The sequence below is a fragment of the Cryptomeria japonica genome, chromosome 10 (genome assembly GCF_030272615.1).
Source record: "Cryptomeria japonica chromosome 10, Sugi_1.0, whole genome shotgun sequence".
Lineage (NCBI taxonomy): Eukaryota > Viridiplantae > Streptophyta > Pinopsida > Cupressales > Cupressaceae > Cryptomeria > Cryptomeria japonica.
The window spans coordinates 186167566-186311744 of NC_081414.1; the positions used below are offsets into that span (position 1 = coordinate 186167566).

General features: G+C 36.5%; 1 protein-coding gene across 2 annotated transcripts; it reads right to left on the minus strand.

Annotated features, from left to right (window-relative positions):
- Positions 1–20791: 20791 nt before the first annotated feature.
- Positions 20792–98689, minus strand: LOC131073557 (uncharacterized). Of its 2 annotated transcripts, none has more exons than XM_058010011.2 (13): positions 98336–98689; positions 98201–98251; positions 95781–95931; positions 95192–95287; positions 73465–73541; positions 63624–63700; positions 61934–61994; positions 61202–61269; positions 60933–61014; positions 60242–60325; positions 60019–60096; positions 21378–21497; positions 20792–21281 (listed from the first exon to the last, which is right to left on the minus strand). In XM_058010011.2, exons 1-13 carry the CDS (start codon positions 98450–98452, stop codon positions 21105–21107), a joined length of 1239 nt encoding a protein of 412 aa, XP_057865994.2. In that variant the 5' UTR covers positions 98453–98689; the 3' UTR covers positions 20792–21104. The 2 variants fall into 2 exon arrangements, with proteins under 2 accessions (XP_057865994.2, XP_057865993.2); XM_058010010.2 differs by having other exon boundaries at positions 95192–95293; positions 98336–98687.
- Positions 98690–144179: the final 45490 nt, after the last annotated feature.

A 144179-nucleotide genomic window follows, 5' to 3' on the forward strand; every position in this document is an offset into this window, starting at 1 on the left:
GACCACTACTTCTTGGGATACTGTTATACTCAGACATGCAAATAAGGTCAAAGGGAGGCTTTTGATGAGACCTATTGTCTGGACTTTATTTCCATCGAGCTGCATTACACCCTTCCTTAAGGGGTCATACTTAATGTTTAATACTTCAACAATTTGCTTGGGCATGACAATAGTACTAGCACCAGAATCTATCATGGAGTCATGTAAAAAGCTTTTTTCCAACTATAAGGGTAAGGTAGAAACGATTCGACTTAGTTTTACCTTCTCCTTGTGTAGTGGAGGGTGAGCCTTCACTTGTCAAAGCAACAGGAGACATGCCTTGCTAACTGCTGGGTGGAAGTCTATTCCATTCGTCTGAGAGTGCGGCAGAGCTACCGTGCCTGTATCCTTTTGATCATGAGACAAAGCCTCCCTTAACCAGCTCTTTTGTTCTGGGATACTCAGGAGATCCCATAGAGAGACATGAGTCGAAGCTTTCTTCAATTGCTCTACTACGTCCAGCGCTGGGGGCGTGAAAACCTTTGGCTCTTTTGATTTGTAAGGGATGAACTCCTTCCTGGGATAGGCAAAAACGATGACTGGTGGTTCCGGGGGCCTATTCACGGGTACCGACCTTATATTGGTGGCATCTTCCCCGGTCAAACGTCTTTTAGAGCGAAGGTTGTATTCTGAATGCACCATAGGGGCTCCATCTTTCGGAGTTCCTCCATCGATAGTTAGCACTGTATCATCATCCTCCATCCACGAAAAAAGTGCATGATCAAGGGCGATTTCCGCTTCTTGTTGTAACGACATTCCTTGCATCTGGGCAACAAAAGCCGCATTATCCATGCCTGGGGATGTGTACGCAGATTCATCTGCTATTATACCTGAGTTCCTTTGTTCTGCGACCTTTTGCCACAAATTGCCCCTTGGACAATTCCTCGGGGCATGAGCATTGTTGCATGGAAAACACCAAGAATTGGTATCATCCGCCAAATTATTCTGACCTACAGTCAATTCTCTACCACCGTTTGAGTGGATGGCCTGCAATGGATTAGGGACGGGGACTATTTGGCCATTTGGCGGGGGATTTTTCTCAGCCCGATAATTTGGATGTTGATAGGGACGTCGGTTTCCTTGAAAGTTTTGCTGAAAAGGAGGCTTGGTGGGAGAGACTTGGGCCCATTTTAGGTTGACAATTTCATTAGAGAAGGATCTTAAGAGGTTCTTCATGTCGTTGACTTCAGCAACCAGAGAGGCAGCTTGAGGAGTAGCTTGAGGAGTGGGGAACGAATATATAGACTGTGGAGTAGAGGTGCTTGAGGCGGCTTCCTCTATTACTTGGGTAGATATTTCGGGGAACACTGGCATTGTAGGGTGAGGTGCAAGCTTTCCAGCATCGATAAGGTTATTTTTAGCCTAAACTGCTAAGTCAAAAGCTTGCAGAAGAGTATTACCCCCTAGAGCTTGAATCATTACTGATATGTCAGAATTGAAAGCTTTTAGATAAAATACGAAGGCCATATCCATCGGAGGGCGGGCAGACAATGGTATCCTTTTCCAAGTTCGCTGAAATCTCAAGTTGAAATAAGTTAATGCCTTCGTAGGAGCTCTTTTGATCGTAATGAGTTGGTGCATTAGGGATGATCTATCAACTTTGTCTGAGAATCTTTGAAAGAAGCAGTCTCCCAACTGATCCCAGTCCCCTATAGTACTAGGGCCTAGAGATCTAAACCAATCCAGAGCTTTTCCTTTGAAAGACGCTACGAGCAACTACAAAGCTACATTCTGCTCGGCGATGCCATGTAGAGTACAAACCGTAGCCACATCCTGCAGATGCTCCCCAGGGGTTTTATGACATTCTCCCGTGAATTTGGGAACGGCCTTTAGCATGGCTGTCGGAATGGCTCCCCAAACTACGGGTGGAACTGGAGGAATGAGAGGGCTACCATTGTCCCATGTCACAAAATTTCTGGGGGCAACCTGAGCCATTGCAGCATTTATGATAGGGGGGAGACTCTGTGGAGGTACAACTGAGGCGGAATGGACAGTCACCAATGGAGGAAAAAGAAGATGGGGATGCAGGGCTACTTGAGTCTTGGTTACGGGCCTATGACTCATAAACTAACTGGTAGGTGAGTTTTTCCCCCTTTTTGTCTTCTTTTCTCTTAAAATATCAGTCCCATTAGGCATGCCAAAAAAAGAACTGTTGACTCTAAATTTTGCTTTGGGGACAAACAGCCTTATGGGAAATTCAGTGTTGGGGGACCAAACTGCGCAAAGGAACACTGAATGACCTCCGGGATTGAGAAGCCAGCTCTTCCTTGGGTGTTGAGGAAAGGGAAAGGAAACCAATACTTTTAAAAATGAGATACTAAAACACTTAGGCGATACGCCATATCATTAAGAGACAATGAACTAACAGAAATCAAGAAATATGCGTAACTTTTGTAAGCCCATCCAACTATCCATAAATCCGAGTCAAGGACATAATCAAAACTACAACCAAATTTGCTTGAAAACATAGGGGAAACATTCATCGTGCATTCACTAGATAACAAGTATAGAAAACATAGTTTTATCAGTGAAGTCTCAAATAAAATACTCCCAAAGTTTATCAAAATTTTCAACAACAATAGCACAGAAAACACTATTAATAGTAGGCCAAGAGAGACATCATAAAGGCCGCAGGCACAATCTGAATAATCTTCTTATAGCAAGACCAAAATAGTTTTTAAGGCTGGAAACAAAAGAAAACTCCTACTTAGCAAATTAGACTGTTCTTCTCTTCAAATTTCTTCCTCCTCTTTTTTTCTTCTTTTTTTGGCAGAAAAGAATACCGCCTTTAAGTAAGCCACTGCCCCTACAAACTGCTTCCCAAAAATGCCAAAATAGCACAACCCCCCTCAAATAGAAAACATGGCGTGTCGCTACGGAGTTCGCACCCAGCAAAACAAACCCTACAATGCGACCTTCTACCCGCAACGGACTGGCGGTTACCAAGAACTGAAAAGATTCTACCATAAGGGAACGGACTGCGGAAAAGGGCATAACCACCAAAAACCGTTCGCAAACTGCGCCAACGAGTGGGCCTGCCAAAAAGGACAGTCAGTAATCACTGCCATTTGTCACCCTCACGCTGCTTCAAAAATTGGGTGTTGAAGATGGAACGAGGGAGCAACGTCGGGCCACCATGTGTCCCGCGCGCTCTGCCCTGTTGGAAAAAAGGCACTCATAACCGGGCCCGCCGAAAAACTCAAACCGGGGGAAATAAGGGTGAATAGTTAAATAATTAAATAAATAGTAAATATTCATTTAATTAAGTGGACAAATTTATGTGACTACATGTGCCCCTCTTTGAGACGATGCAGTTTTATCGCGTCATTTCAAAGAAAGAAAGAAAGATAGGTGTGAATAAATATGCCCCATAAATGTTGATTTAGTGGGTGGTATGCCCCCTCAAGAGATGGGTCGAAAATTTTTGAAAAATGGGGTGATCTCTCGAAAAAAGAACAAGAAGTGGAGGGGAGGTATAATAGAAGAAATTAGCAATAATGGTGAAAGAATGGGAGAAAATGGGGGTAAGTCGGAGAAATGAGAGGCGTTGGAAGTTTGCAGGGACCACAGCGGTGAGCGGGATGAATTAGGGTTAGGGCTGGGGGGTATATATGGAGGGGAAGGGGTAAAACCAGGCTCATTTGCATCTATCTCCCTGGCAGTTTGGAGCTCTAATAGTGACCTTTTGCAAAGGAGTGAGCAGCAATCATCATGCCTATGCCTATAGTAGATCACCGGCTAGAGAGGATCCACCGATACCAGCGGCCAGACGACTACGGACCAGCAGTATGCAGATCTTGAATTTCGTGTTTTATGCATTTTTGGCATGTTTTTTCAAGTCTCAAAGTCCAAGTAAGACAATAGCGCTAAAACTGTGTTTTAGAACTTTTGTCGCCAAAAATAGCATTGTTGTCGCCTAAAATAGTACTATTGTGCCGCAGTGGCGCTATTGCATAGTAGTTTCAATGTGATTGTCGGTTTAGCGCAATGGTTGTATAGTAATAATGCTTTTGCAAGTTTAGCGTGTTCGAGTAGATGTTGTAGCGTTATGGTCATGTAATAGTGCTATAGTGTAGTTTGATTAGTGCGTTTGTTTTTGTAGTGCTTTTGTGCACAAGTTTTAGTGCTATTGTCAGCAGAGTAGCACGATTGTAGTAAAGAATGCCCCAGTGTTAGAGAAAATATCTCTGGATGCCTGTGTTTGAATGATTGATTGGCTGTTTTGGTGAATCATAGCAGCCCCGTTGAGACTAGCTCATTTGTGATAAATGTTTGTTGTAGTCTAAGTTTGCCATGATCGATTACCTGTTGAGACCCGAAGATACTTGATCAAAGTATCTATTGATAGTCTAGGTTGAAACTTAAGAAAGTTTGTAGCAAACCAACTGATGTTTGTGTTGATATGTGTAGGAGGATCTTCCCGTCTTACAGATGCGGGAGAGGCATCCCGCCACATAGCAACTGTGGGAGCAGTTGATGGAGGCAGAGATAGATTGTGTCTGTGTGACTGGCTTGTATGACATGATGTACTTACTCACGATTCGGATGAATCACGGTCTACTGATGGCCTTGGCGAAGCAATGGCACAGTGAGACATGCACGTTTCACTTGGCGATGGGAGAGATGATGGTGACTCTAGAGGATGTATGGAGGATTTTGCACATCCCGATCAGAGGGGAGTTGGTTACATATGATCGCCATTTAGGGACAGCAGTCATAGAGAGGATCTTTGCAGATGATGTATACATCAAGGATGGCTCTATGGTGTGGGAGGACATAGCAGCGTTGTATGAGCCTCTACACACAGTTCTAAAAGGTATCGTTGGGGGTTTACATTGCCCCGATCGACGGTCACATGGATTAGCAGTTGGGTGGGGTCAGGTGATAGAGTAGATGGCAACAGAGGGGACCCGCTATGCATGGGGGCCATGTGTACTAGCACACCTTTACAGGGATCTACAGGAGGTAGTGTACCGAGAGATGAGATCACTCAAGGTAGGGATCACGTTGTTGCACATCTGGGCTTGGGAGCACTTACCAGTCACACGGTCAGTATGCTTGATATTTAGGGCGCTAGATCATCCCTATGTGTATATGTATGGATGTTTGATGAGCCATCCCCATTTGGGGAAGTTGGAGTTTTGGCGGCAGGCTTTGGATGATTTAGGTACGGTCATATGGAGGCCATACCTTGAGTGCAAGCCCTGGGATGATGATGGAGAGGCACTACCATATGTATTTGTGCCAAAAAAATTTATTGGTTGCACCTCTTACTATGTAGAGAGATAGTTGCCAAGGAGAGTGATGAGGCAGTTTGGACAAAGGCAGGGTGTGCCAAGGGGTTCAGGGGAGTATGCACGGGTAGTGCGGGAGAGATGGCAGTGAGGGTCGATTTTGTTAGGATTCCCACAGATGCTGAGAGGGGGGGGGTGAATTAGTATCTAACCGGTGAATTGAATTTCTTAACTTAAAACATGTAGAACATATTATAACATTGTACCGGTATGCAAGAAATAATGCAATAAACAGAATCAAAAACATCCACATGAAAAGCACACCATGACACAAGGATTTAACGAGGAAACCCGGTGTGGAAAAAACCTCGGTGGGATTTGTGACCCACAATATTCACTTACTAGCCAATAAGAGAATATTACTGCTATAAGAGGGGCCTACACATGCAGGAAGGCCAACTGCCTAGAGCTCTCTGCTCAAATACAAAATGGGAAGTCTCACTGACTTACAAAAGGATTATAAAAATCTAGTATCTTGTACTGCTTAAGAATAGCATCTATAATGCCAAATCCAGTATCGGTTTCTGCTCTGCTTCTTACATAAACCCTTAACCTATAATTCACATAATAGGTCTGCCTTATTTCACCTAATATATTCCACTTTCTTTTTTCACAAATGTTCTACAATGATCTCTCTTATATAAGAGTCATTTTACAATGATGCCAAGTCAGCTTACAAAGATTTTACAATAATAAACAAAATATAATATAACAAAAATCATGTCGGCCTTTGTGCCGGTATGCTTCCTTTCCCTGCCAGTGTCGGTGGTCTGAGTGTTGGTGTAGAGTCTGATCTTGCTAGTGCCGGTGTAATGCCTTGCCAGTGCCATAGGATTGTAAGGTTGCCATCAATGACAAAACCTTCAATCACCTACAATGTCTCATTGGAGTGTGCATATGCCAACAGATTTTACCCTATGATCGGGCCCTTGTAGAGTTTCGTACATTACATGTGAGACCATGGCAGATGAGGCCAGAGATTGTAGATGCAGGTGTGATAGAAGATTACACGTAGTATCGTACCACGCATTCGATTCCATAGATTTCAAATCATGTCGAGCCTATACCACCTTTTCAGGATGACAGGAGATGGTGATGGAGGAGGAGAGGAGGTAGGGGTGGAGGAGGAGGAGATGTTGGTGGGGGAGGAGGAGGAGATGGGGGAGAGAGAGGTGGTGGAGGAGGTGGAGGTGGAGCAAGAGGAGGTGGAGGTGGTTGGGGTGGGGGTGGATTTGGAGGTGGAGGTGGTGGAGGAGGACGATTACAGAGGAGGGGTAGAGGTGGGCATTCGTTGCGACTATCAAAGGGTCCACTTATACAAGGGGCAACTAGAGTAGGAGGTAGGGATGTTGGTGGGGGAGCAGAGCCTATGGAGATGGGAGAGGGAGCCACAGGTTGAGGAGAGGATCCTATGGAGATGGGAGGAGGAGCCACAAGTGGAGAAGCCATAGGTGGAGGAGAGGGAGATCTGTGGGAGTTCATGATTATACGGTTGCAAACTCAGTTAGAGGATAGGGAGGCAGAGATTGCAACCAATGATATCCAGTTGTTTGCATGGGACGCTGAGTTGAGGGTAGTGGTGCGAGAGAGAGATGATCTGGTGGACAGATTGAGGGAGGTGTAGGATAGAGTCTGAGTGCTGGAGGGAGCACAGGCACAGGGTCCAACTGAGGCAGTGTTGAGGGAGATGCGGCGAGCAGGTGGAGAGATTGACTATTGGCGGGGATTATATGAGTAGGTTGTGCCCGTTAGTCAATGAGCACTGAGCTATTCCCAGATGCGGCGGGCGAGATTAGAGCGGTCTTAGAGGGCTCAGAGCAGTGGTGATGTTATGGGTCCTCCACGCTGAGATGGTGAAGGTGGTGGGGGAGCAGGGGGTGGTGGTGCAACATCTGGCTAGAGTGCTATTTGAAAGTTTCTATGCACTTGTTACTTTGCTATTTTAGACTATTACTTGGATGGCTCTTGGTAACCAATATATTTTGACATCATTGTACTCTGATACCTGTATTCTGTTTGGATGCGATATATGAGGAGATCCCATGTTTTGATATGATATGCATATATATGATGACATGTATGTTTTTATGCAGGATGATGATTATGAGTTATGCTTAGATTCATGCTATGGATGATTTGCTTCCTATATGTATATGTTGATGATATGATTTCTATATGTATGCTATGGATGATTTGCTAATCATGTGGATGCGGGTAGAGGATGGATTATTTTTTTGCAATGCTATTAAATTTGATGCAAATGAGGATGATGTATGCTAAATGATGGGATGAGATAATAAATAATGATATTTGTGATAGATAATACTTGCTTATGTTGATGATATGAGTAAATAATGCATGTTTTTCAGATGAATCTAAGTGAATCAAATGTTTATGCAAATGTTTATGTATGCAACTAGATGAATGCACTTAAATGGATGAAACAAATGTGTATAAAAATGTTATGCATGTATGCACTTAAATGCATGTGTTTTAGATGGATGTATTTAATGAAGAAATGTACTTTAATGATTGAATTAATGCCACTAAATGATAATGAATAACTGCACCTTAATGCAAATAAAAGGATAATGAATGCATTTTAATGAATCTATATGAAACTAAATGGGTTAAAATGCACCTCTAAATGAACTAAATGAAACTTCAATGATAATGAAATGAATGCTTATTTAATGATTAAAGGAATGCACTAAATGGGTAGATGAATGTTCCTGATAAAATGTAAGTAAATGAGGATAAATTATTTAAACAACTAAATGATGATGAATGATTGTGTATGATTTAGATGAATGCAACTTAATGATTGAGATGTAACTAGATGATAGCAAATGTACCTTAATGACTAAGTGCATGTACATCAATGACTAATATGTAACTAAATGAAGATAGATGAATAAAATGATTTGAAAGGTATTTGAATGAAGTTAAATGCACTTAATGCAACTAAATGAAATGACGAAATTCAAGTAAATGAGAACGAATGCACTTGATGTTTTTAAATGCACTAATGTGATGAATAAATTAATGTACTTAAATGAATATCTAAATCAATCTTAATGCAAGTAAATGATAATGAACTAAATTCATGTAATGCAACTAAATGATAATAACATGCCTTTATGATATATGAATCTAAGTTCATGAGAAATTGCGGATGTGGAATGCATATGTGAGATGATTTATCAGAGAACTCCGTCATGATTGTGTACCCAAGACAAATTATATTAGGTGCTTTCTCATAGAAGCCTGAATTACTTGCATGCAAAACAATAGATATGAACAATGAATGAGCAAATGGATGGGTGAGATGCAACGGAATGCAATATAAGCATATGAGATGGAATGACGATCCATAGAGTATTCATAGTGATTTATTTTCCTCATCAAGCTTGGTAGTATCGTTCTTGGCTGAGGTAGCGGGAACCAAGTTTGAGCATTTCACCTATAAGCAAGCATCATAGACAAGGAAAAGTTACCCTCCATTCTGGTTCATGCGCAAATGGTCAAGGTATACGTTGTAGTCAGTAAGCCATAGTGATCCATGATTGTATTTTTGCATATGATCATGTAGCTTAGGGAACTTCCCACGTAGACACCATTAGTACATGCCCCAAAACTTCATTGGAACAATCCACAGACAGCAAAAAGATATTAGGAACCATCCCGGCTACTCTAATCACTTGTGGATATCCTAGAGTAGCGTAGGAATCTGATATGAATAAATAAATAAAAAACCAACCAAGTGCTTATTAGCTTAAACATAATTTTCTTGTCAAAGAAAATATTATCATGTCTTTGTTTTGTGAGGAAAGATTCATCCTTGCGAAGACGATTGTGTGTAGATGTTTTGACTTGGTTGATTGATTTGATAGGGTGTGCTTTTACTATAGTTGTTTCTTAATTAATGAAGTTTAAAACTAGCATTTGTATGAAAAAGAGGTGCAATGGTTATGTGAATTGTAAGGAATATAAATTTCAAAGTAGCATTAGGTCAATAGAGAAGCCAAGAATTTTATTAAAGATCTAAATCGAATGTTTGTTGACTTGTTGATTTGACATAAACTCTTAAAATTATAGAATTATACTTGTATTATATTGTTTGCTTTAAGTATAATTCCTATTGAATCAATAGTTCAATGTCACCATACAATGGAGTCATGTAATATAATCTCCATGTATGCATTTACTTCCATTTTTTTATATTTATTTATATGTTTATTTGTAAACTACACACTATGTTCAAAGTAAAGAAAAAGGGACGGCCAACCTCATCTCATAGCAAGGTTATCATTCTTCTTGTACAAGATATTAAATACACTTATACCTCTTAATTGAAATTATATTTTAAATCAAGTGAGTACAAACAAATGAAATAGAGAGAGAGAGAGAGAGAGAGAGAGAGAGAGAGAGAGAGAGAGAGAGAGAGAGAGAGAGAGAGAGAGAGAGAGAGAGAGAGAGAGAGAGAGAGAGAGAGAGAGAGAGAGAGAGAGAGAGAGAGAGAGAGCAACAACTTCAAAAGGATAATTTTCTTGAGAATGTTTGTTCAAATTTTTTACAATGTGAAATATTGACATCTTATGATAGCTCATGCAGTAACATTTGAAATAAAAAGGTATTTTAAAAGGCAAATATCAATCCATTTTCAAGCAATTATTAAAATGTGACAAAACAATTATAAAATATTTTTCAACATCTGACATGTTGAGTACTTCATGGCTCTATTAAACATTAACAATAGAGGGAGGACATCATGAGGTTTGTCCTCATAAGTCCCCTACACAACCAACTTCTAGTAGCTATGGAGAAAGTGGAGGGGGGCCATTTGTAAGTTTTTGTCTTGTCTTTTGGCACTATAGATTGGAATGGTTTGAAGCCACTTAGATCGCAAGCAACAAACCTTAAATCACATCTACAACCTCCATGCATCATGACCACACCAAGTATGATGTCTCCACAAAGATAATCACCTTATTTAATCTATCACTGCCAAACACTATGAATCAATATCTGCAATCTTTACATTGTGAATAAATATACATGTTATTGGTATAACTACCACTACCAACTACTTGTTTGTAGTAGCCCACAACAATATTAAATTTCTTGTGACTACTTTTGGTATCTAGTTCAATCTTCAAGGACATTACCCTACCCTCAAATATTACTACATTTTCACCAAGTCTAACATTTTATTACATGTGCTCCTATATCACCAATCACAAACATTTTATCTTGTACACTTGTGAGTTCTTCCAAATACATTGATATTGCTACCATAGCATCATCACATGGGAAATGGCATATATGATTTTCTACAACACTTATAACGCCACTAGTATTTATAAATTATCATGCCAAGTATACCATGTTTTTTATTAAAATAAGTAACAAAACAAGGGGGTTGGCCCTTTATACAATAGCCCGTAGGCAACAAAAGAAATACTACAAAACAAGGGTACAAACCCAACTATATCATGTTATTTGATAACTTGTTACACAATATAACAAAGACAAGTAGACAAATTATTTTCATAAAGACTCTAAAAGTGGATAATGTTAGGATTAAGATGTCATTTACCTTAAAATCTTATGTATATACATTTTGTATCTCCAACACTATTGGAAAGTGCCCTTAGATACCTAGGGTGTTATTGAAAAATATTTTATAATTAAGATTCCAAAAGAGTCTTGCCATTAATTGGCATATGCATTCAGGAAGAAAGTGGAGCACAATGGTGGTGGTTACAATTGACTTTGGATTCAATAATTGTAGTTTTCCAATTCCAAGCCCTAAGATTGAAGATTGAAAAATTCTATATGATGGATGGGACCCACATGAGTTGATCACTCCAAATGAAGCACTATACTTGAGGAAGTGCGATGTTAAGAGGTTTGAAAGAAAATATGCCTTTGTGGTTGAATGCACTTCTCTAGGGACCAATTGATTACACCCATGTGAGGTCTATGTAAAGTTATTTGTCATTTACTATTCTCAGAAGATGCTCTCCAAGGTAACTTTGGACTTTTTGCATGATACCATGATTTTGGTAAACCATTTATAGTTTTGTTCTCTCTTTATGTCTATATATTACTACTATGAGATAGTGTTTTCATAAGATTGTTTTACAAGTGCACAAGTGTTCTCAAAATGTTGTTTAAATGATGAGAGTTTTAGTGTGTTAGATATATCTCATTCTTGGATATTAATACAAATTTGTCCTCTTTCTTGTTAAAAAAAAATTCTAAAATAGTTTCTTCATGTAAACCTTGTGTTGATATGGTTTGTTGATTTTAAGAAATCACTTAAACATCATACGATAATCCTTATATATGTATATCATACAGAGGGGTACCTTTGTATTAAGTGTTAAAGATTTTTTCTACAATGGGATCTTTTGCATTGAGTGATCTTGCATATTTGAAGAAAATACTAAAAACCATGGCTTTAATTTTTTTATGGATATTTAAATTCAATGGTATCATATAAGAGATATGAAAGATCTACTTGAAGAAAGAGATCAATGTTTTCTTGTTTCACAAGGAAAGAATCCATCGAATATGTCTAATGAATATTGGTTAAAATTAGATAAGAAAGAATTGTGAACCATTTGGCTTTCTTGTAGATTTTGTACTCTTGAATTTTTTTGACAAGACTACCACATTCAAGTTATGGAAGAGGTTATGTGATATTTATCAAACCAAAAATTCTACTACAGTCCATTTCTTTCTCTATTCCAACATGACCTTTCACAATATGATTCTTCAACCAACAAATTGAACAAGGGTGAAGATCCCAATAATTCTCGGCTTTATGTCCTTTGTGACAATGAGAACACAACATGCATTTTCTTTTTTGAACTGATTTGCATGAACTTGCAACACTGGAAACATCCTTTTTATCTCTCTTATCATATCCAAAGCCTTCATATTTTGGCCTCATAACTAGTTCAATGGATTCTTGAATTCCTTGTACATGCTTTCCTAGTCCTCTTCCTTTATATCCCATTTTTTGTATGATCTTCAAACCAATATTCTTTTCGACCCAACCTTTGCTATTAGCATCACAAACTGCATCTGTACATGTAAACATATCCTTAACTTCAACTTCACCATCTTCATCTAAAAAAAAATTCAGTACATCATACATATCAGTTGATTGCTCGAGGGAATGAAACAAATCTCTTGTGCCATATGAGACATCACAAATTGATTGCTTTGATTTCAAAAGCTCATTTTCTTTTTCCAATAGTTTTAACTTCTTTTCCAAATCTTCATTTGCCTTATTGAATCCATCAAACAATTATTATTTTGCTTCTAATTATTTACTTTTTCCTTTAATATTCTCCATTTCTTGTTCAAGCTTCTCAATTTCAAACAAATACTCGCAACTTTCTTTGTAGACTCCTCTAAATTTGTTGTCAATTGTGAATTGTTACCAACCTTTATGTTTGTCATTGATGTCAATACATTCTTAAAAGTTTACCAAGTCTATTTGCTTGTAGCATTATAATTTGAAACAATATACTTTTGTGTCTTTGTGAAGTTTTCTTCGCTTTGTATCTGATAGACTGAAAAGATTACCATAGTAAGTTATTATTATGAGAAGGCAGTACATCTTTATTTCAAAATTTTACATGTCTCAAACTTTATTATGAGTTATTCTAACAAAGCAAGGGGACAATGTTAATCAAATCTTACCAATCTCTATTATCCGTTTCACGGTCTGTACATTGAATGACAACAAAATGAGGTCAAGTTGAATGATTAAAGACAATTATTTAGATGTATTTCAATCATCAATTTTGTCTTCAAACTTTCAATCTGAATATTATATTGGTGTAGTTTTGTGATTCAGTTTTGTTTGTAACTGATTGTGAACTATCATTGGTAGTTGCATTAGAATACCATTAACGTTACAAATGAAGAATATCACATTTGATAGGAATAATAAAAAGGCATAGATGTTATAAGTCAAGAGTTTTATTGTTTTAATTGGTTGGGATTATTTAGCAGTTATTAGTTGAGGATAGTTATAACTAGAAGGAAGATAGTTACAACTTACAAGAAGTTATAATTTGTTTCTTAACCATCTATACTTGATTAATGGTTATATATTTGTAGTTCAATGTGATGAGAGTTAGAGTATGTAGCATTGAAGGGCAAAGACATTGAAATGAGAAGTGATTCCTTTTGTAATGTTGATGTGAATATTTTCTGCTATGATAATATAAAAAAGACTTATTGATGTCAAGGAGTGTGAGAATGGAGTTGAATTAAATATCAAACAGCAGAGACTTTCTAAAGTATCAAACAAAAGAGACTTTTTAAAGTATCAAACAACAGAGATATGTTGAAGCATTGAACATCAAAAACATTATGAAGCACATCATACAACAAAGACATCAGTTTTGAAGATTTAAGGTGTTGAGAAGTGTGTGCAGAGGTTTGAGAGTATCTTTGTTGTCATCAAGTATAATAGTTACTTTCTTTTGAGTCTATTCTGAGTTTGTGTAGAAAAGATCTTGAAGGGTGTTGATAACAAACATATTCTAGGTGTTCATCTGCAAAGTTTCCAATGGTATAATAGTTGGAAGTATTCAGTCTTTATTTGTAAATTTCTAATATAGTTAATCACATTCAAATTTCAAAAGTTTAGTTGCAGATTTTTATTGTTAAAAGGAACAACACTGCAGTGAATATCTGAGAGTTGCATATATTCAAATTGTAATAGTTTGCACATTTCTAATATTGTAAAGAGTAAAACTTCTGAGATTGAAGTTAGTTCCAATTTGTAATTGATTTTGATTTTTAAAGTATGTTGGGTTGATGGTAAGTTTGTTGAGTACACGTTCATATCTGAAAGAGTTGGTGCTCTTATAATAGGGGTTTGGTGACTCCATAGGGTTGGTGCCCTTAAAACATTGTAATCAACATTCTTTGTGAGGCTAGATTAGGACTATAGATCCTAGTAGCATTTCTCACCATGGTTTTCCCATCTTGGGTTTCCACGTAATCTCGTCATTGGTTTTTTCGTGTGGTGTATCTCTTAGATTTTAGTTTGATACTTTCATTTCAGAATTAAGTTTATAAGCTTTGAATAAGTCTTTCAAAAAAATCAATTGGATAAGAGTTGAAGATTTATTTACTACTAATTCACCCCCCACTCTCTATAGTAAATTTGTGTTCTACAAATTACACTTCTTATTTTCCATCAATTCTTCTTTCAAGAGATCTTTTTTACATACCAAATAAATATTATTTTTCTTCATTCTTTTACTAGACTTTTCCATCACAACAAATAATCTTGATATTAAAAAATAATAAATAAATAAATTTAAAAAACATTGATGTTGCAATTGATTTGTGACTTCACAATTTGCTTTAACCTTACAGACTTCTTCACACAATCTTTCTTCTTCAATGTCTTAAGACAAAAATTAACTTTTATGGTCTTCCTCTTAGCAGTGATGAACTGTGATCTTTCTTTAACAAAAAAGAAATGACAAAAAATAAACAAAAAATATTCACCTCACAAATTAATTGCAACCTCCTATCTTGGCAACTTTCTCTTATTCCTCCAATCTCTTTTGACTAGTGCAAACTTTGAATAGCAAAAAACTTTTGACTTTTGTATCCAATCAACATTTTAAATGATATTTTAAAAGATGGTTGTATTCACTAAAAAAAAAGAGAAAGTGATTTCTATTACAAACTATTTATATGTATTTAATTCTATTTTAAGTTAACATGGTTCATGTAATATTTAAGTTGGAAGAAGATGAATACATATTATTCCCTTTATTTTTTTATCCATGTTTGAGAAAATTAAATTGTTATCATTAGTTTTAGTGGTGCAAAGACAAAAATGGATAATCTTGTTACTATATTTTCATAGAAGATAAGATAAAAATGCATGAACACAAGTTGAAAAGATGCTTTGTATGTATTAGGAAGGTTCAAAGAAAAAGGATAAGGTGAAAAGGAGAGGGTGAAAAGAAGGATTTTTCAAAGCCTAAATGATGTTTTAAAACTCCAATAGCAAAGTGTAGGAATTGTTGTAAAAGGTTACATGTAAAGGAAAAGAATGTCAAAACAAAAAAAGAGTAAAGTTGTTCCACAAAGTTTTTATGACAATGATTATAATACTTTAGTTATTTATGCTAGTACTATAAGTGGTGATGGTTATTTTCTTGATTCAAATTGTATTATAAGTGGTGAGGTTATTTTCTTGATTCAAATTGATCATACTATACGATTCTCACAAAGAGTGGTTTTCTACATACACAACTTATCATGGAGTAGACATTTTTCTTGAAGAAAACAATACCAAATAAACTATTAGTAAATGAAATGTGCAATTGTGTTTCAATGATGGAATAATTAAAACCCTTGATCATGTTTTTTATATTATAATTTTGTAAAGAATTTAATTTATATATCCAAGTTAAAATATTCTAATGTGGATATGACATTTTGTAAGTCTAATTGTAGGTTGGTAGGAGAGAACTTGATGGTTGCTTAAGGGTCTCAAATTGACACTTTATTTAAGTAGAATACTTCAACATTTTTAAATTCTACCAATATAATTGGAACTAAAAATGTGTTGTGTTGTACCGATTGTGTGCGGGAAAAGTGGTTAGTAGAAACACAAAATTCGGTTTCAAAAAGATCCACATTGGTGCAAGTTGTAGACACGTAAATTTGTCCACTTAATTAAATGAATATTTAGTATTTATTTGATTATTTAACCATCAATCAATAATTAATTAAATTAATATTTAATTAATTTACCTTAAACCTCTTCTCCTATTAATTAAATAAATTATTCAATTTATTTGATTTAATTTACTTAACCAAATTTAGACCATTAATTAAATAAATAAATCATATTTGTTTAATTAAATATTCTCTCACATTTAAATAAATTAATATTTATTTAAATCCCCCAAAATCTCATCTCACATTTAAATAAATTAACATTTATTTAAATCACCTTTATCCTTCACCCACTTGCATTTTCCTACAAATGCAAGTTGCACAACTATTTTAAATAAATAAATTATTTATTTAAAATCCTATTTATCCTCACCCACTTGAAATCTTTAATGGTTTCCTTTAAAGTCTTCGAACTTAATGGCTTCTTTCTAGAGTCTTCTCAAGCCTTTAATGGTTTCCCTTAAAGTCTCCAACTCAATGGCTTCCTTCTAGAGTCTTCTTAAGCCTTTAATGGTTTCCCTCAAAGTCTTCAAGCATTTAATATTTTATCTTCTCTTTTCTTATGTAAATAAATTAAGATTTATTTAAATAAAATCCAAAATTCACATTAACATTTAAATAAATTAATATTTATTTAAATATCTATCCAAATGCAAATTACACCATTTAATTGAAATAAATGATTTTACTTCAATTGAAAATCCCAAAATTCCTCCCACTTGCATTCTCCTACAAAATCCACTTGCATGCCTAAATCCCTTCTAGGTTCTTCTAACTCTTCTAATTAGCCTAATCCTATCCTAATCATTGTCACATTCCTAAATAAAAGGAAGTCACTTCCCAAAAACCTCCAAAGTCTTCAATAACCATAAAGGCTTTATGTCTTCAAATGGTTAACCTCTAAAGTCTTTCAAACCATTAAAGGCTCTTACATAACCATTTATGGTTAACTCACCTTTTACCTTTGGTTAGAGACTTTCCTCTAACTTAACAATCCTTTTGACTCATGGGTCTCTTTAAAGCATTTATTTCTTTGACTAAGGTAACCATTTAACCATTGCACATTCATTTATCCCTTGGATAAAAGAAATATCCATTAACCTAACCCTAACCTTGCCCCCCAAGGTAACCATCATGTCCCCTTAATCATTTAATGCTCCTTATCTCTCCTCTCAAGCCTCCTCATGGTGACACTTGTCAACATGGGATTGGATTGGAAGTCTCACATGGGTTGAATATCTTTCAATCCTAACCCTTGTTAAGATTGCTCAATCTTAACCTTTGCTCTCAGATCACTGAGCAAAGTGACTTGGGAATGACAACTCCAAGAATGAGTGATATTTGATTAATTTAGCACGAATGCATTCCTAGATGTGTATGATATTGAATCTATGATGATTTAAACTAGCATGAATATGATGTTATGATAAAGATTAATAATCATATCCTAACAATATATACTAGTCTAACATGGATATGCTATATGATATTGAAAATTACTTTTTAAATGCTATCAAGATATTTTTTATCAAAGAGAGGCTAAATGCTTAGTAAAATGACTATAGATTTAGATGCATGAAACTTGGATATATGAAAATAAGAGAATGAGAGCTCTATTTATATGAAAAATAAGGCAATGGATGGTCAAAATTGGATAATCTTAACAAGGGTCAGGATTGAATATTATCAATCCATATTTACAATTCTCACCAATGAAATGGTGACAATTGTCAACAAGAGATTGCTTGAAAGGAGATGTAAGAAGCATTAAATGCTTGAGAAGACATGATGGTTACCTTAGCAGGTAAGGGTTAAGGTTAGGTTGAGGTTATCCATAGGATAAAGCTTTTATCCAAGGGGTAAATTCTTGTGCAAGGGTTAAAGGGATAACCAAGGTTAAAGCCATGAATGTTTGATGAGACCCTTGGGTAAGATGAGGGTTGAGTTAGAGAGAAAGTCTTTAATCATGCAAGAAGGTTGAGTTAACCATTAATGGTTATGAAGACTTTGAAGGTTAACTTGTTGAAGACACAAAGCCTTTAATGGTTATTGAAGACTTTGAGGGTTTGAGAAGTGACTTCCCTTTGCTTAAAGATGTGACAATATTTAGGAGATGGATTAAGCTAAATTGGAAGTGATTAGAAGAATCTAGAAGGGTTTTAGGGAGGCAAGTGGGAGATGTAGGAAAATGCAAGTGGATGGAGGGGAATTTTAATTAAAATAAATTACTTTATTTCAACAAAAATAGATGCAACTTGCATAAATACAAGTGGGGGATTTAATAAATAAATTTAGATTTATTTATTTGCAATGAACAATTTAATTAAATGTAAATTTAATTAAAAGAGGGGAAAAAGAAATTAATTAAATAAAATGATTTATTTAATCAAAGGTTAGAAAAAGGCTTAGGTGAACTTAATTAAATAAATTAAGTAATTCATTTAATCAAATAGATGGATATAAAGAATTTAATTAAATAGAAGAATGAGGTTAAAATGAATATTAAATATTCATTTAGGAAAGTGGTCAGATTTATACGTCTACACCAATATTTAGATTGCAAATGAAAAAAGTCTTAAACCATTACTAGTAAAAAAAAATTGGTTAACATTTTTTTTAATATTTAGTTGACATATAATTTATGTGAATAGTGTGTTTGTTATATAAAGTAGATCTCTATTTCTTGTTATAAGTAATAAGAGTCGTGAGAGATTATTAGAAATCATTAATTTGAATGTGTTTGATCTAATAAATGTGAATTTAGTGGATAAAGCTTTTTATTCTATTATATTTATTGATAATGTCTCTAAATACACCTAGTTTTATTTTATGCATTCAAAAGCTAAAAATTTTACCACATTAAAGGAATTTAAAGCTTTAATTGAAAAGCAAACAAACTATAAGACAAGAGTGTTGAGAGCTGACAATAATGATTAATATTGTTGTAGAGTATGTAGGTGTTATTTGACAAAACAATATACAATATACTAACTAACAAAATAGGGTTAAAAAAATTGAACCCTAATGAAAAAACTAAAGTCTTTAAAATGATATACCACTATATCAATGTTTTTGAACAAAGACTAAGTACTACCTACTATTCTAGTTATTCATCTCTTGTTGATAAAAGTCCTTATGAAGCATGAGTAAATCAAAATCTTTTTAGTTTCATATTTAAGGATATTTGGTTGATACTTATATTCATATGCCTTACAAGAAGTCATTTAAATTGGATCCAAAGACTTATAAATGCATCCTCATTGATCACAATGTTAATTTAAGGTTATAAATTTTAGAATCTTTTAGCTTAGAAAATGTTTTTTCTAGGGATGTTTGTTTTTTTAAGAGAGTTTAGAGCTCGTTTAGATGAAAAAGAACCAAAGAGAAGTGAAAAAAAGGAACAATACAATTCAAAGAAAAAAAGAGGGAAGATGCATATGAAAAAATAGTTAGATGAATCAAAGGATGGAAAAGAAAAAAGTTCATATAAAAGTTCAAATAATGATGTATGAGATAAGCACAAAAAAACAAATAGAGCTCATTACTCCCACCTTAACAAATTTCATTTGATAGGTCTAGCCCATGGTATTTTTGTTGTACATTTACTTTTGTGGATACTAACAATGAACTTAACAATGAACTTATATCTTTCAAAAAGATGGATAATGAATCTTGCATGTAAGCCACGCAAAAGAAGATGATATGTAAAAGTTTGTATGGAATGTTTTATGCCACACAATATGTAACTATAAAACTAGCCACTCAAGATGCAAGATCTTTAATAAAAACACACTATTTCTACAAGAAAATGATTTGATGGGATTATAATGACAATCTTTAATAATATATAACAAAGTGAGACATAGAATAACATAAAATTATGACATATGACACATCTTGATCTTATGACTTGGGACATATAGTGATAACGTCCTAAGTAAAATATGTGAATAAACCCTAATACAAAAACCAATTAGATGATATATCCATTCACACCAACATCCCTATTTATATACAACTTTGGGAGATTGAAAAAATATGCGACGATAAGTCACAATTATGAAGTCATGTTAGGTACCCATATACAAATAAATCTCTCAGAAAAAACTGTATGAAGAAACCCCTCTGAATGAATGCCTCTTTGAAATTATGCAGTTCACAAGACCAACATACTCTGTGCATGCTTATCAGAATGTTGCAAGTTTAGGGGACCAATATAATTATTAATATCCTCTGTTTGAATATTATTGGTACGGTTTTACTAATAGGAAGCAATAACTCCCAACACTCTAATCCATAGGAGTACAAAAAAATATTAGAAGTATAATAGTTACAACTTCAAAGGTATCATTTATATATTTAATCGAAAGCATTAAGTCATAGCAAGTAAACTCAATATGAATACCATGGTGAGCAAACACATTCAATAAAACTCAAAACAAGAATCTTACAGATACAAATATACTATTACTAGAAAAAGAAAACAATAGGAAAACAAGTTTTAAATACCAGCAGTTTGAGTGCAGTGTTCACTTACTCATATAAACATTCCATATAGCAAACACTGAGAATCCATTAGTCCAATATAAGCTGTTGTGCATATGAAAACTTTAATGGACGGTAATAAAACTATGCATGAAGGAAAAAGTTTATTTCCACATTCATCTCACAGCTTAAAATTATTTAAGCATCAAGTAATTTAATTTTCTCCAGGCAGCTGATTGCGCAAAAAGGTAAGAATTTTAGTCATTCCTCTTACAACTCGAGTAAAAACATTTCAAAGGAATTTTCAGATGATTATCCTTGCTACTCAGTTCTCAAATTATGGCTAGTTGCTAATTTGTAATAAAGAAAGATACAACATAAATATCCAATATTTCTGGAAGATCTCGTGCACCTCATAGTGGATGCCAATAAGTGTTATAATACAACATTTGCCAGGCATATCCACTATGTGTGTCTAATATAATAGGCTTGTATTAGAACTTCACGTGTCACTCCCTCTTATACACTCTTATAGAACCAAAACATGAATTAAAGAACACCAAAAAAGGGATTCACAATGGCAGAATTTAGCTCTGCTCCTGCCGTATTCAATATTGGCATGTTTACTTTATCTCGAGAAAGAATCAAAAATTCACCAATTTCGTCCTTTACAAATCCACAGAGTTCAAGAAACTCTATTGCTCCTTTAAAACTTCCAACACGCTCCTAGATGTCAATCACAGCAAAAAAATCAAGTTCTGTTTGCACTTGAAAGCTCCCAGATGCATGCTTTAAAGATGACTGAGCTTAGTGATGGCATACCTGGAAGGAGGGATTGGTAAGACGAATTTTCCGATACTTTTCCTCATCTGGATTCTTTACAACATTCCCTACAAAAGTCAGAAGCGTTTGGAATGCTCTCTTCACTTTTGCATCATCATCCTGGACTCATAGGTTAAACGGAAACGCCACAGCAAATTACAGAACATATTAATGATGGTCTCTAACAGCTAAAAGAGACATGTAATAAAAGCAGCCAGAAACATGTTTCCTAGAACTAATAAGAGAAAGACATAGTAAAATCACAAATGATAAAATTATAATATATTGTAAACATTACATATAAGGTATCCTGATTACAAAAAGTTCACTGCTTTATTGCTTTACAAGTCATAACATGGCAGTCCACTTGCATACCATAGAATTAAAAACGGCAGCTGTAAAGTAAATGCCATCCAAGCAAAATTGAAAAGTGCGCTTACATATGCAATATGAATGATTGCAATTCTATCATCACTATTTCATTTTGATGATGATGACTTCCAATTTCCCTCCAAATGAGTTAACCTCAAACATAAATTTTTGCCTGCATGACCCTACAAAAGAGGTAAAAGATGAAAAATCCTTTTTTTCTTGTTGCATACCAAAAAGAGAACTGGAGTTGCACCCGCAAGCTTTAAAAGGATAGTCACTCCCTTGACGGTGGTTGTTTGCAAAACATGATGTTGCATATCATTTTCTTGGCCATTTAGGCATTCCTTTGACAGCGTGGACAGTTACAAGTGTTTGCTGGCTGTTACAACAATTGGGCAATCACATAGGGCAGCTGAATGGTTGGGTAGTTATTGTTACAGCCTCAGAAAATAATAGCATATATCTTTTCCTGAGCTGTGACACTGGATGATAAGCGGGAAAAAAGAGATTATTCACTAAGGAAAAGACAAAAAAAAGGTTTTGGTCAGCCAGAATTTGGTCACGAAGGTAAGGCAAATAGACGATAGTCACAGGATTTTCCTGAGATTAAGAGGGAATAAGAGATGTTGAGAGAGAATAAATCAATCTTTTAGTTTATTGTTATATGAAGCCAGTAAGATGGTTATAAGCAATAGTTGCCAGAGCATGTGAGATAGTGTGTGTGTAGGAAGTAGGCCTTCTTTTCAATAAATTGTAGCATGTAACGGCAGAGTTGTTTTAAATTAATAAAACAGATGCGTTTTTTACTTCCGCATAGCACATAAAATTGTGAGCCAGGTAGAGTAATCCTCCATCAATCCCACTTTGCCTAGACTGCACCAGCTAAGAGAAAGAAAAACAATTTATATCTTCAACCATTGCTATAAAATAAGTCAGCATGCATAGAGATCAGTCCGTCCTTAACCTAAAACCCTTGAGCACTAATGTAAACAAGAACCAACTATTGCACCTACAAGTGGAGAATACATAAGTCTTCATGGCGACCACAAGGCTGAAGAAAATGCTTTCCCAGAATTGGCCAAACCAGCATTCACCAATCAGCTGTGTGGAGAAATTTGGTCATGTAGTGAGATTAATTCTCCTTGTTTCATACCCATGATTACATTGGAGAAAAACATGTCAAGATCATATGATGTATGTTGTCCTAGAGAGGTGATTGTGGAATCTAGGAGATTGCCTAATAAGGTGGTCCTACAATTTGAGAATGTGTTGTGTCATGGACACTTCACCATGTTGTTAGTTGGAGGCGGAAAACATAACAGCCAGGGAGATGCAGGTATGGATCAGTTTAATGACAACTAAGGTAGTTAGGGGAATGTGTGACTTTCAGCTGGATGCACCTCATAGACAAGCACTTATGAAGAAGCAACCTACCTTGTGAGAAGATGCAATAGGGAAAACGAATACACTTGGAAGAGGCATGAACATGATTCTGATTTTCTCAGTTTGACCAGCAGTCCTTGATTATCATATGAGCCTGTTGTGACATCTTCACACATCACCCCATTGCAAATGGGGACCCCCTATTTTCGCTTTTTAGAGTAGACGTTTTGCCTAATTTCCTAAAGTTTGCCTTGCCGATGAGAGGGTTTTTGAATTTTGAATAGGATCATGTGTTTAAAATGTCAAAATGTTAGAGTGATCCTAAGTTTTGCCCAAGTCTAGGGGTTTCCTTAGGGATTTGGTTTATTCTTGCTTAGTGTTTGTTGTGCGTATTGCACACGCGCCTCCTGCTTCAAGGGACACCCGCTTATTTTTTAGGTCTGCAGAGTTGCCTTCTTTCGCATTTGATGAATCCTGAGAGGGGCGGAAATGTTAAGTTGGAACAAGTATGAAGTTCGGGGTTCAAGATGATAGACGAGAACTCTATAAATTGCAATCACCCCTTCAGCGTATTTGAGCTAAGATTTAATGAATGTCATGTGCAATGTAAATTGGAAAACTCGGCTTCTTGTAAGTTTTGTGAGGTGCCAAAGTGTAGAGGGAGGCGTTCAAACTTAATCATACAAAGCCTCATCAACCCCGAGTTTCCCAAACACCAAAATCGGCCTACATGGCCATAACGCGAGGGAGTCGATGGAAAGAAAATCATTATAAATCGTGCCATTTCCTTTTACCCTGAAAATGAGGAGATTGGCAAAATGGCCCTCCAGGCCGAAGTTTACAAAACGACTCAAAGAGCCGAAAATAGAAAATAAGAAAATCGCTAAACTTTCGAAGGAAAAGGTAAAGCCAAAACTAGCAAAATACACCATTTGCCCGAAAATCATTCAAAGCTTTCCTAAAACTCACAAAATCTCCAATCTGCCTGAAGCTCACAAAGTATCCTTTCAGGCCAACAGCGGGCTAAGTATAAATCGCGTCGGGTTTGCACAAGGGCCCACTAGCCCGAAAATGGCATAACTTTCGAAATCACCATTGAGCCGAAACCTAAGGAAGTTTGAAAATTGCGAAAAGGAAGCATTTTAGCCAAAAATTTCAAAACTCACAAACTCGGCTTGTGAGCCGAAATTCATTAATAAAGTCTAATTTGCCGAAAATGCCCACTGGCCCGAAAACGGCTCAAAGTCCAAATTCGCACAAACACTTCGTTTAGGCCGAAACTCACAAAAGGAACCCATAGGCCGAATTTGAAGTTAGCAAAATGTTCCAACTTGCCGAAAATGACAAGGAACTCCAAATTCGCCAAATAGGTTAATAGGCCGAAAAGAGTTGGGGGTTCGTGAATTTCATTCCAACAAGCCGAAATTTCAAGGCTCATGAAGTCATCCAAAGCCGAACTTCAATAATTCAAAGCTCACAGAAAGACTCCCAAGCCCGAAACTTAAAGACTAAGGGCAAAAGCTTGAGTTAAACAAAATCCCGCACTTTGTCCATTAGGCCCGAACTCGATAAGAAAGCAAAATCGCCACCAAATGGTCAAAACCCGAATTTGAGAGGAGTAGAGGTATACTTCAAAATCGTGCATGTTGGACCAAGAACCCGAAATTCACAACAAGGGGGATTTTAACAGTTAAAGGCAAAGTCTCTCACTTCGACTAAATCGCCCTAGATTTAAAGATGTCATTTGAGGCTTAATATCTCACAATTACCATGAAAGGCGTTCAAAGCCAAAAGAAACTGCGCACTTTAGTATAGATGCCCGAATTCCATGAAAAGGCCCATACATTTTAAAATCGCACAAACACTTCATTTAGGCCGAAAACTTAGGAAAGAGTAAAGGTTACAACAACGCCTAAGTCATGCAATTTGACTTAATTTGCCAAAATCCGATACATCTCACAAAGAGCTTTTCAAGCCAAACTCCACCGAGACATAGCTCGACGACGTTTGAAATTTAATATTTGTTAAATTAATTTTAATTTTTCAGATTGATTTATTAAGATAAGATTAATTGTTCGCAGGTCGAAGGCATCGTCCCGAAGAACCAGGGGAAGGCTTGAAACGTCAAGGAGCCAGGTATTGAACACTGAAGAAGAAGATGCAGGAACGCACTGCAGGAGCACGAAATCTGAACAAAGCATTGGAAAGCGTGCTGCTGGACGACAAGCTAAAGTCCACCACCGGGACCAAAGACCAAAGAACACTCCAAATACAGCAGTATGCATTCCTGAGAAATACACAGCTGGATTTAATTCCAAAAGTTCAGTTTCTAAAAAACTGAAACTGTTTTATTGTAAAACTGCCTGTGGGCCCCACTTAAGATATTTTGAAATAGAGGGGAAACAGGTCAGTTGTGGACAGTTATGTCCATCTACCGGATAGACCCAAATTGAATCCAAACAGTTGCAGGTAGTTGGGATAGTGGTTGGATAGATGACTAAGAGTTTAATGGGCGTGGGTTAAAGCTGTCAGCTTCTAGTTCTGGGAGGCAGATCAGGACCCTTGGATGCAATCTATCCTAGCCTTCAATTCAATATTGTAAAATCTATAAAAGGAAGAGGCCTTTCTTTTGTAAAGGGTTAGAATTTTGATGGTTAGACAGTTAGAAGGTTAGATTGTTAAAGAGTTAGATTTTAGAAGTTAGAATAGGTTAGATCTTAGCAGTAGCATAGAGATATTGCAGAAATTGTTGTAATAGGTAGCTGAAATCAATATATAGACATTGATTTGGTGTTTATTGTCTTGTTTTCATCCTGTTTGCATGGTTTCTTTCAGCATTTTAGATAGATCTTTCTGTTTTGGGTGTGCAGGCATTTGATAGATTCAGGCTCATACCATTGAGGATATACTGATTGTGTATCCTTTCGTATGGTGAGCCTTTGAATTGTACTTAGTTCAATTGTAGGTGTCCGTCTGAGCTGTGCCAAAATTGGGTGCTTAGCCATGCGTTTGCAGTCTGAATATCTTCCAAGTCCCTTTGAAGATTGCACTGTTCCTGCGAGGTTGTGAGCCATTCTGGCCAAGCAGGGATTGGTTATGTTGAATCCGTCTACCCGCATACTAGTCTTGTTAGTTTTAGGTCTTCTATCCCTTCCCTTTTAATTTTATTTCACAGTCCGAGAATCGCAGCAGACCAGCAAGTTGCAATATCGTAAGACACCTTGTGCTCCCAGCAAATCACATCAATTACTAAGTAATCCTGCAGTCAAGACCTGACAACCGAAACGTTGAGGTCATCCCTATTGATCAAATTAACACAGCATTAGGGATTTCCTTATCTCAAGAGAGGATAGGATTCTTAGTATTCTATTATGCATTGGCCGGATGAAGTCATAGTTCCGCGATTTTAGACACGTCAACAGTGTTGAGTTTTAATTTTGCCTTGACAGTTGAGCGTAAATGCGTCCAAGTGTGTATAAGTCCGTGATATTTTTATGCCTAGGCGTCAAGAGGTCCTTTAGGAGTTGTTTTCTCGCTCCTAGGAAGTTATTCAAGTTGATTTTGCACTTTATCCCGATAGGTTTCCTTGTTTTCGCTCAAAGTTTTTGATAAATTTGCCCAAGTCCAAATGAGTTTTATTGATTTTTGAAGTTTCCTAGTGATTTTGAGTGGAAAACTTATCATTTTCTGAATGAAAATCCATATTCTCAGGGTTAAAAGGTCAAAATTCCACACTAGAGGTGCTTTTCCCCTCATATTCCTAAGTACCCATGGTTTTCCCCACTCAAAATCCAGACTGAACATGGATTTCCCTTGGAATCCGGACATGACCCATTTTTCCACCATTGAGAATCCATACTATTAGATTTTAGTAATCAGATTTGCAATCGCTTAACATATAGGTGCAGAAGTAGATAATGTACAGTAACAGAAATAAAGCACATAAATAGAGATGCACACAACACAAGACTACCCTGGGTAAACCTCCCCATTGGAGGAAAAACCCAGCAACAACAGATCTTCAGATCTGATTATAATAGGCAGAAATTATAGTTACAAGTCTGACCCAACTAAGGCACAATAACAACAGATGACAATAGATAGAAACCGACTTATCTCAGTCCTTTGGATGCAAGGAAATCACAAGACAATGAATTCGCTTTCCTTCGATGATGGTTCACTGTGCTTCTATGATGATATGTTGCGTTGCCCATCAATGATGTTCACTGTCTTCATACAATAGATGCACAGCAGATAGATTTCACCCAGCAGATGTAATTTGCACCATACAATGACAATTCGCTGTCCTCCTAACTGAGTTTGCAGACCTTCAAGGATAATTTGCACAGCTGGAGATTTCGCACCTAGAGCAGATCTGAATCGCACTTTTGGAGCAGAGGTATTTTGTAAACTTGTTTGAATGGTTTCCTTCCAAAATGAATCTATATTTATACAAGGTAGAGGGAATGCATATAGGGTCGGCCCAATACATTTTGGCGCCTAAACTCAATTTAATTCACACGCCACATAATGAGGATGGGTCCACACGTTTGGTAAATAGGTCCATGCGTTTTGAACATTACATGTTAGGAATATAAGGGAAGTAGGGCCCAGCCCTATTTGTTTTACATATTAGATTGAGATAGGGCCCAACCCTATTTAATCCTAATGGATTCGAATGTTGCCTTTGGCAATTCGAATCCATTATAAATATTTTCCAAACTAGTTACAAAACAACACTCCCTCTTAAGTAGGGAGGAAAATAATTACATAATCTGATTTTCATGGACATTATCATGACATGAATAATTACAATGTTTAAGATTAGGGCCCAGCCCTAATAGTACAATCAATATGCAATTACAATGAACCTTTACATGATCTTCTCTTGCAATGCTTGCGGAGGATGAAGCCAACGTTTAATAACTTTACACTTTCCTAGGGACCTGCATGTAACACCATGATCTTTCATCATGCACATCCGTAGAGGATGACAGAGACCTTTCCATATGCACACCTGCAATAATTAATACTCAAAGATATATATAACCATAAATCATGCACAACCGCAGAGGATACATAAGCTTCTTTACTGAGAAGAACAACCTATCACCTTGTACACTGCAGAGGGTGAACTCACCTTGCACTCCGCAGAGGGTAAGAAATAACTACCACCTTGCACTCCGCAGAGGGTGGAAGGAACTGCCACCTTGCACTCCGCAGAGGGTGAGCGAGCATTGCCACCTTGCACTCCGCAAAGGGTGGATGAGACACCCAGTGTATCATAGAATATAACCAGAACACTTGTTAGTTTCAAGATAGAATAAAGGAAAACATTTGCATTAATCAAGTAACACATTTATCAATTCCATCATTAGAGCAAAAGATCACAATGATTAGAAACAAGCAATAAGATTTTATTGAGATAAAGAGTATATCACGAGACTCCCTCTAAAACCCTATCTAGAAGATAAATCCACAACAAATTTCTGACTTAAAGTTGGAATCAACCTTAAATCTAAAACAAAATTTAACTAAAGGATGGATCAACAAACCAATAGATCAAAGGAGGAAATCTTCACAATTGTGAGGATTTGATACTTCTATTTGCATCTTCTTGCTCATCCTGAATTTGACAGTCCCTTGCAAAGTGGCCACGCTTGTTGCATCAGAAGCATCGGATGTGGGATAAGTTTCTTGGTCTTTTCTTTGAAGGAGGGGTGGAAGAGCTGAAATCTCTGTTTCTCTTGAAATCACTCTTCTTCCAATGGCTGCCTTCCTTCTTAGCCAAGAGGACATGTTGCTCATCATAAGGGTTCTTAATTTTTCCTTTCGCAGCCAATCGCGACTCTTCTTGAATGCAAACTCCCATTAATTGATCAAACTTAGGAAGCTCAACTCTGGCACAGATTCCTTGAACAAATGGTTCCCAAGAGGGAGGAAGACCATTTAGGGCAGTCATAGTTAAGTCATTGTCTTCAATGCTCTTCTCAACAGTGGTGAGCTAATCTCTCAGCTCAGAGATTCTCATTAAGTAAGCAGCAACAAGTTCTTCTTTCGCTAATTTGATGTAGGAGAGTTGATTCCTTAAAGCAAGGATGTAGCTGGTATTGTTGACTTCGTACATCTATTCCAATGTAGAGAACATCTCCCTGGCGGACTTCTTCATGGAGATGGATGGCACCAAATGATTTTTGACGGAGTCTATTATTATCCTTTGAGCTTGGAAGTCCTCCTTCCAATCTTCTTTCTCACTTGCACCCTCGGGTTCCTTAGCATTCTTGCTAACATATTCAGCAAGATCATTCAATGCCATCATTATCCTGACCTTCCAAGAAGAGAAATTTGTGTGACCTTCCAACCTATCTTCAGACCTGATATAAGAAGCCATGGGGACTAAACTTTTGAACAGCAGGTTAGAAGGAAGCACAAATTTGATTACAGCCTCTATACAGACCTAGGGCTCTGATACCATGTTAGATTTTAGTAATCAGATTTGCAATCGCTTAACATATAGGGGCAGAAGTAGATAATGTACAGTAACAGAAATAAAGCACATAAATAGGGATGCACAAAACACAAGACTACCCTGGGAAAACCTCCCCCTTGGAGGAAAAACCCAGCAACAACAGATCTTCAGATCTGATTATAATAGGCAGAAATTATAGTTACAAGTCTGACCCAGCTAAGGCACAATAACAACAGATGACAATAGATAGAAACCGACTTATCTCAGTCCTTTGGATGCAAGGAAATCACAAGACAATGAATTCGCTTTCCTTCGATGATGGTTCACTGTGCTTCTATGATGATATGTTGCGCTGCCCATCAATGATGTTCACTGTCTTCATACAATAGATGCACAGCAGATAGATTTCACCCAACAGATGTAATTTGCACCATACAATGACAATTCGATGTCCTCCTAACTGAGTTTGCAGACCTTCAAGGATAATTTGCACAACTGGAGATTTCGCACCTAGAGCAGATCTGAATCACACTTTTGGAGCAGAGGTATTTTGTGAACTTGCTTGAATAGTTTCCTTCCAAAATGAATCTGTATTTATACAAGGTAGAGGGAATGCATATAGGGTCGGCCCAATACATTTTGGCGCCTAAACTCACTTTAATTCACACGCCACATAATAAGGATGGGTCCACACGTTAGCCCACACGTTTGGTAAATAGGTCCATGCGTTTTGAACATTATATGTTAGGAATATAAGGGAAGTAGGGCCCAGCCCTATAATGATCCGAACAACATTGGAATAGGGCCCAGCCCTATTTGTTTTACATATTAGATTGAGATAGGGCCCAACCCTATTTAATCCTAATGGATTCGAATGTTGCCTTTGGCAATTCGAATCCATTATAAATATTTTCCAAACTAGTTACAAAACAACACATACTAGGGCCGATTTTCCACCAAGAGGATTAAATTTTGTCTGTGTTGGGAATTTTCTCAACTACCTTCGAATTTCCCCTAGGGAGTGTGGATGAAGTTGCGGATGACTTAAGTGAGGATTCCTGATGAGAATCGATTTTCCACCAAAGCTTTTCATGATGGTTTTTTGTGGATTTTAGTACGGACAAGTGCAAATTGAAGATTTTTGAATCCGGATTGCTATCCAGATTGGGGTCAATTGTCCCCCAAAGACCATTTTAATTGTTTTTAATAAGTTTTCATTGAGATTTTTATCCCAACATGGGGTGATTTTCCCCCAAAGGTCAATTTTGATCTAAATTTAAATTATTTTAATAAAGTGACCCAATTTAATTGTTTTTTGCAAGTGTTAATGATTATTTAAAAAATCAAAAACAATTAATAAATGATTTGCAATAAACATTTAATGATTAGATACTTCTAGAAGCAAATCGATTATCCCCAGGCAAGTATAAATATCAAAGTTTTATCCCACATTGCTTGAGTGATGAAGTTTCAAGGTGAAAATGTGTTTAAGTATGCCTGCCCAGCAATAAAATAACATTATAAGTTGCTGATGTGACAGTTAGGTGGCTAATTGAAGGCAGATTGGAGGTCCCAGCTGGGCGATTTTTGCCCAAGTGTCAAGTTGACACCATTGTTGGAGTTGAAGTTGCAGATTTGAAGTATTTGTTTGCCCAATCGGACCTGGGCGCCATGTTTGGAGGCCATTACAGCACGCTTGGAGGACGATTTTCATGTCTTGGGAGATTTTTATGAAGTGGCGCCATGGCTGAAGTTGGGCGATTTTATTTGGGAGGCTGATTCCTCCATATCTTGATGAATTTTGGTGATATTTTTGAGTGTTAAGGGGCTGCCATTATTTTCAGACCTTGTTGGGCACCATTGCTGAGAGTGATTTGACCTCCATTGTTGGCTGGAAACTTCATTTTCAGAATTATTTCTTCACTTCCAGACACTTCATACCTAAGCGATTTCATTGGGAAGCCATTTTGGAGTGATTTGGAGGCACTTTCTGAGTACACCATTGCTGGTGTAAAGTCTAAAACCTCATTTTTCAAGTTGTTTTCAAACTGATTTTTATTTCCAGCCACTTGCCAACTTGGAAAATTTTACTTGGGCGTCATTTTTTATGAGTTTTTGTGGCATATGGTGGAGCTTCCATTGCTGATCTAAGTCTGAAACTTCACTTTCAGATTTGTCTTCAGACTTAGATATTTTTTACCAGCCTTTTGTTTGTGTCCAGATTTGACAAACTTCACTTTGGGAAGGTGAAATTCATCAAATACAGGTGTTTCCTATGACTGCGACAAGTTTAAATGACTGATTTATTGAAGTTGCAGGTTGTCTTCAAACATTGGGCAGCCATTGTTGGATCTTGGAAGGGTGTCTTCAGACTTTAAAAACTAAAAGTCAAACTTTTCCACACCCTTTTCCAAGCATTTTCAGAATTGTGGTATACTTCCGAGCACCATGTTTGACATTTTTCTGAGTATACCAAGTTGTCTTCAGACTGAAACTTCATTTCCAGCCACATAGTTGTGCCCAGATGTGACCATTTCTGAGTTTTGAAGGTCAAAATAATTCAAATGCAAGCATGTGACATGGCTGTGACCACTTCCAGGCATTGATATTCATCATTTTCAGAGTGTCTTCAAACTTTTTGGAGCCATTTTCAGACTTTCAGAGGGTGTATTCAGACTTAAGAATCAGAAAATCAGACTTCAATACACCATTTTTTGAGTATTTTCAGGCATTGGAGGGCGTATTCAGACTTTGTCCTTAGAAAATCAGACTTTTATTACAGCTTTGATATCAAAAATCAGTCACTTTCTGATTATTTTCAGACCTCCAAGTGATATCTCCAAACCTGACATTCATTTTTGGGCTCCAAATACTTGATTTCTGAGTTTACATGGGTGTCTTCACACTTAGCAATTATGATCAGACTTATCATAAGTCTGAAAATCGGTTTTTCTTAAGGAAAATCTTCCAGATTTCAATCCAGACCTTCATATTTTTCAGAATTGGTGTTACAATTTTCTAAGATTACCTATCACATGTTAGGACAAATGTCAGGAACAAAGTCCCTATGAGGTTCTAATTTCCACTCAGAGCATGATGTTCAAGGACAGTGAGTCTGGATGAGGGTCGGATTTCCACTTGAGTACGAAATTACAAAGGGGGGAAGATGTCCAGATAGGCATCAAATTTCCACCAAGTGAAAGAATGGACAGGGATAATGTGGATGTTTTGAGAACTGATTCGTCTGCATGCGGATGGATTTCCCACCAAAGTTAAAATCAAGTTTATCACATGGGTGTTTGATTCAATGCTTGTTTGTTTTGCAGAATTGTTACGAGGAAAGGAGGCATGATGATCAAGGCTTGAGGTGAAGGAGGATGCACGCAATGCGGATAAGGAAGATCAATACTTAAAAGATTGGATGGGGATTTCCGGACAGAGATTCCAGAAGGTGAAGATGAGGACTAGATCAATCATGAGGAAGACTTCACTTTGATGGTGAACAAATGAAGGAAAGTAAGTTCAAGAAATGAACACAAAGGATTTTACATCAAGAAATCCATAACTACATCAAGGAATTCCAATATCAAAGTGTGTCAAGGAAGGAAATATTTCAAGATTCCAAGATGGGGAAATTTTCCAAACATAAGGAGGGAACAGTTCATTGAATTCCTTAACATAAGGATGGAATGTAAAGTATCATAAGGGATTCCAAACATTGTGAAGATGAAGAGTGTACAAGGCAAGATGAGGTGGCATCCTAGTCACCATTCGTTCAATCAAAGGGTACCAAGTCAACATTCATTCAAGGAGGGAATAGATGACACATGGCGCTACATCAAATATTATTTATCTTACCTACCCTCATTTCTTATTGGCCAATTTAATGGTGGTTGTACAAACCCTAATTAGGGTTTTATCTTGTAATCTTGGTCGTTGTACAAACCCTAATAAGGGAGAGTTTTTGTAGAATTGTTGGTATATGCTCCAGCTATTTGAATCTAAATCATTGTTCAATTGTTGGTGATTTTGCTCTTCAAATGTTGTCCTTGCATTCATGGTTCTCAATTCCTCCAAGTTAGATTAGAATTTGTTTTCATGTTTATTAGATTGAATGAAAGATTTGTCGAATATATTTGTGTGGAATCCTTAATCCATACCACTAGCCTCTTGCCGTTGGTAAGTGTGCCTTGTGTGGTCAACTGGAATTTGAGTAAGCTTAATTTCAATTATTATGCATCCCTTGACAAGCGTCAACTTGGATGGTGTCAACGTTTGATGGTAATAGTTTGAAAATTCATAAGTATACCTTAGATGATTGCACTAAGCTTGTGTCAATACCTGTTTGTGAGACCTTGCCTAGTTCGATTCCACTAAATTTGTTCATCATTTCCTACATTCCTAGGCTTAGGATAGATTTCCTGAACCCTATTCCTTTTGCCCTTTTTTAATAAGTCTTGTTAGAAATTAAGTTTGGAGCTTCATTGCCAAATCCTAAGTTATCGACATACCTATCCTAATCCATGATAAGAAAGAGCATTCATGTATAACGTAACTCCCCTTGTGATTCTAGCATTATCACATCAAACTACTGAACTTATCCACACATCAAGACCTGACATTTCGTAACCTGGGAGTTGTCTCATTTGATCGCGAAGCATAGCATATGAGAGACTTTGTTCAAGAGAGGATAAGATACCTTGGTATTTTATTTTGTGTTCGCATGTGCATAAAAAACACATCAACAGAGCCTTGCATGGAAGACACTCAAGAGTGGATTGATAAGTATGAGGTAAAAGATAGAAATTCAGTTTGCTCACAATCTGATTTTACATCAGCAGTCAAAGAAGAGCATAAGGTAAATGATTTTACTCACAGTTATGTTGGTAATCTTTTATTTGAGCATGATGTTGGCCTAACCTCAAAACATGAGTTTTGTGGAATAGATGTTGAGAAGAGATCTGTTTTTTAAAGGCATGATTGTTAAGACAAATCAGAACGTTTCTTTGAAGATGTTAGGCCTCAAGAGTCACATCACTTGAAAGGACAATTGAGGATAAACAAAAACATGATTACTGCAACCCTAATACACTTTGATGATACTCATAAGATGATGACAGATTATTGTTGGAAGTTCAAAGGAGACACAATCTTAATGCAGACTTAGAGGTACTCAAAGAAGCTTTGATTGTGAATCAAGTTACCTACACCTACTTGTTGATAGAGATCATCTCCTCCAGCTTAATGAGATAAATTTTGATGCATTAAGACAAAAAGAAGATTTAGTAGATAAGCTTACCTATGCTTAAGGCTACTATGGATTCATAGAGAAGAGGATTTAGTTTGCAACCATGAAGGAGATACGTTTAACTTTCAGTTGCATGCTTCGTTTGGACCAGCCTTTGTTGACGAGCAACATCCCAGTGAAGAAGTTGCAATCAAGGCTCAAACTATGATCAAAGGAGAAAAGATTGTTTACACTCCATGTGGGCCATTAGGAGATGATAGTGCTACAATTAGGGAAGCAATTATCCTTGTTTCAGAATGGAAGAGATCTCCTTGTGTTTTGACATCTAATTGTGAAAAGGGTGATTTCTTGATTGGACATGATGCTGCCCTAAACTCAGAAAATTCTGATTTTCCGATTGTTGACAGCAGCACTTCAGTTGGGACAGTTGGCACACCTATGAGACATCTCTTGGAGCAGCACTTGATGAAAAAACTTCAACAAAGAAGGAAGGAGTGTTCGAGGCTCTTGAGGACACTATGGAAAGGTATGACTGAAATTCTGATTTTTTGCTTGGCAACAACAGTTCCTAGCCCTTGCATAATCATGAGAGCAGCCACTTCACATGAGGATGATGGTATTGAGGAGCCTCCCAATATGGTCACTCAAATTTTGTGAGGGATGTAATGAAGAGTCAAGCCACAAAGGTTCTAATTTATACGTCATACCTTGGGGGATGTAAAGAAGTCACAAGGTACATGTTATGTATGGCTACAAATAGATAGGAAGGTCAAGTGGTTCACTGCCCAAGCAAGAAAGCTCTTCAAAGAACATTCAGATTGGTGTGAACTAGAGAAGAGGTATGACTCAGAAAATTTTATTGGGATAACTACTTTGCATCATGAGGTTTGTGAGTTTCCTCTTTTAGAGAATCCATTGAAAGGTCAAATCAGAGAGGAAGATGGGATAGTTGAGCACACACTTGGCGGATCAGCCACTAGTGTTATATCTACACTGTAGAGGGAGACATAAGTAATTTTGTTGGGCTTGTGGACTGTAGAGGGAACTAATGACAAAGACAAAGTCCAAGCCCTCACTATTGGGATCCAAGTATCTAATATTTATAGTTGCAAAAGAGTTGAAATCAGAGGCAACTCAATGATAATTGTCAACAAGGTAAAGAAGAAGCCGCCAAATTGGATAATGAACTCTAGCCTCCTTTGAATATGCTGTAAAGTTATACCATTGACCTGTTTATAGGGAGATCAATGAAGAGACTTGATATTCTTGCTAATTGTGCAAGAGACTTGATTGATATTCAAAACCTTATCCTTCACCAAGACTTAAACACAAGAGATATACCACATCGAAGAGAGCTATGGAAATGCCAAGGAAGATGAAATCTACTTATCATTTAACTGGGAAGATTTTCTCTATTCCAAGGTGAGAAAATCTCTTGATCATTTGGACTTTGGAGAGAATAATAATGATAATGCTCTTTTCTAACATATTGATAAGCCCATCCTTCGTAGAAATCAAACCCTTGTATTCCAATTTCCTCAATATTTAAAAGTTTAATTTTTAATAGAATTTTTAGATGAAAATTACTTTTAAGTTTTTAATTGATCTAAAACTATCAGTAGTTTATACTATTTTAATTATATATAATATTTATTAAATTTTAAGCTTTTTATTTTTTGGTAAATCCTACTTTGATTTAACTTCTTCAATTTTCTATTGTCTGGATTTTATTTGAAGTGTTGATTTAAATTTTTGTTTTTTATTTTTTATTTTATTAGTTTTAAAAAAAAATTTAGGTTTATTTTATTAATTATTTCTTAATACACAAGTATTGGGTAAAAACTGATTGATTTACAAATGATCGAGAAGATCATTAAGTAGAATTACAAAGATCGATGTTTCTAAAAAGAAACAAGTGATAACAGAAGTAAAAATAGAAACTCCTAAACTTACAATAAAATACATGATTAACCATTAAATAAACAAATAAGGATAATATCTTAATACCCTCCCTTAATGGTTAATCTATCTACTACACCAAGGAGCCCTCTAAACTTAGCAAACTTATCCGGGAGTAGGGACTTGGTGAGGATATCTGCAGTCTGGTCCTTTGTAGGAATATACAACAAATCCACAGATCCTTCTTCAACCAGCTTGCGGATGAAGTGACAGTGAAGCTCAACATGCTTGGTTCTCTCATGGAAGACTAGATTCTTTGCGAGATTCAACACCCCTTGATTGTCATAGAATAGGGGTGTAGGATCGGCTTGAGATAGTTGGATGTTTGAAAGCATCCGACCAAACCAAACTGCCTCACAAGATGCTTTGATTGTTCCTCGATATTCAGCTTCAGTCGAGGAAAGAGCTACGGCCTGCTGCTCCTGTGCCCAAACTGAAGACATGTCCGGATGTAGACTTTTTGTCATCGACAGAGACTACCCAATCTGAATCTATGTAACTGATGAGTCTGGGATCTTTGGTTCGTCCATAAAGGATACCAAAGTCTGAAGTGCCCTTGACATAGCGCAGGATCCACCTCGTTACAGCCCAATGTTCTGATGAGTTGTCATGAAGCGAGATATGTAGCTGACTGCATAGCTCAGATCAGGTCTAGTGGAGGTGAGATATATTAAACTGCCTACTAGTTGCCTGAAATCGGATTCATTTTCAACTGGAGAACCAGATTTGGCCGACAACTTCAGGCCTCTCTCCATAGGTGTAGATGCAGGTTTGCAATCCTGCATCCTGAACTTCTCTAGCAGAGCCCTGGCATATTTGGACTGAGAAATGAAGATGCCATGAGACTATTGCCAAACCTCAACACCTAGGCAGTCCCAAGGTCGGTCATGTGAAAAGACTGGCATAAATTTTGTTTGATTCCCTGAACCAAAGATGCTGAGCTGCCAGTGATGATCAAATCATCAACATAAATAACCAGAATGATGATATCACTGCCAGTATTCTTGACATACAGATTTGAGTCAAAAGGACTCCTCTAGAAACCCTGATCTGTGAGGTACTTATCAATTTTCATGTGCGATGCCCGAGGAGCCTGTTTCAAGCCATAGAGTGCTTTCACCAGTTTGAGCACCTAGTGTTCTTTGTCGGCAACCTTGAATCCAGGAGGTTGTGTCATGTAGACCTCTTCCTGTAGCTCACCATTCAGGAAGGCACTCTTGACGTCCATCTAATGGACCTTCCAGTCATACTGAGCTGCCATGGCTAGGACTAATCTGATGGTGCTCATCTTTGCAGTCGAAGCAAAGGTGGGTTTCTTCCTTGGAGGAAGATCTGACACAACCCAAGTGTTATTTTTTAGCAAGCTCTGATGCTCAGTTGCCATAGCTTGCTCCCACTCAAGTATCCCTTTCGCCTCTGTGTATGTTTGAGGTTCATACACACTGTGAATGTTGGCCATGAGAGCAAAATTGACATAATCAGGCTACTTGCTCTTTTTCCAAGCAGTTCTACCCTCGATGAGCTCATCATCATGAAGATCAGCAAGTGTCTTAGCCCACCATTTAGGCCGGAGAGTAGAAGTGCCAACATCAGATGCAGGAGGTGCAACACGATCAGGGTCATCTAACAGAAGATCGGATGAATCTTGTGGAAAATCAGGTGGTGTAGTTGCATGTATAGGTGGTCCTGTAAGAGAAGGAACTGGTGAAGGTGCAAGAGTTGGAACAGTTAGAGCCCTCCCGTCAGGTGGACCTAATAGAAGACGAACACCCAAGTCTGAAGCCTTCAAAGGTTGATCTGCGGAATCCACAACTAGAGAAGAGAGTTGAAATGGCCCTCGATCCTCATCAAAAACCACATCACGACTGAAGATGAGACGATCTATCTCATTGTCAATCAGTTGATAGGCCTTGTGATTATCACTGTAGCCGGTGAGCATGAGTTTCTTACTCTTGGCATTCCACTTGGTGCGTTTCACATCAGGGATCCAAACGAAGGCAGTGGAGCCAAAAACCTTGAGGTGACTAATTTTGGGCTTATGGCCTGACCAAGCCTCTTCCAGAGTCTTCTTCGAAACACTCTTGTGTTCAAGCATAGACCAGGCCATTTCGGTAATCATGCGGTTTCTCCGCTCAACGGCACCATTTTGCTGCGAGGTGTATGGTGTAGTGAGTTGGCACTTGATGCCATGTTGTTCACAGAAATGGGAGAAGGCAGAAGAACAAAATTCTCCCCCATTATCAGACCGAAGAGTAATAATATGATCACCAAACTCTTCTTCTACTAATGCTTTGAACTTTTGAAACACAGCAAACACTTATGATTTCTAATGAAGAAAATACACCCACATTTTTCTACTGAAATCATCAACAAAAAATAGAAAATTCCTGGACCCAATAACAGAAGGAGTAGCCATAGGCCCACAGATATCAGCATGAACTAGTTGCAGTACCTTAGAAGCTCTCCAGGGGTCACCATCCGAAAACAGAGTCTGATGTTGCTTGCCAGCTTGACATGCTCCACAAACTCCAAGGTTTTGGATCTGGATTTCTGGCAATCCAATGACAAGATCTTCCCGAACAAGCTAAGAAAGATAGTGCACATTCAAGTGCCCATACCGCTAATGCCAAAGTGTACTAACAAAGGAGCGCTTGGCTGCCATGGCGAGCTCTTGAGAATCACCAGAATCAACTAGTTTGACCTCAAGACCCACAGCAACAGTTGTCTAAGTCTCTCGATCAATGATACTGCACTAATGTGAACTGAAGGTCACGTTGAGCCGAGGAGAATGTCTCAGAATTTGACTGACTAAGAGATGGTTGACTTCCATTCCTAGAACATAGTACACATCGAGGAAAATTAATTTCCTCCCGCCAAACTGAATCTGTACATTGCCCTTTCCGACAACGGTGTACTCTTCCCCTCCTCCCAAGATAACTGAATCTGAGTACAGCTGAAAATCAATGAACCAATCTGGGCGATGAGTGAAGTGGAGTGAGGCACCTGAATCTATATACCAAGCAAAGGATTTGACATGGTCTTGTTGTGACCATTTCACACATCGCCCCATTAAAATGGGGACCCCCTCTTTTTGCTCTTTTTTGCTCGCCTTTCTCTCTGCTTTTTAGGATTTTGGCTTAGTGAGTCAGTCGTCTGGACTAGGGTCAAGCCTTAGGGTTCCCGTTTTAGTGTTTTCAGGCCAGGGTCCAGTTAACCTTGAGAGCTTTTGAGCTTCCTCCCGTAGGATGCAATTTTGGAAATGAAGTGAATTCGCCAGAGGCTAAGCAAGTTGGTCTAGTTTCAGTCGAAATTTTGATGCAAAGTCCAAATTTGTCTACGTGTTAATGATGAGATTTTGATTTTTGTCTGATTGAGTGATTTTGACCAAATTTTGAAAATTTTGATAATTGATCCCGGACATTGGAAATGACTTGTTTTTGCCTTGTGAAGTGATTGAAGTCCTGAAACCTTGATATTTTGACCTGTGGAAGCAAAATCGCTCCTGTCCCTCACTGAAGGACCGGAGCTTGTTTTTCAAAATTTTACTGTCTCTGCAGGATCAAGACGAATTTCGGATTGGAAGTGATAAAGGGAGGCATGTTCTTTCCGTTGAATATAATTTAAAGAATTTCACAAGCATGGAAATGTGCCAGGAGCAAAAATCGCTCCTGTCCCTCACTTAAGGACCGGAGCTTAAAATCCAACATTGCCTTGTCCTTGCAAGATTTCAACAATTTCGCGATTTGAGGAGAACCAAGGAAGTACATCCTGTCAGATGAATATAACTTGGAAATGTCATCATAAGGAAGATTAGACTTAGAAGCAAAATCGCTCCTGTCCCTCAGCCAAGGACCAGGGCGAAATTTGATGATAGCTCTCGTCCCTCTCCCAGGGACCAGAGCGAATTTCCTTATAAGGCAAAATGTGGGCGAGGATCAAGTGAAGATTAAGTTTGAAGCAATCAAAGAAGGTGTAACGGACCCATTGAAGACAAATTGAAGATTGCAAGACACCGAAGTGAGGCCCATATTTGCCTAGGCGCTCCTGTCCCTCAGTCAGGGACCAGAGCGATTTCCTCCTTAGATCAAATTCGCAACAAGATAAAACGAATGCCATGTCAAGGATAAGTGAAAGGGGGCACAACGAATCCGTTGAAGATAAATTTGGAAGTTAGCAAAGCACGATTGAGCCTGCAAGTGCAAGTTCACTCCTGTCCCTCAGCCAGGGACCAGGGCGAAATATTAGTTATGTGGCTTTTCCTCCAAGTTTTAAATCACTCCAAGTCAGGGTACAAGGAAGCATTGATGTCTGGAGCGCCTCGACAAAGAATGAAGTTACAAAGATCGCCAAAGATGAAGGATCTGCACTATATGCCCAAATTCGCTCTTGTCCCTCTCCAAGGGACCAGAGCGAAATGTTTAAATGTGTCCAAATTTAAGTTGCCACTCACATTTCAAGTGTTCGAAAGGGAGTAAAGAACATCATTTTGCGCCTCAAAGACAATTGCAAGTCAATATGATGAAGGATTTACACGATATGCCCAAATTCGCTCCTGTCCCTCAGTCAGGGACCAGAGCGAAATCTCTATGGGGGTTCAAGTTTTGAATGATAATCACGTTTCAAGTGTTCAAGAGGGATCAAAGGACACCGTTTTACATTGTGAAGGCGATTGCAAGTTGATAGAAACAAAGATGAGCCCAGGATACCAAGAATCGCTCCTGTCCTTCAGGCAAGGACCAGGGCGATATTCATTATACTAGCCAGTTCTTTCAAAAATCACGCTAAGTCAAGGACGTACAAGGTTGCACAAAGTCTAAGGTGTCTTGAGAAGATGATATGCGAGGGAGTTAAACGTCAAAAGGTGATCAACTAGAGCAAGGAGACAAAATCGCTCCTGTCCTTCAGGCAAGGACCAGGGCGATATTTACAAAATCACTCATTTTCTTCCAAAGATCACGTCAAAGCAAGATTATATAAGGATCGAATATCTCATTTGAAAGGCGATGAACAAGAAGCCAAGGTGTAAAAACGACGAATTTAGGCTAGAGCATAAAGATCGCTCCTGTCCCTCACCAAGGGACCAGGGCAAAAATCCTTCAAACATCAAATGTGCCTCGTAAAAGCCAAGTAAAGCAAGCGTGGAATGGAGGGATGGCGTTGTTGCTTGCCTCATGATGAAAATTGGTGATCGAAGAAACAAAGATCAAGGAGAACATAAGGTTCGCTCCTGTCCCTCACCAAGGGACCAGGGCGATATCAACCTTAGAAGGCATTCGTCTACAAAATCAAGTCAATCAAGCTCGAGATTCCTAGCAAACATGCCAGTTTCAACGTGGAGATGATGGTTTTGAACGTAAAATGCAAAAGAATCAAGACTAAGATGATAATTCGCTCCTGTCCCTCTCCCAGGGACCAGAGCGATACGGTTTGTACCCTTACCTCTCCAAATTTTGGCGCTAACACATTTTTTGAATTTTATTAAATGCTAAAAAATCGATAAAATTTGAATATTTAATTAATAGCATTTAAAATTTGCGCATGAGCATTTATTAATTAATTTTGCCTCTTGGAAAATCGAAAAAATTAATTATGAAGGCATTAAATTAATTAATTATTAATTTAAATAAAATCAAATTGGGGCGCTTGGATTTTAAATTTTATATTTTTACAAAGTCGGCCCCTAATTTTATTTAAAATTTGTTTTTTAAATTGCTTTATTTACAAAGTCGGCCTATGGGGATTGATGAGGTAAGCGCCTATAAAGGGGAGAGGTGATATTGCATTTCAAATCACCATTTTATCATCTTTTCATATGCGATTTTGGAGAATAAAGGAGAAGTGTGAAACATCATCAAGGGGAGTGCGAGTTTGGTTGAAGTTGAGTGAACTTGCCAAGATCACGCCAAAGACCCCCCAAAGGTGGCGAAATTGTTAAGGAGGTGTTCGCTTGAGGAAGATCACGTTGAAATCTTCAAAACTCCAATTTTTGTCTAGACAAATCGCCTTATTTTGCATTTTTAGAGTTAGCTCGCAAGAGAGGTATGGCGAAGATCCCTTGTCTTAATTTTGAAATTTTGAAATTTTGAAATTCCATTAGCTCAATCGAGTTTAGGAAATGATAACTCAAAGACTTATCATGAAGTTTCCTAAATTTAATCTCTAATCTATAGTTATACATTGCAAAATCTATTACTTATTATGAAATGTTGTGTAGGTATCAAGATGGCGACTCCCAGGCTCTAAAGATCTACAAGTCGAAAGACTCTTCTCAAGGAAAATCAAGCCAGATCAAGGACGGTCTCATCAAGGACGATCAAGCAAAGATAAGGGCAACCTCCTCCAGTCTAGCGTTGACAAGGCAACCTCTTCCAATCCAGCCTTCCAAGGTGAGGTACATCAATCATCCTGCGAATCAAGGACAGAAGGAGTTAGAACAAGAGCTAATTAAAGATAGCTTCTCAACGACATCAAATTGAATATCTACCAAGCTACAAGTGTCAGACAAGGTGGCATCCTAGTCATCACTCCTCCAGTCGGATTGGTCCACCTCAACAATGTCCAGGATCAATGTACCTAATTCATAGAAGGTGGCACAAACTCCAATGCACCTACCCTAGCTATCCATTGGTGGAAATTTCTAGAGAGGACATGTGTCCAAGCAATCCAAATTTATCATTGGCTATGCATTTAATGTTGTGCAATAAAAGGGGAACTTTTGTAATAAAACCCTAATTAGGGTTTAGGTGTCATAATCTTGGCCATTGATCTTATTTTGATCTGGACCGTTCATTGTAATTGAGGATGCTATTTATACCCTCATTTCTTTCATTTTTGTAACTAGAAAATTAGAAGATCAGATTATTGATGTATTAGAGAGAGATTAAAGTTTAGAAGCAATTTACTTTTGTAGCTAGATTGAGCTTTGAGAAAGGAATTCAAACAATTGTTGTGCATGATGGCTTTGAGATCAATAAAGTATTGAAGTTATGGTATTTTGTTGCAACTCTCTTGGTTATCTTCATGGTTGTTCATTTCTCTTGAATCATTCTCAATCAAAGTAGTGTGTTAATTCGAAGGACAAAGTGTTGGACTTGACCTTTGGTAGGATTCGCTTTCCAAACCACTAGCTTCTTGCTGATTGTAGGAACGCCTTGTGTGGTCTACTGGAGATATTTGAATCGCTTAAACTTTCAATCGTTGTGGTATCTTGGATATGTACCTTCGTGGTAGTGTCCTTGATCTTTGATGTATTGGAAAATCATTCGTTACCTTAGAAGATCGCATCAATTTCAATTGAGTTGTTAATTTATGGCAATATTGAAGTTGGTAGAATCTCACCAAGTCTTGTCCACATTGAGTCATTCTTAGGGTTAGACTAGATTAGACCTCTTGCAAATCCTATCCTTTTGATTTTTTTTTGAAAAGCTTGTTTAGTTTAGAAAAAATCTTCGGCAACGTAAGGCCCCTTGATGACACAGCAATCACAACGACCACTGGTGCTTATCCACACGTAGAGACCCTACTAAAAAGAACATTGGAGTCATCCTAACTGATCCTTCTTGCAATATCTTCAGCAGTTAGCGACTTTATTCAAGAGAGGATAAGATGCCTTTGGGTATTTTATTCTGTGTATGATTGTGTACAAAATACACGTCAACAGGTCTGCAGGTCTTTTAGCCATGAAGGCGTAAAAGGCAGACTCGCTCTGCTTAGTGTGCTCTGCTACATTTGCTTTTGGCCGCGAACTACTTTGCTTAGCTTGTGCAACCAAGCGTTTACGGCACTCAAGCTTCATGTGACCAAATTTATAGCAATAATTGCACTGAACATTTTTCTTCTTCGAAACTTCTGATGACGGAGCAGAGGGTTTCTACTGAGAAGACTGAGAAGATTGTGATTTGCCTTTATCCTTCTGGAGAGATTTAGCTATGAATGCTTGTTCTGAAGCGGATGAGCTATTACCGTTGTTGAACTGCTGCTTCCACCGATCCTGCTGCAAAAGTTTAGTGCAGAGATCAGCGAACTTCAGATCAACACCAGTTGAGGTGATGTTGAGTGTTTCGACAAAATGCTCATAGGACTTTGGTAAGCTCTTCAGAGTTATCACAACCATGTCCTCCTCCATTTTCCGACCGATGGCTTCTAACTGGTCACGGATTTCCTTGATCTGATTGACATGATCCTGAAGGGATTTGCGCCCATCCATGACAATAGAGAAGAGCATATTTTTCAGAAAGAAGGCTTTTCTCTTATCAGATGTCTCATGCAGCGTCTTGAGATGCTCCCATATCTTGGCAACTGTTTTGTCGGAAGGTATCTGAGGAAGTTGATCGTTAGTCACTGAGAGCTTGATGAGCATGACTGCTTCACGATTTTGTTCATCAAACTTTGTCTGTTCAGGACCGGCTGCAGTGGGACAGGTGGCCTTTCCAAGAACCAACTGATCAATAACGCAATGCTCAAAATGGTGAGCATCCGCTGTTTCCAGGTGTTAGAATTCATGCCATTGAATTTCTGACTTCCCTCGAGCAGAATATTCGTCAAAGATACCATTATTGAAAACTGAGGTCAAAGTTGGTTGATCGAATGATGGCACGAATATCGAGGTAGAAAACGCATGAAATCGCATGAATGTGATGTGTGCAAGAAAACGGAGGCAGAAAACAGGCAGTGACTTGGAAACATATCTTGAAAAAAAATTGCGGCGCGGATTCCAATGTACGGATTGCTGACGACCCAAAAAATTCTGATAGTGACCCATATGAGTTTTCAAAAAACCCAGAAAAACTCGGATATCAGAATTTTCACAAACATTTTTCAAAAAACCCTAGCCGCAGAACAAGTACGGAGGGTTCGTTGAAAACCCTAGGCGGCTTTATGTTTACCAAAAACCAGACGATATTGAAGAAAACCATGAAAACAAGCTGCAAACAAAAATTATATTCTCAAATGTTGGTCGCAGAATCATAGACCTAGTAACCCTAGGTCATGACTGAGAAATCCAACACGGGTTTGTTCAGGGTGCAAAAGAACGGCACACATCCAATCAGGGTTTCAACAAAGAGACTCACAACTATATATTCACAAGAAACCCAACATTTGATATGCAACCATTAAGGCTCAAAAATGGATGCAAGATTGCAAGATTGCAGGTACTAGACATCGACTCCACCTGGTCTCAGAGGTCTGAATGTGTCTTATCCCAATGGCAAGTTGTCGGAGATGGCATGTGTTTCCCTCTCATACTTTAGGCTTAAGTTGTCTACATTATCGGTTGTGTTGTAGCGCAAGTTGGTGGTTAGAGTCTTGTGTCGATGCTCGACCCTACGTCGGGTTGCTTGAGGTGTTGTATGTGATTTATATGTGATTAATATTTGATTAGTTTAGTATTAATACTATAATTGATTTATTTGATGGTTTGGTTATTTGATTATTATTTAGATGGTTATTTAATAATTAATATTATTTCTATCAGCTTGGCTAATGATTAATTGAGCTTGATTTATTTTATTAATTGACTTATTATTGGCTATTTATTTATTTAGTTAATTTAGTGTTAAATTGATTATTTGATATTTAATTTATTGTTGAGATTTTATAATTATTTAATTGAGATTAATATATTGGTTTATTTGATTTATTGCTTGATCGATTATTTTATTATTCATTTATTGTTTAATGGTTATTTATTTATTAATTAATTGATTTATTATTTATTATTTATGCTTTATTGTTGATTTGATTTTATATTTAGTTATGAGTTTCTATTTATTAAGCTTTTATTTATTTATTTATTTATTTATTTATTTATTTATTTATTTATTTAAATATTGGGATTTGATTTGTAATTATCCCATTTATGTTTATACTATATTATTATTATTATTATTTGCATAGTTGGTTATATTATAAAGTTTACCTATATGATTATCCTTTATGCGTTTTTCTGCACCTTTCCATGATGTTGTGTTTATTTGCAAATTGGAGTAGTATGGCTTTGTCGAGAGTTGTTTCCGGGAAGTCTTATGTGTTGCATTTTGTCATGATCCTATTTGTGGATGTCTTGGTTTATGTTTGGGCTTTGAGTAGCCTTTGAAATGGTGTATTCAGCCTATTCTTGCAATATTGTATCTCCCTTAGTCACAGTGCAGATTTGGTGTAGTTTTGTGCACTTTTGATTGCGATTGTGGCTGGGAAGTGATGTTGAGTCCTCTTTGCAAGTCCATGATCCTTCATTTTTGTGTTTCTTTATTGTTAGTTCACCCTCCCGCACCTTCTGGGATTGATACTCAATCAATTTGAGAGCCTAGGAACCAAACTGGGCATTTTTACCAAGTCCTGACTTTGTTTTATGACATTTTTCCACTCTGAGTCATATGCACTAAAAGAAGTGTCATATGCGTTAAAACTCAAGTCATATGCACTATTCTGGGTTTTGAATGCGCTATTCTGGGTTTTGGATGCGCAATTTTGCTTGCAGTTTGCAGATTTTGGGGTTTTTGTGTTCTGGGTTTGGTTGGTTTGATTTTGGGGTCCTTCCAGAGGCTTGGTATGATTGTTTTGGGATTCCCCCGAGTTGTGTATGGATTTATCTTGATCATTTTATGAGGATTAGTGCTCCAGTAAGAGGTTTTGTGCCTTACCGTGAGGAGGTTGCATACATGTTGTAATGCTCCAGCAAGAGGGAGAATTTCCTTGCTATTGAGGAAAGTTTATCAGAGCTCCAGTGGGACGTGTTTTGCCTCACTATTGAGGGTTGGACATGCTTTGGATTATCTCTTGATTTCATGTCTATGCTTGGTGCATTGTTGGATTGATTCTTGTGAAGGCTCTTGCTTGCCTATGGGCATATGCTTTATGTTATGCTTCAGATTTGTTCTCAGTGGTGATGTGATTGTACTTATGTCTCTTGTGAGCCTTCATATTGTTGTTGTGACATTATTTTGATGTATGTTTTACCCTAAGGTTATGGTCCTATTGTGACGTATTCACACATCGCCCCATTACAAATGGGGACCCCTGCTTTTTTGCTTTCTAGGGTTGGTTTTCTAGGTCTTTTAGGGTTTTGTCTGTTAGCCTTTGCGGGATGAGTGTTGTCGAGGGGATCGTTGGATTGCAGGCTTTGCTTGAGCCAGGGTGAGTCCACAAGGCCCCAGAATTAGCGTTTCTTTGAGAGTCTTCCTTAGGGCCTGGTTTTGCTCTTGTTGCTAATTGTGTCTTGCTTTGTGAGTGGGTATCATTCTTGAAGGTCCGAGCTAGGTCGAGTTGGTGAGTGATGAAGTCTGAAATGTCATCCTGATCTTCAAATGCCCTGAAATTTGGCTAAGTTTGGAATGTCCTGATCCTGAAATTTGACTAAGTCTGGAAAACTGAAGAATCCTCCAAAAACTAGATTTTGCAATATAACTCCTGGAGGTCCGAAACCACTCTCAAACATCCTGAAAGTATATATGGAATATAACTTAAAGTATAAGAAATCTTCCTTCTTTCTTATACTTAAATGTTATATTCCATAAAATGATCCTGACGGAGAGTTCAAAAAGTCAAATTTCGCTTCTGACCCTTCCAAAGGGTCCAAAGCAAATTTCGCTACTGACCCTTCCAAAGGGTCCAGAGCGAAATTCTCCATAAGACATTATACTTTGACCAAAACCTAGAACTAATGCATTCCTAGGCTTGAATGAAGGTAAATAAGCTTGTTTGAATGAAGAAATGTGAAAATGAAGTCAGGATCTTGGCCAAGATTAGGAATTTCGCTCCTGGCCCTTCCAAAGGGTCCAGAGCGAAAATCTTTATAAATCTTGTTTTCCTCCTTATTTTGGCTAGGCGTTGGCTTGATGGGAGATGAATGGGTATGTTTTTGCCTTGAGAGGGAGTTTGATTGATTTTGAAGAACAAGATTTTGACCTAAAGGGGAACTTCGCTCCTGACCCTTCCAAAGGGTCCAGAGCGAAATTCATCATAAACCTTACTTCTTGACTTGAATGGATTAAGAACCTTGCTCCTAATGTGGATGATGATCTAATTTTGCCTTGTGAAGTGGTTTGAAGCTTGAAAAATGAGTAATTTAGCCAGGAATGACATTTTCGCTCCTGACCCTTGATTTTCACTCCTGACCCTTCCAAAGGGCCCAGAGCGAAAATCTTCCCAAAGCACATTTCATCTTAAGTTTGGCTAATCTTTGACTTGCAGGGTACCTTGGAAGGAAGCTTGGACATTCTTATTGCCTTCGAAAGGCTTGAAAGCATTGAAAATGAAGGATTTTGGACAAAAATGAAAATTTCGCTCCTGACACTTCCAAAGGGTCCAGAGCGAAATTTCTAAAAGCTCTTAATTTTGCAGTAAAGGAAATCAAGTTTTGATTTGTTATGGCATGGATGGAAGGAAAATGACTTGCTTTTGCCTCTTGGGGTTGTTTTGGAAAGTAGAAATGAAGGATTTAGCCCAAGAAGGGATTTTCGCTCCTGACCCTTCCGAAGGGTCCAGAGCGAAAATCTCTCTGAGACACATTTCTTGCCTTATTTGGCCAAAATTTGATGTCCAAGGCATGATGAGATGAAGTATGAACATGGTCTAGCCTTTGGGGATGTTTAGAAGTTGTGAAAATGAAGAATTCTAGCCAGGATAGGAAATTTCGCTCCTGACCCTTCCAAAGGGTCCAGGGCGAAATTCCTTATAAACCTACCTTTTGACCTTTCTTGGACATGAAATCTTATTCCTAGGGTGATGAAGGACGAAATCCTACCTTGCAAAGAAGTTTCAAGTTTAGAAAATGATGATTTTGGGTCAAAAATGAAAATTTCGCTCCTGACCCTTCCAAAGGGTCCAGAGCGAATTTTCTCAAAACCTCTTTTGCTATCAAGTTTTTTGCTAGGTCAAGTGTGGGATGAGGCAAAATCAAGAAGAGCATGCCCTTAAGAATGACTTTAAGTTGTCAAAGACCATGAATGATGAAGGAATTGAGCCTAGACAAGATTTTCGCTCCTGACCCTTCCAAAGGGTCCAGAGCAAAAATCCTTGAAAACATTGTTTTTTCAAAATTTTGGGCAAGGCCAAGCTAGGACAAGGGTGTGAGAAGGCATTTGGATTGCCTTAGAATGAATTTTGGTTGCCAAGAATGCAAAATTGAAAGCCTAATGAAAATTTCGCTCCTGACCCTTCCAAAGGGTCCAGAGCGAAATTTCTAAAATTCCCCTTTTTCCTTGCAATTCAAGATAAGATTTTGGTTTTTATACCATGGGAAGGAGAAAGACAAGATGTTCTATGCCTTGGAAGTGATTTGAAGTTGGAAGGATGGCAAGATAGCCCTAAAACAAGATTTTCACTCCTGACCCTTCCAAAGGGTCCAGAGCGAAAATCCTAAAACCTACCCATTCCTTTCAAATTTATGCTAAGACAAGGCTTGATTAAGGTAAGAAATGCCCTTGAGACTATCTTTGACTTGATCTTGGTTTCCAAAAGTGATGATTTTAGGCCAAAGGAGGATTTTCACTCCTGACCCTTCCAAAGGGTCCAGGGCGAAAATCCTAAAATCTCTTATTCTGCCTTGCAAAACGAAATCAAACTTAGATTGGGTGAAAGAAGAAAAATATTTCCTAGCTTTGTGAGGTGGATTGAAGTTGGAACGATAAAAAATAAGCTACAAGAGAAAATCGCTCCTGACCCTTCCAAAGGGTCCAGAGCAAAAAAACACTAAAACCATCCTTTTCTCCAAATTTTGTGCTAAGTCAGGCCTGGACTAGGGTGAGAAAAGCTATTTGGAATGCCTTGGAAAGATGTTTGACCTTCAAAAATGTGAATTTTGAGCTGAAGTTGAAAATTCACTCCTAACCCTTCCAGAGGGTCCAGGGCGAAATTCTTATAGGGTCTGTTCCTGGAGAAAATCTTGGGCAAGTTTCATGTTAATATCTTTTTGTTGGTGATTTAAGTTGAAAATGCCATGTTGAAATGAATTTATCATGTGTCCTTAATCATCTTTTGGTTTGTGTTGGCAGATGAAAGAAGACCAGGCCAGGACAAGGACGACCTTCTCCAACCCAGCATCAATAAGGACGACCTTCTCCAACCCAGCATCATCAAGGACGACCTCTTCCAGTCCAACATTTGAAGGAAAGACAAGGTGGCATCCCAGTCATCACTCCTCCAGTCGGGTTGGTCCACTTTAGCATGTCCAAATTCAATGTACCTAACTCATCAAAGATGGCACTAACTTCGATGTACCTACCTCGGCTATCCATTGGTCGAATATTCCAGAGAAGACGTGTCTAATTAATGCAATTATTTCATTGGTCAAAATTAAGTTTGTTGTAACAAACCCTAATTAGGGTTTCATTGTAAAATCTCGGCCATTGATCTCAAATTGATCTGAGCCATTGAATTGTATTGAGGGAGCTATATAAGCCCTGGCTCCTCATTTGTAAAGGCTAATAGTTAGTCAATAATAGCTAAGAGTTAATAGTTAGTAATAGAGGCCAGAATAGTAGAATCGCAATTAGAGTAGATTAAGAAGAGAAGGCAAGACATTGTTGCCTTAATTGTAAAGACTTCTTTTCATTGAGGATATGGTGGAATATGTTGTTTCTTTGCATTGTGCATGATCTCTTGTTGAATCTTCATTTTTGATGATAGATGATTAAATTGATGAAGAAAATTGTTGAATGCACCTGTGTGGAATCTGTCTAGTCCATACCACTAGCCTCTTACTGATGGTAAGTGCGCCCTGCGTGGTCAACTGGCATAAAATGAGCTTAATCTTAAGTTGTTACACGTCTATTGTTCATGCATTATCTTGAATGGTGATCATTGTCAGATGGTGTACGATTTGAACATATTGGAAGCATCCCTTAGAAGATCGCACTGAGTTGGTGTTGAATTGTTCAACCTGATGGTGAGACCCAGCCCAGGAGGACTCCACCTAGTCATTCATCCATTTTCTCGCATTCTAGGTAGTAGAGTAGACGTCCTGAACCCTGCATCTTTTGTCATTTGTTTGTCTTCCAGTTAGTTAATAGGATTTGTGATTCCAGCAAATCAAACGTTTAGGTCATTGAGTGTAAGTCCCTTTGTGATTCCAGCAAAATCACATCATACCGCGAAGAGCTTATCCACGAGTAGAGATCCTACAAAGCAGAACCTTGGAGTTGCCTTGACTGATCCTTCGGCGAGATCTTCAGTAGTCGGGAACTTTGTTCAAGAGAGGATAAGGTACCTTTTAGGTATTTTATTCTATGTTTGGTCGTGTACAAAATACACATCAACAGGTCCATGGTTGGGAGAGTGGACTCTTGCATGTATAGGACCTAGGTCATGAGCAATAGATCTCTAGGAGGGGGTCTAGACCTATGGAACCGCATAAAGAGTTAAAGATTAATTGCAAGTGATAACCATAATAATTAATTAGTGGGTTTGGGTAAATAGAATTCACTTAATCAAGATAATGAATTTGAGTTGTATGCCCCAATGGCAAGTCCCAGGGAGGTGGTTTTGGGATCTATGGTTGGGAAGACCGTTGGAGTGGTAAACCAACCTCCCTTGTTTGGCTCCAAGGTTGAGGCAGATTCCACGAGGCTAGCATGTGATGACACTCGTCCCTACATGTGTCCATTATCCTTATGCCTTGATTTGTTGTTCATGCCTCTAGGAGTTTATTGTTTGATTTAGCCATGTGATGTGATTTGATCTTTGTTTCTTGATGATATCTTGTGGTTGTCATGTTGAATCCCTTGGTTGTTAGGTGTCAGCCTAGGTCTTGAGTGTGAGTTGGAACCCCATGTCATCTCCTAGCACGGGGGGTGGTTCCTATTTGGTTCCACATGGTCGGGTGGTTTGATGCCGCCTTCTTCCATTGGGATGTTCTTCGTTGGATGCCTGCATGCATGGATATGGATCTTATGTCTCTTCTTTGTGCGGATGACCTATGGAGTTGATTTCTATGTACATGGAGTAGAAAAATTGTATCATGATGCATTGTAACTCTAAAGAAGACTATGTACTTGTATTATGTTCTCTTATGTAATAGGAAATGACATTGATGTAAAGACTATGATGTTGTAACGAATAAAATGATGTACTATTATTTGGTTCACGTTGTGATTATGTTCATTATGTATAGGAATGAGATCTTATGATGGTTAGAGAATTGGATGTAAAAGATATTATGCACATGTACCATGTATTCTTATGTGATACGACGTGATGATGAGGTAGTCAAGGTTATGATCTTGTAATGAAGTAAGATGTTCTATTCATTGTATGATATATGTTGTAAGAATGATCATCAAGTAGAAAAGAGATAGAGATCTATATGGAATAAGATTTGAATTGTTAAGATATGTGTCCTTATTGTAGATATGGCGCTCTTAGATAATCTTGTTATAAGTAATCTCATTGGAAAGTAACTAGCATTGTTGTATGGACTTGTCAATGATTGTGTATATGTTATCTTGATAGGATGTATGGTGAAATTAGAAAAGGAAAAGAATTAGATTTGCTTATATGTTGATAGTGCTATTTGAATTCATATTGAGTTAGATGGTTAGTGAAGAAATGGGGAATTAGGAACACTTGGAATTGGTGTTTAAAATAAACTTAGAGAGTTAATGGGAATATGATAGGATAAGTGATTGTGAATCCATGAATTCTCATGATAGGAGAGATAGTAATGTAATTGTTATAACAAATGTTAATGGTTTTATGATATTGACGTGTTATGTGTTATTGATAGTAAGTAATGGCGTTAAAGTACCCTAGGGAATGAAGGTATAGATGAATGAATGATTGGTTATAGGTGCACATTTAGATGATGATTGTCATAATGCTATTTCTGCTTGCGTTGTATGAGGTTATGGTTATCTTCATGATGTTTTAAGCAATCATGTTATGATTTGGAGTAATGATAGTTTAGTATGTTGCATTAGTAGGTGTTTAAAAAAAAAATCTCCATTTGTTAGTTAATTTAGTTATTTTCTCTAGGGTATTTTGGTGGGCATTACATAGTATTTTCAATTTTGTTATAGTTTGTTAATATCTGTACAACTGACCTGTTTTGTTATCTTATTATCCACTATGGGTAGAAAATAAATAGAATAAACAGTTACCTAACTGTTGTGCCATTAGCCTTGTCATAGAGAGGAAAGGGTGCTGCTTTATGTAGCTCCTCGCTAGACTGATTCTTTGTAATTGAACACTACTTTCAATAAAGCATCAATTATGACATTCTCATACAATCCATCCTCATATGAGTTGTTCCTTATTCATAAAATTCTCTTGGAACAAAGAGCCCAATCAATACAAAGAAGACCATATAGAATGATAAAGAACCATAGAGCCAAAATGCAGGAAGAAATTGACAATGTTTTAAGTAGGTGACAGCTCTCAAGATGCAATAAATCGACTGTAACATTCTGTATATTAGTAAGTGGCCATACAACACTAACGGATTGAATGTAATTTTATTGTACATTATAAAGAAACCACAAGCTAGCATGCATGGTTGCCCATTTCAGTTAGGGGCACTCTTCTCCCATGTGAAATCATCCAGAGGTGAGAATCCATTCCCTTATGCAAGTTTTTTGGCATCCTTATCTTGTAGAAGATAGGCAAGCCTTCTGATCTTGCTTCACCCCTAGTGCCATAACAAACTTTTCCACTTGATATTACTCCCCATCCACTTTGTGATGACCCATTACAATCAATTGATGTTTACCTATAGAAGATCCTTTGGTGGCTGTTCAGCATCTAGAATGTTATAAGTAGATATATTGTGTGCACAAACTGAGCATTCTTCCCTTTACGAAAGGCTAATTGTGGTAAATAAACATACCCACATTTCAAACGGTTATGCAGTGACCATTCTTTATGTAACAATTATTTGCGAATGGGATAGAAAGAATGCTCAAGATATTAATATGTTAAGTTTTGGATCAGATTTATATGATTAGGTAATTTTATTATTTTTATTATTGAACACAATAGACTTCAGTTCCAGTCTGAATTTATGATCACTGCTATGAATATATATATATATGTATATCGATTCACATACACATTGATAACATGAAGTTTCAACAGCGGTATACCTTTGTACTGATCTTTTGGTATGTATCGATCTGCTTAATATATTTATCTTCCTTTGTATATCAACTGTGTTCTAATTGATTGCCAGCGATTATCATCCTACACGTTCTTCGCTTCTTAACGGCATGTTATATGCTGTCGACGGTGATGGGATCAACATGATCCCACAGGGAGGCGTGACTCCTATGTGGAGTCACGTCAGTTATAAACTAATGCCTAACAATCACGACATCGGTCCAAGACACTAACCCGATGCATAGTATCGGTCAAACAAAAGAACCGATAAATACAAGCAATCAATAAAAAGGTAATGTAAATAATTAAGATTATGATTATAACATTAACTATAAGATTAACCAATCAGTAATTTGTAACATAGATTATCTATGTATGATCGGAATAAGAAGGATAGATTTATAAGGCAACTATCTAAGGTCAATTAAATATGTGATTCAACCGACCGAAGATATCTACTTTCAACACTCCCTCTTAGCAAGAGAGGATATTCTTCTACCCTACAACACTTTATTGTGATCACAATAGATTCATCTATAAAAGAAAGATATCGCCTCACTGTGATATCTGAAGATATGGCATATCCACAGATATCATGTCTCATGATATCCACCATGATCTCGTAATGTAATACCCACCATTATGGCTTGTCCATGGATATCACGTCTCATGATATCCACCTTAATGGCAAATTTAAGGATATTGATTCATGGCATGTCCACGGATATTACATCACATAATATCCACCATAAACATCTCTGTTAGTAACATCATCTAGCATGGCATATCCACGGATATCATTTCTCATGACATCCACCATGAACAAATATTACTTAGAGATGACAACCATCATGACATGTCCACGGATATCACATCTCATGATATCCATCATGATGGTAGGATCAATATTGTTAGATCGTCATCTTACATTAAAGATCAAAAATACAAGTGTCCATCATTGAGAGATCGTCACCTCCAAATAATGTTCACAAGGGCTCAACAAGCACTAAACCAATGTAGTCATGGAGTCACACACATGACACTTAATCATGAACCATATGAGATTAATAAAATTTTATTAATAAGAGTTTACACTTTAAAACATATTAAAGGAATACATTAGTATTATGAAACCAAATCAATGTAGCTTAGGCTCAATCTCAGCTAAAGCTACATTTTCTACCATACCAAGCTTACCTCAAAAGTATGCAAACTTTATTCTAGAGAGAGGCTTGGTGAGGGTATTTGTAGTTTGTTCATCTATACTAATATATCTCAAATGAATAGCATACCTTTCCGCTTGATCTCCACATGTCTTGACCTTTCATGAAATGCAAGGTTGGAGTCTGCATCACTCTTGGTGTATTCCAAGCTCACCAAGTCCCCATCTATTCAGGAACCTCATGACCTAGGAGTCGGTGTAAAGGCTTTCCAACCTATATATATGAGACTCCATCTCATGAAGCATAGTCTTCTGATTGATCACTACAGAAATTAACTTGACATAGTCCACTCCCTCTGAATCAATATGATCAAGATCCTTGGATATCAATCGAAGCATATTCTCTTCGCTACTCCCTCTGTCACGAAAGCATCCCCTGCTCACATGGTCCCAATCATGGAAGATATCTTGCTTCAGGAGACTCTCATCATCTGGCATGAACTTCATACAGTTGGAAGTGCTAGATCCACAACCACCATGGATCTACTGTCATAAGATTGAGCCCTAGGCAGGAATATGACCATCCTAAGATTTAGAACAAAATCTCCTTGCAGTATGCTCCCTCTCACTGGGAAAGCCTTCTTGTCTCAACTTGCTTTGTAACCCTAGATGCTATCATCATCTGCACAAATGCCTCCAAGGCTTTCACAAGTAAATTGTTATACTTCTGCTGGTAAATATTTGTTTTATAAAAAGAAAAAATGAAAATGCGAAATCTCAAAATCTCCACTAAACTCCTTTGTCTATTCCTCCTGAATTTCAATCTCTTCATCACAAATAGAACTTCAAAACTCTATAACCTCTTCCAAGTCAGAATATGAATCCTTTTGGGGAAGAGTCTCACCAACATTTGCAATGGAAGCTTGAGGCATAGTCCTGGTTGGACATTGCATTGCATAGTGCCCATATTTGTCACATCTAAAACATTGGATTTCTGAAATATCCTTCCTTCTTTTGAAGGTAGGAGCACCATTGGATTCCTCATCTTTCTTCCTTTTGAAATATCCTTTCTTACCTTTCATCTTTGAGGAGTACGAGGCAAGAACATGAATATCTTCATTTATGGAGCTTTGGTCAATGCCTCTTATCGCCAATCTAGACTCTTCTTGAATGCAATCTATTTTTTGACGATCAAACTTAGGAAGTTTAGATCATGCACTTATCCCTTGAATGAATGATTCCCAAGAAGAAGGGAGACCATTGAGGGCTAACATGGTTAACTCTTTACTTTCAATTGTGTAACCAATGGTGGAGAGCTGGTCTCTCAGTTCTGTTATCCTCATGAAGTATGAGGTGATAGATTCGCCCTTGATCATTTTTACATGATATAGTTGTTGCTTTAGGGCAAGAGCTCAACTTGTGTTGTTTATCTCATACATGTTCTCTAATGATTTGAACATGTCATAGGCAGTCTCCATCTTGGAGATAATTGGCACAATATGATCTTTCACTGAGTCAACTAACATCTTCATGGCTTTATTGTTCTTTCTCATCCATTGGAGCTTTTTATCTTCTTCTTCTGATTCTGGTATAGTTTTCTTTACGAATTCATCTAATTCGTTGTCTCTTAAGGCAATCATAATCCTAAACTTCCAAGATACAAAGTTGGAAGCTCCTTCAAGGCGATCCTCGAATCTAACACCATTCACCATTGTGACTTATAGAAGAGAGTGAGGAAATCGAGGGTATATGAAGAGTAGTCTTGCCTAAATAAATCTGATCTGATCTTATCCTTATGCTGGCTCTGATACCATGTTAAGTTTTGGATCAGATTTAAATGATTAGGTAATTTTATTATTTTTATTATTGAACACAATAGACTTCAGTTCCAGTCTGAATTTATATGTTATATGCTTAACGGCATGTTATATGCTGTCAACGGTGACCCACAAAGGAGTCACGACTCCTTGTGGGATCAACATGATCCCACAGGGAGTCGTGACTCCTATGTGGAGTCACATCAATTATAAACTGATGCCTAACAATCACGACATCGGTCCAAGACACTAACCCGATGCATAGTATCGATCAAACAAAAGAACCAATAAATACAAGCAATCAATAAAACGGTAATGTAAATAGTTAATATTATGATTATAACATTGACTATAAGATTAACCAATCAGTAATTTGCAACATAGATTATCTATGTATGATCGGAATAAGAAGGATAGATTTATAAGGCAAATATCTAAGGTCAATTAAATATTTGATTCAACCGACCGAGGCTATCTACTTTCAACATAATAAGTGGGAAACGCTCCCAACATATTTGAACACTTATGACGGTGACCATTCTGTAAGTTGCAATAATGTGCAAATTGGTTGCCAAGCTAAATGGACCTGATTGTGGGTGAAACTCTATAGTTTAGACACCTGAGCTGGAGTAGTATTGCGATGGTTGACCTCCTACCCTCGCCTCACCCCACTGAGTGTCACCTAGATATAGTGAGTGTCAATTGAACTGTTCAAATTCATGAGATGGATTTTTGTAAAAAATGTCACTCATGAAATATGTGTCACAAAGATTGACACAATATTGACATGCTGATTCCTAAATAACTGAGTTACCGGGTTCGGCCCCCTAGACCCCCGGTACTGGTCCGGTATGGTCCTGGTTCGGGGTTCGGGTTCGGTTCGCCTGTGGTTCGGACAGGGTTCGTGGTTCACAGGCCTGGTTTGAACTAGGGCGAACCGAAGAGGACCCAGGGTCGAACCCAAAAGGACCCAAGAGGACCCAAGTTGAACCCAGGGGTTTGACAGCCCAAAAATGGAATTTTTTTTTGCAAAATTTAATTTTTTTTTAATTCCACCACTTATAAAATTAAAATGACCCTAAAAGTGAGTTTTAAAACATTAACTTGGCTCATTTCACACAAGCAACATGACTACAAGCAAGGGGAAACGAAGATGTGGGATATGGAGCCAAAACATACTGATTTGGATAAATTCACTTCTCAGCTTGTTGCATTTGATGACTCAGATAGCGAGCAAACTTAAAGTGCAAGTGCAAGTGTCATTGGCATTGGCATTGATTCATCTAATGTCAATGTCAATGATGAGGAGGAGGAGAATGAGGATGACGAATTAGAGAATCCATTTGATGATCAAACTTTAAATTGTTGAAAGTTGAAACAATGATACTTGAATATTTTATCATTTTGATATTAAACTTGATGTATATGATGCTGTTATGGTATGATCATGATGCTATGATTACAAGTTTATGTTGGTTTTGTTGTTTATATGATGCTATGTGACATGCTAATCTTAATTCATGCTTATAGGCTGCATATATATATAATTTACATGTTTTTGTACTAACGAACCCAAACGAACCCAAACCCCTTTTCAAAATTTTGCCGTAGCGGCATAACAGTTCTTCGAACCCGAACCGGTGCCCAAACCCGAACTGGCAACCTAGCTAAAAAATGGTTTACAAGAAAAGCCCTATCATTATAAATTTCTGCTCTTCAGGGACACTTGTTTAGAGTCCAATAAAACACTGACTGGCATTTCTTAGAGATTCTTAAACAAAATGCAGCTTATCAAACAGCTCCATTGAACCAGTGTCGAGCAAAATTTTGTTTTTGAAGCAACAGGTATAGTGAAACCACATACATTGCAATGAAACATAATGCTAATACAATATTCCCATATGAGGAATACACCATTTAAAAATCTGATATGTAACTGGAGAAGCCTTCTTGAACAAAATTGTACCAAACTACTTCACGAAATGAAACCAGGGACAAGCCTTAAGTCTGGCTTCCAGAAATGGACAAGTGTTTCTGTAAAGTGAACAAAATCTATGCAATATGCTCATGCAATGTTACTCAGGCAGTATGATGGCATCATCTAGTACACCTTCCAAAGATAAAACTAGTGATTACAGTACCTTATGGTTATGTTTAAGTGAACGGAGTTGGTCCCGCATTTGTTCTCCCTGTGTTGCAGGCCTCACTGGCAATGAAACCTGCAGCCACATAATAGTATTAAATTGAGAAACATGTAGCTGAATCCCTGCTTTATTGATTCTTGCACCTTCATTCTAAACTTCAATGAATTCAGTTCACCTGTTAGTTTTCAACACTCTAGGAAATGATTTGTTTTAGTTGTACCTTCTTTTCCTCAACTGCAGGTATAACAGTTTTAACTTTATTTGGATCTTCAGGAGGTAATCCTAATTTCCGCCTTCTTTCTGCCTGCTCAAACACACAACATAAGCATCACAGGACCCTATTGATTTTTCAACGAATGTTAATACTGAAAATTTAAACATGCAAGATACATTCATACAGATTTGTGATCCTAATAGGAGATCTATCACAGGAAACAGAGAAACTCAAATCAGAACCTAAAGAAAATTCCAGAGTCTAAAAATAAATAAAAACTCATATTAGCCACTGAATGGCTTATGCCTTAAAAATGAAGGATTATAGTAAATTCTGTGATTGCATTACAAAATAGTAGGGCAAAGGAGAGAAGATCAATTACTCCAGCTTCTATTAGGCAATTTCCCCAAAGGGAGGAAACCTGAGATTGGCTATATGAATTGTTCTTGTTCTTTTATTATTTATTCATGTTTACTAACATTCTTGGACAGATGAAATGACCAAATAGCTGGTAATGCATGACAAGATTTGGTTGAATGATATTCCTAAGAAATAAATTTTGTGGATTTTCTCCATTAAGTTTTTCAATATCGAATAGGAGCTCAATGTTGTGCCTGGAGCTCCTTATATGTCTATGACTAAAACACGCCATCTCACCAAATCACGTGACACCATATTGGCAACACACTATTCATACCTTATCTTCCTCTAGGCGCTGACGTATCTTCTCTCTAGCTCGCTTTTCCTCCTCTTTTTCTGCTTTCCTTAAGGCTAATATGCTATAAGAAAAGAAGAAAACTGTAAATCAATTGACAATGAAAAAAAAAAGTTGTGCAGCAATCAACAACAATGCTTTTGAATTCCAATTATACAGGACAATTACTGTTTTACAAGCATTACCAAAAGCAATTTCAATTTTTTCTAAGGAAAAGATTAGAAGAAAATAAAAGAGATACAACACCATACCGTTTCCTTTCATTATCTTCCTCAATTCTTTTTGCTTCCAACAGCTCTTTGCCAACACGAATGCGGTCCTGACATCAGTACATGATAAAGTCATTTTTAAAACATTGACATCTAATTAGCTATAAAATCTGATGCTTTGTGAGACTTCGCCCTGAGATGAAAAATGGTTCTCAAATATAGTTCATTGTTAATAAGCCGAAATGTGTGGCTTTCATATATGGTGTGATGATACAATTCCAATTTTTAACAGCATATGTAAATTTTTCAATTTTTAATAGTTAAAAACTACTTAATTTCTCACGTGCTGTGATATTTTACTGTATGTCACAATATTCCTTGAATAGTTCAACAACACAAATATAAAATAAAATGCCATAGAATCAGCCTCATTCTTGACACAAGAAAGTCCCCTATCAAAAGGAATTTCAATGTAATTATTGATAAGAATAAAATCCTCTATCAAAGGAATTTCAATGTAACCAGAGTTCAGATGATGTGAAGAAAATCAAATGTCGGTGTAATTCAATGATTAACTGAGACAATCAAAAACAAAGGACTTGTTCAAAATAGCTCAGTAGTAGCTAAACATTAATCAGCTTTCAAGCTATCAAACCACCATAAAAATTTCACCACCAGTAATATTATAGCAAGTAGGCTCCATGAGAATAAGAACAAAAGGGGTCCCCTGAAAAAGGAAGTAGAATGCAATACATTAAAAAAGACAGAAGGTACCTTTTCCCTCTCCCTTTCCATTCGCTTTTCCTCCTCCTCTTTCTTTTTGCGCGCCCGCTCACTGCATATGCTCAAGAGGTCACTCAAAAGGTTTGCTGAAAGAGCTAATTGATGGCTTTCTAGATTATTTTAAACAATCAGAAAAGACCATGTACAATGATTCTGAGTATCTTACAAGAACTTTATAGGTAGAACTTAGAACTAACCATTCAGTAAATCAAAATCAATAGCTACATTCAAAGCAATGATTACATTTTGTAATACTATATAAGATGGAAAATGCATCCTGCTTATCATAACTAGCTACTCAATGCCATATAATAAATAGCCATTATAGTGAGTAAAATAGTTTGTGCCACTCAAAGGGGATGATACATTTTAAGGATAATATTCCTTAACAAATAAATGTTTTTTAGAACCTACAAAGCCCTGATTGCATCATTAAATAGCGGATAACAAATAGTGATAAAAGTTGACATCTCAAACACAGAAAAAACAAAATCAACAGACCATGTGCTCCAAGGAGATGGTCTTGTCAACCTCCATTTATAACTCGGCGCATAAATAATAAAATCATTGATAATGGAAAGAAAATGATACCACAATAATAATAGATAATAATGGAACAGAGTTGACGATAAGCAATGCTCAACCAATCAACAAAAGTTTCCAGCGTAGTAGTTAATACTTCTTCACCTTCGATCTAGCTAAAATGCTGAAATCTTAACCCTGTTCCCTGTGATGATTTCCTAGAAGCATTGGAGGAAAACTGATTGAGAGTAAATCCTTGAAATTGTGTGAAAATGTTGTCTTAAACAATGCTGATTTTTGATAAAGTTGATTAATGTATTTTTTCGTAAGTTTCTATATCTTTGGAACCTTGGTGTCAACCTTCCTTTATGACAGTGTCTTGTCTCAGAACTAATCTGCCAATTCCATATTGCATTAACAATGTGTTAATCTACACATAACTACATTAAAACTTGTCTTGTCTTGACAGAACGGTCAAGACTGCTACAAAATTCATATTTTAAGGAAGAGAGGTTGAATATATGGCTAGGTTTACAGCTGGCTATTATGAGCAAAATTGAAGTGGGTTCAAAGTTCAAACACACATGAGACCAAACCACCCTTCCCAATCATCGTTCTTATTACAACAGAGACAACAGCACTGGAATTTTGGTACTCCAAATTTTGAAAAGACACCATTGTCCCTTGAACTCGCTGTGCTGAGAGTCTGTCTATCCCTTGGATAGAAACAATTTGTAATATATTTATCTTTACACAAATTATCTTCAATTCATTGCACTTGAAATGCCAGGAATCAGAGCCTTGTATATTCACCCAGCAGCAGTAAAGTTGCAATTTACCATTGGCTTTTATTTGTCTTCTAGCAATAATTTAATGCCTGAAACCATTCACCCATTGCCAATATTACAAATAAACATTTCCTTCCATTTTTTCTTAACCCATTCTCTTGCAAGAGTTGTCAAACTCACTTCAAGAAATATGTATTACCAAGGTACACTATGATGTTGCAACAAAAACAAATGATACATCACAGAAAAATCTTATCCATTCAAAACTAGAGATTATAAGTTAATGGCAATCAAATAAAAAGACGTATTAAATGAAATCAAAAAATAAAATTGTATAAAGGAAAAAACATCAAAAGTTGAACAAAACTAACCGTAACTCCTGTGCCTTTGCTTTTATTTCCTCTGGAGTTAATGCCTTAGCAGCTTCATCTTTTGCATTCGAAGATACCTAGAAAAGATGCAAATGAATTTGTTTGATATAAGCAAGCATATCGGAATGAAAATAAATCAAAATGGCATCCATGTATTCAATAAAAGAAACTACTGAAAATATCAAAAATATGATGAGTCAAATATCAGTTAAGGCCTCTCAGAACTAAGTCCAGGCACAATTTCCAACATATATATTTCTTTAAAATCAAATACATTGGAACAATTGTTGTATCATGTACAATAAATCATATTCATATTTTCCTATGCCCTGCAATCAAAAGACACGACAAATGTTCTAAGGACATCATTCAATGAATACTTTGCATTAGGGAGGATATATCCTCCAGCAGTAAAAGGCTAATAATAAATTTTCCCCATCAGCCGAGGTTGACCTTCTCTACGTTTTATAGTTTTGACAAATCAAAACTAAAAACTCTATTACATCACATTGCAATCAACCCTAGAAATGCTTAGAATGATATTTTCATCTATCCCCTGATATTCCCGGAAATTAGTTTGTTCATAAATCTTTATACGACTACTTTTCAGTAAATAGAGTTAATATGGAATGGCATCCCCCTAACAAGAAAAAACTACACATGCATCTTGATATCAACCTTACAAGAGTAGAGACTATAACTAGAATCCTATCTTGGATCATGATGCTCGACACGAACTCAAAGCTAATGGAAAGGGAAGAAAACTCTATTGGAGCATGATGCTCTACATAAAACTCAAAGCTAATGTAAAAAGAAAAGAACTTATCATAAAGAAAATCAAAAGTGGCAAGGGTATGATGAGAACCCCGAAATTTTCAACTTGGTTAAAAAAATGTAGATTAGAGTAAAGAGATTTTAAGAGGAGCAACAAATGCAAAAACTCAACAGTCACTAGTGCACAGATATGCATCCACATCAACTTGAATAACCTCATCACCTTTCTAGATTGCAATTGATTGGGATAGGACAGAAGAATTGTATACATAAAAAGGAAGCAAAAAAAGTGCAGTCTATGTTACAAAAGGTAAAACTAATTTTTCAGGTCACTGTCAAGCTAGACACCAATTTGGTACACGAGACCCTCCTTGTTGAAGCCCTCAAGGGGATTATTTTTTTATGCAAATGGTTTTGATCAGGTTTTATTAAATTCCCATTGAGTATTAAAGACCCCCTTCAAGCTAAATTTGTTGAAGCCCAAAGGGGATTATTTTCCACTCACAATATATATTTGTACAAATAGGTGTAGCTGTTGCTAACAAGTTCAAATCATACTTAGATATTCATGTTGGTCCAAACATGTAACACTCTCCAACACAGAATACAATACCAAGTATCATGTCCTCTCTTGAATAAGGAAACCTCAAATGCTAAAGATATGATCAAATAAGGTTACCCCAAGGTTCCTACTATCAGGTCTTGACGTGAAATGGATTGTCTCAGTGAAATGATGTGATTTTGTTGGTATCACAAAGGGACTTACACTTTACACTTCTAAAAGCATATGGAACTTGAACATCCAATATAGCAATTTAAGTGATTCTTTATTCCTCAACTAACTTAAACTTCTACCAAACAAAAATCAAAAGGACAAGAGTTAAAGAAATTTAATCTATGACCTATGAACAATGATGATAATGGATAGTATTTTAGATAGACAAATTCCTTATGGAACTACTTTCTACTTAACCAAAGATAGCTCACAACGCCAAAGAAAAGAGTGAAAGATTAGCACCGATCCAAATACCCAATGCTGGTGCAATCCAAATGAACATCCACAATTGAACTATTGCCAAAATGAGGTTCAGACTAACCATACACTGCAATTTGCAATCAACAAACTACAAATGGTATGAACCAAGGAATTCGTCAAATATCTTTGCATTTCACCATTAAAATCAATGAACTTCAGCTAAATATTAAGAAGTAGAAACCATGCAAAATGTTGAAACTTCACAAAAATGTTCAACATATCTTAAACGAAATTTTGTATTTATTCCAGCATAGTCTACGCAACAATTTCTGATCTCATCCCTAGTACTACTACCACCACCACCATTTCCCTTTACGAATGAAAAGACCAAGCCTTATATTGACTTCTCAATTACAAATCAAGGGCCCCGATTGATTCTGAATCAATGGCCAAGATTAAACAATAAAACCCTAAGGTGTGGATTAGTTATATCTAACACCACTTACAATCATTTTTGACCAATGAGAAAAAGATTGTAATATCTTATTTAATGCCTCCTACATGTCCACCTCCTCTTCTTTGGATGAATTAGGTTTGATGAATCTAGACATGTTGACCTTGAATTATTTGATCGGTGGAGGTGAGTAGGTGCCACCTCAGCTTGCATGTTTTAAAAAGTTTCTCCTTTCTTCACGTAGCTCTTTGTTTCAACTCCACTTCTATATTATTATAAAGAACTCTTTGCATCTCCAGCAATATCTCTTGATACTCAACATCATCAAGTTTTTTGACTGATACTGATGGAATATTCCCAAATTGCATCATCTTTATCAGATATAAATTTATAATACACCATTCTTTATAACTCCACTAGATGAGTTTCTAACTTTTATTAACTCTTCTAAAACTTCAAAATGCTTTCCTTGGTCTTCATTATGAATTTCCATTTTCATATTCAGAATCCTCCGTGATGTTTTTCATGTTGTGATGTCCTTCTTTCTCATCTTCTTGAATATCTTGATCTTATCTTCCCTCACATTCTTGCCTCTTCATCCTTCATTCGCTATCATTCCATGCAATCGTTCCTGAAAAGAGAGAAAGTTCCTTGGATTACAATTGTGAATATATTCCAATGTTAAATATGGAATCCTTGGGTGCATTGCAAGAAATTCATGATAAGAAAATGAAAGTTAAAATCTTGCATTCCTAATTCATCTTGAAGAACTGAAAAGAAATTTCATTAAAATCCTTCTTCAAAATTAAGTTGTGAAACACACTTTATCTTAAAACAACATAAATAATTCACAAAAAATGCTTCACAAACTCTTCCAATAATCTGGAAATAACTCTTTGAAACTTGGAACTTTTTCTGGAAATGATGTTCCAAATCTGGAAAAATGTTCAAAAATGGTGAAGGAAATTGCTCAGATCTGCATATGAATTACTGGTTTTCCTTCAAAAATCACTTCCTTTCTGCTGTTGAATTCGCTCCTTCTTATCTTGGTTCTTCAAAACATCAAGCACTTTATCCTTTGCAGTTCGCTTTTCCTCTGCTGTAGATTGATTTGAATTAATGTGAAAAAAATTCCTCTAATCTTGCATTTATAGGCATTTAAGTAACAACTTGATCTTTAACAAAGGGGGTCGACTAGGTTAGTATTAGCATTGTTTCTTCAAATTTTATATCGCTTCCTCACTCAAGTCTCCTTGTTTAATATTACATCATCCATGAGAAACTCACCTCCACTTGAAGACAAGTCAGCCCTTCTACCTTGGCATCTTACATTTCATCTTATCTCTTCCATTTCAGTCACAAACAACCCACCCTTTACCCTTGGCGGAGATTGGAGTTATGCTTGCATCCTTGGGTGGAATTTGCATTAATGCGTGCATAAATTTGTCAAAATGCAAGGCGGAATTTCATGTAATGCATGCATTCATGAGTGGAATTTAGACTTATGCATGCATTCTTGATTGGAATTTCATATAGTGCATGCATAAAATGCCCTAATGCATGGCAGAATTTCACTTGATGCCTATAATTTCAAGTGGGATTGCAAGGTTGTGAAACACTTTTAGGCGGAAATGCAAGGTTGTGCACCATTTTTTCCAAGTGGAAATTGGAGGTAGTTGTTGTCATTTTATGACACCCTTGGTCCATCAGTGAGAACCGATCAGAGATATGTTCCATGGACCAGCGCTGCCCCAGTTGTTCAAGGAGAAAAGTAGTGGATTTATGAAGTGTGAAGTGTTGTCTTGTTTGGAGGAAGTTTCTTCCCTTTGCTGCCTTTTCCCTTCCTTTGCCTTCTCTCCAGTTTCCCGAAACTCCAGAACCCTGAGGTTCTAAAGTTCCTTTCCTTAGCCTTCCCTTTCTTTTCTCCGGAACCCTGAGGTTTCGAAGTTCCTCCCTTTCCTTAGCCCCTTTTTCCCTCTTTCCTAGAACCCCGAGGTTCCGAAGTCCCTTCCTTGCTGTCCTTCTCTGTTGCATTTTCAGGGTATGGCTAGGTTGCTTGCATGTACAGAAGTCAAGTGCATGCACTCCCTAACTGACATTTCCCTGCACACACAAGGGTCATGATCACTCTTGTAACCAATTTTCTATATAAAGGTTGTTAAACCTCATTGTAAAGGGTTATCTCCCTGCTGGCTTGAGCTATTCTATGCTCTCCCACTTCTCTTGTATTTATCTTACATTTATGCAACTATAAGTTTGGCCATTGGCCTTATAATGAATTGAAATCACCATTCTTGCCTTCCTTCAAACTTATGTATGTTGTGTATGTTTTCTTACTTTCATCATAGATGTATGTTTTGTGGCTCTTCTCTCATTTATGTTGTGTTAACTTATTTCTGAATGTGACTTGTGGCAAACTTTCTCCCCTCTTGGCATTCAGTGAATTCTAACCTCCATACATGCATTGGGGTCACTCATACAACTAAAGTTTGTGCATCTCCTGGGTATTTCAACTGATTCTTTGTGTCATTCCAGGTAGGGAGAGGAACAATCTCTTCTTGCTGCATCACCTCCTTTTATTTCAAGCAATTCTCTCTTCCCTTTACCTCTGCAAGTTGTTAGGACAGGCTTAGGAGCAGAGTTTCGTGACTCGCGGCATGTCACGCGAGTCAGCGGGCCAGGTGACCCCTATCGGGTCACAGTAACCCTGGCTTGGGCTCGGACGAGTTAGGGGGCGTGACTCGCCTAACTCGCCGAGCCACTCCCTGACTCGCCGAGTCCGAGGGTCGTGACCCGACCGGCGTCACTTAAAAAAGTGCAGTCAAAAAAAAAAAAAAAACATAACATTTTTTAATGATTTTTTTTGCCATTTCCCTTTCTTATAACCCTAAAAGGGATTGGCATTCACTTTTATGAGTGGAAGAGAGGAAAAAAGAGAGGAAGAGAGAAAAATAGGAAGCCATAGTTTTGCAACCAGCTGAGAGGAAGAGGTGAAAAGCTTGCACAAATCACATTGGGGCAGCACTACAGTTGCATTGAGAGCATCAAGGAGTCCAAAGAAGCTCATTTCAAACACTTCTCAACAAATTTGAAAGAGGTAAGTGTTAATTTGTATTGATTATGTTGGTTTTTTTTCTATATTTATGGATTTTTCGTTTTGTTGTTATTTTTTTTTATGTTCAACTTTCCAAATCTATATTGCATACTTCAATCACAATGAGATAAATAGAACAATAGCATAGCAAACCCTAGATTTTTTTTTTGAAAAAATTGTATACATGTATTTACAATTTTTTCTAAAAAAAAATTAGGGTTTGCTGATTTTTCTCAATTCTTAATTTCTTTATTTGAAATTTGAAAATTTTCAAGAAAAAACGCAATGCACAAATTAGTCTTTGCTGATTTTTTTTAATTAGTTTAAATTTAAAACTTTGTAAAACACAATGCTCAAATGGTGATTTGTAAAATTGTCTTATTGCAGCAGCCCTCATGTTTTGAAAACAATTTTTTTTCCTAATGGCTCATCCTAATCCTCCACAACCTAAGCCTAGGAAACATGGCCAAAAAGATGAGGAATGGAAATACACTGAAGAATTCCCTGGTAGACAAAGAAATCAAACCAAGTGTATTTTTTGTAAGGAAATTAACCATGGGGGTATAAATAGATTGAAATATCATATTGCTGGCATACGTGGTCATGATACTGAGCCTTGTACCGAGGCACCTCCCGAAGCAGTTCGTTTTTGTTACATCCAATTAGAAAATTTTGAAATACATAAGCGAACAAAAAAAAGATAGAGAGGAGTTATGTCATATTGGTTCCCCTCCACCCACATCCACATCCGCATCCACAGCTGCATCCATAGGTTGTGTTGGAGAGGGTTCTTCTATGCCTCCCTTTCGTCCTAGTGCTTTTGCTAGTGCTAGTACTTCTATTTTTGCTCCTACTAGTCACACTTTTGGTCCTAGAGTGCGAAAATCCAAGATAGACAATTTTTTTGTACCACGCACAGCGCTCGCTTGAGAGCATGTCTTGGAACAAGGAGGTCCATGGTGCAGGAAGAAAAGCAATTTGCAAATTTTGGTACTTCTGCAACATTCCATTTATTGCAGCCAAGTACTTTTTTATTTGATTGTTTTAAATTAAAATTTAAAATTTTATGGTTTGAAGTTGAAAATTGAAATTGAAATTGAACTTTTCTTATTTAATCTATTTCAATTTGTCACAGGTCTCCTTATTGGCAAGGTATGATTGATGCAGTAACCATTTGTGGGGCAGGGTTTAAAGCCTCTAGTGATACTGAGTTGAGTGGCCCTCTCTTGTTGGAAATGGTGGAAGATATGAAAGTTGACCTAGAGGAGCACCGCCAATCTTAGAGCCACAAGGGTTGCACCATCATGACAAATGGTTGGACTGATAGGAGGAATAGAACACTCCTAAATTTTCTTGTTTCCAGCGGAGGAATAGAAGGAATAGAACACTTCTCTAAATGCATTGTGATTGAAATTGAATAATTTACATTCTAATTTATTGATAATTAATTTGTTTTATTTTCAGGATCCACCATGTTTTTTAAGTCCATCGATGCTTCCTCACATGTCAAAAATGCGGCATACTTATGTGAGGCTATTGAGGAAGTTATACATGAGGTGGGGGAACAAAATGTGGTGCAAGTGGTGACAGATAATGTAGCAAGTTATGTTGCTGCAGGTAAACTTTAAAAGTTTTCTTTTAAGTTTTAAGTTTTAACTTTTAAATATTAATGGTAAAATTTCTTGATACTTAACACATCTAATTCTTTAACTAATTTAAAATTGTTGCAGGAAAACTTTTGATGGAGAGGCACCCAAAAATCTTTTGGTCTCCATGTGCGGCCCATTGCCTTGACCTCATGCTGGAGGATATAGGTAAGCTTGGATGGGTGAAAGAATGCGTTGAAAGGGCCAAGAATATATGCAAATTTATTTACAATCATGCATTGGTCCTTAGCATTATGAGGCAATACACGGGGGAAAGGGAGTTGGCTTGTCCTGGTATAACGAGATTTGCCTCGAATTTCCTCACATTGAAATCCTTGATAAAATCAAAGCCATCTTTGAGGCGCATGTTTGTTGGTAAGGAGTGGACTTCCTCATCCTATGCTACGACCACTGCAGGGATGGATGTAGTAGATTGCATTTTTGATGAGCCAGGTTTTTGGACCCCTTGTGTAGAGATCATGCAGGTAATTTTATAAATTTATATGCATATTTTTGTTTTGTTTGCATTGTGCAACTTTGCAATTTTTCTTATTTTCATGCACACTTGTGACTTAACTATTTTTGTTTAATATTATTGGCAGGTCACTGAGCACCTAGTAGTTCTCCTACGAGTTGTTGATAGGGAGAAGCTCACAATGGGCTACATATACGAGGGCATGGATAGGGCCAGGGAGGCCATTAGATCTATATATGCTGGAGTTGAGGATAAGTATAGGCCCATTTGGGACATAATTGATAGAAGATGGCATAACCAGCTTCATAGGCCCATCCATGCAGCAGCTTATTACCTCAATCCATCATTTCGTTTCCGTGTTGATTTCAAAGCGGATGAGGAGGTTCTTAGCGGGCTATATTCAGTAGTACAACAGATGGGCACTGATACCACAGCTACACTGCTCGAGATGGATGCATTTAATAATGCAATAGGGGCGATCTTTGCCAACCAATTGTGCAAAGAGGGTCGGACAAAATTGCAGCCAGGTAGAAAATTCTAAAGTTTATGACTTATGCATTTTAATTTTTCATTTTATAATCTACCTTTAAAGTTGGAAAAGAGACTAATGTTTTTTTCTTTTCCTCATCTCAACCTTGGAATTTTTCTCTATAATCCTCATCTCAACCTTGGAATTTTTCTCTATTATCCTTGTCTCAACCTTGGAATTTTTCTTTGACAACTTTCCTTGACCACTACTAAACTCAATGCTTTGTCAAGCAAATTTTCCTCATGATTTTGCCCCCTATTCCTCATTTTAAAGATTGCTCATTTATGGATTTTGGACCTGGATTTCATAACTTGACCTACCCATTCCTAACTTGAACATACCCTTTCCTAACTTGATCATACCTTTTCCAAGGACAAACCCTTGCACTCTTTCTTACTTCAAGGATTGATCAATGTTTTCTTCTGGATTGACAAGACATTACTACCTTCTCCCAACAGCTGGGAAACCAAAACAACTGCCAAGCTAGGCAACACAACTAAGCTAACAACCAAAAAAAAGGGTCCCCCATTTGAAATGGGGCGTGTGTATTTACAACACAATACTACATTCAGTCAAGTCGCCCAGGCAAGCTTCCAAATGCCATTACTTTGTCATACAGACTTCATTCTTGCTCCCATTTAAAGTGCTAGAAAGCTACTAAAGAATTCAATCAATCAAATCATAGAGCTTGAACGAGCTTTTGATCAGGTGTTCAAAATTCCTCAAGTATTAAATAATTCCTACAAACTAAGTCAGATAGGGGATTATAAGTGTCTCCATAGCCATAAAAAACTGTTTCTAAATGTGATGAATTATATTGCATACAATGGACCCAGTTTCTGTGAAGAAGCACATAATATTTTATAGATATCAAATAAAGCAAAACTCAAAACTTTTTATAACAATTTTGCATATATGCTCAATACTTAGGGTGAGAGTTTTCTCTAAGATGGGCAAACCCATGAGGATCATAACTGGTTTTCCTCTGAACTATCAAAAAGGTACAATCTTCTGCAAAAGCTGGTCTCAGTATTTGTTTTGTTTCCAACTTGAAAGACAATTAAAACCAACTTGATTCATTTGCAGTGGTTGATAAGGAAATTGCTTTGTGCTGAGATAACTTGCTTTCAATTTCAGAACATTTTAGTTTCTATTTTTTAATGCATGAGATTTAGAGGTGTTCTGAAAATTCCTTCTTCATGTATCCCAAAACAATGTGTTTCTACACAAAACACATGCAGTATCCCCCATATAAAGATGTTGATATGGTAATTGCTGATGCCATGTTGAGCACATAAAAGAACACTATTTATGCCTATTTGAATGTTTATGTTGTGAAATTATAGCAAATACAAATAAATCGGCAAGCCCAACTCTTTAATCATATAAGCATTTGTCTAGAGGTATTTCCAACAAATTAAAGACTAAAAACTTTCCCTCACAAATTAGGATACTTACTGATCAAAAAATAATTGTTTAATTCAAAATATACTTCCATGATCACCCTTTGATTATTTTCTAGTCAAAAAAGCAATTGAAATTTGGAGAGAATCATCTAACTGATATGTTGCTACTGTTCTACGTGACAGTCATTGTCGACAAGTAAAAAGGCCTGTCTAGTTCAAAGTTGGAATAAGCAATTTATAGAATAAATAAAGATCATTTCAAAAACTCAAACGAGAGTGTCTAGTGTTTGCATAGATGGTTCTCCCAGCACATATGTTATCCCTGTTGACAAAAACTACATATGTAAGCATCTTTGTAGCTGTTAACAAAAAACTTTGACCCCAAACATGCAAGCTGTTCACGGGAGCCCATATTTTGAGTCCTCCCAAATCTAAATAATAACAGAAATATGACATTCAATACCAAACAAAATTAAATTAATTTTACCATGGGCAGTTCATCAATATCCGGATCATTTTCATGCTCCACCACCCAATTTATGGCAGCCTCAATACTAGTGTTGCCTACAAAATAATAAAATGAAAAAATAAAATGACTCAGATAATTTCAGAGGTTGACTTCCTCTTTATTTAGAAAGTAGATTAGCAAAAGCCAAAAAATATCAATTAAACATGGTATAAAATTACAATTTTTGAAATGACTGATCCAAAATAAAGCATAAAAGAAAAACTTATCAAGCATGATATGGCTAATATAAGAAGCCAAAAATGCAAAAAAACTTTTTGATTCTCAGCATATTTTGATTCAAACTTCAATGATGCAATAAATCACTATAAAAGCAAATAATAAGGTAACAAATGAAGATATATCTTCTATAAATCATGTGTTTGGAAGCTGGGCATGGACATACACACAACTATAAATCTTAGCAAACAAATTTACCAAATGTCAAATGAATAGAATAGAATAAGCAAATTTTAGCATCCACAAGGCCAAAGATAGCCATGGGCCTATGAGGCAGCAGGCCCTGCCATTTTAGCTTTCTGGCTTGCTGACTGACTGCTGAAAAGCTTTACAATGAGCTCCCCTGTTTTCGTGACCTTCTCCTCTTCGAACAAATCCTACAATGAAGCAGCTGCTAGTGTATCTGCATATTTGGAATTCCACAGTAAGCTCCACACTCTAGAATAAGGTGCTTCTCTGATTCAACTGTCCCAGCAGTGCAAAAGATACAGACTCTGTACTCCCATTCTTATTTAGGTCTTCCATCTACTTGTTTCACATCAAAGATGATGTGAACTAGTCTTCAATTGTGTTAGAATAATGTACAATTACTAGTTATGAGATGATACTAATTCCATTTCAAGGAGTACCTTGATGGAAATCAATAAATCAATATTATGTATCATAGTTTCAAAAACAAGTTAAAATGATGGGACCAGTATGTTAAAGCATCCTTCGATTGAGAGGTTAAAGTTCTACCTCTTGCCTTTGGGCCTTACAAATGACATACAATATACTATTAAATTTGTCTGTGTTGTCCATTAAATTATGAATTTTCTTCACATCTTTATATCACAGATCCTTGTGAAATCTTATGACCAGGGACCTCATTCAAGTCAATAAACTTTGTACAACAGAAACCCTAATCATTTTTGTGTTTTAGGAAAGTAAACTTGACCATGAGAACTCAAGAAACAAAAAACAACGTGTATAAGCCAGCCAAACCCTCTCTAGAAATACTTGGGAATCAATCTCATTATCTCAATGCATTCTTAAGTCTCATTGTTCTACAATGGAGACACATATTGGCAATGGAACCCTAAACTATCTCTCTGCTGAAACGTAATAGTGAAAAAAATTATTTTATTTTACAGATAAAATATAGAGGTAGAATTTGCTATCATTTACCATATGTCAAGTCTTGGACTGTAGTATTCCCACTTTTATCAACTCCAGATTGAGAAAAGTGGCCTTGCAATTGTGATTTCAATGGAAAAATCAAGGATGCAGGAAGGTAAAAGGCATCAGATTACTAATGCCCTTCCTAACAGCATGCATCCAATGGTGCTGAGAGCAGATTGTAATCTTTCAGACCAGAAGATCAATTACACACAGGAAGCTTTGAAGAAATGGCAGTGTTGGACCTGCAACTTGAAAAACTGGGACATATCATTGCCATGCTTTCATCAAGAGAATAATTTTGTAGAGTTTTAGCAGTACAGTTATCTTTGGATTAGCTTGTAAAGCCTTGGAGGGTATAACAGGGAAGTGCCTAAGGCCCTTCCTACCAGCATGCTCTGACACAAAGGAGATTGGTGGTTTCAAATATGGGCCTGTGGTAATTAGAGCAAATTGTAAACAGAAGATTGCTTCAGACCAAAAGATCAAACACATGCACTTGGAAGCTTTGGATAAACATCCAGTGTTGGAGCTGCAACTTGAAAAACTGGAAGAAAATAATGTTATGCATTCCAAATAAATTTGCAGAGCTTTAGCAATGCAGTTATCTTTGTAAACCCTTGGAGGCAATAAGTTTGCAGAGCTTTAGCAATGCAGTAATGGGGAAGGTACAAGTTTGACTCCAGCAGGGTGTAAGGTATGTAAGCTCAACATTTGTAGGCCCCACAAATGTGTATCTAGTACACCAAGGTGGTGTCTCACTTGACAGTGACTATATTATTTTTCACTTATTCTCTTATAGGTTGGCTGCGATAAGATGACATATGCAAAACAAGTACAAGATGAGATCATTTCTAAGGGATCATATTAATGTTGTATTTGCCAATGAGGATCGGGACTGAATCTTCCAAGGAGAACCAACATTTGTCCAAAACACCAGATTGTTAATGAAAAGGGTCCAACTTCAAACCTAAAAAGGAAATTCCATATAAGGCTCTTGTATCAATAAAACTATATGCTCTTCCACACGCATTTGGAATAAATCATATCTTAGAGAAGGTGGGGAACTTCGTCAGTCAATTTGTGTATATTTCAAAAGCAACCGTGGGTCAAGAGGCTGGTAACCATACAAGAATCAATGTCAACTTAGAGCTCAATTAATGCCTTCCAAAAATTGTAACAATGCATTCTGAAGGAAACAGAGTGGATCCAGCCAATTAATTATGAGTGCATACCCTTTCAGTGCAGATAATATCATGAATATGACCACATGGTGCACAACTGTCCAAATGCGAAAAAGAAACAACCTCAGATGGAACAACCAGCAAAAGATAAAGATGGATTTCATAGACCAATAAGAGACATGTAATGTGAAACAAAGGAGAGAAAATGGAAGAGAATGGTAAAACAAATCTAAGAAGTCAGAAGAAAGAAAGGAAAAAGACACAAGGAAGATGTCTTCAAGGTTAAGATAAAAGGAAGATGTCTTCAAAAGAGGAAAGCTTCATCAGCAAACACAAGAGAATCAAGGGAGACAGGATTTTAAGATATTCAAAAGGTTTCATAAAGGAGAAGTCATACAATCACTTCAAGGCAGATCAAAAGTTCATTTGAAGGCGGTATCAAGATCCAAAACTAAGAGGAAGTCAATATCTACACCTTGCACCTCCATGATCGAGATATTCAAGAAGATAGTTTCAGAAGAGTTAATCAAAGTTAGAAGATCATCATCATCACTGCTGAAGCTGGATAATGTTGAGTATCAAGAAATATTATTCAATATTCTTTCATGATGATCTATCAAGTAAAAGTGCAAGTTGAAGTGGTGTCCTAGTCATCATCCTAGTCACCACTCACCAATCAGAGGAGTTCCACATTAGCACGTCCGAATTCAATGAACCAAGCTCATCATATGGGGGCACAAACTCCAATGTACCTACCCCCACTATCCATTGGTGAAATATTCTAAAGATGACATGTGTCAGAATGTTGTAATTATTTCATTGGCCAGAATAAAGTTTGTTGTAACAAACCCTAATTAGGGTTTTATTGTAAAATCTCAGCCATTGATCTTGGCCACTCATTGTAATGAGCTCTCTATATAAAGCTCAAGCTCTTCATTTGAAAAGGTTAATAATAGAAGAATAGAATAGTGAATAGAATAGTGTTTAGTCCAAGGATAGATAGATTAAGAAAATAGAATAGAAGTTAGATTAGGAGAAGGAGAAATTGTTGTTAAGACTTGTAAATGAGATACTCTTTTCATTATAGTTATGGTGAAATGTATTACTTCAACAAGTCCCATGGTTTCTACTTCTCATTTGCTTTCATGTTGATTAGATTGAATGGAGGAGTTTGTTGAATGCATTTGTGTGGAATCAGTTTAGTCCATACCACTAGCCTCTTGCTGATTGTAAGAGTGCCTTGTGTGGTCAACTAGAATGATATGAGCTTAACTTCAAGTTGTTATACATCCATTGTTTATGCATTAACTTGAATGGTAATCAATGTTTGATGATAATGATTTGAACATCTTTGAATTATCCCTTAGAAGATTGCACTAAGCTTGTGTCAAATTGTTCAGTTTGATGACGAGACCTCGCCCAGTAGGATTCCATCGAATCATTCACTCTTCTCTTGCATTCTTAGGATTAGAATAGACTCCCTAAACCCCATGCCTTTTGCTCTTTCTTCATTCTCCAAGCAAGTAGTTAGGATCTAAGTTCCAACGATTCAAGCATTCAGCAATTCAACATAAGTACCCTTGTGATTCCAGCATAATCACATCAAACCAACGAGCTTATCCACACGTCGTGACCCGACATTGAAGAACCTTGGAGTTGTCTCAAGTGAACCTTAAGCTAATCTTCAGCATTTGAGTAACTTTGTTCAAGAGAGGATAAGATACTTTTGGGTATTTTATTTTGTGTTAGACTGTGCATAAAAAACACATCAACAAAACCTAAAACAATAGATCACCTCTTTCTTCATTGTGTTTTCTCTGTCAAACATTGGTATTGGATGTGGAATCGGCTTAACTAGAACAATGCCTACCGTAGGTCTTTATTGCAGTTATTTGAGAGATGACCACTCCTATTTCAAAATTCTACCTCTTTGGCAATATTTGGAATACATTTCCTTCATTGTTTATTTGGCACATCTAGCAGGGAAAATATTCAAGGGTATTCTTGAGACTCTATAATTCACAAGCTAGAGTTAACAGTCTCTGAAATTGTGATGAACGATGTTATTCATTCCTCTCAAAAAAACAAGTGATTTTCTTCTTGGGATTCAAAAGTTATCAAATCATGGTTGCTCTTCAAGATCCCCCAATCCCTTGGTTCCATGAAATACACACAAAGATTGTTGCTAAGTGGTTTACCCTTCCTAAGCCACTGATAAAATTAAATTTTAATGGAGTCTACAAGAGTAATCCAGCAGCTTCTAGTACTGGGAGTGCTCTCTGAGACTAAGAGGGTGTAGTGGTTGTTGCAGGTTAGAAAAAAACTACAAGAATGTACTGACAATGCAGCTGAGATTCAGGCCTTTACCTTGGGTCTCATTCTTGCCCTACAAAGAGATATCCAAAAGATCATAATTGGGGGGATTCTGTGATAATAATCAATATTTTGAAAAAGAAATGTTATAATTCTTTGAAATTATCTATCTTGATAGAAAGAGTTTAGGGTTTGCTTGACAAGTTTGATTATTATGAGTGCATCCATTGTTTAAGGAAGCTAATGGGCTTGCAAACAAGCTTGCAAATTGGGTGATAGACAGTGACATGTCTCTCTTAAAAATGCCTCTATATCTGAATGGAAGGATGTTCATCTCTTGGAGTTAGCAATTAAGAAATCTTCTAGGAAATTTGTTTTGAACATCTGCATTCAGGGGATTTGAAGTCATTTTTGGGATGAAAAATTTTGCAATGTGATGTGTCAAGAATATTTTGATTAGTTAAAATTGCACGTGAGGGAAGTGTGTGTTGATGTTATAGCTAGGTCGGATCCCTTCTAGGGCCGACCTAGCACGTTTATGTGACTAATTGGCATGTGGCCTTAGTCACGCCCTATATGGAATATGTAACTTGTAACGTGTGGGATTGAAAGCATTATATCATTATTTGTTATTTCTATAAGGCTGACCTATTGTGAATAGGTGCCTTGCTGTCATGTTGTAATAAGTGTCTACCTCCTATATAAAGGAGATGAATTGTCATTCAAGGATATACAATTCAGTGAATTCCTTCTACACTCAGCAAATACCTTCTTCATTCAGCGATCTTCTTCAGCAGTGTTTAGCGAACTATCACCTAAGGTCAGCAATTACACCTAAGGGCAGTGAATCATCTTACAGAGACAGCGAACTGTTTTTGGAGACAGTGAACTTCACTTTAAGGACAGCTAACTCCATTCAAGAGACAGCGAACTTCCTTGAGGCAGCGAACATCTTCTCTTGATCTGCAAATAAGTGATCAGCATTTTGCAGATAAGTTCTTTCATTGTTGTGCATACCCTAGTTTGGAGACATAATACTGCTACTGTGCATAACCTGCTGATTCTAAATGCTTCAAGTGTTGAAGCCAATTTGTAAAAGTACTTACTGATTATTGCATAATAAGATCTAAGATTATAGCTGGGTTTTTCACCTCCAAGAGGGAGGTTTTCCCAAGGTATCACTGTGTTATGTGTTGCATTTGTGCTTTCTGTTTTACTTTCAGTCTGATTGCTAAAATTAACATGGTATCAGAGCTTGGTTCGAATTACATGTAATCAAATGGACAGTAATTATTTATCTTCATTCTGCTTATCACTTCTTCAAGATGGTGCACAGTCTCAAAGTTGAAGATAGATTGGATGGTGCTTCCAATTTCACGTCATGGAGATTCCGAATTATGCTTGCTTTGAATGGAAGTGATCTTGCAGACTTGGTGTACAGAAAATCCACCAAGCCCGAGGCAGAAGAAGAAATGATTCAATGGAGAAAGAAAGACATTCAAGCTCAGAAGATACTGGTTGATTTCATAAAAGATCACATTGTTCCCATCATCTCCAAGATGAAGACAGCTAGTGATATGTTCAGAACCTTGGAGGAGATGTACGAAATCAACAACACTAGCCATGCCCTAGCCTTGAAGCAGCAGCTTCATCACATCAAGATGGCGAAAGAAGAGTCCGTCATAGCATACTTCACAAGGATTTCTGATTTGAGAGATCAGCTCTCTTCTATCGGAAATGTTGTTGATGACAAAGACTTGACCATGTTAGCCCTCAATGGTCTTCCAGCATCTTGGGAGTCTTACATTCAAGGAATTAGTGCAAGGGCAGAACTTCCCATGTTTGATCGTTTGAGGGCAGATTGTATACAAGAAGAATCAAGACTGGCTGCAAGAGGAGTTATCAAAAGCACTCATGGAGAAGACAATCATGTTCTTGCTGCCCAGTCCATCAAGAAGAAAGGAGGCTATTGGCAGAAGAACAATTTCAAGAGAAATAGATACCAAAGGTCTGACCCAGCCCCTCATTCAAAGAAGAAGAAGAAAGATATTTCACGCATCAAGTGATTCAGGTGTGACAAGTTCAGTCACTATGCTAGGGACTACTTATCCCAGCCAAAGCAACAAGGAGCAAACATAAATGAAGTTTCAAATCAAAATGATGTTGAAGACTTCCTCTTCATCTCTGCCTTGTCAAGCAATGTTCCTACAGACAGTCATACATGGCTGATTGATAGTGGAGCATCTAGAACAGCAGTATACATTCAGAATAGATGCCCTCACCGTGTATTAAAGGATATGACTCCAAAAGAAGCATTTTCAAGGATCAAACCTTACATCAGCCACTTGAGGATCTTTGGAAGTCCAGTATATACTCATGTACCCAAAGAGAAGAGAACCAAGTTGGGACCTTCTGGAAAGAGAGGAATTCTTGTGGGCTACAGCGAAACCTCCAAAGCATTCAGAATCTACATTCCAGGTCAAAAGTATAATGAGGTTAGTAGAGATGTTACTTTTGAAGAAGATATTGCATTCAAAAAGTCCAAAGGTTCAAGTATGGAGATTGACAATGAAGTTCATGATAACCCTCAAAACTTGGATATTTGATCATGATACTGAGATTTAGAGGGAGTCTACAAAACCTGAAGAGCATGATGATCTAGTTGAGCCTATGGATCTTACTGATGGGCCTAGAGATATTATTGTGAGCAAGAAGAGACCCCTTTGGGCAAGAAACACTATACAGGAGGCAGAAAAATTTGCAGCTCCAAGTGGCACATTCAAAGAAAGTAGGAAACCTCAGAAGTTCTCCAACTATGTTGCATTGATGTGCAACCTCATTGAGAGTGAACCTTCTAGCGTTGAAGAGGCCATGAACCAGCAAGCATGGAAGAATGCTATGAATGAAGAATATCAGTCTATCATCAAGAATGATGTTTGGGATATTGTGCCTAGACCCAAAGGTAAGTTAGTTGTATCTTTCAAATGGTTGTTTAAAATTAAACATGCTGCTAATGGAAGTATTGAGAAATACAAAGCTAGGTTTGCAGCTCGTGGCTTCTCTCAAAAGGAAGGCATAGATTATGAGGAAACCTTTGCCCCTGTGGCTCGATATACTTCTATCAAAACTATCATTGCTATTGCCGCAACTAAGGGATGGAAGTTACATTAGATGGATGTAAAGACAACTTTTCTCAATGGAGTTATTGAAGAAGAGGTTTAGATAGAGCAACCTGAAGGCTTCGTGATCCATGAGAGAGAGTCTCATGTATGCAGATTGAAGAAAGTATTATATGGCCTTAAGCAGGCTCCCTGTGCTTGGTATGAAAGAATTGACAAGTACTTGGTAAGCTTAGGTTTCTGTAAGAATGATGTTGATCCAAATCTTTACTTCAAGGTATTCAATGGTGAGATGTTAATTCTGGTTTTATATGTTGATGATTTATTTCTGACTGGAGAAGATCATCTCATTCCTAGATGTAAGAAAGAACTGACTTCAGAATTTGAAATGAAAGATCTAGGTCTCATGCATTTCTTTATAGGGTTAGAAGTATGGCAAAGACCTAATGAGATTATTCTAAGTCAAGGAAAATATACCATTGATATTTTGAAGAGGTTTGGAATGTTAGATTGTAAACCTATGTCTACTCCTATGGAATCTAACTTGAAGAAGTTGAGTGAATCTGCAGCTAGTTCAGATCTTGTCAATCCTACTGAGTATCGGTAGTTGATTGGATGCTTGATGTATCTAGTTAACACTAGACTTGACATTTGTTATGTAGTGAGTGCTCTCAGTTAGTTTATGTGTGAGCCTACACAAATTCATCTAGTTGCAGCCAAGCATATCTTGAGATACTTGCATGGCACAGTTGGATATGGATCGAAGTACTCTTCCAACACAATACTGAACTTGGAAGGTTATTCTGATTCTGATTGGGCTAGAAGTGTCACTGATCGTGAGAGCACTTCTGGAGTTTGCTTCAACTTGGGATCTGCCATGATTTCCTAGTGTAGCAGGAAACAGTCTTCAGTGGCATTAAGCACTGCGGAAGCAGAATATATTGCAGCATGTGTGGTAGCTAGAGAAGCAGTGTGGCTTCGAAAACTCCTCGCAGGATTGTTTGGACAACCTTGGGAGCCTAAAGTTATCCACAGTGATAACCAAAGCTGTGTGAAGCTTTCTACCAATCCAATATTTCATGACAGAACAAAGCATGTGGAAATCCAGTATCATGATATCAAGGATATGGTGCAAAGGAATGTTGTTCAGCTGAAGTAAATCAGCACTAATGAACAAACAACAGATGTTCTCACCAAGCCTCTTACTCGAGTGAAGTTTGCATACCTTTGAGATAAGCTTGGAGTTGTGGAGAATGAAGCTCTAGCTGAGAGGGAGTCTCAACATCAGTGATACGTTGAGATGTATCTTCCACCCTCTGCGAGTAGGCATGGTGGCAATGCACTCTTCTGTGGAAGAAGTTTGAGGTGAAAGCCCTCCTCCACCCTCTACAAGTAGGCATGGTGGATCCACCCTTTGCGAGTAGGTATGGTGGATGTCATGGAAGAAATTCCATGATCTAGCACTTGTGTTTATTCATCCTCTAGGAGTAGCTATGGTGAACATGATGTTGAGATGACAACATCACGATTGCGTGATGGGCACTTGTGTTGATTTGTTTTCCATTCATGGGTGTAGCCATGATGGACCCACCCTCTGGGAGTAGCCATGGTGGTTGTCACTATGTGACTTAGATCTTGAGAATGTCTCTCCCTAGCTAAGAGGGAGTGTTAATGTTATAGCTAGGTCGGATACCTTCTAGGGCCGACCTAGCACGAATATGTGACTAATTGACCTTTGGCCTTAGTCATGCCCTATATGGAATATGTAACTTGTAACGTGTGGGATTGAAAGTATTATATCATTATTTGTTATTTCTATAAGGCCGACCTATTGTGAATAGGTGCCTGGCTGTCATGTTGTAATAAGTGTCTACCTCCTATATAAAGGAGATGAATTGTCATTCAAGGATATACAATTCAGTGAATTCCTTCTACACTTAGCAAATACCTTCTTCATTCAGTGATCTTCTTCAGCAGTGTTTAGTGAACTATCACCTAAGGTCAGCGATTACACCTAAGGGTAGTGAATCATCTTACAGAGACAGCGAACTGCTTTTGGAGACAGCGAACTTCACTTTAAGGACAGCTAACTCCATTCAAGAGACAGCGAACTTCCTTGAGGCAGAGAACATCTTCTCTTGATCTGCAAATAAGTGATCAGCATTTTGCAGATAAGTTCTTTCATTGTTGTGCATACCCTAGTTTGGAGACATAATAATGCTACTGTGCATAACCTGCTAATTCTAAATGCTTCAAGTGTTGAAGCCAATTTGTAAAAATACTTACTAATTATTGCATAATAAGATCTAAGATTATAGCTGGGTTTTTCACCTCCAAGAGGGAGGTTTTCCCAGGGTATCACTATGCTATGTGTTGCATTTGTGCTTTCTGTTTTACTTTCAGTCTGATTGCTAAAATTAACAGTGTGATGTGTCAGCAATATTTTGGATAGAATTGAATAAGAGGGAAGCGTACAACTTGCCGAAGAATTGCAATTGCAGATTTTTTGATGATGACTACACATGGTTTTGGCCCAAATCCTATTTCATCATATCATTTTTCTTTGATAAGCTTTTTTTTTGGACTGCAGGAATTAGGTAGCCCCCTATAAATTGCAGTGCACTGGCAAACTTTTTAAAGTGACCAGTGACACTGGCACAACATGCCCTCCGGTACCATGGGGGCTAGGGGGAGACTGGACCTCGTGCCTACCACAGGAAGCTCTCGTCTTTGATCAGCTTTTTAATCTAACAAGTTGATTGTTGTTTTGTGCAAGTTTCGGTACCTCCTTCCCTAGCATAGCATTTTTCATCTCATCTATTATTACACTTGTTCATTTGTGTTTATTCCAATGTGTTATTGACTTGTGTCTCCATTAACACTTGTTGTACTCCATTTGAGCTTATTTGATTTACAAGAGATTGTTTCCACTTGTCACGATTTCTTTTGTGATGATTGTGGTGGCTATTTAGTTTAGTTGGGCTACATTTTCTCAACATCTCTGTCTTTGGGTGCTTGTTGAAAAATAGATTGTGGTTGGCGGATTACTCTTAGAATAGATTTGTGAAACAACGAGATAACCATGTCTTTAACAAAGAAAAGTTTGGCCACGTTTTTATCCTCCCCTACCTTCCGATGGAATAGGCAATACGAATTGTCATTGGTCGAGATTCGGTCAAGAAGAACAATAATGCTCTATTTTCTGAACTAGCATCTATATTCCTCTCCAACAGCATGGAAATTTTGCTTGACAAGGGTCTGGTCAAACATCTTGCGAATCACTACATCCAACCCTTCATCTTCACGGTAATGTTGTTGGATGTTGCTTTAGAACACCACTGTTTGAATGCTAGGTTGACTGCTATAGTAAATAACTTCCCTAAGGAATGTTTGACTTCTTTTCCCATAATTCCCTCTATTCTTTCCATAATGCAGAGGAGTCTCATTTGTGACATACCAAATGACTCATAGGATAGTTGAAAAAATAAATGGAAGACTATTTCTTTAATTATGCTTTTACAATGTTCAACTCTCTCTATATGCTACTCAAACACAGATAAAGGTATGCATCTTCCAACTTCTTTGCTTGCTCTGGAAAATGGTAATAGTGCAAGTGGAAGTTGTGAGGGCTAGATTTTCTTCCGTCTTGCTTTGTTTTGTACTCTATAAGGGTTAGATATGTCTTCCATCTTGTTTGTTTTGTACTCAAAACCAAGTTTTATCTACTGTATGTATCCCAATTTTGATACTTTCGTCTTGTTTGGATGTTGATGTAATTCTTTTAAGTTTAAAATGAATCTTATATGTGGCTCTACCAATTTGATCGATCAAAAAGAAAACAGATATCCCCTCAGAACACTGATGAAATTGAATACTGAGGAAGAAATGTAGCAAAGATTGGTCATACCAAATTGTTGCATCAATGCTCTCTTAACACCCTAAATCATAGAGGTGGAGCTAACTATAAGAATCAAGTATACAAAATTCCCTAAATGTCCAAGTGTAAATTATTGGATTAGAATGGCAACATGATAAAATCGGAAGCAAGCAAACAGCTATCTATTTTTTTATACCAAGCTTGATGTTCTTCTTTGAGACCATACAATGAACAGTGAAGCCTCCAAACAAAAAAGCTACTTGATATATATCTCCTTGTAAAGATAACCATGCAAAAATGCACTCTTCACATTCATCTAATTAATCGACCATCAATGTAATGCAGCAAGAGAAAGTACAAGACAAATATGATACATCTTGGACATTAGGGCACAGGTCTCAAGATGATCGACTCCCTTGACATATGAAAAGCCCTTAGCCACAAAAAATGCATGTATTTGTCAATGGACCATCTACTACATATTTGGTTTTATACACACACTCACAACAAACCAACATTCTTCCCTTAGGAAGAGCTATAAGATCCCTTGTGTGATTCGTTATCAAAGAAAAATACTCCTTGACCATAGCATTGTCCCACTCTGGAATACCTTTTGTTAATTTTAGCAATCAGACTGAAAGTAAAAAAAAACAGAAACCACAAATGCAACACATAACACAGTGATACCCTGGGAAAACCTCCCTCTTGGAGGTGAAAAACCCAGCAAGAAATGTCTCAAATCTGATTAGAATAAACACAGTAGCAGATTACAATCTTTACCCTCCTTTAGGGCACACATCAACTAGAGCGAAACTTATCTGAAGATAGAGGACTGAATGTATATGCAGGTCACTGTTACAGTAAGCTAATCTGAGACTGAATTCGACAGTCTTAAGCTACTTCGCCCAGTCTGAGACAAGTTCGGCAGCCGAGGATAGTATTCGGTCAGCCTTAGAATGACCTCGCCAGCAGTAACATAGATTCGCTCCACCTTAGGCAAATTCGCTGATGCAGAGACAAGTATTTGCTGCCCTAGGAAGATTCACAAGTTCAGAGATCAGTCGCACATGAGAGTGATAATTCGCTTGAGATTGATTGCTTGTGATCTTCAAATCACCTTTCATATATAGCCTATAGGAGATGACACATACAATAACCCTTGGTCAGCCTTGTGTATTTTGGCGCTAAGATACAATATAATTTCAAATGCTTTACAAGTTATATGAATAGGTCTTGACCTATATCATTATTACAAGTTGAATATAACAGCCAGTTATACAAGTTACACCCATCGCCCAAATAGGGCCTGACCCAAATAGGGTTATATGCCAAAATGCTAAGGCCGATAGGCCACTTAGCATTTTATGTACTAGGTCGGCCCTAGAAGGGATCCAACCTAGCTACAAAACAACACCTTTGACATATGAAAACATCTAAGAATCGTCTGAAAGTGCATTGTGAATGATTATAGCAAGAATCCTTAGGATCATCAACCAAATGTCTAGCCTCCTCAAGAGTAGTAAAAGCCCAATGGGACAAAGACTATGCACCCAAAGGTGTTGTAAAAGGACCATGGCTTCATCTAACTTATTTCTATAAGCAAATTTTTCTAACTCATTAATAAAATCTAAAGGTTTTTCAACCAATATTTGTCATGGTCCTTTAGATTGTGTGAAGGGAAGAGCTCAATAGCTCTAGGTTCTGTATAGCGTCCCCTTTTGGGGCTAGACCTGATTTTGCCCAAAATAACAACCCTAACAAAATAATTTATTTACAAATAGTACTCTATTACATAATTGCAATTCAATTTAGAGAAAATTGTAATCAGTTAATATCAAACATTAATATCAAGGATCTATGATCATATGCAAATAATCCCTATTAAATAAAAAAAAACCTAAATGCATTGAATCCAACTCTTAGCATACTTCCCACAGCCCACCATATTAGGAATTTAATGTGAAGGCAAAGTAGGACACTTGGTGACTGTTCCTCAACTTGGCCTACAAGCTAAGTAACTTGGGGTGGGCCACTTAATTGAGGGAAGGACGCCTGGATACTGGTTCCTCACAACTAAGCCCAACAGCGCGGAATGAACAACCAAGTCAATTCGACCCCTTGGCCCACAAGCTAACCAGCTTGGTGTGGACTACTTAATTGAGGGAACCAGTACTGATGCACCTCCCTACCAAATTTCCTCACTAATCCAGATATGATTGCTTGTAGGAAAATCAAATGAATAATTACTAATGTTTCTTGATGGATTGGCAAATTAATTCAATAAATAAATTTAGGATTCACAAAAGATTTCATAAAAAATAATAGATTCAACCATATTGCATACCAATCACTTTATTAAATATAAACAGCTGCCTTTTCTGAATTCAAACTCAGATCTCAGAATTTTTATCTCAGATCTATTTATTTTGTTGTGTTTATTCATGCCCTTCAAGTGGGGCTTCAACTCCCTTTTTATATCTTTCTTTCTTTTGGGGAAAGGTTACATCTCGTACTTTGAAGATATACCTCTTCCTTACACAACTGTTACCTTTTCAACATAGCCACTGCCCTTTCATTTGTTTATAGGTAAGATTTAATCATTAATAAATACTTCTGGTCATCCCTTGTTATTAGTCTATTTTATTTATTATTATTTTTCTCTTTATCTTAGTCGGCCTTTCGCAGGCAATCGCTGCTTACTTTATTTATAATCCCCTTTGCCCCTGGGTCAGCCTCTAAGAAGATAATCGCCCAAGCATTATTTACATGAATATAGTTTCTAATTTATTTTTAATTCATGGGCATGGCATTCTGCCAGCATAGCAATCAATCACCAAGAGAGCAAAAAAAATAATGGAAATTTTATTAAACTATTGTAATGTATCTATAATGGTCATCTTAGATTTAGATGTTTAGGTAGTTTCCTTTCAGTCATTCGTTTCTGTTTTAGAAACTCTACTTGTAATTGCTTATTTAAGGAACCTTTGTCTCCTTTGTTAATATAACATCGATTTACCATAACATGGTATCAAAGCGGGTCGAAGGAGTTTCATTAAATTTGGCGAATTTCTAATAATAAAAATTTGAGGCTTCTTTCCTGGAATTTATTCCAGAAATTTTTTTATTCGTTCTTTTATGAAAAACGACTCTGCTTTTTTCAGGGGTTTCTGGTAGTGGGTTTCATGTGGAGTTTTCGTGAGTCATTTTCCTCCTTTCTGGTCGTGCGTCAAGGGTTTTCATCTGAAAATTTCGTGGGTGTATGTTTTTTTTGGTGAGCACCTCCCATTTTGTGGCCCATGCTAAGGGTTTTTGTGCACTTTTGAGCGCCATTTCTAAGGATCTGCTCACCCGAGGTTTTTTGTGGCTTGCACCTCAAAATCGTTGTTTTGTCTCACGAGGCTCGACGGCTCTGTGTTCTTCAAGCCCGCGTTTTGCCTGCAATATGTCTTTGTTTTCTCAAGTTTGTTCATGTTTTCTGAGCGCGTTTTCAGCAGTGTTTTTTTTTTTGCATCTTCTATGACTCGTGACGACTTTCATCATCTTTCTCTTGCGTGGTGCAATTTTTGTTATTTGGTGACGATGCATTTCTCCTGCATGGTGCAACATATTTTCTCTGTTTGTCATGTGTTTTTCCGTCCACAACACTGTTTTTTTCATGTTTTTTTCGCGCGACCCACGGATTCATTTTTCGCGGATTGATATTCTCTGCTGCAACTGTATTTTTTTGGCGCCCAAGTTTTGTTCTTACCCATGAGCTAGGGTTTTGAATTCACTACAGATGTTTTTCACAATTTTTGAACAAAAATTGTTTCGTGGGTTTTTCTAATTTCTCCTCAAAAATTATCTTTATGGGTTTTTATAATTTTTTCCTCAAAAATTATTGGTGGGTTTTTGATCGATTTTTCTCCTCAAAATTTGTATTTGGTTTTGATCAATTTTTCTCCTAAAAAATCATGTTTCATCTGTAATACGCGAAGTTCGCATGGGATTTGGTTATTTTAGGTTTATAATTTTTTCCTAAAAAATTATTGGTAGGTTTTACCATATTTTCCACAAAAATTGTGGTTTGTTGCAAGTCGCACCTGGAGTCGCTGGGGCAAACTTTTGTAAACGGGTATCCTGCAGTTTATTTGGGAGTTGTTGAAGCGAACAATGCTAATCTATAAAAAAATTTGCGGTTTTTGACAAAATCCAATCTGTTGCTCATTGGAGGGTTTGTCGATTTTTCCTCAAAAGCGTGGTTTCAAGTTTTTTTCCGACTCAGTAATTTGTGTGTGACGGTTCTATAATTCACGTGTGAGTGTTACATCAACATTCACTTTGGACAATTTTTGGTAATCTTGGTCATTAACATTCTACTGATCCAGTAAGGGTCTCAACAGCAACAAAGTGTTCTAAAGAGGAGGGGGCAGCCTTCTATGCATTTGGGACCAAAAGACCTACAGATTGTCTTTTGTAGGGTAGTTAGATCGATGACCATTAAGGGAGGGTATTAAAATATTGTAATGTTTCTATAATGGTCATCTTAGATTTAAATGTTTAGGTAGTTTCCTTTCAGTCATTCGTTTCTGTTCAGAATCTCTGCTTGTAATCGCTTATTTAAGGAGCCTTTGTCTCCTTTGTTAATATAACATCGATTTACCATAACAAATTTAAACCATGTCTTTCAACCCCCTCAAAATGTATTAATGTTGCAAATTGCAACCCCTCAACAAAATACAATGGGCATTTAAATGCAATTTTTTAAATATGGAAGTCTAGATTGATAGCTTATAACATTCAGTGTTTTTTACAATTTTCATATAAAAATGCTTGCCAAACAAAAATTAGATGTTAAACAAATTCCTTGCAATATTCTAATAAATTTAAAAAAAACAAAATTCAAATTCACAAACAAAAATTATGCTGATCACAAAAAATTGCAATAAATAGCTTCAAATAGAAAGCATTATCACTTGGAGCAGAATCTAGAAAAATCACTTGGCCCACTACAAAGTGATTAGAAAGAGCACAATGTTGCTTATAAGAAATCCAAAATCGACATTGTTGGTGAAAGATATGGCTCTTGAAAAAAGTTCTCTCCAAGGGCTAAAAAGATGCCTCAAGGGTGTTGTTTTGACAGCTCTCCAACAGTTTGGACCAGCTAAATGGTGAACTAGGTGGAGCCACAAGTGTAGATCTAGAGGTGTGACTTAGAGCTGTTAGTTTAAGGCCCCACAGACTTAGTGTAAACACGGGCAGTTTAGGATTTATTTTGATATGTATTTGGTCTGATATTTCTACTGTCCACGAACTGGATTAAATTTTGTAAATCACTATCTGTAAGATAGTTTAAAACTGTGATACGGTCTGACTGACCAAGGTGTCCGTTTTTAACTTGGTTTTTTCATTCTTTTGGTTCAAGTAGTGTATATGTGACTAGTCAATTGATTTTTGGCCTCATTGGCTTCATATTGTAACCTGCTTAGTATTCTAGTTTGCAACATTATAAATAAAAACAAAAAAGTTCAACATATCATTTGCTCAAGTTAGAAAGCTTGCTCTAAGACGTAATCAATTAACACACTGGCAAAAAATCCCCCCACAAAGGAGAATAATCTTGTAATAGGGTAAAAATTGAGCATATAGCACTATCTTGATTCAAATAATGTCTACATTTTATTAACACACAAAAAAGTAGGTCACAGTTATAGCATTTTGAAAGGTGTCACTTGCACATGTTTCACACATCCTATATTAAAATGTAATAATCTGTTCTACAAAAAGTTGTTGGACTTTAGGCTATAGTTTATTAAATATTTCAATGGAAAAGTCCTATTAGATTAAGGACTCTAAAGCTAGAAGAGTCTGAAATGGACATCAATTATTACACTAGATAGTGTCAACTTAAATTATATTCATGGGTCATTTGTGCTAAGAAATGAAAACTCTTATATCTAAAGTTAAAGCAGTAAACAAACATGCTGCAATTTGGTAACCATACATCAGCTACTTATGTTTTCGTTAAACATGAAATATAAAGTTTCTCACTCAAACACTCTTGCTGAATTCAGAATATAACTAGCACTTGCCTCTTAAGAAGGTGAAATAGAGCTTGCAAAGACATTAAATCTTGAAAACAACATGCAATGGTGACATTGCACCATAATTGACAGATCAATCGCAAATTTTAATATTTCTTTTGCTTGATATTTCTAATTCTTCAGATATTTCCATTGTCCAAAAATTTACAACTATCAACTCATTCTTTATTGTCATAGTTATTTATTGCTGGAGTGCTATTAATTATGCATCAATAAAAAAAATTAAAATTAAAAATTAAAAAATAAGATTAATCACAACTTTTAATATTTCTTTTGCTTTATATTTCTAATTTTTCAAATATTTCCATTGTTAAAAAATTTACAACCATCAACTAAATTTTTAATAACATGGGTATATATTGCTGATTATGCATCAACAAAAATATAAGAAATAAGAAATAAACTTAAAAAATTTAATAAACTATTGTTAAAATTTTAAAAAATTTATTTGTCTTTTCGCTACAACTTTTGTTGGATAATAAGAAAGAACTCACCTACACTTCGACAATTTCTAACAATATTAGCCTAAACTGTAAATGTGTCTACTGCTATGATAAATAAGATGGCATAAACTCAGATGTGGAAAGCCATGGAAAATAAGTCATCTCTTCAAACAGACCCTTGTCAATCGACAGTCAACGTGTAGGTCATAGAAAGTTTATATTAATATAAAAATATATAACGACTAAAAACCTCATGTTTCAAGCTATGTTACTGAGTTAGTTAGTTCTTGTCCATGCACCAAAACTGGGTTCACCTGAGTCCAGGTTCACCCAGGTACATACCCAGGCGTCTAGGTACACCCAGGTATGTACACAGACGTATCCAAAGGCGCTGTGTGCCAAAAAATAATAAAAACATACATTTTTTGACCCTTTTTTGCATCCAAAAACCTTAAAAGCATCAATTTGCCCAATACAAAGATCATTTAGCTCTCTTCACTCTCTCTTTTCTCTTTTTCTCACATCTAACACCTTCAGCAGCTTATCATTGCTACCCCTCAAACCCATTAGCATCTCCAATCCCAAAACCCCACTAGTTAGTGGGATCTCTTGTCATATAAAAAATTTGATTACAATGAGGGGTTATTGAAGTGGAGACCAAAATCAAGAACTTAGATTTTGGTCTGTGATGCCCTGGCACGTCATTTTTCAGGGCTGCAATTGTTTATCAGATTTGAAGGCTGCTTTGGAGGTGAAATTCAGAGCTACAGGTTCAAATTTGGACTGACTACAGCAAGGTATCTTCATACTCAAAGCATCATTGAGAACAGCAATAGACAGGACAAGTTTTTCAGACCTAGCACTGGTTTATTGGGAGTCTGATAAGGTCAGATAGGGTTTGAACTTTGAAATCTTTTCTGGGGACAGCTAGGGTTTTAAGATAAATTCTGAGATATTCGTATCTAAATCTGCATATTTTAATCATCTTTATCTCAGAAAAACAAAGAGAAAATCAATGTAATCCATTTCTGAAATTTCTGGGCAGAATTAAAAAGATTTCCTGTACTTTTCTATGTTCAATAATACTCAGAAATTTATTTCTATTAGCAGAAAAATCATATCAGTAATCTGATTATAAATCTGAGTTTGTTGTAGAATTTCTTATATGCAAATAAACTTTCAGATTTTTTTGTACCCTAGTTTTGGAAATATTGTTATTTTTCAATTATTCCTATTTGGGGTTATTACACAAACAGCAAAAATTAGAGTGATCCTGGTATTTTTAAAGATACCATGTGTAATTATTCATGACAAGTCTCAACTTTTATAAACTAGAGGCATGTTATCCCAAAATACATCAAGCCAGCTGTTCGCATCTAAATTTGTTTTCTAAATGTGAGACCAAGCATGAATATGGAGTATGATCAAGCTTTATTTTCTTATTTCAAGGTGAGTGTAAACATGGAAGGGAACTACTCGACTTTATCTACTACTCAACAATAAAGGCTTGCACTCATTGCATGACGCAAGGCTAATTAGAAAGAGCTAGAGAGCTTTATGGTTTTCCCATGCCTTTGTTTGTAGAGGAACATGACCACTATGAGCCACAAGCTCTCTATCGCCATCATCATCAAAGTTTGACTACTTGCCAATAAATGTGGCTTTGCAAAGTGAAGGACGAAGAAATCTCTAAAGGCCTTTTCAGCATGGAAGAAGAGAGTCGTCACTCAAAAAATCTGCACAAGAAAAGGAAGAAAAAAGGAAAAAAAAAAGAGAGATTTCACAAACTTAAACTTGAGTCTTCAAAGGTGATGCATTGATTATGTTGATCCCATGCCTTTGTTTGTAGAGCAACATGACCACTATGAGCCACAAGCTCTCTATCACCATCATCATCAAAGTTTGACTACTTGCCAATAAATGTGGCTTTGCAAAGTGGAGGACGAAAAAATCTCTAAAGGCCTTTTCAGAATGGAAGAAGAGAGTCATCACTCACAAAATCTGCACAAGAAAAGGAAAATGGAAAAAAGGAAAAAAAAGAGAGAGATTTCACAAACTTAAACTTGAGTCTTCAAAGGTGATGCATTGATTATTGGAGGTGAAACTATTATACATCAGGCTACCTATGTTTTTGTTGCTAAATCTACATGGAATCAACCATATATCTCTATTCTCACCAGTGATTCTCAAAACCTGAAGAAAGGAATAATGATCCTTACATATCATAAATCAAACAAACAAAGATGACTTCATTTAACATCAAGTATAGACAAAATACATTTTCCAACTAAATCATGGTTCCAAAATACATTAGTTCATTTACTGTGTTTTTAACTTACAAGTTACATCCCAAATCTCTAGATAAACCATACAAGAACTCATCACATATTTCCATAATAGAAATGGTGTTCAACAACACCAGTAAAGAAACGACCCACTATTGAAATATCCTCAGCCACCAAAGTGGGATCTAACTACCAAAGCTGTAGAGAGTCCTTCCCTACCTCTTGAGAGCATAGACCACATCCATGGCCATCACTTTCTTGCAACGCACATGTTCAGTGTAAGTGACAGCATCCTTATGACATTCTCCAAGAAGATATTTAAGATGCACCTAGTCTCTTCATAGATCAAGCAATTGATACACTTGAAACCTCCTCTCCTAGTGAAATGGTTAACGGCAGGTTTGTTGATGCCCTAAATGTTATCACAGAGGACTTTTCTGTGCCTCCCTTGGCCAAACCCTTGCCACGTTTCATTGCCCGGGCATTTTAAACTCAAAGAAGACGAATCAAGGCTCTTTGGCTGGTTTAACTAAACTTTTCGGTTTTTATATCACATTGCTTTGCTACACACAGCTGTAATGACTGTCGAATCTTTCCTCTGTGGGTTTCCCACATTCATGATGATTTGATATTTTTTACAGCTGGAAGATTTGATTCAAAGCAGTTTAATAAAGATGCTTCCTGGCAGGTTTAAAGATGTTTACTGGCAGACTTAAATCTGTTTAATGGCATAAGCCAATTTTCCAGGCTCAAAAGCAACATAAGAAGCCTATTGGCTAATAAATCATTTGTTGACAGTAGTTTAAGTGATTATTCAAAAATAATTATCCAACAGGTGAAACATTGCCTCAGAGAAGGAATATAATATGGAAACAACACTCAAGAATGGACATCAATTATTACCTCATCTGCCTTAATTACATAGTATGCATGTTCTTACACTCAAAGAAAAAGATCTCTAAGGAATTATCAAATTAAACATTGAGATTTGTATTTGTCCTCTCTACCTGAAAAGTGAAGTGCTCGAGTTGCACGGGCCGTAGGAAAACCCATGGATTCAAGTTCTGCTAATAGCTCTTTATTAACTTCTGCAGCCACCATATCTGTACCTGATCCATCATAAATAAGAATATCAGCAATTATAGAAAAGAAACCTAAGTCGTTGCAAAAAGACAAATAGACCCCATTCAACAGTTGCATGTGATTTTTGCCTGTGAGCAATTTAGCTAAAATCCAAGTTCAATGAAATTCCATCATACTCATGCAACCAAGCACAACAATAGAAATCTCATACTGCTCACACCCAAACCTTCCAAATTGTGGCACTTCATTTCTTTCGGTTGCATCATATTGACATAGCACATTGGTACAATTTATACAGAATTTCCAGCCTTGCTACATACTATTTCAGTCAGCAGTCTAACAAAGAGGCGGAATACTTCATATCCCAGTAATTTACACACATTCCTATATGGTAATTTTGCAAAGGTCCGAGCATTACTTGTCAGACTCTGAAAATAGAAAAAAGTGATCTAGTAGGTGCTACAACCACAAGGCAGTTTTGAGATCAGGAAAAAAAAAAAGACACTAACTCACCTTCAGACATGGGAGTATCTTCTCCAACTACAGCTACAGAGGAGCTAGGAGAGGGATCCTTCTTCATCTCTAAATCAATGGGGTTAGCAGCCTCTGCAGTTTTGTCAGTGAACTCTGTGTGACCAGTCCTCTTCGTGTGTAAGTCACTCTCCTGTGAAAATTTGCTTGAAATTTCAAAAAGATAAAAATAACATACCTATTGGCTATTGAGCTAATAGCAAGTCTCTTCAACATTAACATTATCAAACAAAACAAAACATGACTCCCACGAAGCAACATACCCACTAAATCAGGAAAAAAATTAAGCATATGTTTATAAAACTTCAAAAATCATCTTTGAGAGGAATTTTAGAAATTCAAAAAACAAACCTTGCAAGCTGCTAGCAAGTCTCTTCAACATAAGCATTACCGAACCAAACAAAATAAGACTATCATGAAACAAAATTACCCCTAAATTAGGGTGCACTTTGAAAATATATTTATATATGTTCAATAGTTCTCAGAAAGTTTTTTACTAAACCTTTATTTAAACAATATTAATGATAACTACCAAAGGAAATTCCATTTCCTTAAAAAATCATGTATTTTATAATAAAAAGGGCAATCCCTCAAAGAAAAAAACTAACAATAGAAAATAGGGCAAATCTTCACTTTCAATTATTGACAAAACCTATATGTCCAAGCGGTTCCAATGTAAGATTCAACAATTAGCTGCCATGATATGCCAACCCACAAATCTATCAGATAAACGTCCAGATTGTTGTCTAACAATTATCAAGTACATTCAACCATGACCCATGTTTATAAATCTAAGGAATGTAGCCCAGTCTTGGCCCACATGTTGTTAACAGTATAACAGTAGCTCATAACCTCTCTCAAGATTTATGAAGCAAAAAATAGGCAAATCCTCAAATTTCAAATGGCATGTACTTTTGAAAGATGCATAAAATAATATGAACTAGAGTTTTCCCTTATCTAAGCATTAGCATTACTCACCAGCAGTCGTCAACATTTCTATCCTGATGTGCAAAATAGATCACATGAAGCAGAATTTGCAAAAACTATCTAAACATAACGATCCCTAAAAAAATAATCAGATGGCTTGCAGCTAGGTTGGTGAACAGTTCTGCTCTTTTCAGCAAGACACAGTTTCAAAATTGCAATCAGAGTTTGGCCCAGTCCTCATGTATACAGGCTTCAGCCTAGCATTAACTGTGAATGGATTCCAACCCCAAGTAAAATACCAGACAGATTCACTGATATCAAAAAAACAAAATATGAAAAGACAATTGGATGAGCTCGACTGGTAAATTAACAGGCTTTTCATAGTGAATCCAAAGGTTAAAATTCCTTAATGAATCATTTTGTGTAAAATTGTTTAACATCATTTTGTGCAAAATTGTGTAACATTCTTCATCCAATTTTGTGTGGGGTATACAAAAAAAGAGAAAGTAAAATTGAGTAACAATAGGGATATATTTCTGGGTACAACATGCCAAAACAAAATCGAGCAACATGCTGCATCCAAGGGTAAAACCTACCTAAAATATTCCTCATCCAATTTTGTAAGTATCATACCGAAGAAGAAAAAGTAAAATTGAAATGCACTCTGGATTGAAATCTGGGTTCTACATGCCACAACATAGTAAAGTTGAGCAACATACCGCATCAAATTGTGGATTCAAACTACCTGAAACAGATGATGCCAAGTGTAAATCCTGTGTGATCTCTGCATTCACTTCTAGGGGCAGCAAACCAGAACAAAGTTAAATTAAGCGGCGTACCGCATCTAATTGCAGGTGCAACCTAACTAAATAGATGATGCTAGACATAAATCCTTTCTGAACTGTGCATCCACTTAAAGGTGCAATATGCCACAATAAAGTAATATTGAGCAACATACCTCATCCAATTGTGAATGCAACCTACCTAGAAGCAGATGATGCCAGGTGTAAATCCTGTGTGAACTCTACATCCAATTCTGGTGCAGCATGCCGCAACAAACTAAAATTGAGCAGCATATGCACTCAATTGTGGAAATTGGGTGCAACCTAAATCAAACAACTAATACTAGGTTTAAGTAGTCAATGAACTTGACTGAATAGAAACCATCTAAACGAGTAGCTTACCAAATAATTTCCTTGTTGTGTTTAAATCTACGACAGTGAGACCTCAAATTATCGATTACTTAATTTCCTTGTTCGCAGACATCAATATTTTACTTCCAAAAAACTACACTGTGGACTCTAATGAGATGTAATAAATCTACATTAAGCAAGTATTTCCCCACCGTTGATCCAGACTTCAATTTTTGCATTCCATGAGATTTATACATCAAAATCAAATTAAACATAACGGCTCCAATAAAACAGTACAATTGCAACGCAATGAAAGCGTTATTAGGGTAAGGAAGAACGTACAGTCTTAGATCGGCAAGGTTTTCCGCAAGCCGCGCAGATTAGATTAAGCACCTGAGGGCATCAAAGATTAGTTAAAACAACGGCCATATGGGGGCAGAAATTTTTAAGTAGTTTTATGTGAAAAGATTAAATTACAGCTTCAGTTGATTCAGAGAAATTAGCATGGCCTGTGAGCTCGGCGTGCTCTTGAGCTTCCTCGACGCTTCTTAATTGAGAACCGCAGTCCCCACACATGAGCGATAGACCCGCCATCGCCAATCAATTCGAAACGCACAGAAAAAAATTTCCTTCCAATCACGCGCGAATCTGGTTATGCTCCTCCGCCTTCGCTTTTTCTTTTATGCCCTCGGCTCTCCTCTCTCTTCATTTTTCAAAAAGTAATTCTGTTTTTTTACAGCCAGCGACTCTCCTCTTTTCTGTTCTTTTTTACAAAGTAATTCTGCCCAACAAACAACCTCGCAATTTTATCTTGAAGGTGTTTCAGAAGATATGAAATTCTTTAACCTCTTCGATTTCATAACATTTATTAATGTTTTCAATAGTTAGAGAAGTTATTGATTATTTTGTAGGCAGTTAAGTAGTTTGAAATATGTTTTACAGTTGGGTTAATATTATATAGAATTTGCATTAGATGTCAGTGGAAATTTAACCAGATATATGTTTTACAGTTGGGTTAATATTATATAGAATTTGCATTAGATGTTAGTGGAAATTTAACCAGATAGTATTATTAATTTTAGAAATAAGAAGAATAGTATTTATAAAGTTAGCAAAAGTTCTATTTTTTAAAATATCTTTAAGACAAATTTGTGAAGTTGTTTCTTTACATATATGATTATCTATTAGTCATCTTAAGACAAGAAATTCTATAAAAAATTTATAATATATGCATACAAGATTTAAAGATTTTGCTACAATGTTGTTTGGAGGGAAGAAAGCTAAAAAAATTACAATTGAATTCTTCTTAAGATGAGAGATGAGAGATGGAAGGAGTGAGAGAGGCTAGGTTGATTTGAATGTTTATTCACGCTAAGAGTTATCCTTGAATTATGCTTGGGATGAGAGATGGAATAGAGTGAGAGAGACTAGTTTGGTTCAAACTTTGTTTCCCCATTATATCGTAGCAAGATTTTTTAATCCTATTTACATTTATTATAGAATCTCTTAGGGTTTCTCAGCCTTGGGGTGGCTAGTTCTTTTAATGGCGCCCAAACCTTTCCCTTTGATTGTTGATGTCGAAGTGATAGGAGCGAACAATGACACTTGAATAAAAAACCTCACAAGTTATCTCAAGATTATGCCAACTCTTTGACTTTTATTCTTCACTTTCTTAAATGTATAATGCTTGTAAATTGCTAAATAAATTTTTTCATTAGCTACTATGTAGGTTGCATACCATCTAAAAGCATACTTCACAACTAAGGAAACACTTTGTTAGTTTTGTATGTGGTCAAGTCAAATACTATTCAAAACTTAACCACGGGCTTTTTCTTATTTTTCTTTGTGGAAGCTAACCATACAATGCAATCCTTCATCATGGTCCCTAGTATGTTCACAACTCTTTGTTAGTTATTTCTCCTTGTTGTGCCCAACCAACAATCTCTCAAAGTTTTATGGGTCAAGTTTCCTTAATTATCTGTGTCTTATTACTCTTTCCTTAAATGTATTGCTTCCTCCCTGGAAGGAACTATTTTTATAACAGAGCTAGTAGAAAAAAATTAAAATAGAGCTCTAATATTAGTGATAATAATTAAATCCTACATTGATCCCATGGGAGAAGTAATATAAAAATGTTGCAAATATAAAGCTAAATATTGGGGGGAAAAATGCATGACATGAGATGTTTTTAAGAAACCCTTACAAGAAAATGGTCTGCCTTAAAAGCAAACTTAATGTATCAAAGTTATAGAGTTATGATGCTTTGACATGAGAATGGGAAGATCTACAACCATTTGCTTCATAAAATCAATACCCATAACCATGCCTCTATCACATGTTCTACATCATGTGAACAAACCAACATATTTCCAACCATGCTGCAATATCATTAGTGCAAACAATGAGAGGACATTTCTGGCAAAAAAATCGCAACATAGTCCTACCTTTTAGTCATGTCTCTTAGGATTGAGGTGTCGTCTACCTTGTAAATCATGTGTCATCCTTGGAAACTGTCCTAAGGCACTTAGGGTGTATTGGGAAAATAATTTATAATTTTTGTTCCTATTTTTTTTGTAATATATTCATAAGGGGTGGTAGGTTCCACTAGTAGCAATAAAAGGTGGGTTGTGAATACAATTATTTAATAATATCTTTCCCACATGTGAACACCTAGAATGGGATAATTAATGATATGAGAAGTGGACAAATGAGTGGCATTTTGGCTTCTCCAAGTGGGTGCTTGAAAGATGCAACATGTGTCTCTTGGTATTATGTCATTTATTGCATTTAATGTAATATTTATCTTCCATGCTTGGACACCCAAGTTAGAAGGAAAGTATTTGACCCAAAGTTGAGGTCATTTCGTATTCCATTGAGGAAACCCAAAAGGTTGGGGCATTTAGAATGAAGAGTCTTCTTTAGATGCCTTGTTTGGTGATTTTGGAGCTCTTGTCAAATGTTCTATATAAATAGCTCTTTAGATGTAGGATTTGAGAGGAATAATTGAATGTAGAGTTGCTCTATAGGAACAAGGGCAAGTTTTCACATAAGGAAGTTGTTCATAAGTACGCAAGTGTTGTCATGTTGGATAAAAAGAATGAATGTGTAATATATTGTAATCTCATTTCAAATACAATGCATACTTGACCTCTCTTCTTGGTGGACTCTTTCCCGGAAGGGTTTCTCTAGATGTAAATCATGTGCTATGTGATACTCTTATGTTGTTGATTTATGCTTCATTGTTGTTATCTTATGGTGATGTTATGCATGATTATATGTTCATGTAAGGTAGTGTTATAAAGCATTATATGAAGGATGATTTTTAGCATTGTAAACAAGAAGGATCTAAGCATGGCAAATCCACATTAATACAACTCAATTTTTAGATTTGCATATAAGTTTTATATTTTTTGTTTTAGTACTCCAAGCCTTGTATCTTATAATTTGATTGATTATTTAAATAGAGAATAATTTCTCAACCTTTGGTATTAGAACCTACATATTTTCAACATTTGGTATCAAAATTGAAGGCTCGCTAGTTTTGGGTATTCATCTAGTTTTTATTTTCTAGCTTGGAAAGCTTGTGAAAATTTATTAGAAGGAAACAAAAGTTTGTTGAAGGCTTATGGGACTGCAATGAATATTATGTGAGTTAACTTTTTTTTTGTAGATTTGTGAAGTTGGAAGCCATGGATATTGTCAATGTGATCTATGTTGACCATTGGAAGCTCATAATTGGATCTTCACAGAGTTAGTTATGTTTTGGTGACATGTAGCTCTTGTCTGAAAACGTATGTGTATCTTCTTGTTTGGTATTTTTGTTCCTTTACCTTGTGGTCATGTGTAGTAATAAGATGTTCATGTTGGATGGATACTTTTGACATCCTAGTCACATGGAGAAACGTCAACTATTTGGACTATAGAATGGAGTGCTTATGTTGGCTTCATGATTTTAGCCCTTTGTTAAATGAAAGCACTAAAAAATAAGTCATTATCCTCTTTATGAGTTGTGGATCTAATATGTTTCATATGTCACAAGTTCCTATAAAACTTGGTTTTTATATCGGGTTTGTAATTTCTCTTACTTTCAAATGTTGATTTATAGATCCATGCTTATTATATTGTTTAGATGACATGTATAATGTGAATGTCTCGATGTTCAAGTAAATTTTAGATTTACAAAGATATTTTGTAGAATTTGACATGTCAACCAAAAATTGTGGTATCTAGATTTGTGATAATACTATATCCAAAGTGCTCTAAATGAAGGTGCTTACAGGTTTGCATCATTGCTTAAAGGGTTATTATTGATATATGGTTACTCCTATGTGGGTTTTTTTGGCAAATTAGGTGTAGAGTTCATCTTAGTGCTTAAGTCTTATAAATCCACTTGTTAGGCCTAATTATCTTTGTTCTACATGATACTGATATGGTATTGAATATTTCTTTTGTTATTTGAGATTGGAATACTACTTGTGTATCTCTTTTGAGATGTTGCATATGTGCAAATCTTGTAAAAAACAATTTGATGTGGATTCTATTTGGTGGACCTTATTTTTGGTCATCATTATTATGTTGATTTGTTGATTGTAGTGAGAAAAGGATTCTTTGGGAGTGCCTAATATGTTTGTTCATTTGAATCTTAAAAGCAATTTATGGTGCATGAAAAGCTATGTTCACTTTCAATAGAATTTTTGGTAATGATATTGGTCATGATGCCATTTATAGTTTGATATCACTTTCAGTTGGAGCTTTATGAAGTTACGCGATGTGTTCTATCTTATTTGTTTTAAGATTTTGGTTCTAAGTTGTTTTTGCAATGTGTAGTGAACCATGGATAATCTTTTTTTCGAAGTGTAGCGTCGTAAATTGTACACCCTTAATTCAGTGGTACAATTTCACGCTTGGGTTAGCACCCGCCTTAGTGTGTTGCATTTTGCATTTAAAAATTCCCTTTAAGCATTTAATTATTTAATTTAATTAAATGTAAAAGTCCTCCTTTTTCGCTCCACACATCCTAAAATTGGGCCCTTAACTCTAACTGTGCCCCTTTTTATTTTATCCTTTTAATCTATTAATTTATCAAAGCCCTAATTAGGTCATATTTTGACCTTCAAGGCCTGATTTTGCATATCCAAACACCTTGAATTGTTGCACCCACTTGGGGATCACCTTGTAATCATGATACCTTGCATCCCTAGAAATTTGTAAAAAGGGTGATAAGACCGGTATGAATCACATCGGTCCTAACTTTTTGTCCCTGAATTTCAAAGGATCATGTTTTGGCAGTATAATAATGTTTAAATCCAACTTTGTGTGAACATATATCAATTCTAGCTCAGTCTTTGAACAAAAACAAAGTTAGGGTTTCATATATAACTTTTCGTTTCCTCATTTGAAGGATCCAACTACTAGCAATTGAAGGAGCTTTTTATGAAGTGAAAGTATAGGTTGTGTGAAGTCTTCAATTAGGAAATCAAGCATTAATCAAGTATACATCAACCATTTTCATCATCAATTGAAGCTTTGAATATATTGAAAAATAATAAGAGACCACCGACTTTTGATTAGCTTGTACCTCTCCCTTAGGGTTTGGTATGGTTTTGTGTTATTTTAATATCTTTATATGAAAGACAAAAAAGAAGCAACAATTGAGTCACTTGCAATAATGTGTGCAAGTGCTCTCTGAATTTTGATATGAAGGTACAGCTCCCTTCATTGGATAAAATTTATGTTTTCTGAATATGCTTTTAACTAGAAAGCAATAAAGGCAAACTACCATCTACCCATAACCTTGAAAGTAGATGTGAAAAAACGATTTAAAATGAGGTGAATGAAGATAAGTAAAACACATTTTAATTACCCACACCCACGACAATACCCTTCCAATATAATAAAAATGCCCTGGACTCTGATTGAGTCTCTCTCATGCCTCAAAGGACAAGGAGGATCAGAATACCCAAGCAAAGAGCTAACAACAAATTTCTTTCCAATATAAAAGTTATTTATGAAATCAAAGTTTCAGAATTAAATGCATACACAATTTAATGTAATAGAAAAGACAATGAAAGGTAATCACAACAGAAACAAAGCTCATTGTAATCAAAAGAAACTATTGACAAATGCATAGATCAACAAAATCTTGTTCTTTCCATCAATGCCAAAATGTGGGCTCACAGACTCAACACCTCTGTAAAATAAAACTGTGTAGTCCAAAAAAGTATACTACCATTTCTTTTTTTACAACAGAAAAAGAAAAAAAATGCCGCTCTTTCCTTTCATTACATATATATAGCCTCTCTTTTTTTAAGAGACTTTCAGTATCAATAACTGATTCTTGAAAAGATTATTTATTTCCTTCTCACTTAACATTCCTGTGATTACAATTCTCACCTTTAGGGAAATAAAGCTCAAATATTTTAATACATAATTGCCCTTGCTAGCCTCGGTGAATACTTTTTCACTTATAGGTGAAAATACTTGTTCTCTTTCCTTGGTGTTTGAGATTATATGAGTAAAAACCCAAGTATCTCCCAATTAATGGTATTGTCATTGACATTTTTGATAGTGTTGTGCTTTGTTATCCATATCTTACGAACTAGATATAATTTTGTAAATCTATCCGGTGAGGATTTAGAAAGCTAGGTTTTCTAAAACATATAAAAAAATCACCAAGATCCAACGGTTTAATTGAGAGTTATTCCACCCGCACAAAGACTCATTTTTCTATCTAAAAACCAAAAAAACTCAGAAAATCCGTGGTTACAGGTTGCATTAAAAACTAAAAACAGTATACATGCTAAAAATTACACATGGGTCACCACTTTGAGCTTCCATTTGAAGGAATTATCTCTATTGTAAGACAAAGCTCTCTTTAGAATAGACGGGGATTGTAACTCTTTAGATTGTTTGTAATACATCGAGCCTTAGACAAATCATCATTATCAAATTGTTTGGTAAACCAACATGTTGTACTACTTCTTTCAAACATCGAACAATGCATGCCAATGTTATTGGATTATCAAACTCGCTGAATTTTAAAATCACACACTCTGAAACTGCATCTGTTTAATCCGATGAATCTCTGAACTCTAAATTTGAACCTCTGAAATTGAACCTGCGAACTCATTGAAATTTGAACTTCGAACCCGAACTTTGAAATTGAACCTGAACTTTGAACTTGAACTTGAACCCAAACTTTGAAATTTTTGAAAAGGTTCAGTAGTTCAAATTAATTGAAAATTGTTACAAAGACCTTCAAGTCTTTAAAAAACAACGTCGTGATACAACATACTCCGCTTGAACTTGAACCTTGAACTTAGATGAGGTTCAAGTGAGAGGTTCAGTTCAAGAAAAACTTTAACAAAACAAAAACCAAGATTTACACAAGCCCAGACTAAATAAAACACTCCTTATTTTTTAATAACGTGAGAACAAAATGCCTCAGGAAAATGAGGAGAGTAACAATCCCATCGAACAACTTAAAGCTACTCCTAACAAGATATCTCTTTGGGATTTGATTCAAACTTCATCCACACAACATGGAATGTTACAAGATGTTGAAAAGAACTCATATGTCCCACCAGCAGTGACACCTAATAATATGGCTTCTTTGATTGTTCCTATGAGTGAATCTAAAGCTCAAATTGTATTCACACAAGATGAGTTGTCGTCCTATGAGATTCAACATAAATACGATCCTCTTGTGATTGTTGTCCTTATCAATGATAATGCTATAAGAAGAACCCTTTTTGGTAATGACTTTGACCTTAATGTTTGTAGCGTTAGTATATTACATAAGATCAAGGTGGATACATCTTTTATTAAATCGAATTCTCTTATTATTTGTGTCTTTGATAATGTTACTAGATCTTCTTTATGTACTATAGCCTTGCCTATTAAGGTGGGACCTATTATTTTACCTACACCTATTCATGTCATGCCCGATAAGCTTACCCCCGATCTTCTATTAGGACGGCCTTGGCTTCATTGTATGCAAGTTGTCCCTTCCACTTTGCATAGACAACTTAATTTCATCTACAACAATAAGATGTATACTTTGTTTGTTGATACCAATTTACAAGCTCCGTTGCAAACCTCGTCTTCTTGTTCAACCACTTCTAATCCTTCTGAAAATACTTCTACATCTTCAAGTATGCCTATTTCCTTGATTACTCCTGACTCTTCTTCCACTCACACCAAATAACCACCTTCTCCTGAAGATACTTCTTCACCAAAAGAAGTTTTGTTGGGTGACGATTGGGGTTCTTTGGATTTTACACCTACCTTTATAGGAGAATATAAAATTCCCCCCAAGAGAACCTAAGATTAAAAAGGAGAAAGATATGGATGAATCTAAAAAGCAACCCACTTTGTCTAAACAACTAAGTAACAATTTTGTGGTTGCTTCTAATTCAAACACTTATTCACAATCTTCTTCTTATTCATATAATTATGGTATCGAGACCTATGAGGCCCCACCATCTCTTTCTGATATGGCATCCCTTTATGGTTTGGGTTTTCACATTTTAGCTAAGAGTGCATATAATGGCAATGGTTGTGGCACAAATGAACAAGCGATTAAGGTTCCTTTAGAAATTAACTTATGTGAAGCTTCGTTTGGACTTGGATATAATCCTTCAAAGCCCACAAAAGCATCTAAAAGACCATCTCTCAATGTGAATTCTATATCTAGTAGTGATGATGACTTCGCCTGAATTAGATCATCCTATACATCTCTCAACAGTCATCTCACTCGTAAGGAAATTATGGTGATTGACAAGTCTCTTTATGAATCTCCTCAAGAGATTTCCAATCCCGCTTATGAGGATTTATCTTCCATTCATTCTAATATCCTCTCTTCTACAAACAAGGCCCTAATGAGTTATACTTGTCGCTCTCCTAAGTTTTCCACTATGTATGAGAAAATTTGTGTGCAAGAGGAATGTGATTTAGTGGCCTATTCTTCTACTAGAGACTACTTTCTTTATCAAGACATGTCAATACTTCTCATCTTATACATGTTTTTGCTCTCATTTATTGTAAAACATTTAACATGTTTTATTTAAATTCCTCATCCAATCTATCGTATTGTCAAATAACATTAGTGGTTATTATGTTGCTCTTCACCATGTGACATTAGTAGCCTACCTATTGGGGGCTCATTGTCATTCATGATAGTATAATTTCATATGCAATCATACTTTGGAGGCAACATAATAGTCTATTTTTTTCCCATCTCTTGTCTATATGTATGGGGGCAAGAATCATTTCAAACATCTCCCCTTCTTAAGATTAAAATTTCCCTTTTGTGGAGTAATATCTTCTATATGGATCTCTTATTGATTGTAGATATGTATATTCCTACTGGTAATTCCCTCACCTATATTGGAGCAAGTATCCCTGGTGAGGATATTAAGTACACCTCCTTATTCATCAAATTAGTTTCTTCATTGAGTAGTATCTTTTATAATGAACCCTTCTATGTTTTGGACGTGCTTATTGCTAATGAGGATCTCTTTCCTTCTTTTAGAAGAGTGTTTCTTTCACAAATGATCTCTCTTTGGTGTCCTTGCCTCTATACTTAGGGGGAAATGATGATATTTCAATCTTCTATTATTCTCTCCAATAATCCACCTTCCTTTGTTGAGGTGTATTTTTCATTTGATGTCATTTATTGCATAGAATATGTGTGTTCCCTATTTGAAATAATATATCTTTAATGAACAATACCTCCTTAGTGAAAGTGTGTAATCCTTCTTGAAGAATCCACTCTTTTCTAAACATTGGAGAAGGCACGTATTCTTCTTTTCCTTCTCTTTCAAGATATTATCTTTGTCAAAGATCCCCTCTATTCTCAAAGGTGGATGTCTTTGAATAATGATCTCTTCCTCCTATTCACAATTTAAAAGGTAATTATTTTCCAAACACTAAATTCTGCATTTTGCACTTAATCATTCATATTTTGCGCAAGATAACTTTGATTCTCACACCGTTTGTTGTGTTGGAATCATTTCTTAGTTCTCTTTCTTACCAAATATTCCATGATGTCCTTCGATCTTGTATCAGGCTTTGTTGAGAGCATTTGTCATCACTTATTTTCACAATTCGACGTGGTAAACATGATACCCTGTTTCAACTCAGTAATTAGCAAGCCAAAACAGGGGGGCATATAGCTACCCACAAATTTCATCATTTCCTTAGTAAGCATTTAAGTGATATTGTGAATTTATCTAACAATGTGGTTTTCTAGGATGTGGTTCCTAACAATGTACTACAGATATTGTTAGGGGCTTCATTCGACACCTTATGGATATATCATTTTTCATGAATGTTTACTATTTTGTACTTTAGCTTGCATATACACACAGTGTTATATGACCACTAAAGTGGGTATGTAGCATTGTAAATTGTACGCCCTTAATTGGGTGGTACAATTTCACGCTTACGTTAGCACCCACCTTAGTGTGTTGTATTTTACATTTTTAAATAACTCACAAATGGCCAAATTGAAAGACAAAAAAGAAGCAACAATTGAGTCACTTGCAATAGTGTGTGCAAGTGCTCTCTGAATTTTGATATGAAGGGACAACTCCATTCGTTGGATAAAATTTATGTTTTCTGAATATGCTTTTAACGAGAAAGCAATAAAGGCAAACTAACATCTACCCATAACCTTGAAAGTAGATGTGAAAAACCGATTTAAAATGAGGTGAATGAATATAAGTAAAACACAGTTTAATTACCCACACCCATGACAATACCCTTTCCAATAGAATAAAAATGCCCTGGACTCTGATCGAGTCTCTCTCATGCCTCAAAGGACAAGGAGGATCAGAATACCCAAGCAAAGAGCTAACAACAAATTTCTTTCCAATATACAAGTTATTTATGAAATCAAAGTTTCAAAATTAAATGCATACATAATTTAATGTAATAGAAAAGACAATGAAAGGTAATTACAAGAGAAACAAAGCTCATTGTAATCAAAAGAAAATATTGACAAATGCATAGATCAACAAAATCTTGTTCATTTCATCAATGCCAAAATGTGGGCTCACAGACTCAACACCTCTGTAAAATAAAACTGTGTAGTCCAGAAAACTATACTGCCATCTTTCTTTTTTTACAGCAGAAAAAGAAAAAAAATCCCGCTCTTTACTTTTACTACATATATATAGCCTCTCTTTTTTTAAGAGACTTTCAGTTATCAATAACTTATTCTTGAAAAGATTATTTATTTCCTTCTCACTTAACATTCCTGTGAATACAATTCTCAATTTTAGGGAAATAAAGCTCAAATATTTTAATACATAATTGCCCTTGCTAGCCTCGGTGAATACTTTTTCACTTACAGGTGAAAATACTTGCCCACTTTCCTTGGTGTTTGAGTTTATATGAGTAAAAACCAAAGTATCTCCCAATTAATGGGACTGTCATTGACATTTTTGACAGTGTTGTGCTTTGTTACCCATATCTTACGAACTGGATTAAATTTTGCAAATCTATCCAGTGAGGATTTAGAAAGCTAGGTTTTCTAAAACATATAAAAAATTCACCAAGATCCAATGGTTTAATTGAGATTTATTCCCCCTGCACAAAGACTCGTTTTTCTATCTAAAAACCAAAAAAACTCAGAAAATCCATGGTTACAGGTTGCATTGAAAACTACAAACATTATACATGCCAAAACTTACACATGGATCACCACTTTGAGCTTCCATTTGAAGGAATGAGCTCTATTGTGAGACAAAGCTCTCTTTAGAATAGACGAGGATTGTAACTCTTTAGATTGTTTGTAATACATCGAGCCTTAGACAAATCACCATTATCAGCTTGTTTGGTAAACCAACATGTTGTACTACTTCTTTCAAATATCGAACAACGCATGCCAATGTTATTGGATTATCAAACTCGCTGAATTTTAAAATCACACACTCTGAACCTGCATCTGTTTAATCTGATGAATCTCTGAACTCTAAATTTGAATCTCTGAAATTGAACCTACGAACTCATTGATCTTTGAACTTTGAACCCGACCTTTGAAATTGAACCTGAACTTTGAACTTGAACTTGAACCCAAACTTTGAACCCGAACTTTGAAATTTTTGAAAAGGTTTAGTAGTTCAAGTTCATTGAAAATTGTTACAAAGACCTTTAACTCTTTTAAAAACAAGGTCGTGATACAACATACTCCGCTTGAACTTGAACCTTGAACTTAGATGAGGTTCAAGTGAGAGGTTCAGTTCAAGAAAAAACTTTAACAAAACAAAAACCAAGACTTACACAAGCCCAGACTAAATAAAACACTCCTTATTGTTTAATAACGTGAGAACAAAATGCCTCGGGAAAATGAGGAGGGTAACAATCTCATTGAACAACTTAAAGCTACTCCTACCAAGATATCTCTTTGGGATTTGATTCAAACTTCATCCACATGACATGGAATGTTACAAGATGTTGAAAAGAACTCATATGTCCCACCAGCAGTGACACCTAATAATATGGCTTCTTTGATTGTTTCTATGAATGAATCTAAATCTCAAACTGTATTCACACAAGATGAGTTGTTGTCCTATGAGATTCAACATAAATATGATCCTCCTATGATTCTTGTCCTTATTAATGGCAATGCTATAAGAAAAACCCTTGTTGGCAATGACTTTGACCTTAATGTTTGTAGCGTTAGTATATTACATAAGATCAAGGTGGATACATCTTTTATTAAATCAAATTCTCTTATTATTCTCGGCTTTGATAATGTTACTAGATCTTCTTTATGTACTATAAACTTGCCTATTAAGGTGGGACCTATTATTTTACCTACACCTATTCATGTCATGCCCGATAAGCTTACCCCCGATCTTCTATTAGGACGACCTTGGCTTCATTGTATGTAAGTTGATATGGCATCCCTTTATGGTTTGGGTTTTCACATTTTAGCTAAGAGTGCATATAATGGCAATGGTTGTGGCACAAATGAACAAGGGATTAAGGTTCCTTTAGAAATTAACTTATGTGAAGCTTCGTTTGGACTTCGATATAATCCTTCAAAGCCCACAAAAGCATCTAAAAGACCATCTCTCAATGTGAATTCCATATCTAGTAGTGATGATGACTTCGCCTGAATTAGATCATCCTCTACATCTCTCAACACTCATCCCACTCGTAAGGAAATTATGGTGATTGACAAGTCTCTTTATGAATCTCCTCAAGAGATTTCCAATCCCGCTTACGAGGATTTATCTTCCATTCATTCTAATATCCTCTCTTCTACAAACAAGGCCCTAATGAGTTATACTTGTCGCTCTCCTAAGTTTTCCACTATTAATGAGAAAATTTCTATGTAAGAGAAACGTGATTTAGTGGCCTATGCTTCTACTAGAGACTACTTTCTTGATCAAGACATTTCAATACTCATCATCTTATACATGTTTTTGCTCTCGTTAATTGTACAACATTTAACATGTTTTATTTAAATTCCTCATCCAATCTACCATATTGTCAAATAACATTAGTGGTTATTATGTTGATCTTCACCATGTGACATTGGTAGCCTACCTATTGGGGGCTCATTTTTAATTCATGATAGTATAATTTCATGTGCAATCATACTTTGGAAGCAACATAATAGTCTATTTTTGTCCCATCTCGTCTCTGTGTATGGGGGCAAGAATCATTTCAAACATCTCCCCTTCTTAAGATTAAAATTTCTCTTTTGTGGAGTAATATCTTCTATATGGATCTCTTATTGATTGCAGAGGTGTATATTCCTATTGGTAATTCCCTCACCTATATTGGAGCAAGTATCCCTGGTGAGGATCTTAAGTACATATCCTTAATTGGGACATCTTCCTCAATGTTGAAGTCTATAATCATTCATCAAATTATTTTCTTCATTGAGTGGTATCTTTTATAATGAACCCTTCTATGTTTTGGACGTGCTTATTGCTAATGAGGATCTCTTTCCTTCTTTTAGAAGAGTGTTTCTTTCACAAATGATCTCTCTTTGGTGTCCTTGCCTCTATACTTAGGGGGCAAGGATGATCTTTCGATCTTCTATTATTTTCTCCAATAATTCACCTTCCTTTGTTGAGGTGTATTTTTCATTTGATGTCATTTATTGCATAGAATATGTATGTTCCCTTTTTGAAATAATAGATCTTTAACGAACAATATCTCCTTAGTGAAAGTGTGTCATCCTTCTTGAAGAATCCACTGTTTTCTAAATATTGGATAAGGCACATGTTCTTCTTTTTCTTCTCTTTAAAAATGTTATCTTTGTCAAAGATCCCCTCTTTTCTCAAAGGTGGATGTCTTTGAATAACGATCTCTTCCTCCTATTCACAATTTAAAAGGTAATTATTTTCCAAACACTAAATTCTGCATTTTGCACTTAATCATTCATATCTTGCGCAAGAGAACTTTGATTCTCACACCGTTTGTTGTGTTGGAATCATTTCTTAGTTCTCTTTCTTACCAAATATTCAATGATGTCCTTCAATCTTGTATCAGGCTTCGTTGAGAGCATTTGTCATCACTTCTTTTCACAATTCGACGTGGTAAACATGATACCCTGTTTCAACTCAGTAATTAGTAAGCCAAAATAGGGGGCATATAGCTACCCGCAAATTTCATCATTTCCTTAGTAAGCATTTAAGTGATATTGTGATTTTATCTAACAATGTGGTTTTGTAGGATGTGGTTCCTAACAGTGTACTACAGATATTGTTAGGGGCTTCATTCGACACCTTATGGATATATCATTTTTCATGAATGTTTACTATTTTGTACTTTAGCTTGCATATACACATAGTGTCATATGACCACTAAAGTGGGTATGTAGCATTGTAAATTGTACTCCCTTAATTGGGTGGTACAATTTCACGCTTAGGTTAGCACCCGCCTTAGTGTGTTGTATTTTACATTTTTAAATAACTCACAAATGGCCAAATTGAAAGACAAAAAAGAAGCAACAATTGAGTCACTTGCAATAGTGTGTGCAAGTGCTCTCTGAATTTTGATATGAAGGTACAACTCCCTTTGTTGGATGAAATTTATGTTTTATGAATATGCTTTTAACCAGAAAGCAATAAAGGCAAACTAACATCTACCCATAACCTTAAAAGTAGATGTGAAAAACCAATTTAAAATGAGGTGATTGAAGATAAGTAAAACACAGTTTAATTACCCACACCCACGACAATACCCTTTCCAATAGAATAAAACTGCCCTGGACTTTGATCGAGTCTCTCTCATGCCTCAAAGGACAAGGAGGATCAGATACCCAAGAAAAGAGCTAACAACAAATTTCTTTCCAATATACAAGTTATTTATGAAATCAAAGTTTCAGAATGAAATGCATACACAATTTAATGTAATAGAAAAGAAAATGAAAGTTAATCACAAGAGAAACAAAGCTCATTGTAATCAAAAGAAAATATTGACAAATGCATAGATCAACAAAATCTTTTTCATTTCATCAATGCCAAAATGTTGGCTCACAGACTCAACACCTCTGTAAAATAAAACTATGTAGTCCAGAAAACTATATTGCCATCTTTCTTTTTTTACAGCAAAAAAAGAAAAAAAAATCCCGCTCTTTCCTTTCATTACATATATATAGCCTCTCTTTTTTAAAGAGGCTTTCAGTTATCAATAACTGATTCTTGAAAAGATTATTTATTTCCTTCTAACTTAACATTCCCGTGAATACAATTCTCACCTTTAGGGAAATAAAGCTCAAATATTTTAATACATAAATGCCCTTGCTAGCCTCGGTGAATACTTTTTCACTTATAGGTGAAAATACTTGCCCGCTTTCCTTGGTGTTTGAGTTTATATGAGTAAAAACTTAAGTATCTCCCAATTAATGGGACTGTCATTGACATTTTTGACAGTGTTGTGCTTTGTTATCCATATCTTACGAACTAATAATAATTTTGTAAATCTATCGGTGAGGATTTAGAAAGCTAGGTTTTCTAAAACATATATTAAATTCACCAAGATCCAATGGTTTGATTGAGTGTTATTCCCCCCGCACAAAGACTCATTTTTCTATCTAAAAACCAAAAAAACTCAGAAAATCCGTGGTTACAAGTTGCATTGAAAACTACAAACAATATGCATGCCAAAACTTACGCATGGATCACCACTTTGAGCTTCCATTTGAAGGAATTAGCTCTATTGTAAGGCAAAGCTCTATTTAGAATAGACGAGGATTGTAACTCTTTAGATTATTTGTAATACATCGAGCCTTAGACAAATCACCATTATCAGCTTGTTTGGTAAACCAACATGTTGTACTACTTCTTTCAAACATCGAACAACAGATGCCAATGCTATTGGATTATCAAACTCACTGAATTTTAAAATCACACACTCTAAACCTGCATCTGTTTAATCTGATGAATCTCTGAACTCTAAATTTGAACCTCTGAAATTGAACCTGCGAACTCATTGAACTTTGAACTTTGAACCCGAACTTTGAAATTGAATCTGAACTTTGAACTTGAACTTGAACCCAAACTTTGAACCCGAACTTTGAAATTTTTGAAAAGGTTCATTAGTTCAAGTTCATTGAAAATTGTTACAAAGACCTTTAACTCTTTTAAAAACAAGGTCGTGATACAACATACTCCACTTGAACTTAAACCTTGAACTTAGATGAGGTTCAAGTGAGAGGTTCAGTTCAAGAAAAACTTTAACAAAACAAAAACCAAGACTTACACAAGCCCAGACTAAATAAAACACTCCTTATTTTTTAATAACGTGAGAACAAAATGCCTCAGGAAAATGAGGAGGGTAACAATCTCATCGAACAACTTAAAGCTACTCCTACCAAGATATCTCTTTGGGATTTGATTCAAACTTCATCCACACGACATGGAATGTTACAAGATGTTGAAAATAACCCATATGTCCCACCAACAGTGACACCTAATAATATGGCTTCTTTGATTGTTCCTATGAACGAATCTAAAGCTCAAATTGTATTTACACAAGATGAGTTGTCGTCCTATGATATTCAACATAAATATGATCCTCTTATGATTGTTGTCCTTATCAATGGTAATGCTATAAGAAGAACCCTTTTTAGCAATGACTTTGACCTTAATGTTTGTAGAGTTAGTATATTACATAAGATCAAGGTGGATACATCTTTTATGAAATCAAATTCTCTTATTATTCGTGGCTTTGATAATGTTCCTAGATCTTCTTTGTGTACTATAGCCTTGCCTATTAAGGTGGGACCTATTATTTTACCTACACCTATTCATGTCATGCCCGATAAGCTTACCCCCGATCTTCTATTAGGACGACCTTGGCTTCATTGTATGCAAGTTGTCCCTTCTACTTTGCATAGACAACTTAATTTCATCTACAACAATAAGATGTATACTTTGTTTGTTGATACCAATTTACAAGCTCCGTTGCAAACCTCATCTTCTTGTTCAACCACTTCTAATCCTTCTGAAAATACTTCTACATCTTCAAGTATGCCTATTTCCTTGATTACTCTTGACTCTTCTTCCACTCACGCCAAATCACCACCTTCTCCTAAAGATACTTCTTCACCAAAAGAAGTTCTCTTGGGTGACGATTGAGGTTCTTTGGATTTTACACCTACCTTTATAGGAGAATATAAAATCCTCCCAAGAGAACCTTAGATTAAAAAGGAGAAAGATATGGATGAATCTAAAAGCAACCCACTTTGTCTAAACAACTAAGTAACAATTTTGTGGTTGCTTCTAATTCAAACACTTATTCATAATCTTCTTCTTATTCATATAATTATGGTATCGAGACCTATGAGGCCCCACCATCTCTTTCTGATATGGCATCCCTTTATGGTTTGGGTTTTCACATTTTAGATAAGAGTGCATATAATGGCAATGGTTGTGCCACAAATGAACAAGGGATTAAGGTTCCTTTAGAAATTAACTTACACGAAGCTTCGTTTGGACTTGGATATAATCCTTCAAAGCCCACAAAAGCATCTGAAAGACTATCTCTCAATGTGAATTCCATATCTAGTAGTGATGATGACTTCACCTGAATTAGATCATCTGATACATCTCTCAACACTCATCTCACTCGTAAGGAAATTATGGCGATTGACAAGTCTCTTTAGGAATCTCCTCAAGAGATTTCCAATCCCACTTACGAGGATTTATCTTCCATTCATTCTAATATCCTCTCGTCTACAAACAAGGCCCTAATGAGTTATACTTGTCGCTCTCCTAAGTTTTCCACTATGTATGACAAAATTTGTGTGCAAGAGGAACGTGATTTAGTGGCCTATTCTTCTACTAGAGACTACCTTCTTGATCAAAACATTTCAATACTCGTCATCTTATACATGTTTTTGCTCTCATTTATTGTACAACATTTAACATGTTTTATTCAAATTCCTCATCCAATCTATCGTATTGTTAAATAACATTAGTGGTTAATATGTTGCTCTTCACCATGTGACATTGGTAGCCTACCTATTGGGGGCTCATTGTCATTCATGATAGTATAATTTCATGTGCAATCATAATTTGGAACCAAGAATCATTTCAAACATCTCCCCTTCTTAAGATTAAAATTTCCCTTTTGTGGAGTAATATCTTCTATATGGATCTCTTATTGATTGTAGAGGTGTATATTCCTATTGGTAATTCCCTCACCTGTATTGGAGCAAGTATCCCTAGTGAGGATCTTAAGTACATATCCTTAATTTGGACATCTTCCTTAGTGTTGAAGTCTATAATCATTCATCAAATTATTTTCTTCATTGAGTGGTATCTATTTTTGGACGTGCTTATTGCTAATGAGGATCTCTTTCCTTCTTTTAGAAGAGTGTTTCTTTCACAAATGATCTCTCTTTGGTGTCCTTGCCTCTATACTTAGGGGGCAAGGATGATATTTCAATCTTCTATTATTTTCTCCAATAATTCACCTTCCTTTGTTGAGGTGTATTTTTCATTTGATGTCATTTATTGCATAGAATATGTGTGTTCCCTGTTTGAAATAATATATCTTTAATGAACAATATCTCCTGAGTGAAAGTGTGTAATCCTTCTTGAAGAATCCACTCTTTTGTAAATATTTTAGAAGGCACGTATTCTTCTTTTCATTCTCTTTAAAGATTTTATCTTTGTCAAAGATCCCCTCTATTCTCAAAGGTGGATGTCTTTGAATAATGATCTCTTCCTCCTATTCACAATTTAAAAGGTAATTATTTTCCAAACACTAAATTCTGCATTTTGCACTTAATCATTCATATCTTGCGCAAGAGAACTTTGATTCTCACATCGTTTGTTGTGTTGGAATCATTTCTTAGTTCTCTTTCTTACCAAATATTCCATGATGTCCTTCGATCTTGTATCAGGCTTCGTTGAGAGCATTTGTCATCACTTCTTTTCACAATTCAACGTGGTAAACATGATACCCTGTTTCAACTCAGTAATCAGCAAGCCAAAACAGGGGGGCATATAGCTACCCACAAATTGCATCATTTCCTTAGTAAGCATTTAAGTGATATTGTGATTTTATCTAACAATGTGGTTTTGTATGATGTGGTTTCTAATAATGTACTACAGATATTGTTAGGGGCTTCATTCGACACCTTATGGATATATCATTTTTCAAGAATGTTTACTATTCTGTACTTTAGCTTGCATATACACATAGTGTCATATGACCACTAAAGTGGGGATGTAGCATTGTAAATTGTACTCCCTTAATTGGGTGGTACAATTTCATGCTTAGGTTAGCACCCGCTTTAGTGTGTTGTATTTTACATTTTTAAATTTCATTCAAGCATTTAATTAATTAATTAAATTAAATCTAAAGTTATCTTTTATCACTCCACACATCATAAAATTGGGCCCTTAACTCTAAGTGTGACCCTTTTTTATTTTATCCTTTTAATCAGTTAATTCATCAAAGCCCTAATTATTTCCTATTTTGACCTTCAAGTCTTGATTTCGCATATCCAAACACCTTGAATCGTCGCACCCACTTGGGGATCACCTTATAATCACAATACCTTGCATCCTTGGAAATTTGGAAAAAAGTTGATAGGACCATTGTGAATCACACCGGTCCCAAATTTTGGGATCATGTTTTGACAGTATTATAATATTTAAATCCAACTTTGTGCGAAAAAATATCAATTCTAGGTTGCCCTTTGATCAAAAACAAAGTTAGGGTTTCGTATGTATAACTTTTCCTTTCCTTATTTGAAGGATCCATCTACTAGCAATTGAAGGAGCCTCTTATGAAATAAAAGTATTGGTTATGTGAAGTCTTTAACTAGCAAATCAAGCATTCATCAAATCTACATCAACCATTTTCATCATCAATTGAAGCTTTGAAAATATTGAAGAATAATAGGAGATCACTGAATGTTGATTGGCTTGTACCTCTCCCTTAGGGTATGGTATGGTTTCATGTTATTTTCATATCTTTATATGAGTTTCATAACACCTATTCTCAAACCTACATTATTTCTTTAGATCCATCATTACATTTGTGATTTGAAGCATTCTCATTCGCATCTTGTTCATTTAGGGTTTATACTCAAACCATAGGGTAGAACTCTAACTCTTCCATCTTAGCTCATTTAGAATCTTGTAAATACATAAGATTCTAGCATGCATACATTTCAATACATTATAGACTATTTGTGGAGGTGGAAATTACCAAAACAAGGGGTTTAACTAAGGAAAAACCCTATATAACCACCCAAACACTGTTTTTGAAGTTGCAGGTGCACATATAGAGATTTGACAAAGTTGTGATCTTCAGGAAGGCAAAATTTGTAGGTACGGATCCAAATCCAAAAGGAGGTCCTAGATCCTTGATATCGGAGCGCCCAATGCTCTGGTCTAGGATGAGAGCGCCCAACGCCCTGGTCATCTACATTTTTGGACATTCTTTGGCAGTTATGCATCTCAGGGCTTTAGCAAGAAGACTCCAGAAGTCTATCTTAGTACAATAAGGGATTCCAAAGTGCCCAGCGCCCTGGTCCAGCTCAATCAAGCTCAGATATTGATATCAGGTGCACACCAAAATTTCCCCTTCGGATCTATACTTTGTATCTCAGTTTCAACTCTATATCTTTCTGTTATTGCAATTTATATAGTCATTTCTTTCATCTTTCTAGCTTAGTTGATCATTATTGCACATTTACCCCATTTCCCTTTCATAGCAGCAAAGGAATAGAAACCCTAAGAGTGTTCCTTGACTCTCTTTTGTAAGAGTTAGTCAAAGTGAATCACTTCCTTTGGAGCTTTTGTATTCCAATGCATGGAGGAAAGTGAGACTAGGTCTTAAACTACCCAATCCCATTTTTCACCATCACAAGAAAGATAGTCTTTTGCAATGGTTATTGGTGTCACGTGGAGCTCTTGGATTCTACCTTTACATTTCAATGAGAGTTGAAATATTTGGTTCTATTGACAAATGATGTTTAGTGTTGTATCTTCTTGGTTTGAATATTGTGATTTGACTCTTCCTTTTGGGAGCTGATGGTGTTAAGTTAGTTGATTGTGTTGGGGCCATAGGGGATCTTCAAAGATTCCTAGAGAGATTGAATGCACAATTCAATGGGAGCTTTAATAGTGATATGGATGTATCGTTTGATGATATATGGTCATCTTCATGTGATTGGAGATGGTGACATCTTTTTTTTCCATCCAGACTCTTGAGTATTCAGTGAGGTGTCAATTTATGATATATTTATTTGGAGCATATGACCTACCTTTGATGAGATGTTAGATGATGATGTCTTTATATGTTCCTATTTCTATGGTTGGAACTTTGACAATGGTCTCGGTTGTTCTCTTTGTCTTTGAGTATTATTCATTTGTTTGGAGCTTCATTATTTTAGTTGGCATGGATTTATTGGTGGATCCTCATGGAGACCAGAGAGACACTCGATCAAGCTAATAGATCTCTTGTTTATGGGACCATGTGTTGGTATGGTTAATTGTTGATAAAGATTTCAATAGAAATAAAATGAAGAGCCTACACTTGATTATGGATATGAATCCATTATGGACATAAAGAGAAGATTGTCACTTATTGTAAGCTCACGTTGCTTGATGTTTTGTACAAATAAAAATATTGTATCCCGCTCTTGGTCTACTCACCAGGTGTATGATCTAAGAGGTACTACCCACCTAATTACAAGATGCATTCTTAGTTTTGTATATTGTCTCCTTATGTGAGTTAGTCTTTATTATGATAGTTCTAAGGACTCATGAGAAAAAATGCATGGTTTTATGAACTTCTATTATTCTCCTTGTTGTTGTTCTTGAGTTATGGATCTCATTTTAAGGACTTATATGGAGAGTTATAGAAAATGGTTTGTCTATGTGCATATTACTTTGTTGTGGGAATGATTGGTTTGTTTGATCTACCTTCGGTATGAGAATTTTACATCTATTGCTTTCATGTTTTTATTTGCTTTGGATGTTATATATTGATATCCTTTTGGTTTGGGAATGGTGAAAGATGTCTTACGTCACACAACTCGATGCATTTTAATGTGGAACAAGGATATGGGTTGATTTGTAGGTTCTCTTGTTTTTCTTCTTTGATATTTGTACTCACATGGTTGAGTGTGAAGAACTTGGGAGATCTATGGGGACTAGTGAGAGAGAGTCATTGCAACACATTTGTTTGCAAGATGTGAATATCATTGTATGTTTCTTAATGCTATGTAATAAAGGAGTTAGACACATCCTCTATGGGAAGTACTATAGATAAACTTGGTATGTTTTGATCTATTTTCATATTTGATATTACTCATGCAGTGATAGTTTTTTAATATATATCTGGTTATCCTCTCTAATATATTGATTTATGTTATGTTGAGTTTCCATTTTTATTGGATTTGGATATATGAGTTATGCAGGTTATGGATTGGCTGCCCGTTTTCTTGCAATGAGATGAATCACATGTGGACTATCTATATCCACCAGATTGTTTTAGTATCAATGCAAACTTTGTTAGACGGTCTTGTATGTGGTCATTTATGCATTGGTATGTTGCATCGAGATATGAGGATGGATATTCAAAGACTTGATTGCATTTTAGTGTTCATATGTTGATGGTATGGAGTTCTATTTTTGCCAGTATACCCTAGTTTTAGGCATGGTTAGCTTGGAAGAGTTCCAATTCGTCATTCTTGCTATTCTAGGTGGTGTGAACAAGGTAGATACTTGGAGCCTTTTGTTATCATCGAATTTGATGCTCATGCTCGTGTAAATATTGTGCAAGTTTCAATGATAATTGATATGATTCACCTTGTCATCTTTTTTTTTCCGTAGGTAGCATGTTGGAGGATGTGAGGATTTTTTTCTCGATGGTGGTTATCATGGTTGATTTTGTAGGTGTCTTATTGGAGCATATGAACATGGTGAATATTTAGATGGTGCATGATTGGCTAAGGGTTGTTTTTCTATTGTTTGTGATTCATATGGGTGTATTTACAATATATGATGTCAAGTAAGAGTGTTAGGATCAAGGTATCATCTACCTTGTAAATCCTATGACATGATTCCAACATCCTTTAAAAGTATCCTAAGGCGCTTAGGGTGTAAGTAGCAGTAAAGTGGGGTTGTGAACACAATCATTTAACATTGTTTTCCTCACATGTGGATGCCAAGAATGGTACACTTAATGACATGAGAAAGAGGACAAATGAGTGACCTTTGGGCTTCTCCAAGTGAGCACTTGGAATAGGTAATAGTTATCTATTAGTATTTTGTCATTTATTGCATTTATTGTAGTGTTTATCTATCATGTTTGGGCACCCAGGTTGGAGGGAAATTATTGGAGCCAAAATTGATGTCCTTTTGAATATCATGGAAACAATTGAATAGGTTGGGATATTTGGAATGAAGAGTCTTCATTGGATTCCTTTTTTGGTGATTTTGGAGCTCTTGTCATTTTATATAAATAGCTCTTTGGATTTAGAATTTAAGAGGAACAATTGAATGCAGATTTAATATACATGAACAAGGATAGGCTGAGGCATCAAGAGGTTATTCATAAGTACGTAAGTGTTGCCATGTTGGAGGAAAAGAGGAGAATGAAAGTCTGTGACATATTGTAATCTTGTTTTGAAGATAATACATACTTTACCCCTCTTATAGGTGGATTTTTTACCGCAAGGGTATCTCCACGTAAATCACATGTTACGTGACACTTTTATGTTGTTGATTTGTACTTCATTGTTGCTATCTCATGGTTATGTTATGCATGATTTATTTTTATTATATGTTCATGTACATAAGGTAGTGTTAATAAGCATGATATGAAAGTTGATTTTAGCATCATAAAGAAGAAGGATCTAAGCATGATAATTCCACATTAAAGCAAATTAATTTTCAAATTTGCATATGTTTCAGATTTTCATGTTATAGTAGTCAAAGCCTTCTATCTCATCTTTTGATTGAAAAATTTGGATAGAGATTGAATTTTCCCATCTTTGGTATTAGAACCAATATTTTTCTCAACAATGTTCACAATTTTACCACCAACACATATATCTAATACAAAAGGAACTCAAAAATAGGAAACTACAAATAATTTCCAAAACCATGTGCTAAACCATCAACAAATTCATCACCTAAATTAACATAAAGACTTAGTTGTGTCCACCTTTTCAACAAGAATATATTGTGTTGGCCAAAAAGCCTCGTTGGGTTTCTAACACACACCTAATATCATATTTTCATGTTGTTTACCCAAATTAAATATAATGGTGAAAATTAAGAATAGTTTTACTAAGTAAATCCATTAAATAGCCCAATTAACCAAATTACATTGAAAGATGGTTTAACCCAATAGAACTAGGCTCAATCACAATGGGAAAAAGACTAATATTTTGATTGGATTCAACTAATTGGTAATGATTAGCCTCTTTCTAAGTTGAATTGTAATGTAATTGTGAAATTAGGGTAAAAACATGAATTATTAAAGCAAACTCATAGAAATAGTAAGCTACCGATATCCCACTGAGCCACCAACTTGGATTTGGGCAAAAAGAGATGTGTACAACTTATTCTCTTAAGTTCGGCCTGATTTTTTGAGACCAAGTAGCACAAATTTGCCCTAGTCCTTCGAATTTTCCATCGTTAAAAGTTGAACCTGTTTGTCACTATCGACTTTGCTAAGATTCCTGAGTACAGTTTCGCACATGTTTCTTGCACACATAAAGAATGGGAAATATGTTGGGAATAAGGGTTTGCCTGTTTTAATTAACCATGAAATTAAATTGACAAATGTAATGAAAGACCGCAAAAAGGTACTTTCCTTTCGAGGGAAATATTGAATCTGAAATGTGATCCTTTCAAAACCATAATGTTTACCTTGATGAAGTTTTGTTTGTCTTCACAAAGCTTTTAGGATTTCATGTAGGATGTCTTCATAAAATATTGATTATGAATGTCATCTTCAATGCTTGAACTTGACTGCACTTTTGCTCCAATGCTTAATGAATGATTGATTGCTTACTCACTTGAATTTGCTATAGTGACAAATTAATAATTGATTGATTAGGTTTCAAATGAGAGGGATAGACCTCATTTTATGCTTGACCATCAAAAATCAAATTGAATTTCTACAACAGGCTAACACGGGATCCAAGTTCTTACTCAACAAAGATGATCATTATGAGGGTTTAATTTGGGACCCAATTAAGAGGCCCTGGGCGTGGTATGCCCTGGTCCTGACTTGGGACTAGGGTGTGGTACATCTTGGTCCTGGAAATTAGGACCCCAAATTGGGGGTAGAACTAGGAAGTTGATGAAAATGCAGAATAGATGAGTGGTGTGAGCAAAATCAACATTGCAATCAAGCCTTGGAAATCATAACGCCAATGTGAGGCCTAGGTGAGGACAAAATTGTAGGCGAGTACAATTTAGGACACTACAGTAATATCTTTACACTTTCAAAGTGTCAAAGCCACATTTATGTCATCCGTGACACTAAGTGCTACTTAAAATTATTAAGTACAATTTTAAATATTTTAAAATATGATAATTGATATCACATCAAGTGGGGAACCTATTTCTATGTGGGCATGCAATTAATATAAATTACAATAAATGTGAACATTAAGAAATTGTAAGGATAATGACATGTAATACTAACATTATCATGTGATTTTTTTTTTTGCTCTATAACTTCATCAAAGTATTTTCAATAGCCACTTGTTCAACCAAAATGCATCTCATCTTTGGTCATTTAAATGCATAGAGATCCCCAACCAAGTTGACAACATATTAATTGTTATACAAAAACACTATTGTATCTTACTTCAATATAATATCTAGACCCAAATATCAAAGCTAAATCTCCTCCAAAACATCTCAGGTGTTACTTGATGTGACACATTTTTCTATGATGTTGATCATATTCAATCACCGCACAAACAACAAGCCACAACACAAAATAAGGTAATCTCATACCCAAAAATAGACCTTTTATTATATTCAACCCATTTTGTGACCTCAAGTCCTTAGCAATCCCACTATTTGGGAAATGTCTACTTAGGTGTTGACCATAGCATTTAAAATTCTACCAACCATCCCTTGTACTCCACAAACTGGTCCTTAGAATTGACACCATGGCTCAAGACAATCTTGTCCTTGGAGCTAACATCATACTTCAAGACTCATTCATATAAGACTACAAAGGAAAAAATATGTATCTAAGAATAGGTGGGAAATTTTATCAAATCATTCTCCATCAAGTGTGTCGAACTCTCATTCCAATCTAGATGTAAGTGTAGACACCCAAAATTGTCTAGTCTAATTAAATAAATATTTTATTTATTTAATTATCTAAGCTTAATTCTTCTATTAATTAAATAAATCTTTATTTATTTAATTAATTCATTTATCCTCTTCTAGCCTTATTTCTCATTTAAATAAATACATTTATTTATTTAAATTATCCTTTTCCTAAATTAAATAAATATCTTATTTATTTAATTGATCCCACTTCCTCTATTAATTAAATAAATCTTTATTTATTTAATTAATTCATTAACCTTTTCTACCCACGACACATGTCATTCATCTCTTAATTCATACACTACCTACCCCTTTCATTATTTTATTATTTCTTTTACCTACCCTCTAATCATAGCCGACCTCCTTTTACACCTCTCAATCTTATCCCTCCATTTCATATAGTGTCTTCTATATAAGGAGATGCTTCCTTCATTATCAACCCTAATCAATCATCCTAATCAATCTAACTACTTGATCAATTGACTACTTGGCATATGCGATCCTACTTGCAACACATTCCGTTCTTTGTTGAGCTCTTGTGCACATAAAATCTGAGAGCAAATACATCAAACAAGATCAATGGAGATAGGAAGAATGGAGATCCAAACCCTATTGGACATGTGATGGTATAATCTTTGTGATTTCATTTGATTTGCATTGTCTTAGGTAATCTTCATATGTTATGGTGGATCTTTGTTGTTGTTAGGCTAGGGTTTTGTGGTTGAATTCATTTAGCCTTTCAATATCATTATTATTGTTATCCATTTCCACCATATACATTTTGGCATGCCCAGTGGGACTCTTGTCCCTTTTTTTGCATTTAACATCCTTGTTGCAAATTTTGTGTTTTGAAGTTGCAGATCTGACATTTTCGACAACATTTTGATATTTTCGCGTTTGCTTACTTTCAGATCGCGTTTTTGATTTTCTGGCGCGTCTGCGACATCTGGAATCGCGTCTATGTTATCGATAGCATTTTATTTTGCAGATTTTGGAAACCGCGTTTGTGTTCCTCAGTCGCGTCTGCGGTGTTTTTAGATGCGTCTATGTCCAGAAGTCGCGTCTGGGTTCTGGAGCCGCTTCTGTGTCTCACAGAACCGCGTCTGAGTCAGGAAGTCGCGTCTGTGTCGAAGGTAACAGCGTCTATGTGCATTGGTTTCATTTTTTTTGAGTTTATTGATTTAGTTTTGGGTTTTCCATTTAATGTTTCAGATTTGGTTTATTTTGAGCTAACATTTTCAGATCTAGCTAACAAAATTGGTGCAACTTGTCTTGAAAGCAAAATCGTTTTGTTGAAGGCCCCTATTTTCACAAAGTCTTTTGGATTTAAAATTTACCTAACTTATGTGCTTGCAAGAAGGGGTGATTATTTGAAACAATCCAAACTACTAACAACTCTTTGTTGCAGGTCCTTGGCAAGGGTTTTTGGATTTTTATTGTGTGCCTTGTTTTCATATACTAGCAAACACTTCAATTGGTGCACTAAAATTGAATCATTTTCTTTTGTGTCTTGAGCAATAGGCTCTTTTTGTTTAATCTTTAGAGGGCCTGTCTTCCCGTGTGGTCATTAGGACTACTAGTGAGAAGAGAACGACCCAAGTGGTAGCGAGGAAAACCCACCTCTTCCGAACCACTGTAAACAACTGTATTCATGGTGAAAACTATGGATAACGTGTGTTGATTAGTTCATACCGACACTATGTCTCCCCATAAACCCGTTTGATCAAATTTATTTGATCATTTGTAGGGTGTAACCCCTACCTGCTGGGAGCCTTCTGTATTTACAGAGCTGAAAGTGTCGCATGTATGACCACACGAGCGGATGCCCTTACTAGCACCTTTTTGTTTTAGAAGCCCAAATCCTTCTAGTTGTTGGGGCAGGAGGTCAGACCTCTGGTAGCGGCCCACACACATACGACTCTTAGTAGAGATACAAAGTTTGCCATGAGGAGTTTTCGTGGGGATTGATGCTTGGCTGACCGGAGAAGTGAGTGCCGAGGGTGGAGCCAGTGAGGTCAAGCATCTAAGTATCCGCTCTGAATAGCGTAGCCTCGGGGGTAAAACCCCATGTGGGATAAACAACTATTGTCTTGGCCAGCCATAAGAATTGTGCTTGACTTATTTTAAACATTCAAAACATTCAAGACCAAACAACAAAACATTGTGTCTTTTGTGTCTTCAAGTGTATGCAAAACAATTTTACATCAAACAACACACTTTTTTTTTGGAGTCATTTTGAGTCTAGACACTTGCAAACATTGGGTCTTTATCAACACTGTGTCCTCTTGTCATGAAAAACAGTCAAACAGTCAGATTTGGTCACAACAAAAACGACTTCACAGATTGGACAAAATTGCACAAATTTTGCAAAAGCGCGTCAGTGTCTGATATAATAGCGTCTGTGTTGTATTACCGCGTCTGTGAAGGGCAGAAGCGCGTCTGTGTTTCCAGAATCAATAGTGCACTTTACAAAAATCTCAGAAACGCGTTTGTGTTAAACAGAACCACGTCTGTGTCAGGGAATCACGTCTGTGAAGTATACAGGTGCGTCTATGATCAGAATTGAAAAAAAGAAAAAAACTTTTACAGTCCAGCAAACAAACACAGTCAGTTTCGGAATTCTTGAGCTTCCTAGGTCATTTCTCTAGGGTGTCATTTAGCATTCAACTTGTCTTTGGGTCTCACAAAATCCATCATTGCTTTACACCTTACATTACATTCACATTTGTCTAAACTTGAGTCAAAAGGTCACTTGCTTGTCCTCATCATACTTTGTCAACACACTACATACAACAACACTTTGCTAAGTGGTCCCTCATCAAGGTCTATCACCTTTGGGTCTCATTTGGTCTTACTTAGAGTCAAGGTCAACTTACCTCATCAAGAGAAACTATCTCTTTGGAAGTCACACCTACTCTACTACATACATACTTGGTCTTACACTTTGGACATTGCAAGTACACCTCAGATTCATTTACATTCCATCCATTTCTTGGTCTTCCATACTTTTTTCCATTTTCATCTAGTCCAACACATCTTGGTCAATACCTAGTTCATGGTTGAAACCCGTCTTCAAAAATCTAGGAGAGAAACTAAAGAGGCTCAAGAGTCTGCAAACATGAGTGTCTATGAGTATGACAATGTTGTCTTTTTCAATACTGATCATAACACATTACCTGACATGGATGCCTATAGAAACATTCCAAATGTTGAGAACATGGACACTACAAACAACAATGATACACACAATGACAATATGGACAACTTTTCCATACATTCAACAGATGTGGAAGAATCCATTATGGACCCCCGCTTCAATCGATTGATTGAGGAAATAATGAGGAGGGATAGACAATACTTCTTACAAATGATGGCACAAAGTGGAGCCAAGATACCTCATGATTTTGACATGTCTCAAATAATGGAAAATCGACCTTTGCAACAAACTCACTCCAACATGGATCAAAGGAGGCCTAATAGTGGAGGAAATAGAGGACCACATATGGTACCTGAATCACCATCATCTTTGTTTCAAAAACCAGAGGTCCCACATACACATGGTCAAGCATATGATACTCACCTTCGCAAACCAATATTGAAGTCTTATGCAGAGAAATATGCTCAATCACATATCAATGCTAAGGATCAACCACCAAAGCAATTGGATATTCAAAGGCATGCTCAAAATTTGGACACAAGGAAACCCCGTGTCAAATTTGGGGGCAACACATTAGAACATGACATGCCTATAGAGTATGGTATACATGGACAAAATAGATATTTCGTTCCTCAACACGAATCTATACCAAGTGTTCCATATACGCAACATCATTATAGACCTCCTCCATATGAACATGTGTATGATCAATATCATCCATATATGCAACATGCTCCTCCTGCAATTGGCGCCTCAAGCATAGGGTATGGTCCAAGAAGTCGATCTCCACCTAAGAGCAATTTGGAGCAACAAATCAGGGACTTACAAAAGAAAATGGAGGACATAAATACACCAAAGCCAACATACACAATGAGAGACATATGTCCTTATCCATTTGACAAAAGCATTCCAATGCCTCCTTTTCCTACACACTTTGTGACGCCTAAATTTGATAAGTATAGAGGAAAAGGGGATCCTAAGGCACACATAAGACAGTTTTTCACAGCTTGCATTGAGGTAGCAGAAGAAGAGACGTATTTGATGAGATTATTCCCACAAAGCCTAGGTGATCAAGCTATGGAATGGTTCTCCCAACTCCCACCTGGTATTAAGTCATGGGGTGATCTAGCAGAGGCATTTATTCAACATTTCTCCTACAACATAGAGACAGACATATCAGTCACTACTTTGTGCAACACCAAGCAAAAAGAGGGAGAGTCTTTTGCATCATTTTTACAAAGATGGAGGAATCTAGCCAGCAGATGCTCTTGTGAAATTCCACAAAAACAAATGGTAGAAATGTTCACCCAAAATGTTAACAAAGATGTTGGTTATGACTTAAGGAAAGCTTGTTGTCCACCTTCAAGGACGTCATTGAAAAAGGCTTAGCAATAGAGAAGGTCCTAATTGAACAAGGAGTCATTAAGATATTCAAGGAAAACAAAGATGACTTTAAAGGAAAAGACAAGCCAAGATTTTGGAATAAAAACAGGAACACAGTCAATGATGGTATTGTTGATGCCAATACAGTGCGACCCAAATTCATTTTTTTCGGATCAAATCAGGTGAATACTCAAACAACTTCTAAATCACGAAGGAAGTACACTCCATTGGGAGAACCACTTGAGTCAGTTTTCAAAAAGCTAGTGGCAAACAAGGTAATCACTATTCTAGATTTTCCTCCATATGAACCAAAGGTTAAACCAAATTGGTGGAATGATGATGAGTATTGTGAATTTCATAAGAGCAAGGGTCATAAGACAGGAAATTGTCATCGATTGAAGAACATCATACAAGATCTCATTGATAGAGGTGACATTGAGATTGAGGGACACTCATCCAATCAAGAACATGAGATGTTTAAGGAACCATTCCCAAAACATGACAAGGGAAAAGCTAAAGCCACAGATGACCAAACCAACTATACCAGAGCAACCTATAACTATGATTCAACTATCAATCACATTTCGATGGACAATTACATTTCTACCATTATCATCAAGGACAAAAACCCTGAGAATTCTACCCAGAGACCCAAGATTGTCCTAAAAGGTGTTGGATCTTCTTCCGAACCTACCTCTGAATGTCATGTTACAACCCGTCGAGGTAAAATCACTTTGCAAGGTGCTCTAGCCAAAAACACCCCATCTTCATCAACCAAGTCTGAGTATGACCTTGTAGAACAATTAGGGAAAACACCCGCGCTCATCTCCATTCTTGAGCTCCTACGCATATCCCCCGCACATAAGGCCATTCTTGACAAAATCTTGAGAGACACTGCCGTTCTTACTGATCTAAACGTGGACCAGTTTCAAGCCATGGTGGGATACCTTTCCATTCCACATTCCCTTACATTCACAGAAGCCGACGACGCCTTCGTAAGTCAGCCACATAATGCACCACTACACATTAAAGCCTTTATACACAAACATCAAATAAAATGAGTCCTGATAGATGGAGGAGCTGGTCTAAACATTTGTACATTGAGCACAATTAAACAATTGGGATATTCTGATAAAGTTGTGAATTCTACAAATCAAATCACTATCAAGGCATATGATGATGAAGAGCGTTCATCCAAGGGCACAGTCACCTTACCTCTCAGAATTGGGCCCGTTACGAAGGATGTGGTTTGTCAAGTCCTAGATATAGATCTCACTTACAACATATTGCTAGGGCATCCTTGGATTCATGACATGAGGGCAGTCCCATCTACATATCACCAATGCATCAAGTTTCCTCACAATGGAGTGGAGGTAACAGTTAACGGTGATCCTAATCCGTTCATATACTGCAATAACTTGAGATCAAAAACTGAGACCATCATTCCCAGTAATCGCGAAGCTGTTCCTTCTTCGGCATACATTGATCCTGAGTCATTAAAACCTTCGACATCAAAACAAGGTGAGCTTAAAGGCAAATTTCAGGACAAGGGCATGGGGGAATACACTTTAAATCAGACCATGTACTTACGACAAGTCATGAGTTCACCAAAAGAATATTGAAGACCACATCCTAATAAGCAAGTATCCATCACTGTACTTAAATGGGACCCTACTACCTTTCAAAGATGGGGCGAACTGGAAGAGGAGGACTTATACAAAATGCTTTACAAAGATCTTGAAAATGATACACAAGGTCACATCAGTCTACCATGTGAGAAATATGGTAAAGGTTTCAAGATCCTACAAAAATTCGGGTATGATGGAAAAAGCCCTCTTGGGTCACGAAAGGAAGGCATCATTGAACCTTTACAACCTAAATTGACTTTCAAAAAGGAACGCTCGAAAGGACTTGGTTTCTTGACTTCCAAGGTCCACACTCAAAGGACAGAAGAAGCCTTACAAATTAAAGCTGCCAAAATTCAACAAGAGGGTCACTATTCCACAGACTCCAATGAATGGGAATGGGGTTTAGACAAATCCTCCAGTGACTACGAGCTCACCGAGATATTCAGAGAACCGGATGAACCCACAGAAGAAGAGGAATTTTATAAAAAGTTCAAAGTTGATCAAGAAACAACCCATGAGGATTCCACATAGTCCTTGTCTCAAGGTCCTAGGTTGAAATCACATAGGATGAGAACACCTGTCCCAGAATGCGCTACTAGTGATGATAATTTGGATTCGTTCGCGATCGAGACTGATGAGGAGAGTGCCATCGATGACCTCAATAATTACCTTGACATACCCGAATATAACTGCATCTTCACTCTTAGCCCTGCTAACTTCGAAGACATTAAAGGCCTTCCCCTTGTTCACCACCAACTCATTGACTGGGATCATGAAGGACCTGCACAGTTTGACACATTCCAAAATGATGAAGCTTTTATTGACTATCTTGGCATACGAGATGATCTTCCCCCTAGAGACCATAAAGCAGGATACACTATAGAACTCAATAGCATGGCATATTTTGGTGAGGGTGTCAGGCCTTCCAGTCGCAAAAATGTGAAAATAAGAGAAAACCAAGGGTCTTATGGTGAAAACCACACTATGGCACTGTCTGACCCCAAAAAAGTAAAAAGAAAGGACGTATCTGAGGGCAAAAACCTCTCTGAGGCACCCAAAGATGGAAGGCTCGACATTCTCCCAGCATCATATGAGAAAAAATCATCCATGTTGGTAGAAGAGACTATCAAAACAAACATTGGTACAGAAGAGGTTCCACACAACATATTCCTGGCTCAATCGTTGACGGAGTCAAAAAGGTCAAAATTCATAAGTTTCTTCAAAGAACGACAAATCAACTTTGCATGGTCATACGCTGATATGCCTGGATTAGATCCGGATTTGGTAATGCATCATTTGACAGTTAAACCGGGGACAAAACCAGTGAAACAGAAATTAAGAAAGATGCATCCACAAGTCGCATTACTAGTCAAAGCAGAACTTGAGAAATTATTGGATGTCGGATTCATATGCCCAATTGATTATCCTGAATGGATCTCCAACTTAGTGCCTGTCAGTAAACCAGATCGCAACATCATAATATGTATAGATTTCAGAGACATTAACAAAGCTTGTCCAAAGGATGACTTCCCATTACCAAATATTGACTTGATTGTCGATCTCATAGTAGGTCATGAAATGTTATTGTTGATGGATGGATTCTCTGGTTATAATCAAATAAGGATCGCGCCCAAGGATCAACACAAAACATCATTCACTTGTCCTTGGGGAACTTTCTGCTGGAATGTTATGCCCTTCGGGCTAAAAAATGTAGGTGCTACATATCAAAGAGCCATGACTACTATCTTTCATGATCTCAGGCACGTAACTGTGGAAGATTATGTCAACGACCTCTTGGGAAAATCAATAGACAAAAATACACATTTGGACATACTTTCAGTCGTCTTTGATCGGTTGGAAAAATACAAAGTAAGATTAAACCCCAAGAAATTTGTTTTTGGAGTAACCTCCGGGAAGCTCCTAGGATTCATTGTATCCAAAAGAGGAATTGAAGTTGATCCAGCAAAAGTCAAGGCCATCTTGGAGATGCAACCACCAAGAAATATCAGTCAACTTCGGTCTTTACAAGGTAGACTCCAGTCCATACGAAGATTCATAGCGCAACTTGCAGATAAGTGTAATCCTTTTCAGCACTTGCTACATAAAAACATCAAATTCAAATGGGATGATAATTGTCAATAGGCTTTCCAAACACTCAAAGATTATCTTTTGAATCCACTAGTTTTGATGCCACCAATTCCAGATTAGCCTCTGTTACTATACATATCAGCTACTCCAATAGCACTGGGGGCACTCTTAGCACAACAAATTGCTGAGGGCAAGGAAAAAGCAGTATACTATATCAGTCACACATTGGTGGGATATGAGCTAAAATACACACCAATTGAGCGTGCATGTCTCACCGTGGTCTTTGCTTTGTAGAAATTACGACATTACATGCTCACTCATAAGACTAAGTTGGTTGCAAGAATCGATCCATTGAAATACCTTCTCAATAAAGCAACACTTACTGGGCGACTAGCCAAATGGGTAATGATCCTGAGTGAATTCGACATCGAGTATGTGGACAGAAAAGCAATAAAAGGACAAGCCATCACAGATCAATTAGCAGAGGCCCCCATGATAGATGATGTTTCTCTAAGTTCAGAATTTCCAGATGAATCCATTTTAACAATGTCACATGCAAAGCCATGGCAACTGTACTTCGACGACTCATACACACAGCATGGGGCAGGAGCTGGCATCCTCTTTATAACTCCTCAAGGGGATTCTATACCAAAGTCATACTGCTTATCATTTCCTTGCACTAACAATATAGCGGAATATGAGGCATTAACAACTAGATTACGGATTGCAATTCAGTGGAAGATCCAGGAACTTCGTGTTTTTGGGGACTCTCAACTTGTAATCTATCAAGCAACTGATGATTACCAAACAAAAGATGAAAAATTAATGCCTTACAAACAAATGGTGGATGACCTGAAACAACACTTCACAAAGATAGATTTTGAGCAGATACCAAGAGAGCAGAATCGAGCCGCAGATGCCATGGCTACAATTGCTTCATTGATTGATCTACCTCCAAATGAGACCCGCTATGAGTTCTTGGTGGATAACCTGTTGGTTGCTTCATATGAAATCATTCCTACTGAGATGATATGTGTCATCGGTCCCGAGTCCCAGTTATATGGTTCTATTTTTACATACCTTCATGACAATACCCTACCTCCTGATCTATCAACTAACCAACGTCGCACTTTCATTTGCCAGTCCTCTTGATATGTCATTTTAGCTGATATCCTATATCGGCGAGGTCTAGATGACACTCTTCTTAGATGTTTAGAAAGCGACGAAGCTCAGATTACATTACATGAAGTACATGAAGGGATATGTGGTCCACATGCTAGTGGTCCTACCTTAGCCAAGAAACTCATCAGGACTGGATATTACTGGCCCAATATGGAAAAAGACTCATATCAGTTTGTCAAGAAATGTAAGCAATGTCAAATTCATGGAGACCTCATACATGTGCCAGCGCAAGAATTTCAACCAATTGTGTCTCCTTGGCCCTTTTGTCAATGGGGACTCGATCTCATAGGCAAGATTCACCCTCCTTCTTCCAATGGTCATAAATTCATTATCACTGCCACTGAATATTTCACAAAATGGATTGAAACTATGTCTCTCACACAAGTCACTGGAAAACAGATTGCTACGTTCATCCTCAATTATATCATTTGTCGATACGGTATTCCTATTTCCATTATCACTGATAACGGGCATCCCTTCAAAAATCAGGATGTTCGTGAACTTTGTGACCGCTTCCATATTTCCTATCGTTTCTCCATGCCATATTACCCCCAAGGTAATGGTCAAGCTGAGGCGTCTAATAAGACAATCCTTAAAATCCTAAAAAAGATAGTCGACGACGCTGACCGTAATTGGCATATCCAACTTAATCCTGCACTTTGGGCATACCGCACAAGTGTCTGCACACCTACAGGAGCTACACCCTATTCACTTGTCTATGGCATTGAAGCCATCTTGCCTATTGAGGTCGAGCTACCCTCTTTACGAGTCTCTTTGCAAAACATCATTAGTGATGAAGACTATAGGGTCTCTCGCTTACAAGAACTGGAACTACTAGATGAACGAAGACAAACTGCTTTTAATCATCTCAAGGCTTATCAACAATGAATGAGTCACAGCTACAATCACAAGGTCAAACCTCACACATTTGAGGTAGGTGATTTGGTTCTCAGAGAAAACCCCAAAAATCAGCAAGATAGAGAGAAGAAGGGCAAGTTCGAACCAAATTGGCTTGGTCCTTACATCATTACAGCAGCATATGGATCTGGGGCATATCAGCTCTCAACTACAGAAGGCAAACCTTTGGAGGATCCTATCAATAGCATGCACCTTCGCAAGTTCTACACATAGCTCTTTGGAATATCCTAATTCAAAAATACAAAAAAAAAAAAAGACATAGAAAAATCGAAAAAAGTAAAGCGAAATAATTTTGTCCACCGGTGAAAACCACTTCGGTGGCACCCTGGGCAAGTAACATGGTGAAAAATGGGTCACCAGTGCCATGCATAGAGACATTGCTCCTCCCTCCTTCAGGATTCATTTTCATCCTTCACTTTGCACACACTCACAACCTATTCATTCATAATAAACTTACCCATTCCCATCATGGCTTGTTATTGATCTACCCAAGATTGGTTAGCCATTCATAATAAACCTCCCTTTTCACCTCCCTTTCCATCCATAATAAATCAGATCCTATATGTGGCTGAGGCAAATCCTACATCTAGTGATGGGTGTGGAACTAAGAACATCACATGTTTTGAGGAGTACAGTTTCTTCCAGCTTTCTTCAGTCTATCCACGCACAATCTGCAATAAAGCAACATTTGCATCACAGATCCGCAATAAAGTTTCATCTTCTTCGCAATAAAGTATCAGTTTCATGGATTCAGTCAGTTTCAGATGAGACACAGCAGCAACAATGGGCTTCAACAAATCAAATCTTTCAACAGACTCAGACAACATATGGTTCAGTGCTATCTATCCTTTCTGTGAAAGTAAATTTGTGACCACAATCAAATAAGACTTATACAAGTGACGAGACACTAAACTTGAGAACTACATTGGATGTTGGTGTCGAGTCTTAGTTTTCTTTTGATTTCATCTTTTTTGGTGACATGTCTTTTAGCTTTTTCGGGATGTATCTGACTAGAGATTCTATCTCCAGGATGTCTTTGACTAGAAAGGCGAGGATGGGGTATCGTCACCTATTTTTCTTTGTTGTCTGTGGATTGTCTTTTAGTAATGCTATGACTTGTCCAAGGATATGAGGACACTGTGAGTCTAGTATGAACTAGGGCATTCTTTGTTTGTGACTGTCTTATCTCCATGCAAACAAGTACAATGACTTTCTGGGTCGAACATATGCCTCGATTGTCATAACCTACTGGCCATAATAAAGCTCAATGACGATAACGCACAAGAAGCTCTTTCACTTTCATATCTTCTATCTTTCATCCCCCTTTCTTGATTGACTTCCATTGTCCTTCTCGAGTCTGCGTAGCCTGCTATCACATGACTGAGTATAATGACACGCCAAAAACATTTGCATTTCATGTAGTTGCACCTGCATTACCACATATAAGCATTTCATACATACATATAGGTATCATAATTGCATCACATCCTGCACACAATACCTGTTAGCACAATTTACATTTGCATCATCAATTTCATCTGCATTACATACATTCACATTTGCATCATGCATACACATATAAAACATAAAAGAACAAAAATATTACATTTCATTATGTACATATTTGCATCCATATCATAAGCATAACATAGAAACATACATCACATAGGTACGCATGCATATAGTTGCCGCAAAGATGAATCATCTCATATATATATATATATATATATAAAGTGTCATGATACAATGATGTCAAAATCATATGGCTACAATCACCTGCAGGTGTCTACATCATCATACAAAAATGGTACAATACTGATACATAGGGAGCCCTCTACGGCTATGATGAACTCCCTCCCTTAGAGCCGACTGGCCTCGACGGAGTCTGAGCCCTAGAAGGACCCACCCCAAGATCATCTCTCCTGGCCCCTGTGTCCTCTGCAGCCACCCCTCGTGTCGCCCTATCCGGACAGAGAAACCCACTGATAACTCCTGCCAATACTACTAGTAGTGCCAATCCAGTCCATGTCATCATGTCTCATGCCACGTGTCCTGCCCTCATCTCCTGTCCTGGGTCCTGGAACACTCATCTTAGGGCCTCCCTGTCTCTATCTCGATCGTAGGGAATCAGCTCCCCATCAATCGGTATCCTCAAAATCTTGTATACATTCTCGAAGGTGACTGTCATCTCACCCATCGGCAAATGGAAAGTTCAAGTCTCGGAGTGCCACCTCTCCGCCAGTGCAGTCAGCAGTCCCATGTTTGCCCGAAACTCAGGCACATATAGAATATGTCTCAATCCCATAGCCTCAATTGCAGCTCGGTCCTCGGCTGTCAACTCAGGTCACAACCTCTGAGTCGATGGGAATCTCTCCCGTGACTCCAACATAGGCAAATACTCCTACAGTCACACAAATCAATCATCTCAGTCCTAGTGACACTCACTGTTCATCACAAAGTGTTGCTTCTATCCTAGTGGCACTCCTTGTTCATCACAAAGTACTACGTGTGTGGCACTCACTGTTCATCACAAAGTGCTGCTCACATTTGCACTCCCTATTCATCACAAAGTGCTGCTCATATTTTAGTACTCCATGTTCATCACAAAGTACTATGTCTTGGTACTCCCTGTTCATCACAAAGTGCCTTGATCTATTCTATCCTAGGGCCTCTGCTTGAGTGTATCCTCTTGAGTAGTTTCCTAATTGGCAACGTATGTTCTATCACAGAATTGTCAATCCTGGCCCTATCTGCTATCCTAGTCTTCCTTAGAGGACCTGCTTGAGTGTATCCTCTCAGTAGCTTATCCAATCGACAACGTATGTTTATCACATAACTATCGATTCGACCTTGAAGACATAAACATGCATTCATGACCCAGACGCGCCTTGACATTTTTACCCCACTTGACATTTTTTTTAGACCTACCTAGAGCACGCATTTATTGCCCTATCTAGCATGCATTAATGGCAACAATAAATGCATCAAAGTACGAGGAGGTTTTGTGGTACTTACCAGCTCTCCTGCCTCTGTTGGCCTCTGGAATCGGCGAACGTGGTCGAATCTGTGAGCAAAGGCCATCACTGCTGACTGTTGCTGCTCTATTTTCGCTCTGCACTCTACTCTCATGGATGTGTGGATGACAATGAGGATGTATTTTCCCTCGTGGTCTATCTTATAGACTACCCTAGCCCTAGCCCTCGTTTCCCGAGTCAGTCTTTATTATCCCGTGACTCTGTCACTTTATCCGGTCAGTCCATTCTATCTCGTCTTTCTTATCGAGAGATTGTCTGCGATCTTTTCAGACATTTTCATCCAATCTCTCGAGGGGGCATACCATTCCTATCTTGGGACAACTTTGTATCAGTTCATATTATCTTCTTTGAAACAACGCGACAAGCCGCATTGTCTCAAAGAGGGGCAAAATGTAGACACCCAAAATTGTCCAGTCTAATTAAATAAATATTTTATTTATTTAATTATCTAAGCTTAATTCTTCTATTAATTAAATAAATCTTTATTTATTTAATTAATTCATTTATCCTCTTCTAGCCTTATTTCTCATTTAAATAAATACATTTATTTATTTAAATTATCCTTTTCCTAAATTAAATAAATATCTTATTTATTTAATTGATCCCACTTCCTCTATTAATTAAATAAATCTTTATTTATTTAATTAATTCATTAACCTTTTCTACCCACGACACATGTCATTCATCTCTTAATTCATACACTACCTACCCCTTTCATTATTTTATTATTTCTTTTGCCTACCCTCTAATCATAGCAGACCTCCTTTTACACCCCTCAATCTTATCCCTCCATTTCATATAGTGTCTTCTATATAAGGAGATGCTTCCTTCATTATCAACCCTAATCAATCATCCTAATCAATCTAACTACTTGATCAATTGACTACTTGACATATGCGATCCTACTTGCAACCACATTCCGTTCTTTGTTGAGCTCTTGTGCACATAAAATCTGAGAGAAAATACATCAAACAAGATCAATGGAGATAGGAAGAATGGAGATCCAAACCCTATTGGACATGTGATGGTATAATCTTTGTGATTTCATTTGATTTGCATTGTCTTAGGTAATCTTCATATGTTATGGTGGATCTTTGTTGTTGTTAGGCTAGGGTTTTGTGGTTGAATTCATTTAGCCTTTCAATATCGTTATTATTGTTATCCATTTTCACCATATACAGTAAGCTCATCAACCTTTTTATTGAAACATCATTAATAATCTTCATAACACTAAATATCTAAACACTAAGAGGCCTCTAGACTCACTCAACTCAAATCGTTATCAAAACTCTCACTACACAATTACTATAGAATCCAAGAGCTTTCTAATGATGTCATGATTCACATATTCATACTAAAAGATCATTTGTATCTAGTTAACAAGTCAACTCAATAACACATATATTATGCCAAAACTTAGACTAAAATTATTGTAAAACTTCTCATGGTATGACCGTAGACACCTAAAATTGTCCTAGCCTAATTAAATAAATATTTTATTTATTTAATTATTTCATCCCAAACCTTCTATTAATTAAATAGATTTTTATTTATTTAAATCATCCTTTCTCCAAAATTAAATAAATATTTTATTTATTAGTTCTTGTCAAAGGCAAGAATCATTCATCCAATTGTTTTTCCAATTAGTTGCACCAATCAAAATTTAGAATTGATTTTTTTAGCAAAAAACCTATAGTCCACATTTATTTTTTATTTTACACAACTATAAAAATATCATTTTTCTTTATTTCTATTGGTTCATATGAAAAAGAGTGGGTAAAAAAAATCAATTTTCTTTGTATTGAATAATATATTTATCTCTTCCATTAATCAAATATCAAATTAATGCCAAATCATGATGGTCAAAATTTCTTTATAGTTATTTTTATTTTTATAGTTATTTTTATAGAGTACATGCAATGTACTCTATGTTTTTCGTCCATACAATATATATTTTAACTTGCCACGTTCCCCAAAGAAGGGGATGAACAACGACTTAGGAGTAGTTGAGAACGGGTCATAAAAAAGGGTCACGGCTAAACTGGCTCCAAAAAATCACCAAAAAGTACGATTTCAGCATAACCTTCAAGATTCTTGATCGTGATCAGCAGAATAAGCTACGACTTTGATTTTTTGAAAAAGTCAATAACACGAACTTTTTGGAGCCTATTTAACTATGAGTTCAAATTTTCCTTTTTTTAATATTAATAAATATTTGAATTTATATGACTATGATAGCTTACCATAAAGGTCGACAAAAATGGAACAATACAAACTTACTAAATACATAGAAATACATGCTAATAAAATGATAATATCATTTTTTCAAATGTACTTTTTATCTACTTAATTTTTTAAAGCTAAATTTAATGTGTTCTTAATTAAATTAAAAAATGGTTGGAAATAATATTTCCAATTTACAATATATAATTAAAAAAAATTAATATTGGCCCATTAATGGGCGTGGCTGGGTTTAATCCAGTTCTTCTGCTCAGCCTAAGGTGGTGTGGGAAAAACCTTCGAAGGGGTGGGTGAATGTTAATTTTGACGGTGCCTCGAAAGGCAACCCAAGACCGTCAAGAGCGGGCTTTATTGCAAGTGTATACACCTAAAAATGGTTTGAAGATAATTAATTGAATACACAATTATTTAATTAATTCCCCTTCCCAATTAATTGAATTCGTAAATAATTTGATTAATTTCCCCATTCCTCTACTTGTGATTAAATATAAGGATTTTTCATATAGTTCATTCAATAATCCCCTTTGATTAATTAATTATAAATTAATTAATTCCCCTCATTTTAATCAATTCTTCTAATTCCTAATTAAGACTAACAAACTATAGTTTGTTGAGATTAATTACCATTTTCCTAATATTTGAATTTCTAAATTCAAATATGAGCACATGGCTCCTAACTTCTAACCACCCCTAACCAACCCATTCTATCTAATCCTAGGGTCTAACTAACCCCATCCTCTTGCACATCCTAACCTCCTATGGGTTGGATATCTCCTCCTTGAGACACATGGCACTTTCGCCACATGTCCTCTTCCTTAGACATTTGCCCTCTCATGAGCAAGGTTCTTGGACACTTGTTACCACTGAGATGACAAGTGTCCCTTCCTCCAACCTCTTCTCGAACTTCCTCAATCTTAGCCCTTAATATCTTCAGATCCAATCTGGATCGTTAATTCCTGCCACCTCAGCTTTGGCCTTGGAATTCCTATAAATACCCCTCATTTTGGAGCAATAGAGATCCCTTGCATTCATAGTTTTTGTATTGTTATTACGGGCATTTGAATTTATATCATCTAGCATAATCTTTAATTTGGATTGATCATAGCATCTTAATCTAGTTTCCTTTTTTATCAAAGCATGTATCTTGAATAGATCATTCTAGCTAGATCATACATTTCATATCATTTGCATAATCATAAAGTAGCTACTCAACTCTTGAGTTGCCACTTTGGAGGTCATTGCTCCACTGAGAGCCAGCAATCCAACACACCTTCAAGGTCCTCAAGAATAGAGGAAGATGGGATATCTTAAAGGAGGCCTTTGGTTTGCATATTTTATTTAGTTTTCAAGTTGTGCTTCGTATTTCTTATTGTTATCTCATCTATGTGCATGCATAATACAATTAACCACATTTTTAGCAGTACATTAAGAGATTGGAAAGGGGAGGTGTTATTTGTGGGGGCAAAAAAACTTGACCCAGGGACTAACAATGTTGCAGAAGCTTTTGCGGCTTTGACGACAGTGTGTTTTTGTAGGAAGAGTGGGGTGGAAAAATTACATCTTGAAGGGGATTCGTTGGTGATTATTCAAGCAATTATGAAGGGGTCGATAGATGCATGGCATTTACAAAATTCAATTTTTAATATCGTAGAGGAATTAAATAAATTTGAAGATTTAAAGGTTAGTCATGTTAAGCGGATGGGAAATATGGAAGAAGATATTTTATCAAAGTGGGCTTTAAGATTTAGTGATATTGGTAAACTTAAAGTAGAAGACATGCGACATTTAAACTCGAAGGAATAAAGTGCGGATAATTTGATGTTGTCAGAGATGTAAGTTGCGATGATATTCTCGAGTACTCAATGAGTATGACTGAGGCATGTGGGAGGTTTTGGATGGTGGTAATCATTAATGTCGAGTAGGGCATTAAAGGGGAAGTGAAAGCCGAGGTGAAGGTGTTTCTTTGTCATTTACCTCATTCTATTTGAAGTGAAAACAAAGTAGAAAATGAAAGAGTGGGGTTGCAGAAGTGGTGTCCAAGTGTCGTGGTGGTGAAGCGGAGAGGTGACGGAGGAAGTCTTAGTGTAGTGGAGAATCATGGAAGTGAATTGTACGCTTAAAACACAAAAGCAATTGTGCCCCTTTCACGAGGAATTGAATGCAAGAAGGGTGCAAAGTTTCTTTAAATTTTGGGATGAACATTTAGTACCCTGTATTTAACTAATTGTGGGTGGAGCATTTGAAGGGATCAACCATCATTTTATAAAACAAGAATGGATGTGTACTCCTTGGTAATGGTGTGGGGATTACAGAGTGGAGATGACACAAGGACGGTGAGAAGAACTATGGAGGCACTGGTCCCGTCAGAGTATCTAGGAGAATTGGATTCACTGCTAGAATGGGCAGTCCCGAGAGTGGGATTTGATAATGGGGAAGGAGTACAAAATGATGGAGAAGGATTAAAAGAGGTCATAATTCCCTTTCTGAGATGGGTGCTCGGACAGTGTAAATGTCACCATAGTTTGGAGGCTCGACGAGGTTGGGAAGAATTGAAGTTGTTGGTCCAAATTAAAGAATTGGACAAGATAATTGAAAGAGCGAAGGCAAAGGTAGAGGCGGCTAGAAGGCGAGTCCTACGTCCGCGAAAGGCAATGACAAGCTCTAGGTCGGGTGGCAAGGCAAGCACTTCTCGGAGGCGATGAAACTATAGGAAATATTTCCTTTTTTTATTCTCCGTTGTTCTCGGTCGTTGCGGTGTTAAATCCGCTTTTTGTTTTTCAGTTGTTTATGGACTCTACGTTGTTATGTCTGCTTTTATTGTATTTTTGTAAAGTTAGCAACTTTTTGATAGGTTGGGTGGGCCTGATCATGGAAAGTCTGTAGTTGTTATTTTCGTTTTTCATATAAGGGGTTAGCTAGGTGAATGCCATGAAGGCAATTTTGTTGGGGCGATTAAGGGTTTTTTTATTGGAAGACACATGCATGTCTTTTTGTTTATAGCAATAAAAACAATATTATTATCGAGTGAAAAAAAATGTTAATATTGAAATAGATTAAATATAAATTATTATTTCTATTTTTAAATTTATTATGTTTTGTTTTTTATTTATTTTTATAAAGATGGTTTGAAATAATTAATTATTTATTTATTTTGAAGTTTTTTGATATATTATTAAAAAAATATTTATAAACCGTATATTTAATTATTAAAATTGGTATCATTTCTCCACATATATATGTTATGGCAACATCGTTAATAATTTAAATAATGGATAAAAGAAATATTTATCTAATGGTGATTAAAATGGTTTGAAATGTGGAACAAGTGCCACGTAGTGGCAAGTACTTGTCGTCATAGTATTGTAATAAAAGTATTTGTTCTAATTTTTAATTATTATAATTTTGAATCATTGTGACTTTAAAATTATATTAGTGTAATTATATTTATGTAATATTAATTATAATTGGTCTTAATAAAATAACTATTAATAATTATAAAAATGAAAATAGACATTTTTTGGATAACTTAATGAAAAATATTTAAATCTATGATTACAAGTTATTATATGGGCAACTGAGAGGGGGGTGAATCGGTTGACAAATAATTTCTTCAATTATTTCACACATCTGGAATAACCAAAATAATTAATTAAAGCAAATATAACATGAAGAACACATATGCACAACACATCATACAATGAACATTAGATATGACATGGAAAACCCAAGAAGGGAAAAACCACGGAGAATGTTAGTTCTTGATATAAAACACCGGTTAAGGTGATTTTTATAAAGGGTGGCTCACTGCTAGAATGCTCACTTGAGGAGGGATCACTACCCAGAAAAAGGCTCACTGCTGAAGAAAGAAAGAAAGAAAGGTAATCCACC

What these genes read in the sequence shown, in the direction of transcription:
- LOC131073557 (XM_058010010.2), bottom strand. Translation starts at nt 98,452, where the DNA reads ATGGCGGGTCTATCGCTCATGTGTGGGGACTGCGGTTCTCAATTAAGA. An exon ending in GCAAAGGCACAGGAGTTACG is followed by an intron (nt 61,995 to 63,623) that starts GTTAGTTTTGTT and finishes GAGCATATGCAG; the next exon opens with TGAGCGGGCGCGCAAAAAGA. An exon ending in AGCGCCTAGAGGAAGATAAG is followed by an intron (nt 60,326 to 60,932) that starts GTATGAATAGTG and finishes GTGTTTGAGCAG; the next exon opens with GCAGAAAGAAGGCGGAAATT.